Source organism: Pongo pygmaeus, chromosome 6 (genome assembly GCF_028885625.2).
Source record: "Pongo pygmaeus isolate AG05252 chromosome 6, NHGRI_mPonPyg2-v2.0_pri, whole genome shotgun sequence".
NCBI lineage: Eukaryota > Metazoa > Chordata > Mammalia > Primates > Hominidae > Pongo > Pongo pygmaeus.
The window spans coordinates 59,456,776-59,593,290 of NC_072379.2; the positions used below are offsets into that span (position 1 = coordinate 59,456,776).

At 50.9% G+C, this 136,515-nt stretch overlaps 10 protein-coding genes, 3 long non-coding RNA genes and 1 pseudogene across 31 annotated transcripts in view; 9 read left to right on the forward strand and 5 right to left on the reverse strand.

Annotated features, from left to right (window-relative positions):
* Nucleotides 1-486: 486 nt before the first annotated feature.
* Nucleotides 487-862, forward strand: LOC129041536 (large ribosomal subunit protein uL29-like; annotated as a pseudogene).
* A 21,192-nt stretch (nt 863-22,054) lies between these two features.
* EVX1 (even-skipped homeobox 1) lies at nt 22,055-56,676 on the reverse strand. 6 transcript variants are annotated; one of them, XM_063667436.1, is made up of 4 exons: nt 56,528-56,676; nt 54,586-54,679; nt 24,559-24,815; nt 22,067-23,977 (listed from the first exon to the last, which is right to left on the reverse strand). In XM_063667436.1, exons 3-4 carry the CDS (start codon nt 24,694-24,696, stop codon nt 23,447-23,449), a joined length of 669 nt encoding a protein of 222 aa, XP_063523506.1. In that variant the 5' UTR covers nt 24,697-24,815; nt 54,586-54,679; nt 56,528-56,676; the 3' UTR covers nt 22,067-23,446. The 6 variants fall into 6 exon arrangements, with proteins under 6 accessions (XP_054351480.1, XP_063523506.1, XP_063523509.1 ...); XM_063667439.1 differs by lacking the exons at nt 54,586-54,679; nt 56,528-56,676 and adding exons at nt 25,354-25,409; nt 25,720-26,353; XM_054495505.2 differs by lacking the exons at nt 54,586-54,679; nt 56,528-56,676 and adding an exon at nt 26,411-27,688 and having other exon boundaries at nt 22,055-23,977.
* A 6,047-nt stretch (nt 56,677-62,723) lies between these two features.
* On the reverse strand, nt 62,724-69,972 carry LOC129040003 (uncharacterized). Of its 2 annotated transcripts, none has more exons than XR_010126902.1 (4): nt 68,770-69,972; nt 67,488-67,776; nt 66,814-66,955; nt 62,724-65,420 (listed from the first exon to the last, which is right to left on the reverse strand). It is a non-coding gene; the product is annotated as an uncharacterized LOC129040003 (long non-coding RNA). The 2 variants fall into 2 exon arrangements; XR_010126901.1 differs by having other exon boundaries at nt 68,538-69,972.
* Nucleotides 69,959-81,788, forward strand: HOXA13 (homeobox A13). 3 transcript variants are annotated; one of them, XR_010126897.1, is made up of 4 exons: nt 69,959-70,977; nt 71,691-72,241; nt 75,248-75,352; nt 76,595-81,788. XR_010126897.1 is itself a non-coding variant. In XM_054496015.2 (2 exons), the coding sequence occupies exons 1-2, from the start codon at nt 70,056-70,058 to the stop codon at nt 71,933-71,935; spliced, it is 1,167 nt and encodes a 388-aa protein (XP_054351990.1). In that variant the 5' UTR covers nt 69,959-70,055; the 3' UTR covers nt 71,936-73,258. The 3 variants fall into 3 exon arrangements, 1 of the variants encoding a protein (XP_054351990.1); XR_010126898.1 differs by having other exon boundaries at nt 75,248-81,788; XM_054496015.2 differs by lacking the exons at nt 75,248-75,352; nt 76,595-81,788 and having other exon boundaries at nt 71,691-73,258.
* On the reverse strand, nt 80,856-85,687 carry LOC129040675 (uncharacterized). 6 transcript variants are annotated; one of them, XR_010126900.1, is made up of 3 exons: nt 82,130-83,858; nt 81,438-81,548; nt 80,856-81,312 (listed from the first exon to the last, which is right to left on the reverse strand). XR_010126900.1 is itself a non-coding variant. In XM_063667440.1 (3 exons), exons 2-3 carry the CDS (start codon nt 82,218-82,220, stop codon nt 80,872-80,874), a joined length of 768 nt encoding a protein of 255 aa, XP_063523510.1. In that variant the 5' UTR covers nt 82,221-83,458; nt 83,871-85,687; the 3' UTR covers nt 80,856-80,871. The 6 variants fall into 6 exon arrangements, 4 of the variants coding, with proteins under 4 accessions (XP_063523510.1, XP_063523513.1, XP_063523511.1 ...); XR_010126899.1 differs by having other exon boundaries at nt 81,897-83,858; XM_063667440.1 differs by adding an exon at nt 83,871-85,687 and having other exon boundaries at nt 80,856-81,548; nt 82,130-83,458.
* Nucleotides 84,992-88,623, forward strand: HOXA11 (homeobox A11). The gene is made up of 2 exons (XM_054495445.2): nt 84,992-85,709; nt 87,111-88,623. The coding sequence occupies exons 1-2, from the start codon at nt 84,992-84,994 to the stop codon at nt 87,341-87,343; spliced, it is 951 nt and encodes a 316-aa protein (XP_054351420.1). The 3' UTR covers nt 87,344-88,623.
* A 3,854-nt stretch (nt 88,624-92,477) lies between these two features.
* LOC134739852 (uncharacterized) lies at nt 92,478-100,535 on the reverse strand. The gene is made up of 2 exons (XR_010126903.1): nt 100,404-100,535; nt 92,478-98,848 (listed from the first exon to the last, which is right to left on the reverse strand). It is a non-coding gene; the product is annotated as an uncharacterized LOC134739852 (long non-coding RNA).
* On the forward strand, nt 95,613-99,556 carry HOXA10 (homeobox A10). Its single transcript, XM_054496228.2, has 2 exons — nt 95,613-96,810; nt 97,983-99,556. The coding sequence occupies exons 1-2, from the start codon at nt 95,859-95,861 to the stop codon at nt 98,255-98,257; spliced, it is 1,227 nt and encodes a 408-aa protein (XP_054352203.1). The 5' UTR covers nt 95,613-95,858; the 3' UTR covers nt 98,258-99,556.
* A 3,708-nt stretch (nt 100,536-104,243) lies between the features above and the next one.
* On the forward strand, nt 104,244-107,720 carry HOXA9 (homeobox A9). Its single transcript, XM_054496229.2, has 2 exons — nt 104,244-105,281; nt 106,317-107,720. Exons 1-2 carry the CDS (start codon nt 104,702-104,704, stop codon nt 106,553-106,555), a joined length of 819 nt encoding a protein of 272 aa, XP_054352204.1. The 5' UTR covers nt 104,244-104,701; the 3' UTR covers nt 106,556-107,720.
* A 4,451-nt stretch (nt 107,721-112,171) lies between these two features.
* HOXA7 (homeobox A7) lies at nt 112,172-116,469 on the forward strand. 2 transcript variants are annotated; one of them, XM_054495180.2, is made up of 4 exons: nt 112,172-112,348; nt 112,878-113,048; nt 113,417-114,004; nt 114,960-116,469. In XM_054495180.2, exons 3-4 carry the CDS (start codon nt 113,626-113,628, stop codon nt 115,271-115,273), a joined length of 693 nt encoding a protein of 230 aa, XP_054351155.1. In that variant the 5' UTR covers nt 112,172-112,348; nt 112,878-113,048; nt 113,417-113,625; the 3' UTR covers nt 115,274-116,469. The 2 variants fall into 2 exon arrangements, with proteins under 2 accessions (XP_054351155.1, XP_063523524.1); XM_063667454.1 differs by lacking the exon at nt 112,172-112,348 and having other exon boundaries at nt 112,672-113,048.
* Nucleotides 114,272-129,885, reverse strand: LOC129040534 (uncharacterized). Its single transcript, XR_010126906.1, has 3 exons — nt 129,662-129,885; nt 118,517-118,623; nt 114,272-117,894 (listed from the first exon to the last, which is right to left on the reverse strand). It is a non-coding gene; the product is annotated as an uncharacterized LOC129040534 (long non-coding RNA).
* HOXA3 (homeobox A3) overlaps nt 118,614-136,515 on the forward strand; it is a 44,561-nt gene continuing 26,659 nt past the window's right edge. For 3 of the 5 annotated variants that reach the window (XM_054495176.2, XM_063667447.1, XM_054495174.2), the window contains exons 1-2: nt 118,614-119,880; nt 130,015-130,118. The gene's annotated coding sequence lies outside the window, so the exon portion shown is untranslated. Of the gene's footprint in view, nt 119,881-130,014; nt 130,119-136,515 lie in introns of those variants that run through there. The other 2 variants (XM_063667446.1, XM_063667449.1) reach the window with 1 other exon arrangement.
* Nucleotides 121,717-124,569, forward strand: HOXA6 (homeobox A6). The gene is made up of 2 exons (XM_054495179.2): nt 121,717-122,938; nt 124,310-124,569. Exons 1-2 carry the CDS (start codon nt 122,497-122,499, stop codon nt 124,567-124,569), a joined length of 702 nt encoding a protein of 233 aa, XP_054351154.1. The 5' UTR covers nt 121,717-122,496.
* HOXA5 (homeobox A5) lies at nt 124,310-129,149 on the forward strand. The gene is made up of 2 exons (XM_054495177.2): nt 124,310-127,166; nt 128,128-129,149. Exons 1-2 carry the CDS (start codon nt 126,272-126,274, stop codon nt 128,376-128,378), a joined length of 1,146 nt encoding a protein of 381 aa, XP_054351152.1. The 5' UTR covers nt 124,310-126,271; the 3' UTR covers nt 128,379-129,149.

Below are 136,515 nucleotides of genomic sequence, written 5' to 3' on the forward strand. Positions count from 1 at the left end.
CCAGCTATCGGGAGACTGAGGCAGGAGAAAGTCATGAACCCGGGAGGCAGAGCTTGCGGTGAGCCAAGATCGCGCCACCGCACTGCAGCCAGAGTGACAGAGCGAGGCTCCCTCTCAAAAAAAAAAAAAAAAAGAAAAAGAAAAGAAAATTAAAAAATATATACAAATTCTACACAATCTTTGTCAGAAACTAGAAGAGGAGGAATACTTCTCAACCTACTTTATGATTTTGCTAACAAAATCATACAAAGACAGTGAGACAATTATAAAACAGTATTGTAACCAACATAGATGCAAAAAATCCTCAATAAAATGTTAGCAAATCAAATCCAGGAATATATAAAAAGAATAATACATCATGACCAAACAGTTTGTCCCAGTAATACAAGGCTGACTTAATAGTCCACAATTTAAAACATGTAATCCACCATATTAATAGTCCAGCTCTTTCCCTCAGAGCAGGCGGTGGCGGTGGCCTATGCAGCAATGGCCAAGATCAAGGCTCGAGACCTTCACGAAGGAGGAGCTGCTGAAACAGTTGGATGACCTGAAGGTGGAGCTGTCCCAGCTGCGCGTCGCCAAAGTGACAGGCGGCGCGGCCTCCAAGCTCTCTTAAGATTTGAGTCGTCCGCAAATTGGACGTGTTCTCACGGTTGTTAACCAGACTCAGAAAGAGAAACTCAGGAAATTCTACAAGGGCAAGAAGTACAAGCCCCTGAACCTGTGGCTTAAGAAGACACGCGCCATGTGCTGCCGGTTCAACAAGCACAAGGAGAACCTGAAGACCAAGAAGCGGCAGCAGAAGGAGAGGCTGTACCTGCGGAAGTACGCAGTCAAGGCCCGAGTGGCGCGTTGTCAATAAAGCACAGCTGGCTGAGAAAAAAAAAAAAAAAAAAAAAAAGTCTAAAGAAGAAAAAATACAGGAACATAATAATTGATGCAGAAAAAGCATTTGACAAAATTCAACATACATTTATGGTAAAAACCCTCAGCAAACTGGAAAAGAAGGGAACTTTCTCAAACTGATAAAGGGCATCTTAAAAAACCTACAGGTAATAACATATTACATATTACTTATATGTGACTATACAAGTGACATGATATCACTTAATAGTGAAAGACTGAATGTTTTTCCTCTAAGACTAGAAATAAGGCAATAATGTCTACTCCTACCACACCTATTCCAAGTCACATTGAAGTCCCAGCCAGTGCAATATCATGAGAAAAAGGAATAAAAGTCATATAGATTGAGGGAAAAGATATAAAAGAGTCCCTATTCTCAGATTATGTTATTATATAGAAAATCTCAAGGAATTTGTATTAAAAAATTTCAAGACATAATTTAATTTGGCAAGGTTACAAAGTTAATCGACAAAAATCAATAATATTTCTATATACTAGTAATAAACATTTGGAAATGAAAATTTTAAATAACATTTATAATAGTTTTTAAAATGAAATACATATACATGTATACATGATATAAATGATATTTAATGGCATAAATCTAACAAAATAAGTACAGTATCTGTATCCTACGTACAATATACCATTAAGGACAGAAATCAGAGAAAACCTACATAAATGAAGACATATGCCATGCCAATCAATTAGAAGATTCAATATGGGCCAGGCACAGTGGCTCATGCCTGTAATCCCAGCACTTTGGGAGGCCAAGGCAGGCAGATCACGAGGTCAGGGGTTTGAGACCAGCCTGGCCAACATGGTGAAACCCCGTCTCTACTAAAAATGCAAAAAAAATTAGCCAGGTGTGGTGGCACATGCCTGTAGTCCCAGCTACTCAGGAGGCTGAGGCAGGAGAATGGCTTGAACCCGGGAGGGAGAGGTTGCAGTGAGCCTAGACTGCGCCATTGCACTCCAACCTGGGCAAGAGAGCAAGACTCTGTCTCAAAAAAAAAAAAAAAAGATTCAATATAATAAAGATGTTATTTTTTGCAGGCCAGGTGCGGTGGCTCACGCCTATAATCCCAGCACTTTGGGAGGCTGCGGTGGGTGGATCACGAGGTCAGAAGATCGAGACCATCCTGGCTAACACGGTGAAACCCCATTTCTACTAAAAATACAAAAAATTAGCCAGGAGTGGTGGCAGGCCCCTGTAGTCCCAGCTACTCAGGAGGCTGAGGCAGGAGAATGGTATGAACCCGGGAGGTGGAGCTAGCAGTGAGCCAAGATCGCACCACTGCACTCCAGCCTGGGCAACAGAGCAAGACTCCGTCTCAAAAAAAAAAAAAAAAAAAAAAAGATGTTATTTTTTCCAAAGAGAGTTATAGATTTAATGCATTTTATTTCCAGGTGGGCACAGTGACTCACGCCTGTAATCCCAGCACTTTGGGAGGCCGAGGCGGGCAGAACGCCTGAGGTCAATCAGGAGTTCGAGACCAGCCTGGCCAACACGGTGAAACTCCGTCTCTACTAAAAATACAAAAATTGGCCAGGCACAGTGGCTCACGCCTATAACCCCAACACTTTGGGAGACCAAGGTGGGTGGATCACCTGAGGTCAGGAGTTCGAGACCAGCCTGACCAACATGGAGAAACCCCGTCTCTACTAAAAATAAAAAATTAGCCAGGCATGGTGGCACATGCCTGTAATCCCAGCTCCTAGGAAGGCTGAGGCAGGAGAATTGCTTGAACCTGGGAGGCAGAGGTTACAGTGAGCTGAGATCATGCCATTGCACTCCAGCCTGGGCAACAAGAGCAAAATCCCATCCCAATAATAATAATAATAATAATAATACAAAAATTAGGCAGGCATGGTAGCATGTGCCTGTAATCCCAGCTACTTGGGAGGTTGAGGCAGAAGAATTGCTTGAACCCAGGAGGCGGAGGTTGCAGTGAGCTGAGATCATGCCACTGCACTCCAGCCTGGGCAACAGAGACAGACTCTGTCTCAAAAATAATAATAATATTAATAAAATAAACAAATAAAAATAAGATTTAATGCATTTCCAATCAAAATGCCAGAAATACTTTTTAAAATAATAGACAAGCTGATTCTAGAATTTAAATTGAAAAGGAAAGGAACTAGAAGAACCAAATAAATTATGAAAAAAAAGTTGGAGGAAACACATTATCCGATTTAAGACTTACTATAAGCGACAGTAATCAAGACAGTGTAGTATTAGAAAGAAATAGACAATAGATCAATGAAACAGAACAGACAGTCCCTGAATAGTACCACCCAAAAATATGGCCAATTGACTTTTGACAAAGGTGCAAATGAGGGAAGGATAGTCCTTTCAACAACTAGTGTTAGAATAATTGGACATCCTTATGCCAAAAACAAACAAAAAAACCCAAAAAACTGCAAACTAAACCTCACATCTTATTTTAAAACTTACCTCAAAATACACAAAATATAAAACATGAAAGTACAAAATTTTTTTTTTTTTTTGAGATGGAGTCTCGGTCTGTCGCCAAGACTGGAGTGCAGTGGCGCCATCTTGGCTCACTGCAACCTGCACCTCCCGGGTTCAAGCAATTCTGTGCCTCAGCCTCCCAAGTAGCTGGGATTACAGGTGCCCACCACCACGCCTGGCTAATTTTTTGTATTTTTAGTAGAGGCAGGGTTTCACCATCTTGGCCAGGCTGGTCTTGAACTCCTGACCTCGTGATCCACCCACCTCGGCCTCCCAAAGTGCTGGGATTACAGGCATGAGCCACCGCACCCGGCCAAAAGTACAAAACTTTTAGAGGAAAACATAGAAGAAAACCACTGTGACCTGGGTTTAGGGCAAAGAATTCTTAGACACGACACCAAAAGCACATTCATAAAATAAAAAATTGACATAAAATTAAAAAAAAAATTGGACTTATCAAATTTAAAACATTTGCTCTGAAAAAGACACTATTAAGAAAATGAGATGGATTGGACAGATGTTAGTCAATGGATTAAAAAAATAAATAGAACAAAATGAAAAGACAACCTACAGGCTAGGGGAGAAAATATTTGCAAATCACAAATATCCAACAATGAATATATGAAGAACTGTGGCCCAGGCATAGTGGTTCACGCTTGTAATCCCACCACTTTGGGAGGCCAAGGTGGAAAGATCACTTGAGGCCAGGAGTTCAAGACCAACCTGGACAACATGGCAAGACCCCGTCTCTACAAAAAAAATTTTTTTTTAGGTTGCCAGGCATGGTGATGCACATCTGTAGTCCCAGCTACTTGGGAGGCTGAGTTGGAAGAATTGCATGAGCCCAGGAGTTTAAGGCTGCAGTGAGCTCTGATTGCACCACTGCACTCCAGCCTGGGTGACAGAGTGAAACCCTGTCCCTAAAAATTAAAAAAAAAAAAAAAATTAAAATGTATTTTTTAAAGGACTTGAACAGACACATCACCAAAAAGGATATACTAGTGGCAAATAAACACAGGAAAAGGTTTTTAACATCATTAGCCATTAGTGATATACAGATTAAAACCATAATGAGATACCACTATATACCTACTAGAATGGCTAAAATATTTTTTTGATTATTTTTAACTGATAATATCAAATGCTGGTGAGGATGTGGATCAACATGAATTTTCATACATTGCTGGGAGGAATTCAAAATTATATAGCCATTCTGGAAATAGTTTGGCAGTTTCTAATAAAGCTAAATATACACTAACCGTAGGCCCTGCAATCTAACACCTAAGTATTTACTAGAGATGAAAACTTAAGTTTACATAAAAATCTGTACATGTTTATAGCAGCTCTTTTCATAATCGTCAAAAACTAGAAAAAATCCAAGTGTGCTTCAATAGGTAAATGGAGAAACAAACTATGGTACATTCGTCAATGGAATACTACTCAGCAATCAAAAGAAATGAACCATTGATACACACAACTTGGATAAATCTCAAATTCATTATGCTGACGGCAAGAAACCCCTGGCCTCAGTTTCCTCCTCTATAAAAATGTGGGCCTCAAGAAGGTCTCTTCCTGGCCAGGTGCAGTAGCCCACGCCTGTGATCCCAGCACAGGCCAAGGCGGGTGGATCACTTGAGCTCAGGAGTTTGAGACCAGCCTGGCCAACACGGTGAAACCCCGTCTCTACTAAAAATACAAAAATTAGCTGGGCATGGTGGCACGTGCCTGTAGTCCCAGCTACTGGCGGGGGGGGCTGAGGCAGGAGGATTGCTTGAAACCAGGAGGCGGAGGTTGCAGTGAGCCAAGATCGTGCCACTGCACTCCAGCCTGGGCAACAGAGTGAGACTCTGTCTCAAAGAAAAAAAAAAAAAAAGTCCCTTCCAGTTCCGTGTCCACAGATTTATGATCCAAATCACCTATACTCTGAGAAGGGAGCTGGAAGTTCAGTCTGGAACCTTCTGGGACTCCCAAAACTGTAGAAAGCTCTCAAATGTCTACTCAAAGTCAGGCCCAGTTTGTGGTCCAGGTACAGTCTGGACACATGGTATGGGACAGGATGGGGCCAGCGTGGGTAGGGAGAGTGAATCCAGGGCTGCTCTCTATTGTTGGAGTCTTCTAAAGCTCTCGTATAACTGAGTATAACTCATTTAAGGCTAGGGCTTTGCAAACAATGGGCCGACACCCTCTAAGGAGTAAGAAATTCAGCTGGTTACAACCAGCATGCTTTGTAATGCAATGGAATTAAATGGAATAGAGGAGAAACCATCAGAGTGTATAAGTAAGTGTAAATATTATTTCAGCAAGCTTTTGTCTGGGGAGGAGGTTGTCATATAAAACATTTGAAAACATTGAAACATTTGAAAATTCGTGAATATGTGGAGGGAGCAGGGTAGGAAAGAGGTGTCTTTCCAGGCCGGAAATAGCCTTCGGAGGTGTTGAGAAACAGACCTGAATAAGAAGTGATCCCATGGCCCGAATCCCCAACCTGACCCTCTGCAAATGACCTGAGAATCCTTTAAAAAAGGTAGGAGAAGAAGGGCTCTCATTCCCAGAAAACAGCCCTGGCCTCTTCCCTGATTGCCCTGGGCACTGGCCCATGCAATAGCTTGGGTTTTCTCTGTGTGTGTGTGTTGTTTGTTTGTTTGTTTGTTTGTTTGTTTTGAGACAGAGTCTCACTCTGTCGCCCAGGCTGGAGTGCAGTGGAGCGATCTTGGCTCACTGCAACCTCTGCCTCCTGGGTTCAAGCGATTCTTCCATCTCAGTTTCCCGAGTAGCTGGGATTACAGGCGTTCACCACCATGCCCAGCTAATTTTTTGTATTTTTAGTAGAGATGGGGTTTCACCATGTTAGCCAGACTGGTTTCGAACTCCTGACCTCAGATGATCCGCCCACCTCGGCCTCCCAAAGTGTTGGGATTACAGGCATGAGCCACTGTTCCTGGTCCTGTGTTGTTTTTTTTTTTTTACACTGAACAACTCACCTCACCATCTTGGCGCCAGCCACTGCGCTTTGCATAGCCTTGATATTTCCAAGATTCAAAATGTTTCAAACAGGATTTTAGTGACACAATTTGCAATTCTCACTCCAAATAGATTTTATGTATACATCGCCTGCAGGGGAGGTAATCCCTGCTGATAAAGTCTCCACTTCAAAGCTTCCTGCCTTATCTTCAGGTAAGGGAATTGTTAGAAGGATGTGTGTTAGTAATTACTCAGTCTTTGGGGTAGGCAGGAAGTTTGTGGTATTGCTATCAGCTTTACATTCCTATTCAGGAGCTAGGTAAGTATTCTTCCTCAAGGAAGACCCTGAGGTTTAGGAGGTTAATTTTCACACACAGCCGATAAATGCTGAAAGGGGATTTGAACTCTGGTTTGCCTGGTTTCAAAGTCTAAACCTTTTCCCCTACAGTTGCCTCTTTTATTACTGAGTGAGAAACTCCACTTCCTATGAAGCTGAATCTACTTCATTTTGAGCTGTTTTTTAAAAAATGTTCCTACTGTTCTCCCAGCTGAGGAGTTCAAATTATTCTATAGTGCAATAGCATAAACTAGTGTTTCACATGCTATGGAATTCTCAATGAACTGGGTTCATCGGTGAGTGTTGTATTTAATGGGAATTGAAAATCATATAGGATGACTGTTCGTTTGATCAGCTTCTTTGAAGAGACAGTAGGAGAAATAATTGCACAGAGACCAAGCAAAGAGAATGTTGCTTGACATGAATACTAGAATTCTAAAGCTAGATTTCCAATATGTGTTAGATCAAAATAGTTTATATAAGAAAATATTTCCAGCCCAGGCGCGGTGGCTCACGCCTGTAATCCTAGCACTTTGGGAGGCCGAGGCAGGCAGATCACCGGAGGTCAGGAGTTCGAGACCAGCCTGGCCAACATGGTGAAACCCTGTCTCTACTAAAAGTACAAAAATTAGCCGGGTGTGGTGGCGGTCGCCTGTAATCCCAGTTCTACAGAAGGCTGAGGCAGGAGAATAGCTTGGCCAGGAGGCAGAGGTTGCAGTGAGCCGAGATCTCACCACTGCACTTCGGCCTGGGTGACCAGAGCGAGACTTCGTCTCAAAAAAAAAAAAAGAAAATATTTCCAAATTTATTACCCAAATCATTAATAGAGTATGATTAAAACACAATTCCTTTTAATAGAGCTTTTTCATAGCCACACCTACTGCAGAAAATTAAGTCAAGTTATATCAACCCTTTGTATATTTATGAGTGCTTATAACACTGGAGGCTGGGTGTGGTGGCTCACACCTGTAATCCCAGCACTTTGGGAGGCCGAAGTGGACAGATCATCTGAGGTCAGGAGTTCAAGACCAGCCTGGCCAACATGGTGAAACCCTGTCTCTACTAAAAATACAAACATTAGCCAGGCGTAGTGGCGGGTGCCTGTAATTCCAACTACTCAGGAGGCTGAGGCGGGAGAGTCACTTGAAACCGGAAGGCGGAGGTTGCAGTGAGCCAAGATCACGCCACTACACTCCAACCTAGGCAAAAGAGCAAAACTCTGTCTCAAAAAAAAAACAAAACAAAACAAAAAACACTGGAAATAAAATGTCCTTTGAAGATCTAACCCTTTGAAAGCCATTATGCACTCTTACATGAGTGTCATTTTACTTTGGATAATTTTTGGCTTCTGAGAGCATATATTTTCCCATTTTCCTCTGAGATGAGCCAGACTGAAGAAGCTTAATTTTTCATCTTTCAGAAAATCAACATACATACATTGACCTACTGTGCTAAGTAACTGATAAAATTTTGGAAATTAAGTATCCTCACTCCATCCATACAGCATTTTCAGGCCTCTGTGCCATTCACTATGACTGACTCGTATTTCATGACTCAGTGTGATAGGAAGAGAGACGTCCTGAAGAATGAAATGGGATTGAAGGCAGAGCACTTATTTCAGACACCCCTTCTCCCAAGGATGTATTTCTTTGTCATGAAATTGGAATAAAGGACATGTCATGAAATTTGAAGGAAGAAAGGAATACGGCACAGAACTTGTTCTAGGCCACGCACATTAGCCAATATCCAAGGCAACTTCCTTTAACCAATGTGATTGTCCATTAACAGGCAGCACGCCACAAAGCATTCAGACATGATCTATGTCAAGGTAATTTCTTGGGCACAATTTGTCTAAGAATTACGTTGTGGGAAAAGGGCCAAACTAACTCTTTATGTCATTGGGACTTAACTTCACAGGTAAGGAGAAAAATTAAGGGGTCCACAACTGATCGTTGAAGATAGAAATCCATCTCAAAAATCATCATTGGTGTAAAAGTACCATTCCACCACTAGACAAACCTATACCACGCATCCAAAAATACACTATGTTAAAGTAGAGTTCAGTTAAATTCACAACAATCACTTCTTTACCAAAGTCTCAACTACCCATCAGCTGAAACTGCTTCTGGAAAGGCTACTAACAAACTTTAAAAAGTTTTATAAAGCTGGGCATGGTGGCAAGTGCCTGTAGTCCCCTACACTCAGAAGGTTGAGGCAGGGGGATCACTTGAGCCCAGGAGGTTGAGGCTGTAGTGAGCTATGATTCTGCCACTGCACTCCAGCCTGGGTAACAGAGCTGGTCAAAAAAAAAAAAAAAGAAGTTTTATGGAACACATCTAATCAGGTGGAGACTCCAATTTGAAGAGTGTTCCTCAGTAGAATTTTGGAGAGAGAGATTGTGGAAATAGAATTTGAATCTCAGTTAACTGTAGGAAGTTTATATGAAATGTAAAGTTTTAGAAATTAAAAATCTGAGTTGTGGGTGACACATGCTTTCGCATGAATAGTCCGGGAAACCAGCCCAAGCCACAAACAAAACCAGAACTTCCCTCAGTGGCTTGCCACATCGGTGTAAACCTCCCATTTCATCCTCTTCAACCAAAGAGATGCCATCCTGTAACATACAAGCATGGAGTATTCCATTAAATGTCCATCCTTACATAGTCACGTGAAGTCATCTACACTTCTGCATTCCCCTTTGTGTATACCCACATGCCTGCCTGTATCCAAGCCTGATTGGGAAAGTACAGTGAAATTAGTTGAGGACCCCTTGTCACATCTTTCTAAAATGTGACATAAGATGAAATAAGGGTAAAATTTTTACCGGATCAAAATAATAATTCTAATTAACGAATTTATTAAAAAAGTATGAGATCTGGGATAGAGTTTCCAGTATAGGAGTATGATCAGTGACTTTCCCGTAGGTCACCTCCAAGTGATTTGGACCTTGTATACTTAACAACATGAGCTCAAATCCAAGTGTGGGTCTCCATTACCCAAGCGATGATTCCTGTTTCCAATAGTTGGCTTTACAGCTTGAGTGATTTACCAAGATTTGTGGTTATATTCAACTCTCCCTTTCTTTTTTCTCTTCCCTCTTTATCTTCTTTTTATCTAATAAAAACCTCTCAACTAATACAAGCCTCTGCCTATGACATTAGGGAGAAGACATCCTTATCAAGATGGCTCTGTTAGTTCAAGAATTACTATGTATGCATTGAATTAAATCTATTTCTTCAAAAAAGAAAATACCTTTTTTCTCTGCAGGAAGTAGAATTATTGGCTCTTTTGCAGGGATATCATGATAGCAGCAGACCTATTCAGGAAGGGCTAAGAACACTTTCCTGGAATTTTAAAAATTCTCTTTGGAAGTGCCGGACTATTATTGTACATATTTCTTCCACAGTCACCACTATCCCCAAAGATTATCTCTGATCTTAATCCTAATTCCCAAAGGCACCTGGCCAGTTCTGGCCATCTAGATAAGAAACTGGTGGGCTCTCTAAACGTTTTTTCCCCTAAGGCACACTTAAGTCAACATGCAAGTTTATCTTCTGGAGTCTGCAACCTGAGCTTGCAAGTCCTCCTTTGCACTTCCTTCCTGGTAGTTTAGAGGGGTAACATCTAGGTGAAAGTATGCCCAATTGCCCTTTTTTGTTTTTTTTTTGTTTGTGTTTTTTTTTTTTTTTTTTTGAGACAGAGTCTTGCTCTGTCACCCAGGCTGGAGTGCAGTGGCATGATCTGAGCTCACTGCAAGCTCCACCTCCCAGGTTCACGCCATTCTCCTGCCTCAGCCTCCTGAGTAGCTGGGACTACAGGCGTCCGCCACCACGCCTGGCTAACTTTTTGTATTTTTAGTAGAGATGGGGTTTCACTGTGTTAGCCAGGATGGTCTCGATCTCCTGACCTCGTGATCCGCCCACCTCGGCCTCCCAAAGTGCTGGAATTACAGGCGTGAGCCACCGCGCCCAGCGCCCTGTTTTTCTCAATATTTGCATTTCACTAACTTCGGTTGCTGACCCCAGTGATGTACAACTGAAATGTCCACTTCCACTGAAGTTCCTAGACTGGCCATTAAGAAATGCAGCTTTGGGGCCACCATTTTGGGAGGCTGAAGTGGGAGGATCACCTGAGCCCAGGAATTTAAGACTAGCCTGGGGAACACCGCAAGACCCCATTGCAACCAAAAAAAAAAAAAGAAAGAAAGAAAAAAATAATAACGACATGGTGGCATGCACCTGTAGTCCCAGCTACTGGGGAGGCTGAGGTGGGAGGCTGAGGTAGGAGGATCACCTGAGCCCAGGATGCCAAGGCTGCAGTGAGCCTTGATCACACACTGCACTTCAACCTGGGGGACAGAGTGAGACCCAGTCTCAAAAAAAAAAATGCAGCTTTGGCCTTTGGATCTGGACACATTATTGCAGCCCAAGTGAAATACAAAAAACATGTAGGGCACCCAGCCTCTCTTCGTCATCAAAATAAGATGAATAGAAGTTGCATATTTCCTGTGTAACATCCTGTGTCTTCTCTAAATCCACTGTAGGCAGAAAAGGTCCATTTTACTCACAGAAAACTGAAAGACCAATAAAGTGAAGTAGATTGGCTAAACAATTGTTTTTTGTTTGTTTGTTTTTTTGAGACAGAGTTTTTCGCTCTTGTTGCCCAGGCTGGAGTGCAATGGCATAATCTTAGTTCACTGCAACCTCTGCTTCACAGGTTCAAGCGATTCGCCTGCCTCGGCCTCCCAAGTAGCTGGGATTACTGGTGTGTGCCACCACGCCTGGCTAATTTTTGTATTTTTAGTAGAGACAGGGTTTGCCATGTTGGGCAGGCTGGTCTCGAACTCCTGACCTCAGGTGATCCGCCCGCCTTGGCCTCCCAAAGTGCTGGGATTACAGGCGTAAGCCACCGTGCATGGCCTGCTAAACAATCTTGAATGTTGCTCCTGGCTCTAAAATGTCAGAGTGCCTCCAGTTACGCAGTGTCTCTAAACTGCTAAAAGTTGGGTTAGTCAATAAATAATCTGAGTGGACCATGTGTATTTAAAGAAAATAAAGAGACCCAGATCCTTTCCCTATGAATCTCAATCTCATGTCAATTACAATTCATTGCATTACTGAGTACCCACCAGGTGCTAGGGCATGCATCTCCTTTCCCTTCTCCAGCAGTTCTCAATTTTCACTGTACATCAGGATCACCTGGGGAAGCTTGGAAAAAGACTGATGTTCAGACTGCCCATGCCAAGACTTCAATTGATTTAGGGCAGAGTCTGTTGTAAAAATTAGCCCAAGTGATTCTAACATGGAGCCAACATTGAGCCTTCCATGGCTAAGTCTGTCACCACCACCATGTTCTGTGGCAAATTCCAACAGGCAGAATTTACATAAGTGGCCTCTATTTCCCTTCATACCAGAGAAGGTGAGACTGGGAATTAAGTCATACTCTCAGTCCAGGGGGTAAATGGAAGTTAGGATTAGGGGTAAAGAGTAAGAAAAAGAACAAAGAAGACAGAAGGGAATTAAAATGCTTTGTGCTTATTATCTCATTTAATCATAACCACCACCCCTCAGATAAGCAAACCAAAGCTCAAGGGATTCAACAGTTGGCCAAATCACTCAGCCAGTAAGCAACAAAACAAGAATTTAAACCAGCCTCTTACCCCAAAACCTAGGTTCTACTCATGCTACCCTCCTCATCCTGCAAGTCTAACTTCAAGCTCGGGTACCATAAGCAACACCTCCTGTCTTCATTATCAACCAGATGTGAATCTGGGTGCCAGCGCTCACATCTCCCAAGTCCTGTCTCCTTGTGCAATCAATATTCAAAAATGTCTCCTGCTCACATTTGGCCTACTTAGTCTTAAATACTGTATTAGTTAGGATTAGGTTCTACTCTTACAAAATAAGAGTGGCTCAATTAAGGTAGTTCTTTCTCATGTAAAGGAAGCCCAAAGGTAGGCGGGTCCAGGGGATTCCGCAGCATCAGGGACCTGTGCTGCTTTCATTTTGTCATTCTGCTTTGCTCAATCATGGCTTCCTCCAGGTGCAGGGTAGCTTCTTCAGTTTCATCCAATCTGACTGGTGGTGGTGGCTTATGCTATAATCCCAGCACTTTGGGAGGCCAAAGCAGGAGGATCACTTGAGGCCAGGAGTTGGAGACCAGCCTGGGCAACATAGTGAGGCCTTGTCTCTACTAAAAATTTTTAAAATTATCCAGGCTTGGTGATGCACACTTGTAGTCCCAGCTACGCAGGAGGCTGAGACAAGAGGATTGCTTGAGCCCAGGAGATTGAGACTGCAGTGAGCTATGATTGCACCACTGTATTCTAGCCTGGGCTGCAGAGTAAAACGCAGTCTCAAGAACAAACAAGACAAAAACAACCATAAAAAAAAAAAGATGCTTCTGTGAGCCACACACACTCACCAGTTCCACTTACATTCCAGTGGCCATAACTTAGCCACATGGCCACAGTTAGCCAGCTGGGGAACAAGGTCTTTATTACAGGTGGCCATTTGCCCAGGCAAAAAAGGGGGCTCTTTTACTAAAGAAGAGAGGGACAGGACAGGAACAGTTAAGTCTCAGTCATGGTTTGCTGCCTGGCACTCCAGTCTTCCCCTCTATGACTGCAGCCGTAACCTGGACACCATCAGCCTCACAAGTTCAGGAGCCTGATTTACTCACTGTCCTTGCACCAGCTTCTCTTGCCAGTCCCACAGCTTTTCCCTTCACTTCAGACTTCTGGGTAATAACATACCATCAGCTTCTGTGCCTTTTGCTACTGGGCTCCACCGTTCCACCTTCCTAACTGAGAAACCCGGTACCGAAAGCTTATGGAATCAGGACTGAGTCCCTTTAGATGCTGTGCCTTGACCTACTGACCTCCTGACCTCCTGGCCCCTGCCATTGTTTTTTTTTTTTTTTTTTTGTGAGACGGAGTTTTGCTCTTGTTGCCGAGGCTGGAGTGCAGTGGCACAATCTCGGCTCACCGCAACCTCCGCCTCCCGGGTTCAAGTAATTCTCCTGACTCAGCCTCCTGAGTAGCTGGGATTATAGGCATGTGCCACCATGCCTGCCTAATTTTGTATTTTTAATAGAGACAGGGTTTCTCCATGTTGGTCAGGCTCGTCCCAAACTCCCAACCTCAGGCGATCCGCCCACCTCGGCCTCCCAAAGTGCTGGGATTACAGGCATGAGCCACCGCGCCTGGCCTCCCCTTCATCTCTAAGATAGAAATAACAAATTTTATTTCACATAGCTGTGGTAAGAATCAATATGATCATGTATGTGGAAATACTCTAAACAGTGCAAAGCTGGCCAGGCACAGTGGCTTATGCTTGTAGTCCCAGCACTTTGGGAGGTTGAAGCGGGCGAATCACTTGAGCCTAGGAGTTCAAGACCAGCCTGGGCAACATGGCAAAACCTGGTCTCTACCAATATACATATATACATACTATATATATATATATATATATATATATATACATATATATAAACTAGTTGAATGTGGAGGCGTATGCCTGTAGTCCCAGCTACTTAGGAGACTGAGGCAGGAGGATTGCTTGAGCTCTGAAGGTGAAGGTTGCAGTGATTGGAGATCACACCACTGTACTCCAGCCTGGGTGCTGGGTGACAGAGCAAGTCATTGTCTCAAAAAAAAAAAAAAAAGTGTAAAGCCCACCATAGGAGACAAGGGTCTCCTACTTTCCCTTTTGTCTCTAGGCACCCTCCCCCAGAGTTTTTCAGGATCTCCCATCCTATCCCCTTTCTATTCTTCTTCCTCAGCCTCTTTCCTTGCAGTGGTTACTGTCCTGCCTTTCCTACACTCTTTTACAGGGCTTTGCAGGAAAAAATGAGAACTGTTGACACAGGAGGGTCTAGATGAAGAAATGGGTGCTCCATTGGATCAGAAGGATCACTCATGCTGATGATCAGAGCAAACAGGTGCTGTCCTAAGCTCTTCATAAATATAAAACCATATAAGCTTCAGAGCTGTTATATAAAAGAGGGTCTGTGGGTAGCAGCCTCTAAGACAGTCCCCAGTGATCCCTGCCTCCTGGATTTGGTGCCTTCTGTAATCCCCTTTCCTTGAGTGTGGGCTGGATCTAGTGACTCACTTCTAACAAATATAATATGGCACAGTGATGGAAAGTCACTTCCAAGATTAGGTAACCAAAAGAGTGTAGCTTCTGTCTTGGGTGCTTTCTCCCCCCTCCACTCTCTCTCTTGCTTATTCAGTCTGAGGAAAGACAGCTGCCACTTTATAAGCTACCCTATAGAGAGGCTCCTATGGTAAGGAACAGAGAAACCTCTGGCCAACCACCAACAAGAAACTGAGGCCTTCAGCCAAATAGCCCACCAGCAAGGAACTGAATCCTGCCAAACAACCACATGAGTGAGCCCAGAACATATCCTCACCCAGCTGAGTCTTTAGATAAGACCACAACCCCAGTGGAATAGCCTGGAGCCAGGGACACACAGCTAAGCTCACTAGATTCCTGACTCACAGAAACTGAGACATGGTTTAGTGATTTAAGCAGCATTGCCTTCCTTGAGGCTAAATGCCCATCACCCAGAAGCTTGAAGAGTCCCAGCCTAGCAGCTGAGTTTCCTGATTGGTGGATTCAGAAAGTAATGTTTCAAAATTAGCTAAAGAGTAAACTTCCTAGGCTGGGCACAGTGGCTCATTCCTATAATCTCAACACTTTGGGACACCAAGGTGGGAGGGTTCATTGAGCCCAGGAGTTTGAGACCAGCCTGGGTAACACAGCAAGACCCCATCTCTACCCCCTAACCAAAAAAATATATATATATATCCAGGCATGGTGTCACATGCCTGTGGCCCTTGCTACTTAGGAGACTGAGATGACAGGATCACTTGAGCCTGGGAGTTTAAGGCTGCAGTGAGCCCTGATGGGGCCACTGCACTCCAGCCTGAGCAACAGAGCAAGACCCCATCTCAAAAAGAAAAAGAGAGAGAGAGAGAGAGATTCCAACTACTGAAAGAATATATAAACCAAAAACTGGCAATATTAGATGCATGAGACTTGGGCCTCCTAGTCAAATTCTGCAACCCTTACCCTTTTGTTCTCTGCCAAATCACCAGGATTCAGGAGGGGACCTTCTCTCTACTCTCCTACATAGTATCTCTGTTAAGGAGCTACTTCTGCAGTATTTATCCACTGACTTCCTTGCCAGTTCAACAAGTTCTTCACAGCTTTTGTCTTTACCTTTACCTTTACCTTTACCTCTATAGTTTCTCTACCCTGTACATACATACCCATCCTATTCTATTCTCTTTGAAGTTCTTTCTCTTTCATCTTTTGTTATAAAACATTATATTTGAGAATAACAGGGGAATATGAACTGATATTCTGCTCTCAGTTAAAAAATACATACTGCACCATGACTGGCGCAGAGTAGGCCCTCAGATATTTGCTAAATAAAATTCTCTTTGACTGCATCCTGCAAGGTTTAGGGGAGACAGAACATCTTATAAGGTGTTCAGTTCCCTAACTCTGGTGGGAAGCTGGAGAAAAGAAGAAATGCTGTACATCATCTACATCAAGCCCCATCTCCTATCTCTTACACAGTAGAAAAATGAAGCTGGGAAAATAATGTAATAAAAATTCTACAGTGATTTAGGGGCAGAACCCCAACTAGAAGCCACATCTTCTGTCTTCTAATCCAATGCTGATCCCATGTAGGCACAAATTGCCAGATGCATGACATGTAAAGACTGGGAGGCAGGGGATGGCCACCCCTCCTCAAAAGGGGGCCTTTGGTTCAGACCCCAGATGCTCCATGTCTGCCCTCCAGCCAGCTACTCCGAGGGTTTGACCTCCACACCTCATTGGGGCTGGCTTCTATGTGGATTTTCTGTTTGACATGTGGAGGAATTAGACCTGTCCTGGCATAGCAGGACACCCTGAAGAGGGAGCCTAGACCTTCCCTCCTCCTCTACCCCAGGGCTGCTTGCAGGATGTGCTCCCACCTTCCTTCAGGCTCCAGCGAGCCAGGCGGCTCCAGCGCAGGTCTCTGCACCACGCGGCTTCCAAGCGCCTTGATGAGACGTGTTTAATCTTCCACCCGGATTATTTAACCTCCGCATCCTTGTTAACAAACAGCCATTATTAACGAGATGGTAGACCACATGGGGTGGGTTTGTACAGACAATGAGAGCTCCCTAGGCCTTTCTGCGAGCAAATTCATAATCCTCAGCGACTCAGCCGCCCCGAACCCTCTTACACAGAAAACTGAGTCGAACCCGGTGGTCTGGGCCCTTCCCCACGACCCCCGGGGCTGGAGGCTCTGTCCTCTGCAAACAGAGCTGCATCTCTCCCTTTCTTCCCTGCCTCCCACTCTTGCTGGCTCTCCCAAGGGGTGGCTACAGTGCGTTATAAATTTTACCTTTCCAGTGTGCAGGAGAGGCGAGAGGAGGCTCTGTCCCAGCTCCGGGCCTGCCTGTCCCCGAGGACACCAATTAAAGGCACTAATTGGACAGCAATACATCAAAGTCGCTCCCGGGAGTGAGTCCTCAGAGCGCCAGGAATCCGTTAGTTGGGCTTTTGTTTCAAAAACAGAAATACAGAGGAAAACACACACACACACACACACACACACACACACACACACCTCTACCCGGGCAAGAGTAGGGAGCGTGCTGTGCCGCGTGGGCTCCTCTGTCTCCGCGCGCTCGCTGGGAGCCTCTCCCTCTCCTCTCTTTTTCCGGCTCGGCACATCAAACGATCGTTCCCGCTTCTCTGTTCTGAGTTCACCTCACTTACTTCTCCAAAGAGTGCCGCCTAGAAGGCCCGCTCTTCTGGGTCACGCACACTAACAGAGCCCGCGTAGACGCGGCACGCGGTTTTACCCAACAGCGCCAGTTTCGGGAAAAACAAAACCACCTCCCCGCGCACTTCGTTCTGGTCTTTCCCTAAACAGGTTGAGGGAGGGCAAGTAGACACCTGGGGAGGCACCTGTCGCCTGGACTCAACTGCACGGGGTCCTCACTAGGCTCCCGGACGCCTGCGGGAGGAGGGCGACGGAGGGGAACTGGCCTCACCCAGGAGGGGTTATTTCAGGATACAGAAAGGGACACTTCGATGGGGGAAGGAAAGGATTCTTCTCTGGGGAAAGTAGACGCTGCTCACAGGCCCAAGGGCCCCCAGAGGAGCCAGCCATGGAAAGGGCTCCAGCCCAGAGGGACGTGAAGCGACCCGGGCGCGCTTCCCGTCCCCAAATGGCAAGCGGCGGGGGTCGGGGGAGCTGTGGAAACGAGGTTCTTTCCCCGCCATCGGCTTAGAAGGAAGGCCAAGCCTCCAGAGTCCAGAAGCTACCAGCAACCTGTTCTGCGCTCGCAACGAGGCCTCCCGACTTCAGCTACAAAGGCCTCAGCGCCCTGTGGGTCAGACCCAGGCCCGGGGGCACGAGCCCCGTACGGGGAGGGACGGAGATCCGGGCACAAACACGGACGTCCTGCGGTCAGCGTCCGGGGGCTCGCTGTTCCTCGGCTTGCCCAGCCCAGGCCACACGCGGCCGCTGCCTGCGCGGGGAAGGCGGGAACCTGAAGCTGGCGAGAGCAAGGCCCGGCCCGAGTCGCCACCGCAGCCACAGCCACGGCGCAGGCTGGCGCGCCGGGGACCCTCGGCCTCACCTGGGCCTTGGGGAGGCCAGAAGCGCCCCTAATCCTACAGGGCCACGCCCGCTCCTTTCCCTCGGGGAGCCAGATTGGAATGGCTGCTTTTGATCCCATTTGTTACCAACCCCGGCATTTGTTTTCCATTTTATAAACGCTTCCCTTTAAGTAATTGTCCCTGTTAACAGCATATACCTTTCAGCAGCGCTCACTGCGCTATAAATAATCTCGATGAAGATGCAAGGATATGACTTTCACAAGATTGGACAATTGATTCAATCTGTGACCCGCGATGGCGAATAATATTGGAAGGCTATTTAAACAGATGAAGGCCTAAATTGTCTTGCTTGTATCTGAATTAATTTCTCATTCATCATCATTATGAAGTGATTGGTCTATTCAAGCTCTTCAGCCTGCTGGAACGGAGCGGGATTTAAATGAGATTGTAACACAATTTAAATGCTTGCCGACTTTAACGAGGCCAATTGAGCAGCTGCAATAAATACAAATATTTTTCTAAACAGCCGTGTTTTAAATAATTACTTAATGCTTTCATTTTTTTTAAGTGGCAATCTTTCTCTCCCTCCTGCTCCTGCTCAGAATATCACATACTTATTTGCTGAAAAGGTGATTTTGGAAACAACTTTGTGTTTCTGTTTGTTTTGTAGACAGTAGGATTGTTTTGTGATTGGGTTTTGTTTTGTTTTGTTTTGTCTCTTTCTCAGAGTCAACATTTCCAGTGTCCCTCAAGCTGGCACAAATGGTGAGCTAAGCCTTAGTTTCACCCTAAAGCAGTCTTCTGTGCTGCCCCCGCAGAGCTTGGGAGGAGCTGAGTGATGGAAGAAATTTGTCGTTTGGATCTAGTCGCTTATCCAGACGCAGTTTAGCTGGGTTTTGCAAACGAATCCGTGTTATTGCACTTACAAATGACACCCTGAAGAGTGGCATTGTTTCTGATTTGTACTGATGACCGTCATCATCTTGAACAAATCGGAATTCCAACATATCCCAAAGGTATCCCTTAGGAAGCTCAATCTGCTAGCAGTTTGGCTTCCTGCAAATCAAAAGGAGTAGATGGAGGCTGACTGAGGATTTCTTTGTTAGGGAAGGGGCACAGAAACAGAACTTAACCATAACAAATTGTGGCAGGTTGGTGGAGGAGGGGGTTGGTAATTAGAGAAATGCCAATTTTGTGACCTCAACCTCCTTTCTCTCCTATCTGTACCCCCACTCCTACTCCTTCCTCTACCATTCTTGGGTGATGGTGTGTGGAGAGGATGCTAAGATCCCTACTTTGAGAATGCCATCCGTCTGGACACCTTTGGCGGCAACTGTCCACCGCGACACTCACGCTCATTCTCCGGTGGACATATGGTGGCTGGTGTTTCCGCAGTTGGGGAATAATGGAAGCAACCAAGCGGGAGAAGCCTGAGGAACAAAAGAATCTTTTAAACTTTAGTGAAAGGGCTGGGGTTGGGGATGTGGGGGGACACTCGACTTACTGTGAGGACCTGAGCCCCATTTGTGGGTGACTGTTTAAGGCCATGTCCCCCCTAGAAGGTCTAGGGCAAGGAGATGCATTCTGAATCTCTTCTCCCTCAATCCCGGGTCGAAGGAGAGGGACTTCCTGTCTGGAGAGTGCGGGTGCAGGGTTTGAAACTGGGAAGGTGGAGTCAACATAATCACTAAAGTAACAATTCGTGGAGAATGCCACATTGGGCGACAGGATCAAACTGTAGGACAGAAAAAAAATAGGGACAAGGATGCAGAAACCAAGTAGTGATTTGCTATGTAACTGAGCAATTTAATGTCATAGTTAGGGAGCTGCTAGCCAGAATCATTTTGTCTTCAAGGCTCTGCGGAGCTCATCCTCTTTATCCTGTTGTTTAAAATGAGCATTATCCCAAACATATGCAATGCAATCAGTTTGGTCACACTTACAAGAACACGCTTTAATAAGGCAATCAATCACACACTAACAAGCCAGCAATTGCCGGGGGCCGGTGCACACTTGGGCTGCGGTGTGGCCAGTCTTGCCCAGCTGGGCATATCTGGGCTGGGCACTGGACCGCGTTCCCAGGCCCTGCCGGCCGGCCGGGATTGAAGAGCCCTGGGAAAGCCTGAGTCGGGAGTGAGGGGTCAGGCTTCACTGGGGGTTATCTCAGAATCTGTGCCCCAAAACAGGGTGAGAGAAGAGGAAATGGGAGCCCGGAGCTTATAGCTACATCGGCCATTAATACCTGTGTAGACCTGGAGCCTCCATTTTCCCTCCTGCAAAATGGAACCGAGATGAGGCAAAGCTAAGTAGAGACACTGAGAAAGTTGAAAAATGAAAACAACATCATGCTAGGCCCTGGTCTAGCCTTCTCATTTTAAAGATAAGGAGGTTGTGATTGTGAAGGGGCAGTACCTTCTTCAAGTCAACTCCCACTTCCTCCCTGCCACCACCCAAATGGAACGTGTCATGCCAGATGGGGTTGCCTGATGCAAGTGAGCTAAGAATGTTTGGGGGGAGAGGGAGAGTGAGAAGTCGTGCCTAGCGCCAAACCGCAAACCTTGGCAAAAGGGAAATTTCATTATGAAGTAATGAGTAATTCCTCCTGGCAAGATGTATTGTTATATCTTCCACTTCAATTTGGAGGAAGAGAGGCTCAATTACCCAGAAAATACAGTCAATTAAAGGCTGCTGATTGGACACGAAGCTGGATCATCGATCTTGTACTTTCCAATATCGCTGCAGACACCTCATTTTCCCTCCCTATTAACTGAAAATACGCCTGGCATTAAGGCAACCCGCAGCCCATTTACCTGTCGCAAGCAATCTCTGCCCAATGTGGAGCAACCGCAAAATTTACCGGGATTTGGCACTCAGGAGCTTTTGGCTGCAGGGAGGGGGTACTGGAAACCTCAGGGCACAATTTGCTTGGGAGGGCACCTGCTACTGTGTGCAGGAGGATTTGCTGTGGAACCCAAGGAGGGAGGAGGGCATTTGAGGAGTCTCTATGTGCTGACAAAGACAGTGGCAGAGGACCCCTCGTGTCTATGCAATCCAGAGCCTCCTGGACTCCCAGAAGTCACCCATCTCTCCCCCGCTTGAGTGGAACTCCACAACCAGCCACATTTGGCTCTCCTGTGGGGGGTGCAGGTGCGGGCTGGAAGGTAGCTGCTGAGCACTGCCTTTCCTCTTGTCCTAACCCCTCAGAATCCCACCCTCAAGATGACTTTCAGTATGAGGACAATTCAGACCAAAATGATCCCAACCAAGGAGCCTTCCTCCCTGCTGTCCTCCACCCTCAAGTGCAGACCCAGTTTGACCAGAAAACTCAGCTCTCTGCAGTACTCAGGCTCTACTGCCTCTGCCCCACTCACCTTCCCTTTGGGCTGGGGTGGAGGCAGGTTGCTCAGAGACCACAACCTTGGTCCCCTTTCAGTTGCTCAGAGGATTGGAACAACTGGAGAAGAAACCACAGGGGTGGGCCCCTGGCAGCACTCTGTTGCCACTTTACCCAGGAAGGGCTCCCAACATACCCAAAATTAAGGAAACATGCACCCCAGGGCAGCTTGGAGCCTGTCTTCTCCACCTGCATGCAATGGCTGTTTGGAGCCTACCAATGACAAACAGTGGCTTGGAAGACTCTGTGGGTCCATCTTTTGGTTCCTTCCCTACTCAAACCCATGGTGGCTTAACTAGCAATTTTAAAATTCAGTTAAGAGCTGCCTGCTGCCACAAAAACTGAAATGCTAAAGTGAGAATTACGTCCAGCTTTTATTGCAATATGGTTAACAAATCATAACAGCAAGTTCTTTGGGCTTCAAAGGAAAACCCCAAACCAAACCAAATTCATTCCCTACAGGAAGAACCACTCCCTCTCAGTCAGGGTGAAGCTTGCATTGGGGGTACACGTTCTCCTCTTCCTCAAAAACTGGCTGCAAGGGTGAGTGTGGGAGTGAGGATTTGGGAGTGGCTCTAAACAAACCCTGGTAGAGGTCAAAGACAGGGTCCCCAAAAGGGACAGAAGGCTCCCACTGGTATCTGAAAGTCAAGCTCCAGTGGTAGCTTGGGAAGAAAATGAGAGAAAGTTGTAAAATGCCCAATGCAAAGGGTAGGGCCAGAAAGTTCCTGGTGAAGAGAAGGTGAACAAGCAAAGGATGAAAACTGCCTGTAATTTACCGCCAGATACTGAGAGGGAGGTGAAGTTCCCACTCCCTAAGCTCTTCCCCGGGCGCCTTGTTAACAGCTCAGCTCTGGGGTCAGTGGCCAGCTCCATGGTGATCATTATTACACATTCAACATTCACAAACCCTCCTCGCACACATCACTTGCTAATCAGGGTGTGTGCTGGGCCCAGGGAAAAAAGGCTTGGCCTCATAGAAGCGGCAAAGGGCTCCTGGGGCATCTGCAGCCTCCCAGGCCAACAAAAAAGTGGGGGCAGGGAGAGATGGAGCCGCAAGTTGAGAGGTGTCACAAAGCTGGGAATGAGGAAAGAGATCAGGTGCTGGCAGACGCCAGACCCAGAAGATGCTGTGTAGTCGAGGCTCCAGGTTCCATGCCAAGGGGCCGGATTCTCCCTGGTAGTAAACCATCTCTCAGTCTCTCCTCCAGCTAGTATGTTGGCAACTAGTATGTTGCCATCCACCAGCCCCTTGTCATGCCTTGGAAAAGCTGGCAAAGATTAATCTCTACCTGCTCTGCATACACAGCATTTTGTTCAGAGAGACAGCAATTTCCCTTTCCAGTGCTTGGGCCTTGGCTGGGGAGAGGGGGCCCGGTGAGAAGGGAGTGTGAGGTGGAGGGTGAGGGGCCGAGGGGCTGGATATTGGTTGCTGTTTCTGCTAAGTTTTGTTTAACTTTGGAGCTACAGCCTCGACCCTGGTGTGGGGCGGTGGGTCCGGAGGCCGTCCCGGAGGAAGGTCTCTCAACCTCTGCTTCCCTATCCCCACTCCTGCTCCCCAAACGCGCCAGCCACCGCCACTTCCTAGGCTTTCCAGTTCTTGCGGCCGGATGCCGCTGGTCCTTTTCCGCCCTCTCCTTTCCCCCTTGGCGTCCTAGGGGAGAGTAGCGAGGCTGGCTGAGTCCCGGGGCCAGGGGGTGACCCCAAGGGCGTCATGGAGCCGGCAGCTGGCCGGCGGCCCCTTATCTAGTGAGAGGCACCTCCTCCCTTTGGTCCAGCGCGACGGAGGAGGCCTTGCTGAGCACCGAGGGCGCGAAGGTGAGGAAGGAGTCCGAGCGGGAGGTGGAGGCACAGGTGAAGTCCGAGGCGGCGGCAGCCCGGGGCGCCAGCCCGTTGGCCGGGCCGCTGTGACAGGCGAGGCAGGAGCAGGGGCCGCCGGCAGAGGCGCCCAGTCCGTGCGCGGGCCCGGGGTAGAGCGGCGGGTGGCGGAAGGCGCACAGCAGTTCGGGCCGCGGGTAGGGCTGCGACAGTACGCGGAACGTGTCGAGCGGGCGCAGAGGGCCGCTGAAGGGCGAGGCGGCGGCAGAGGCGGCGCCCAGGCCCACCGGCGAGTAGTAGGGCAGGGGCAGGTGCGATGGGAAGGGGTAGGGCAGGCCGCCCGCTGCCGCCGCATGGCTCATCATGTAAGTGTAGAAGGCGGGGTCCGCCGGGTGCGGCCACGTCATGGCCAGGCGCTGCCGCTTGTCCTTCATGCGCCGGTTCTGGAACCACACCTGGGGAGATGAGCGGAGCAGGTTCGGCAGCTGGACTCGGCCCGATGCTCAGAGGCCAGTAGTCTGGTCCCGCTCCGGGCACAGTGTTCGCAGGGCAGGAAGAGCCAAAGCAGACACCAGCTGGGTAGAGACCGACCCCACCACCACCACCTGGAGCTGGAATCCCTCCGAGAGAGGTTTGGGGAGTGACTCCAGCCTGCTCCCTCCTTCCCTCTGCCCAGGTGGCCAGGCCCCCGGGGTGCCAGAGGCCAGTGTGTGTATGGGAGGAGCAGTGAGAGGACATGGGCTCAATTGGTCTGCGGCTGCAGACAGCGTGTCCCCAGAAACTTCCTTGTCACCCGCACAGGCACTCTATCCCTTTCCCCCACGCCCACCCCTTGTCTATTTAACCAGGAAAGGGACAGAGTCAGCCACATGGCAGCAATGCCTGCCTAGGAGCTGTCACGAGGGTCAATCTGCACGCGCCGGGCAGGGAGACCCCAGGCCCAGATTCCTGGCCTGCGTTTTAGGGAGTGGGCAGTTAGCATTTACTTCCCGCTAAATAGGTGCACATCCGCCTGCCCAGCCTGGACCCCGCATACCTTGATGGTGGTTTCCGGGAGGTTTAGGGCGGCCGCCAGCTCACATCTCCGTGGCCTGGATACGTAGTTCTCCCGGTAGAATTCCTTCTCCAGCCGCGCAATCTGCTCTCGGGTGAAGGCGGTGCGGTAACGACGCATCTGGTCACTGGCGCTGCACGCCAGGGTGCCTTGCGAGCCGCCCCCACCACCGCCGCCGTTGCTCTTGGGGGTCTCGCTCCCTCCGTTCGGACTGCCGACCAGCGCCTCGGAGCCGGACCCTGCACAGCGAGTCCAGAGCACAGGCGTGTACAGACACAGACACACAAACGCCATTGAAGTGGGGCTGTAGGCCTAAGGTGGGAGGGTGATTTGGGAAGGGACACCCCGTCAGCCACCTCAGTAACTGTTTCTGCTAGGGTACTGCGGCCTCTGGGGAACCCAAGAATGGAAAATAAGGGCCTGCCCTTGATTGGGTAGGTAGAGGTCTTTGGGGAGGCCTTCTCTTCCTCTAAGGCATCCTGGGTACAGGGGTTCCCAGCCACCCTTCCCACCTATCCTGGAGCATCGGTGAGCTTTCTGCCTCCCATTGGCAGGGGTGGGCAAGGGTGTGCACTTCTGACAGGCACATGAGTTGAGATGCACCTTTGTGCTAGAGCGTTGTAAACTCTGGGTCAAGTGCATTGTAGTATGCTGGGCATTCAGAGTTTCCTTGCTCTTTTGTGTGCCAGGCTGCCAGAACAGGTGTGGGAATGTGTACTAGGTTCCGTGTATTGCAGGGCTGGAGTGAGAATGCATGTTGAGTATCTTATTTATTACCTTAGTATATGTGAGTGGAGTGCAGGTTGTTCTGAGGGCAGATTATGGGAAGGAGGCTGGGTGAAATCGGTGATAAGATAGTAAGGGGTAGGTGCAGGTATTCAACAAGGTGTTGGCTGCCAAGGCCAGGGGGTGGTCTTTCTTCCCCCCCAGGCTCTTTCCATCCACTCCTGCAGTTCTGTGGAGGAGTGTCTGCTGGTGGGCTCCCCTCTCCTCCCCCCCCAACCCGCGCCCAGTTTTCCACCCCCTTCTGGGGAGGTGATTGTTGGCACAGAGGGAAACTCCCTTCCGGGCTATCCACCCCCTTCCCATTAGCCTTTGGTGGGGAGGGGTTCTCCAGTTAAACCAGCCCCCCTTTGGGCCTACCTCTGAGAAGGGTGGGGCTCCAGCCCCCTGCAGCTCCTTTTCCTTTGGGTGGAGAAGTGGGACTAGGAAGGAAAGGGGAAGGGGGGAGGACCCGATCTCTGCCTTTTCAAATGCAACCGGAGACCAAAGGCAATTAGACCATTGGGACCATTTCCGACCTGGCGCCGCCAAGCCCGGGAAGTGACAAGGTAATTTGGACCTCTGACCGACGTGCAAACTGGTCGGAGGGCTGCAACACACGGGCTGCCCAAGTGGGCCGCAATTTTACGGTCCTTTATGGACTCCTGGCTTCCGCGCCTCCATGCCTCTTACACCCCGCCAGCCACAAACTGCCCGAACCGGCGTTTGATCTTGCCCTCGCCTGGGGAAAGTGTCTTTCCCGAGCAGTTGAAGCACTCCCGAGCAGTTGAAACACTGGGTGCTTGGGGTGAGCTTTGAATCCCCCAAGTCCAGGACGTGCATCCGCCCCCTCCGCACCCCGCACTCAAGGCACTGCTGTCACCCACAGTCCCGCCAATGGCAGAACACAGTAGGAGACCCCTGCCAGAACGCAGATAGCAGACAGAGTTGCTCAGGTGGGTCCCCCCAGCCATCCTGCCCTAGGGGAAGGGAGTGTCTTCCTCCTGGCCTGCGCCGAAGTGAAGGGTGGGCGCAGTGGGAGGCCCGGGGAGCGGAGGGGCGCGGTGGCTACCTTTGCTGTGCTGGTACTCGGCGTTCCCGGTGGCGCAGTCCGGGGTGCAGCTCACCTCGATTTCTTCATAGAAATCCGACTCGGTGTCCGAGCTACTGGGTTGCACCTGGCCGGAGAGGCTGTCGACTAAGGGGGCCGGGGGTCCCGGGCCGAGCATGGCCGCCCCGGCTACCCGGGGCTCGGCGCCCGGCCCCGCCGCGCTGCCTGCGAGTCCATCTACCAGCTCCTCCTCCGGGCCTCCCCCGCCGCGCTCCCGGGTGGCCGGAGGGACGGCCCGAGGGCTCAGGCAACCACGGGGCACCATCTTCTCGGGCGGCTCCGGCAGCGGGCTGCCCACGGCTTCGGACAAATTTGAGACTCTCTTGCCAACCAGAGTGCCAAGCTGACCCCCATCCAGAAACACAACCATGTCCTTTCGGCTCTCCATCCCGGGGCTCTCCGGTGGGGGAGGGGAAAGCCCCAAGTGAGTTCCTAACCCCGGCTCCCTGGGTCTCCAGCGGCCGGACGGATCTCGGTTGCAAGAGGGAGAAAGAGAGGCCGGCTGCCTGGGAGGGAGCGGAGCTGCTGGAGCGCGGTCTGGACCGCGACCGCGGCGGTGGCGGTGCGGAGCTAGGGTCACCTTGTGAAGCGAGCGCTCCTCTGTGCCGCACCGCCTCTGGGAGGAAGCCCCATTGCCCTCTTCTTTCTAAGCTGTCATCCTCCTGCTGCAATCGTCATTACAGTACCGCTGGTGACGCCACTCGGCGAGCGCAAGTGGATAAATAGAAACGTCTGCCACAGCGAAGATGAAAGGAAACCCGCAGCTAATGGCTCGGCAGTGATGCGCCAGGTGTGGGCCTCGCTCGAATGGGGAGGAGAGTGTGAAAACAGACAGAGAGACACACACACTGAGAGAGGGAGACACCCAGGCAAAGGGGATGCAAATGGAATTCTGCAGAAAGAAAAGAGAGCTTAACCCGCGCAGGGGCAGCGGGACTGGGTAATTAAATACGCTTTTGATTTTTTCTTTTATTGTTGTTTTGACTTTTGTTTTCTTAACTTGGTGCCTTGATCTAACACCGATGAAAGAATCCATAACTGCATTTTAGAAGTGTGAAGCCCGGCTTACAAGCCTCAATTCTGTCGGCATTATTACAACTGTCTGCCCCTGGCAGCTAACCTCAAACTGGCTGAAAAGTCTTTTTACAAGCTACGGAAAAATGTATTCCCCCGCCCCAAGTTGACTGAAGAGCTTGAGGCTGGGCTATCTTTCCCTCTCTTCTCCTCCCTCTCCCTACCCACCTCTGTCTCCTTGCTCCTGGGAACCAAACTTTGCTGTTTTTCTTCCCCAAGGGGCAAGAAATAAATACCTTTTTTTTTTTTTTTAATTTAAAGACCCGCCTTGGCTGCTGTAAGAGTGTGTGCTGATTTCTTTTAAATACCTCCTTCCCATCTAGATGGCCTTAAGTTTTCCACAGCCTGGCTTCATCTTGAGATGGCTATTCGTAGAAGTCGCTTTCCCGTTTGCCTGGGCCTCGCCTGCACTCCAGGTATGTTGGGTGGAGAGAGTTTCTAAGAGTTGTCCTTTTTTTTCTTGCCCATACTTTAAGGTATTCGTTCAGAATCAACGAATTCTCCTGGAAAGAGGTTTTTCAAATGAAGAGGCGCCAGGAAATGCAGCCCCTGCTGTGGCAGTACTGGAGGCCCCTACCTGGGAGAAGGCAGTAGCTTTCACCGCGCTATTTTGGGCAGGGGTTCAGCCTCCCGGAGCACAAAAAGGTTGGGGTTCATAGAGGTTTGACTCATAAGGTCCTCTCCCAAGTCCCTGCCTAGGGGCAGTGGTCCCTGTCTCCAAAAGTGGATGGCATTTGAGGTAGAAGAGAGTGAAGTCGCTGAAAATGCCCTAAAACAGCAAGTGAGTAGGGGCTCTGATGAAGGGCTGGAGGTGGGGGCAGGGGTTGTGGAACTTGATATTTGGGAACTGCCATAGGCCTCTCTTGGCTCCTCTCCCAGGGAAGAAGCTGGAATAAAACTCCTTCAAACTGACCCTTTTTGAGCTCCAAGCAAGTGTGCTGGGGCCAGGTGGGTGGGCTGAGTCTATCCCCACATTGCTGAGGGCAGGAGGTGGGCACCTTCTATGCTCAATCCCCCTTTCTCCGCCTCCTCCCCGAGAGCTTCTAGCCCTAGGCAGCCAGCTGTAAAGGGCAGCCCAGCACCTTCCTCCTTTCCGTGTCTCTAGCAAAGCCCCAGCTTTTACAGGTAAGTCCTCTTCCGTGACCTTTTTGTCTGTTATCTCCTACTTTTCTCTCCTCCTTTTTCTCTTTCTGTATTCTTCTCCCTCTTTGCTTCTCTCCTCCATCTTCCTATCCATAGGGTTAAGGAAGGTAGAGGAAGTAAGGGGTCCAAAGAAAGACAAAGTTTCCTCTTCACTCCGGCTTTCCACTTCTCCTTCAGTCTAAGACGATGTTCATTAATCTTGCCTGGGGGCGGAGGCAGTGGGATCCGGAAGGTAGTGTCCACATAGATATCTCTACTCCTTGGGACTCCTGAAGCCGCTATGTGCTGACCACTCCTAGCCCCAAAATCCAGGAAAATGTTTTAGAGGTGAGATGAGCAATTGGGAGTGGGGGGAGTCAAATCCTAGAACCTTTTGCTGCCTTGGAGAGCTGTCCAGGTATTTTATCTTGCTCTGTCCTCCCTTCCAGCAGCCACAGCCTGAGGGAGCACCTGGCTTGCTCTCTTTCCTGTCAATGGCAAGCCACCTGGGCATCTGTCTTAGAGCTTCCAAGGTTGCCTACTCTCTATAGGGCCCTCCAGCACTGGGCCTTTGCAGTGCCCGCCCTCCTTTCCTCCTTGAGCACTTCACCTTCTCATGGGTAGCCTGCTGCCCCCATCTCCTGGGGGCTGGGTCCTCAGAGGGACTCCTGGCTCCCCACCCCACCCCCAGCTCTGCATTCAATGGGAATCCTCTGTTTGATCCGCTTTTCCTCTGGGTGAGATGAAAGCCGAGTAGGAGAGAGAGATCAAGGAGTGCCACTTAGTCTCCTTCCTGGGTCGGGCCCTACGGAGCAGGGCTTACATCCCGCGGAGAGGGCTGGATGGAGCTGAGGACCGGCTTTTCAGAGGGAGGTTGCCTCCCTTGGGCTCCAGATCTGAAGCTTCAGGGACACATCCCCTCAGCCCAAAGCCTTCCCCAGCCCTCTCCCGACTTCTGCCCCGCCCTTTCAAAGCTGACTGTTTCGCCTGTCTTACGAGCCTAGGGAACAACCCCCACTCCCGCCCCTTTCCGCCGGCGCATTAGGGGGAAAACGTTTTAACCAAATGTCACTTCTTCCAAAAGCATCCTTTCATCAACCTCACGTTAAGAGCGGTTGGGTTTTTAAAGGAAAGAAGACAAAAAAAGAGAGGACTGGATAAGAGCACTGTTTTGGTTTTTTTGGGTGGTGAATGTGGGGGGAGTATTTAATAACGTCATTATCACTGTGTCGTGAAGGTTATTCGCGGCACGGCTCGAGAAGGAAGGTAAATTCCGAGAGCAAGTGAAGCCCTGCACAACCCCATTAAGCCTGGGCAATCCCATAACAGCGGAGAGGGGGTGATAGCAGCTGAGGTGGAGGCCGCTCCAGGCCCGGCGGCTTCTCATTTCTCGCGGCGGGGGACACCCATCCCCCACCTGCCACACGGCAGGCCCCCCGTCCCTTCCCCCGCTGGGGCGACGGGCTCCGGTCCAGCCGGCTCCTCTGATTGAAATTCTCCGGACTTCAAAAGCTCCCAGCTTGGCTTCCGCCGGGGCTGGGCTGGCCTGGCCCGGGCCGGAGGAGGGTGGGTGGGAACCCCGGGGAGGCGACGGAGATAAGATGCGCGGGTCGTTTTAAATGGAATCGGAAGCCGGGCCTAGGCCCCCAGAAGCGCGGGTCAGCTGGAACAGCTTCGCTCCTGAAGAAAACCGGGCTCGGAAAAGCGGTGCGTGTGGGGCCTGCCTCCGCAGTCTGCCCGCCCGGCTCTGGGGAGGTGGCCCGCGGCCCCGATCACCCTCCCCAGCCTGCAGCGAGCCTTTCAACGGCGACAGGGCCCCGAGAAGAGAGAGAGCGAGGAGTCCTGAGCCGGGGGCCAGGAGCTGGCTTGTTGGCTCAGGTGTCGGTGAAAATGTGATCAGGAAAAAAATGTTTTCGCTTCTCTTTGGTTAAAAAGTAAGAACAAAGGGAGCTTCCTTCTAAACAATAAGCGTGGTCTGGCTGTCGTGAATATTAGTCTTGGGCCCTCCGTCATCTTCCAGGCCGTGGTGGGGGCGCCAGCCATCGAAGTTCTCGGACTGCTGGGTCCTCGCAGTGGGGACAGCCGGAGGTGGGTGGTTCTGGGACCCGGTTCTCCCTTCTACCTTGGCAGCTGCTGATGCCCTTCTGGGAACCTGGTGCCACTGCTGGGTGCAACCCTGGGGAATAAGGTCGAGTGGATCTCACACTTGCAGGTAGATGAGGGTTGACCACTCCCCTCACCTCCTTGCACTGCAGTGGAATCTGCTGAGAAAGTAGGTGGCAGCCGTTCAACTGTGGCAGGCACCGTGGAACAGTTTCTCCTTCAGACGGGGAAACTGCGGCTTGTGGAACTCTGATTTCGAAGAGTGCCCCCTCCTCTCCACCCTCCTGGAACGGAGGGCAGGGTCCTGGGAGGCAGCTGACCCTGCTGCACTCCTCCCTGTACACCTGTCTGCCTGGGCTCCTTAAGGCCAGCCTGGTAGCTTCCTGGCCCTGTGCTAAGGATGTCTGGTCCACATCCCCATTCCCAACACTGGCCCATCCTGGTGCTGGAGGACACAGGGTGAGACTGGCAGCTAAGGACCTCCCCAAGCTCAAGGTTTGCCCCCACCTCAGCCACTGACTGGAAGGGCCCAGTGCAGTTTGTGTCCAAGAGCAATTCTCCAACACGCAAGCACCCTAAGGCTCAGACATCTCCCTCCCCAACCCTAGCAGAGATGCTATGGATTCTTCTTCATCATTATTGTCCTGAAGTTTGCTTTTATTACAAAGAACATCAACACCCATTTCTCATTTAATATAACAGTCCTTTAAAAGGCCTCAAGAGTCCACAGTGCATTTTTTCCCACAGTTGTAGAATGGACCAGTGGTCTTGACTCAGATGGCTAGATCAGGGCTGAGTGTCAAACCAGTCTCAGTCTTCCTTCCAAGGCCATGTCCCTCCCTGGCCTTCAGGGATGCCTCAACCCCCAGCAATACTTTAACTCTCCATAAGGCAACCCTCCACAAAGCCTCAGCCTTTGCTGGGGTTTAGGCAGGTCTATGGGCCTCTCAGAGAGTGTCCCTCCTGCCCTTAGAAGCACCTGCATGGCTGGAAGGCTCAGGGCCCACACAGCTGGATGGACTAGTCCTCATCCTGCCACCCCCATCCTTCACCCACACCACACATACTTTTCCAGGAGGGCAAAGAGAAATCCCTCTTAGAAGTCTGGAGTTCCCGCATGATAAGAGCAGTCACTGCTCTAAGCATTTCACATATATTAGCTCTCCAGCCTCACAACGGCTCTGAGGAAGACAGCATGAATCATCTATTTTGTAGCTGAGAAACCCGAAGCACAGACAGAAAGCTGATGTGTAAATGAGCATCAGGATTCAACCCCTCCCTCCAGCTCAAAGGCCACTCTCACAATTTGAGCATTAGGAAGGTGCTAAGAATTGCCTTCTGAGACTTCTCTTCCAAAAATTCAACTTGTGATTTTTTGTGACCAAGGCCTCTTCTCTACCTCATTTCTAGATTAACTCACAGAGGGGGTTGGGAGAGCCACCCTCAGGAATGTAGGGTAGGAGAACTGCTCTGCCGAAGCATGTGGGAAGGGTCTCAGAGCCTGAGGCCAGAATGTCAGAAATATCACTGCAGCTGCTGATCCTGGAGACCTGAAGAGACAAAGCCCAGTCCCTCTCTGACCATTGCAATCCACTGAGGCCCTGAGAACATTTCTGGAAAGGAGCAGGACTCACCAAGGTCACCCAGGCAGTTTTAACCTCTTAGGTATGGCCCCTTCACATAGCCATTAGCCCTCTTCCCAGGAAAATGCAGAGGCAGAGAAGTCGGCCTTCAGTTCCCAGATCCCCCACCCCCTTGGAGCCACCATACTCCAGGCACAATTCCCTGAGCCATTTCATAGGGAGTGTAGCTTTACCAGGGTATTTTCCCTTACGTCGCTGCTGCCCCCTTCAAACTGACCTCCAGGATTGACTGGTCCAAGGGGCAAAACCCAACAGTCTGGCCAGGCGTGGCCACACCTGCAACCTGGCTGGGGATATCCTTTATGTTCTGCATGTGCTTCCAACCAAACCTCTAGGCTCTGGATCTGCATCAGGGAGAGAATGACTCCGCTGGGGTTTCTCCTGTAAAAGGCAGGACTCGGCTTGGGCTGACCTTCCTTTGGGATAAAGGAAACCCAGAGTCCAGGGAACTGTCCTGTTATTATCACCGTATTACACCATTGCTTCCTTTACATTATTGAGAAGAGATTGGAGTGGGGTTAGGGGAGGATATGTTTTCAGGATCTTTTGTTGTTTTTAATAGATTTTGTCCAGGCACAAATCCTTTCCAAGCACTGGGCTATCCAAGGGCCAGACAAACCTGACCACCTTGCTCCCCCTACTCCCAGTCCCCTGCAGTGGGGCACTATCTCCACCCTCTTCCACCCCTGCACTGTAAGTGGGAACCTGCCCACTGTGGGGCCTGTCAGGCCCACCCAACAAGGGCAATGCAGGACCGCAAATCTGGGTGGAGGCATCATTGCGGGCCGTTGAGTTGTAGAGGACAACTCGACGGTCCCAAAATTCTTCCTCCAGGGTGCGGGTGTCTCTCTGTCTCTGTGTGCTCTCTGACCCTGTGTCTCTCTCAGTTCCCAAGCTGAGGAGGCCAAAGCCCCTTCCCCTCTCCTGGGCCCGGAAGATTCGGTGGCGCCTAATAAGGAGCAGAGGAGTCGGTTTACCAGGTGTGGGGTGGGAGAACTGCCCCGACGCCCCCTTCCCCCACCCCAGGCAAGGAAGTCCAACTGGTTGGGCTGGCTTAGCCTCTCCCTCCCGTGAAATGGAAAACTCTCTCTATGCGGAGTTCTGGGGACTGACTTGCCTAGAGACCCCTCCTGGCCCAGACTAGTCCCCACCCCCCTCCTACTGAGCTTCTGAGCGTCCGACGAGGCACAGTCCCTCCAGTAGTGCAGCGGGAAAACGGACTCCCTGAGAGGTTGAGGAATTTGCTCAGAGTTACGCAGTGGGGAAGAGGCCGAGCCGGGATTTTAACGCAAGTTGTCCAGACTCCAAGGGCCAGATTCTCCTCTGACATTAACGCCGTGCCCCAGGACCACGGACTGCTTTCCCTAACATCCAGACAGAAAACTGCGATGCGTTGGGTATGACTGAAAGACCCAGATGGGGTCCCCTTTCCCAGGTGGGTTGGGCGGATGCGGCCGCTGTCCCCGCGGGCGGTGAGCGACGCGCGGGAGCCAGGTGAGGTTGGTATCCGGGGAGCGAGGCACGAGGGCCCGGTGGCTCACCGGGAGGGGCCGCAGGGCTCCGCGACGTGGAGGGACTGCGCGATCCCAGCCCAGAAGCCTGGCGGTGAGTCTGTGCGGGTGAATTTCAGAGGGTGGAGGAGCGGCTATCAGGGGCGTGTTGCAGCGGGAGGAGGGTAGGAGGGATGCCAGCCCAGAAGCCAGGGAGCCGCTGGCTCAGGACTGAAGCACGCGCCACAGGCTGGGCTCCGGCCGGGAGTATCAGTGCCTCCCCTTGCCCCAGGTGCTGCCTGGAGCCCCTTGAGCGTCCTTTTCCACCCTGGGAGCTGGTCTGCCGCCTTGTCCTTTCTCCGTGGCCCCTTTCTGCGCCCTCCGCCCCTCGCCGTCTCGGTGACAAAGCGCAGCTCCCAAACTGCTGTCTTGGTGCGCCCCCCACTGCCGATCGCCAGAGGCGGAAGTCGCGGCGAGTCCCAGCATCCTCGCTGGCTCAGATCCCGCGGCTCTGCCCGGAGCAGCGGCCCCAATCCCCCATCCCCAGAGGGCAGCCGATTCCACCAGGCCCTATGCGCCCGCTCTCTGAGCTGGACCCTAAGTGGGATGGGTGATAGGTCACAGCCCCTTAACCTCGGCTTCTCTAGACAGTGATTAACCGCGGTGGGGCGGGAAGTATCAAGCAGTTCTCCTGGGAGCTCCTTCCTCCCACCCCCACCCCACCCCGCCCTGTCCTTTGAGAGGAAACGCTGAACACTTTCCCCCAAACTCCCCCCGCCACCAGATATCAGCCAAAGTCTGGATAAGGAGGGTCTCATGGGTGAGAGTGCCTGGTCAGCCTATATGTTCAATCATGCCACCAACACACTAGTCGGCCCCATTTGTTGTGGCTCAGGAAGTCCAGGCTGTGGGGAGCCCCTGGACACTCCTATCTCTGTAGCTCCTTGGACTCTTTCTTGGGCCTCACTTACGTCTGAGGACCATTTCTAATAAAACAGCCTTACAGCAACTCTTCTCAGATTCCCTATGACAGTGATTGTGGTCCCCACGTCATCTGAGAACTAACTAGAAATGCAATTCCTGAGGCCCCACTCTGGACCTATTGAATCAGAAATTTTGGGGGTGGGCCCAGCAATGTTTTAACAAGCCCTTCAAATGATTCTAATGCACACTCAAGTTTAAGAATTGCAGCCCTACGAATTTCATTATTCGACTTGGTAAGTTTCTGTGATTCTCCACTCTGCCTGGAATGGCTTTATTTTTATTTTTTTTATGTTATTTGTTTGAGATGGGGGTCTCACTGTGTTGCCCAGGCTGGTCTTGAACTCCTGGGCTCAAGCATTCCTCCCATCTTGGCCTCCCAAGTGCTGTGATTATAGGCATGAGCCACTGCACACAGCCTGGAATGGCTTTTTGAAAGTGTATCTTTAAAAAAAAAAAAAGTCCCTAGTACAGATTTATGCATCTGTTACCCCCTGCTCCTTCCACCTTATCACCTCCATGTAGCTCTTTGTGCACTAACTTATTACCTAATGATGCCATTATCTAACTTAGCTTCTCACTCACCCTCTCATTCATCCACTGCCTAAGGACATGGAAATCCTCACTCTGTGACAGCAGGTTAGAAACTGCTCTGGAACTGCAGGAGCTGGAGGACGGTGGAAAACTTGTCCTACCTAGAGATTTCTTTCACAAAAGGGGACCAGAGGCCTTGAAATGTGATTGGCTTGCTGGCTCTAAAATGGAGGCCGGGCGTGGTGGCTCACGCCTGTAATTCCAGCACTTTGGGAGGCCGAGGCGGGCAGATCACCTGAGCTCAGGATTTCAAGACCAGCCTGGCCAACATGATGAAACCCTGTCTCTACTAAAAATACAAAAATTAGGCGGGCATGGTAGTGGGTTCCTGTAATCCCAGCTACTCGGGAGGCTGAGGCAGGGAGAATTGCTTCAATCCGGGAGGCGGAGGTTGCAGCCAAGATCACGCCACTGCACTCCAGCCTGGGTGACAGAGCTAGAGTCTGTCTCAAAAAGAAAGCAAATGGTTTTAGCAGGAGTCAAAAAGCCCTCAGCCATGTAGCTGTAGATACAGATGCTTTTTCATTCAGTCATATTTTTCTAGTATCAGGCTTACTCTGGGATGCTATTTGATAAATTAATGTTACAGCAAATGTTGTAAATTAGGCAGTATGGGGCCAAGGTGCCACCAAGAATACCCGAGAGTAATAGTCTATATCCAAAAATAAAGATACCTACAAATATCTTCTGTGTACTGAATAGCACACATGTATTATGGCACTTAATTCTTACAACTCCAGAAGGTAAGAGACTACATAATTATCATCCCCATTCTATGGATGGAGAAGCTAAGTCAAAGAAGGGTTAAATGCTTGCTCAGGATCACATAGTCTATTAGTGGCAGAGATGAAATTTGAATCCTAGCAGTGTGATGCCAGGAGCCAGGCTCCTACTCATTAGGCTCAATCCCTGCCTGTGACTACCCTGTGATCTCCAAAGATAGATTTCATTTCCAAAGGTGACCAAACTGGTTGAAGCCCTGGAAGAACACTGGAACTTCTTCTAGGAGGACTACTATCAGTATTAATAATAATTAACAGTTAGATGGTCTCTTCTTTTCCAAGTAACACTTTCACACCCACTGACCCATTTAATGCAATAGTCTTATCAAATGGAAAGAGCAGCTATTATTATAATCCCCACTTTACAGATAAGGAAGCTGAGACCCAGAGAGATTAGGATCACTCAGCTAATAGATGGCAAATCAGGGAACACCGTTACTCCTTTTGACTTCTTTGTCTCTGTTTCTTATTTTTCTTTCATTTCCACTTCAGACACATATTCACAGATCATCATATTAATCCTTAACTTCCATCTATTACTTTAGGCTGCTCAGGTGGACTTCTGTGTCCAGCAGTTTTCTTGTTTGTTTGTTTGTTTTGTTTTGTTTTGTTTGAGACAGAGTCTCGCTCTGTCACCAGGCTGGAGTGCAATGGCATGATTTTGGCTCACTGCAACCTCCGCCTCCCAGCTTTAAGCAATTCTGCTGCCTCAGCCTCCCAAGGAGCTGGGACTACAGGCGTGCACCACCACGCCTGGCTAATTTTTGTATTTTTATTTTTTATTATTTATTTATTTATTGAGGCAGAGTTTTGCTCTTGTTGCCCAGGCTGGAGTGCAATGGCATGATCTCAGCTCACCGCAACGTCTGCCTCCTGGGTTCAAGAGATTCTCCTGCCTCAGCCTCCCAAGTAGCTAGGATTACAGGTATGCGCCACTATACCTGGCTAATTTTTTTGTATTTTTTTTAGTAGACATGGGGTTTCTCCATTTTGGTCAGGCTGGTCTTGAACTCCTGACCTCAGGTGATCCACCTGCCTCGGCCTCCCAAAGTGCTGGGATTACAAGCGTGAGCCACCGCACCTGGCCTATTAATTTGTGTATTTTTAGTAGAGACGAGGTTTCACTATGTTGGCCAGGCTGGTCTCGAACTCCTGACCTTGTGATCTGCCTGCCTCAGCCTACCAAAGTGCTGGGATTACAGGTGTGAGCCACCATGCCCGGCCATGTTCAGCATTTTATTAGCTCTTTTCCAGGTTCCTAATAAAGTTGGAGGGGCCAGAATTGTTCTTTTCAGTTTCCAGTTGAGGAAGCCAAGATTCAGAGGGTTCAGAGGACTTGGCCAAGTTCACAGAGCCATGACAAAAATCAGTCTCAGACTCTTCATGGAGCAAGAGTATGAATTTTATAAAGAATTCTACAGAATGAATAAATTATTCTTAGTCCCTGCCTCATCCTTAAGGCCTGGAAATACTGACAGATGCACAAAGAAAAGGCAGATGGTTGGGAAATGCTACCAACACTTTTAATTATACATGACGTAACGTTTTTGTTGTTTTTTTTTTTTTTTTTTTTTTTGAGACGGTGTCTCGCTCTGTCGCCCAGGCTAGAGTGCAATGGCATAATCTTGGCTCACTGCAATCTCCGCCTCCTGGATCCAAGTGATTCTCCTGCCTCAGCCTCCCGAGTAGCTGGGACTACAGGCACGCACCACCGCACCTGGCTAATTTTTTTTTTTTTTTGAGACAGAGTCTTGCTCTGTCGCCCAGGCTGGAATGCAGTGGTGCAATCTCGGCTCACTGCAACCTCCGCCTCCCGGGTTCAAGCAATTCCCTGCCTCAGCCTCCTGGGTAGCTGGGATTACAGGCGCCTGCCACCATGCCTGGCTAATTTTTGTATTTATTTTATTTTTTTTTTAGAGACAGAGTTTCACTCTTATTGCCCAGGCTGGAGTGCAATGGTGCGATCTCAGCTCACCGCAACCTCCGCCTCCCAGGTTCAAGTGATTTTCCTGCCTCAGCCTCCCAAGTAGCTGGGATTACAAGGATGTGCCACCATGCCCAGTTAATTTTTTTTTTTTTTTTGTATTTTTAGTAGAGATGGGGTTTCTCCATGTTGATCAGGCTGGTCTCGAACTCCTGACCTCAGGTGATCCACCTGCCTCGGTCTCTCAAAGTGCTGGGATTACAGGCATGAGCCATCGTGCCCAGCCCTAATTTTTGTATTTTTAGTAGAGATGGGGTTTCACCATCTTGGCCAGGCTGGTCTTGAACTCCTGACCTCGTGATCCAACCGCCTCGGCCTCCCAAAGTGCTGGGATTACAGGCGTGAGCCACCGCACCTGGCCTAAATTTTTGTATTTTTGGTAGAGACAGGGTTTCACCATGTTGACCAGGCTGGTCTTGAACTCCTGACCTCAGGTGATCCGCCTGCCTCAGCCTTTCAAAGTGCTAGGACTACAGGCGTGAGCCACCACACCTGACCAATGTATTGCTAATGTATATTTTTATTATAATGGACTTAAAGTTGTTTCATAACTTCCATTATTGGAAATTTAGCAACTTCGTTTTCCTAATTATTCTGGAGTTTACCTTACTATTCTTAGAAATAATTCAGGCCGGGTGCAGTGGCTCATGCCTGTAATCCCAGCACTTTGGGAAGCCGAGGCGGGTGGATCACCTGAGGTCAGGAGTTCGAGACCAGACTGGCCAACATGGTGAAACCCCGTCTCTACTACAAATACAAAAAATTAGCCAGGTGTGGTGGGTGCCTGTAATCCCAGCTACTCGGGAGGCTGAGGCAGGAGAATTGCTTGAACCCAGGAGGCGGAAGTTGTAGTGAGCCGAGATTGTGCCACTGTACTCTAGCCTGGGCAACAGGAGCAAAACTTGAAAGAGAAGAAAGGGATGGAGGGAGGGAGGGAGGAAGGAAGGAAGGAAGGAATCAAAGATGAAAGATAGGTCCTTGTTTCAAAAATAGGCACGAGGCTGGACACAGTGACTCACGCCTATAATCCCAGCATTTTTGGAAGACCAAAGCAGGAGAATTGCTTGAGGACAGGAGTTCAAGACCAGCCTGGACAAAATAGCAAGATCCTGTTTCTACAAAACATTAAAAACAATTAGCCAGGCATGGTGGTGCACACCTATAGTCCTAGCTACTCAAGAGGTTAAGGTGGGAGGATCTCTTGAACCCAGATCCAGGATTTAACTCTGTCCTGGTCTTGAGCCCCGAGGAAAGGGTAGCATCACTTTTACAAGGGGCAACAGTCAGGTGATGATTTAATCTTAGATATGGCCCTTTAACGGCCAGGCGCGGTGGCTCACACCTGTAATCCCAGCACTTTAGGAGGCTGAAGCAGGCGGATCACAAGGTCAAGAGATCAAGACCATCCTGGCCAACATGGTGAAACCCCGTCTCTATTAAAAGTACAAAAATTAGCTGGGTGTAGTGGCGCACACCTGTAATCCCAGCTACTCGGGAGGCTGAGGCAGAAGAATCGCTTGAACCCGGGAGGCAGAGGTTGCAGTGAGCCGGGATTGTGCCACTGCACTCCAGCCTGGCAACAGAGCAAGACTCCATCTCAGAAAAAAAAAAAAAAAGATATGGCCCTTTAACAACTGAAAAGCCACATTCACTCCAAAAATTGGCCGATTTTCCTTTTATTAGAACTGTCCTTCCCTCATAACCCTCACCTTTTCCCAGTACAGGCAATGGAAAAAGAAAAATCCCATGTGCTCTGGCTCTAAGTCTTATAACAACCCTCAGAGGGAGGTATGGGTCTCCCCACTTTACAAATGAGGAAACTGAAGCCTAAAGAACTTAAACAACTTGCCTGAGCTCACACAGATAGTAAGTGGGAGAGTCAAGGAAAAACCCATGCTTGTAAACACCAAATTTTACCTCCAATAGCCATGAATCCACTTGCTCTATGAATATACATTGTGAGATCTTCTGACCCAGCAGGAGAGGAGCAGCAAAAAGCTGGTGTGTGGTGGAGTGAGGCCTGAATTTTGAGTCCAGCAGGAAGACAGACAGATCCCAGGGACCTTTGGGAAGATGAAAACTGGTCTGTAACAGCTAGGAGAACAGAAACAACGGTGGAGCAGTGCTCTCAAACTTGCCCAGCCAAGATTTCTGGTACTTCAGAGGTAGTTGATGACATGTCAAGAACCTGTACTTGGAAGCCAGACTGTCCTGAGCTTGAACCCCAGCTCTGGAGCTTACTCACTAGTGACTTTGGGCAGACCAAAGTTGCAGGATGTCAGATCTAAAATAATACAAGGCCTGCCTTTCAGAGCTGTTCTAATGGAAAGGGCCTTGCACAGTGTCTGGCCTACAATGGGTACTCCGCAAATGCAAGTTACTGCTTCTCTCTCACCTTGACGGTCCCCCTACCTCACTCTCTACTATGTCTGCGATTCTTTTTCTCAACATTCCACTCTTCTGAGTGAAAAGCATCTGTGGATGAGAAGTGAGGGTGAATGGTGCTCAGAGAACCGCATCAAATGTTTGCCCCCCTCTCCCTATGTGGTAGCTAACATATGCCCAGAAATAAATAACTACATAGCAAAACTAGGATGCATTAATGCATTTGTTGGAAAGCAGCAGATGTGGAGATGGTAAATGTGAAATTGAAATAAAGAATTATCTGGCTGCTATCTTTGCAGTGCTATAGTAAATGGCATCCAGGATTTTGTGTCCTTTTGGCAAAAGACATTCACTGGGATTTGGAATAGTGAGAAGAAAATCAAGGCGTGCCTGGTGTGATAAGGGAATGTTCCTTTTGTAGTAAGGCGTAAGATGATCCATAAATAATAACAGGGTACAATTGTTGCCCTCTTAATTATAGTGGCAATTTAGAATAATGGTTAAGTGCCCATACTTAAATTAGACTGCTTGGGTTCTAATTTGGCCCCATCTGTAAAATGGGGCCATATGAGGGTAAAATGAGTTAGTACATACAGAGCACTTCCAAGAATATCTAGCACTCACTAATCCTCAATAAATGTTAGCTATTACTATTGTGGCATGTTACTTCCCTGAATGTGAGCCTAAGGAATTTCAGTAAGTTTATACACTGAAAGGAAGATGAATGAAACAACAACTCCATACCTGGAACAAATACACTAGTGGGTGGCCACTTATATTTAGAGCCAAATAAATTCTGGCCCATTGGAATGTCAGCAGAAATGTCCTGTAGCAACATCCAGGCACACTCCTTAAAAGACAGAGATGTACAAGCTCTTTCTTTCTTTTCTTTTCTTTCTTTTCTTTTTTTGAGACAAAGTCTCACTCTGTCACCCAGGCTGGAGTGCAGTGGTGCAATCTTGGCCCACTGCAATCTCCACCTCCCCAGTTCAAGTGATTCTCCTGCCTCAGCCTCCTGAGTAGTTGGGACTATAGGCGCACGTCACCACATCCAGCTAATTTTTGTATTTTTAGTACAGATAGGGTTTTGCCATGTTGGCCAGACTGGTGTCGAACTCCTGACCTCAAGTAATCCACCCACCTCAGCCTCCCAAAGTGCTGGAATTATAGGCCTGAGCTACTGCGTCTGGCCAGTGGTTTTCTTTATTCCTCCATCCTGCTGCCTGGAGCTTGTCTACTGACATCCTGGGCCTGGATAAGGTAGAGCAACAAGATAGAAGCAGCTCAGATCTCTGATCATGAAGCATCACACCAGCCCTGGAGCCCCTATCCAGGCTTTTAGGTGGAAAACTGTAAACCTTTATCTTGTTTAAGCCCTGGTTATTTTAAGTTTTCTAAGACTGGAAGCCAGAGCTATTCCTCACTAGCACAATTATCTGAGACCAAGTTCTTGGCCTGTAGGTGATGAGAATATGGTATGCCTGTGCCGTACTCTGCCTTGCAAACATAAAGGTAAAGAGAACAGGATCACAAGGACTGAAGGTCTGCAAGAGAATGGGAAATGAAGGAGCCACGTTTTCCAAATGAGAGAGAGAGAAGAAGAAAATGTAGGTTTCCCAAGTCTTTCTGAGTGGTAATAAAGGGGTATACATGTGTGTTCACATATATTTTTCACTGACAAATTATACGTCTTCATAGAACTTTAGGCTACAGTAAACCTTTTTCCAAGCAGGCAGCTGAACCTTTTTCCAGGCCGGCAGACTCAGTTATTTTTACGTGTACAACATGCCACTTTAAAAATAAATTATTTTACCTGCACAGTGATAACACCTAAGTGAGATATTAAGGAGGGATTGTGAAGAGGACAAATAAAACGTTTTTCTGGAGATAGAATTAAAATGAACAAGCCTTTCTCAGGAGACCAAATGAGAAAAACAGTTAACTCTTCTATTTCTGCTCCCAATTTGCTGTAAGACTTTAAGTGAGCTATTAAACATCTTCGACTTTATTAAAATGGCGTGGTAATTTCATACAGAGTGGGTGTTGTTAAGCCTTCTTGATTTCAGATCCAAATTGAGTTTCTCCCACAGAAACTGCAGCTTTTGTAAGCTGTTCACTTACTCCTAGGGAGGTAAGAAGATATGTCTGAAGAGCTAACACACTCACAGATAGATATTCCATATGTTAACATAAATGCCTCAAACTTTCATTTCCTTAAGGAGAAACATCAAAGTCTCTGGCCTGCTTTGCATGCTTTAGTCTTGGGCGGGGAATGCTCCCAAGTAAAATAAGAAGTCATTTCAGACGTACTTCTTTTCCCCACACTGGTTGTTATCTCCAGCCATTCATTTTCCTTCCACTGAGTTTCCCTGTACTGGTTTTAAGATAGGGAGTTTCCACCCCTATGGGCCTTCTGATAGTCTAGCCACTTCTTTCTGGCTCCAAAATGAAAAATGGAGGACAGAACTCAGAACTGTGACAAGGCTGGCAAGTGACATGGCTGTTACTTTTCCAGTCTCCCTTTACCCTGGAGGTGGCAAGTATGAAGGTTTGGGAAACATTCCCCTAATAGATAGATGTACTGATTTCCAATGGGATTGGATCAGTACGTTCAAATACAATTGCTATAGTATGGCTAGGTGTATTTTTAGACTATGCAAGAAGATAAGGAATATCTGCCCACAGTTCAATGCAGTTGTCTCTTAGGCAAGAACCCAGAACCTGGAAGCCGACAGCAAGACACAAGCCAGCCCTCATGGACTCCCTCCATTCTATAGCTACAGACAGAGGCAGTGGAAGCTCAGCTGGTCTGACCAATGACTAGGTGTTGGGTCAAAGCCTGAGAGCCCAAGCAAGGGCTCTTTGGTCATAGGCTGTGTTTTACTGGGGCCCCTGTGCAGTCAGGAGAAGGGGTTAATGGTCAGAAACATGGGCTCTAGGCATGCCCCTGCCTCTCTCTGGCTTGGTGGTCCTGCAGAAGTCTCTGCCCTCCTCTGGGCTCTCATGAGCCAATAAAGTGCTAATCTCAACTCTGCCACACCCTGGGTAACCTTGACCAATTCACAGCATCAAATATCAGTGGGAGCTAAAGGGTCTATTTTTCAGAAATATATGAAATACATTCTATTTTCATGCCCCCACCTTGGTATTCTGTGACTCCAACAGGGGACACACATCAGTGCCTACAGGAGTGGGCTGATAACAGAAATGTAACAGAAATGAGAGAAATGGCCATGGTCACATTTGGGAATTGAGAAGACTGGAGTCACAGAATCTCAGCTCCAGCTGATATCATTGTTAGATATTTCATTTTCAAGTGTTTCTACATGTAGGCAACTAATTTGAATTATTATAAAATTCTATATCGGCCAAGAAATGACTCTAGGACAGAAATGGCCTACTAGGCCAATTGGAGTCATCTGCAGTCCACTGACCCAAGGAAGAGACCAACTAGGTGGGAACCTGGGGGGCAGTGTTCCCCACGCGCAGTGGCCCCAGGTACTGGCCAGAGCTGGGGGTCACCCATCTGAGATCCTCAGCCTCACTGCAACCACCCGGGCTTCAGTGTTCCCGGCTTCCTCTGCATTTCTGAGGTGGTGTACCCGGGCCTATTCTCTACACACAAGTAGGGGCCGACAGGCTTGAGCGCCCTCCGGGGGTCCCGACAAAACCGGGAGCAGCGCGAGTCGCCCGCGGACCCGGAAGCCACGGCAGCGCGAGGGACTCTCCAAGCTGGCGACAGGTTCTGCTGCAGCCTGCGGATTAGGGTCGCTGGCTCAGATTCGAGGAACTAGAGGCCGACGGGGCGCCGAGGCGCGCACTCTTGGCGGTGGCCTCTGCGGGCTCTGCGGGTTGCAAACTCCTGGGTGCAGGCAAATGCTGGATGACTCGGCTTCGGCGGTTCAGGCTGCGGGCACGGCCCGCCAAGACACCCCAGGGCGCACGGCTTCCCGGGTTTGCGCGCCACGTAGGGAACTCCCTAAAGAGAATGTTTTGGATTTATGGGGAGGAAACTTGACCCTCTAGGAGCGGTGGTCTGATGTCTTAGCCCATTCCTTCCTGGGGGTTAAAAATGAATTCTCCATCTGCTGAGAAAAGCTCAGGCTTCAGGCGGCGGTGGCCGGCGCCTCTGAGTTACAGGGAGCCCTGCAGACACCCCAGCCCCTGGGGATCCTCTCCCCGATCTGCCCTTCCCCTCCGACGCTTGCCAGTACTCCCCGGCCTGGTATTCCTTTCGAGACCCCCTCACCTATTCCAGGCTGTCCTCCACTGAGGCGAAGCTCTATGAAGTTTAAAGAAACCCAATTTCAATATAATTCACGTTGTGTAAAAGAACTTTGAAGACGGACTACAACGTGCAAGGACACCGTCACCCGCAAACCACTGGTGAAACGTTAAAACAAACAAAAAACAAAACGGCAAAACCTTTTTGAAGGCAATTTTGACATTTATGAATTTACAGTTATTATTCGGTTTGTCCCTGAAATGTCACTTCTGAAAATCTGCATATTTTTCATTATCACTAAAATAATCTAGTAAATATTCCCGAATGAATGCATTCAAGAATATTTACTAAATTATTTTAGTGATAAGGAAAAAGTGGAAATAGCTGACAGTCATCAACGTATAAATAAAATGATGGTTAAATAAAATGATGAACATTCATATAAAGGAATACTCTATATTCAGAGGAGATCTGTGTGCTCACAGGCAAATAGGTCTAAGCTTACTTTAAATGAAAAAGGATAAATTGCAAAAAGAATAGTTTGTGTAATATGATTCCACATTTGTAAAAATGGAGAAAGAAATTGTAAGCAAATGTCTGCAAGCAATCAACTATGATTAGTGACTTAATTTCATGGATAGTTATATAGGAAATATATGTATATTTTATATGCACATAGATATGGAGGAATATACATTCAACTGTTACTTTGGGATTATGGGGGCATATGGGGCATTAACTTGCCACACTATTTCTTCAAAAACTGATTATCTTTTTAAATGAACATGCACTAGTTGTGTATTTCCTCCCACACAAAACAATAAAGGTTTTTAAAAATTATACCTCTTCCCCATCCCAAGGCCACCAGATTGTGACCACTTGACCACTTTTCTCTAATCTTTTCATCACTATGTTAATTTTCCTTTCAACCTCTCCCTCCCTGTACAGCATCCAAGAAATCTGCATTCTTCTCACTTAAATTTACAAATTGCCTGTTTTATACATGCAAATAGTTTTAAATCACTTAAACCAAAAGAATGAAAGAAATGGGAATATTATTTTCACTTAATCTATACATACAATTTAAATGAAAAAATGGTGCAATATTTTTTGGGCCTTGGAAGCACTGACATTTTTAATCTTTACTTTCAAGTTCTGTATAGATATGGCCTGTTTTTTCTTCTAGCTGCACACATATTCTTCCTCAATACAGCAAACCAAAAGAGTGGATCTTTAAGGCATAATTTTTCTATTCAATCCGGAAAGCCTCCCTATTTCATGGAGAAAATAGCATTGGAAAGGTAAAGAGGGACAGGAATGAGGCAAAGGGCACAGGGATGAAGGAGGCACCCGGAATGAGACTGGGGGAGGGGCAATGGAGCTTGGCAACATGGTCCAAGTAATTCTGAGATTGTTTACATCATTCTGAATGTTGTCCCCAAAACGTGAGCTCAGTTCATAGTCTGGGAAATGAGCATAGCCACACTTCAAACACAGAAGTGAAGGGATTGCCTGGCATTTTAAGATATTCATATACAAAAATGATACCCATGCTGGATATTATCCATGCAATAGGTGGTGGAGCAAATCCACCCCCCAGCAAGATATCTGGTGTGGTTCATATTTATACATAAAACAACATCACATTTTTAAAGCAAAGTCTCAGAATGTTCCAGGCTCACGCATCCACACAATGTAACTCCAGATTTTTGCCCAGAAACCTGACATTTCTCTCCTCCTTTTTATAAGTATTAATAGCATCAGGGTAAAATGCAGGTGCTTTGGAACAAGCTACTTGGGTTCAAATCCTGACCCTGCCATATATTAGCTTATGACTGGTCAATGTATTTACATTCTCTATGCTTCAAGTTCATCATCTCAAAAATGAAGATAATAACACTACTCATTTTATATTTTATGCAGAAAGCTTTTAGAACAGTGCTTGGGCACACACTGAGAGTTTAATAAAACTTAGCCACAATTATTATTCACTCTTTTACACTCCCCCAAAAGCTTATTTGTCTCCATTCTCCCCTCTTTAAGAAACTACCACCTCCACATTCTCCGAATTGTCTTAGTTCCATTCTCTTATTTAACGGAGATTCTAACCATAGCTCCTCCCCTGCTGTTTGCCTTCTCTCTCCTACCCAATGGGAGGTAGCAGAGTCTAAAGAACACCTAATAGGAAACCTAGATTCTATTCCCCCTCTTCTCCTGTGATATTTTGGGTTTTTAAAACAACTTTGTTGATGTACATGTTATACATTATAACATTTACCCACTTCAGGTGTACAAAACAATGATTTTTAGTAGTAGCTTTACCAAGTGGTACAACCATCACGATAAATCCATTTCAGAACATTTTCATCTTCCCAACCCATGAGATCCCTCATTTTTTTTTAAGTTAATTCCCCATTCCACCTCCAGCTTGAGGCAACTGCTAATGTTCTATCTTCATAAATTTAACTTTTCTGGACATTTTAGACAGACGTAATCACACAACAGGTAGTCTGTTGGGTCTGGCTTCTTTCACTTAGCATAATTTTTGAGGTTCATCCATGCTATAGTAAATATCAGTAGTTCCATACAGTTTTATCACCTATAAAATCAGAATGAATTTTTTCTGCCATGTCTAAGAGAACCATATAAGAATATTGATAATATATATTGAAAGCTAACTAGTATTGCATCTACATTACTTTAGGCACTGAGCTAAGTGCTTTATTTGCATCATAGAAATTAAACTGCACAATAGCCTTATAGGCTAACTAGGTGATATTGTTACATCCATTTTCGAGTTGAGGAAGCTAAAGTTAAGAAATATATAAACAGACTTGCCGAAGGTCACAAATCAAATAGGTGGCAGAGTGGTGGCTCAAATCTAGGTGTCTGTAACTCCAGAGCCAAAGACAGAGTCACCTTGCATTCAAAATACCAAAGGCTCTTTGCACTCAGTACCCTTCCATCATCACAAAAACAAACACACAAAACCCAGGGAAGTCTTCCTATCAACCCCACTGAACATGGAGAAATGGCCAGTGCTTTGTCAACGGTAAATCTCCACTCATATGGAAAGAATTCTTACTCCATCATTTTCTCCATACCTGACACTGCCCTTGTTAGAGAACTTTTAACCCCCTTGGGAAGGCACTGGTGGCCTGAAGGACTCAGGTCTGCTGATGAGGATTCTGATTTCTGATGAGGTTGCCTTAGGGAGTGCCCTGGTGCCTCTCCAGGCCAGGGAGCCCAGGAAGGGAGGCTGGACCTTTACCCAATCATCGTGTCTTCACAGGGGATGAATGTGTAGGGAGAAAACTACTTAGGGATCTACACCTCCTACTGTTAGTTTTTAGGTTGGAATTCTTGGCAGCACCTTATAACAATTAGGCTAGACCTTCCAACATACTACCTCCTTTCTTAAAGAGGGAAGAATGGAGACAAATAAGATTTGGAGGAGTATAAAAGAGTGAATAATAATTGTGGCTAACTTTTATTAAACTCTCAGTGTGTGCCCAGGCACTGTTCTAAAAGCTTTCTGCATAAAATATAAAATGAATAGTGTTATTATCTTCATTTTTGAGATGACTGCTTTAGAAGACTGCTCAGTGGAAAGATTCCATTTGCACAAGAAGAAACGCTCTTCTCTAAAGCCACCTATGAGAACTTTTCAGTTGGTAAAGTAGTGAAACCTTCTTGGGGTTTCATGATGAGTCACAGGCCTCACATTTCTTCCAGCAGGTCTGCCAAAGACATTCACCAGCAAATGTGTATTATCATGAATGTGTGGATAACATTTCTGTTAGTAATCATAAATACAAGAAGCCACACTCAAATTGTGTCCTATTATTTCTGAAATTCGCCCAAGCCACCCTCATCAGTCACAGGAAGAAGGGTCCTTAGTGTGAAGGCCAGCCGCCTCATTCCACTGAGGAGTTCCAGAGAGATCACAGGAGGTAGCCAGGGTGTTTAGTGACAGAGTGGAGCCGAAAACCCATCTCCAGTCCCAGAAGAAGCAAGTACTCAGATAAATCCATCCCAGATCAACAGCAGGTAATGTAGAGAACAGGCCTCCTACTGACAACACTTTATTGCAGCGTGCAATACCCTCACACATTGCCAGTAAGTTTTACAGAATCATTTATTTGTTGAATGAAAATAAATATTTGTTGGTGTTAGATGATCTTATGACTTTTGTACTTTTTGTACATAGTATTTCAATAAAGTATACCAAAAGGACACGATGCAAAATTAATATTTTAGAATGAAAAGAGAAGTTGCCTAGCACAGCACCTGTCATATAGTAGGTGGGCATTAAATGCTTGTTCATGGAATATATGATCTCCTTTGTTCCTGTCCCCTATGGGCAGGCAAGCACGTATGATCCTGTCAGTGGTGTCATTCTTAAGCTTTCTTCACAGATGAGAAGTTCCCTGGCCGCGAGGGTCACGCTGCTGGTTAGGGGCGCAAAGCCCCGGGTTCCTCCCACCGAGCAGAAGGGGGTGGATCACGGTTTGCGCTGGGCCGCGGCCGTGCGGGGCGGGTCCACCCACATCCCCGGGCAAGCCGGGCTGGCGGGAGGCTGCTCTGCAAACACGAAGCCCGAGCGAACTCCGAGGACGCGGCCAGGTCACGAGGAGGCCTCACCGCACCTCGGCCCGGCCTGCAGCGTCTCCGCCAGCCCCGCGGCCCGGCCTCCTCCGAGGGGCTGTGATTTCTCGCGGTCGCAGCCTGGCCCGGCCCCGCCCCGCCCGCCCTCCACGCCAGGTCAGTCTGGCGGCGTGTCCCTCGGTTCGTGCGTCCTGCACCTGGGGACCCTTGCCCCAGCGATGGTGCCCTCTCACTCACCCCGGGGAGGAGGCGGACTTCTCATCACTCGGGGATATCTTATAAGATGGGGCTGGCAGTGGCACGGGGGAAATACAGAAATGTAAGACGCAGCAGCTTTTTCTTATGAGAACCTTCTTAAAGCAAGCAAGGCCACAAATCAAAATCAAAGCCTTCCACTAAGTTTCCCCTTTACCAGGGCTTCACTGCAGGTGCTGGGCTTCCTCCTACGGACTGGTTCAGAGCAGCTCACAGAGGCTCTCTGCCACCCAGTCACGGGACCTTGCCCAAGTAACTGACCCTCTCTGCCTGTTTCCTCATCTGTAGAATTAGGGTCACACCAGTACCTACCACATGGGGATATTGTGAGGGTTCGATGAGATCATCCCTGCAAAGCACAGCACCTGGTAGGTGCCAGACAATGCCTCCTTTACCCTCCCTTCCCCTCTAGCCCAAGGGCCACAGCTTGTTCCCAGCATCCTCCTTGCATCTCCACCTGGGAGGGCCCCTCTCCGCCTGTCCAGGTCGTTATCTCAGCCTCCTTGCTGCCCACCCTCAACCAGACCCTGACACCCCACACCACTTGGCACCCGGTTCATACTGCTCCATCCCTAGGTTCTTATCTCAGCCTTTGGTGCAATCATTTATGTAGCTGTATCACCCTCCATGTTTCCCTCACATGCACACCCACGCATGTATGCACACATTCTTAATAGATGTGAAGGCTGCCTGAGGGTAAGGACCACCATGTTCATCTTAGTGCCAAGTGGGGTTGGGGCCTAGCATCACAGCACCGCATGTTATTAGCCCAATGTCTGTTCTGAGGAGGCTGTGGGCTGTGGATAGAGAAGGCCAGCTCCACTTCCAGCCTCCCCTCCCCACCCCACCCTCCACAGCCCCTCCCCATCCCTGCAGCTGGTGGTGCTAAAGAGTAAACCTCCCCCCCTCCCCCCAATTCAGAGGCCATATTCACCCTAGCTGTGGTGACAGGTTGATGGCTGCTATTACAGGCCCCTTTCCTCTTCTGGGGGTTCCTGCCTGTATGGAGCCTGGCAGAGGGGCCACCAGCAGGGCCGGAAACCTGGGGAGAACGTCTCTGGCTGCCACTGATTTCTGTTCCTAGAACTGATGTTTTCCTACAATTACAAACTTCCCTCCTTCATTATGTCTCCCGTGTTCCCGAGGTAGTAAATACCGGGGATATATATTACATTTCCTATAACTTACTTTCAATTATCAGAAAGGCTTATATTAATAGACACACTGTGGACAAGGAATCTGGCCCCAAAGCTCAGAATGAGGCTTCCAGAGCAGTGGCTACATCCTTAGAGATGCCCACCTCCCCAACAGCTGTCCCCTGGGCCACTGTCCCTACCCAGCATATTAAGAATTGACAGCAGAAATTAGTCATTGAAAATATGGACCCAGCTTGGTGAGGTGGCTCACGCCTGTAATCCCAGCACTTTGGGAGGCTGAGGTGGGCAGATCACCTGAGGTCGGAAGTTCGAGACCAGCCTGACCAACATGGAGAAACCCTGTCTCTACTAAAAATACAAAAATTAGCCAGGCATGGTGGCACATGCCTGTAATCCCAGCTACTTGGGAGGCTGAGGCAGGAGAATTGCTTGAATCTGGGAGGTGGAGGTTGCAGTGAGCCAAGATCGCACCATTGCACTCCAGCCTAGGCAACAAGAGTGAAACTCTGTATCGAAAAAAAAAAAAAAGAAAGAAAGAAAGAAAGAAAAAAGAAAATATGGACCCTAAATCCAATGCCTCAGTCCAATCCTAGTGTTGTCCCTTAGTAGCTGGGTGACCTTGGGCAAGTTACTTAAACTTTCTAGGCCTCTGTTTCACCATCTGTGAGATGAAGATGATTATAATAGTTCCTGGAGGTGTTCAACAGATTACATGAGTTAATATTTGTAAAGTGATGAACACTCTGTAAGCATTCGACCAGTGATTTTAGTCAAATACCTAAAGCTTAATTCATCTGGCAATGCTGACAGCTAAATATGCCTAGCTCTAAGTGGCTATAACCCACTCTAGATGTGAAAAATATATATAGGGGTCACATAACTTAACCCTATTGTTATTGCTATTAATGCAATGCAAACTTGTTAGAACTGTCCTTGTCAATTAATCAATTTCTCTTAATCTTTACCATCCTTCATTTGTGTTCTATGTGAACACATTCTGGAGAGAAAATGAAAAGAAGAAACAAAGGGAGGAAGGGAGGGAGGGAGGGAAGAATGGAGGTAGGTAAGGAGGGAGGGAGGGAAGGAGGGAAAGAAAGAAAGAAAAAGAGAGAGAAAGAAAGAGAAAGAAAGAAAGAGAAAGAGAGAGAAAGAAAGAAGGAGAAAAAGGAAGAAAGAAAGAAAGAGAGAAAGAAAAGGGATGGATGGATCTGGTTGAGATGTCTGGATTGTGATAAAATTCTTTTTTTTTTTTTTGAGATGGAGTCTTACTCTGTCCCCCAGGCTGGAGTGCAGTGGTGCAATCTCGGCTCACTGCAACCTCCGTCTCCCGGGTTCAAACGATTCTTCTGCCTCAGCCTCCCAAGTAGCTGGGACTACAGGCGCCCACCACCATGCTCAGCTAATTTTTGTATTTTTAGTAGGGACGGGGTTTCACCATATTGGCCAGGCTGGTCTCAACTTCCTGACCTTGTGAACTGCCTGCCTCTGCCTCCCAAAGTACTGGGATTACAGGTGTGAGCCACCGTGCCCAGCCTCCTATTTTTAAAATATTTTCAATCAGCATTATAATAGTAATACCAAGTGTTCAATAAATTATGTCAAGCTCCTACTTTCTAGGATCTTAACAGTTTCCAGAAAGCCTGTGTGAGAGGAGCTTGCTGAGAGTCAGAGCTAGAGGGAAGAGATGGGTAGGAGCTATAAGACAACCTACTGCATAAGAATCTGGTAACAGCATCCTAGACACTACCTCTCACCTCAATATGTGTAATAGGCTTTCCATTCCCTGATAACCTCAACAACCATTTTACAAAAACCCAGCCATTTCCCACTTCAAGGCCAAGTATGCCAAAGAAAGAGCTTTCAAAGCTGCAGGAAAAGGTGAGGCCTGGATCTCTTTTCCCTAGCATTTATCTTAGACAGACCCATATATACACCTACCCACCCACCACCTTCCCCACCCACACACACACCTATCCTGGATTCAGTGTGTCTAAAGATTCAGATTATATGCCCTGGCAGCCATGTCCTTGCTCAAAGGCTTAATGAAGGTGTAGCACCTTCAATAAGGAGATCAAGACAGCCCTGGGAAGGAATTCATGATCTGCCCTGCTGGAGAGGTTCAAAGAAGGAGTGGGAGTACCCTGCCCTCCTCCCCTAGCTCTCTGAAACTATACAAAGATCATTTCAAGCAAAGCACTACACTTTTTTCCCAGAAAGGCCTGCCTCACAGAGGTCTACGCTGGTGGTTCTTAAGTGGGGGCAATTTTTGCCCCCCAGGGGACATTTGGCAATGTCTGGAGACTTTTCTGGGTGTCACAACTGGGGTAGGCACTACTGACATCTATAAATAGAGGCCAAAGATACTGGTAAACATCTTACAACACACAGGACAGCCTCCACGGCAAGGAATTAATCATCCAGCCCAAAGCATCAATATTGCGGAGGTTTGAGAAATCCTAGCCTAGAGCAAACCCCTGCTGCCTTGGAGAAAGCATTCCCTCAGAACTCCTCCAGCCACTTAGGCAGGCAGTAGATAGGAGCATGTGGAGGGGAGTCCAAGAGAATCCCTTCTCAGGCCCCAAACTAAGAATGGGGAGGTCTAGCAGACTTCTTCCTCCTGCTTTGCTTCTAGAACACAAAACCCTGGCATCTGAAAAGATTAAATACAATCCGTGATTCCCAGCCCGCCAGGCTGCATAACCCTGCCCCTCATATCCTATTTCCCTCCTGCATCCCCTCATTCTTGAAACACAGTTGGAAATTCAAATTGCAATCTTTACTGTCCAGCCCTCAAAGGCTCGGCCTGCTTCCTCTCCCAGGGACAAAGTCTCCTCAACGTCCTGCCTCCCTTTGAGATGAACCCCCAACCTGATTCTTTCACCAACTGTAAGTTTTTCTTCCCCATCTCCCTCTACCCCTCCTTCTCTTTCTAATTAAGCTACATCCAGGGTCTAGGAGGGAGGGGAAAGGATTCTGAAGACTTCCGTGCTGCAGGTTCTGCGGGCCTACAGCCTCATGTTTTTTGTGAGGTGCCAACCACGCTGTGATCATTAAACCCCACAGTGGTGGTGGGGATTTTCTTGTTACTGTTAACCTGGGAGCCAGCTACATCTTGTTTATCAGACTTGTTTTAATTCAGCTTGGTCAGGTTCCAAGTGTTGAGGTGGAGATTAAAGGAAACTGAAGAATCCAATTAGCTGCCCAGTCTTCTTTAAGCCAAAAACTCAGGTCACAAACTAGATCAAAGTGAAATTATTTCTTGACAGCTCTGTTCATTAAGGGGAGGGTGGGAGCTCACACTGCTAAGCTGGGCTCATTACTGGGACTGGCATTTTAAATACAGTATCTCCCCCAAATTACATGTTTCAGAGGTCGGAGGGAGAAACCCAGATTATCTTACATGAGTCTCTGGCTAATAGAAAACAGAAAGCCAAAGAATGAGCATACGACTTCTAGGAAAAGATTTAAATGAGGCTCCAATTTTCCTAGGCAGGCAAACCAAATCTGGAAACTGGAATTGGCGCTGATCACTCCCAGTAGAGAATCCCTCCTAAAGGAGGTGTAGAGTTGAGAAATCTAGGTCTTCCAGGTGGCCCTGCTTACCATCTTCTAGAGTCCTTCAAAAACTCTCCACCCCTTTCCCTGGTTGGGTGCAGCTGCAAGGGAGGCCCTCTCGCTGTGCAGGCAATCCCAACCTCAGCACCCAAGCAGCCTTTGAAGAAAAACCACTCACCATTTCTGGTCTCTGGGTCCCAGGCAGAGTCAGTCCCAGTGGCAAGAGACTCCTCATGGGTCTCTCTGTGTTTCTATGGGCTCTTTTGAATGGGCTGCAGAACAGAAGAGAAGGAGGAGGAGAGTAAAGAAGGCCCTGATCAGATTCACTTTCTATAAGGAGAATCAAACATTGGATTGCTGTGAGGGCACGGTTCTATGGGAGCAAGAGAGAGAGAGACAAAAATTACATTCAAGAGAGCAGTCACAGGACACATGCCCTCTTCAGTGAGCCCTGATTTTGAACTGAACCTGGATATCTACAGAAACAATGGCCTTTTTCCCTGTCCCCTCTTGCTTGGGAAATTCTGCTCAGCCTCTCAGGCAACCAGCAACCTCGGAGTTAAAAGATCGCATATTTTAGGCCTTCAAAACTGTAGGCTTGGGGGACACTTGAATGTGGTTAAAGTTTATTTTTGCAGGCTTTAAGTTATAGCCACCTCTGAGGTGTCTGAAATCTGAACCAAGAGTGAGACCTGTCCTTAAACTTCCCAGTCTCTCTGGCCCATCCAGGTAGGGCCTCGGAGCAAAGCCATTTGCCCCTGGAGGCTGACTCTCTGGAAAGGTGGCAGAGAGAAAGGCAGACACGGGGTAGGAAAGAACAAGAGGCAGGAACCTGAAAGCTTTAGTCTGCACCTCCTGCCAGGGTCTTGCTGTTCCTAAACATCTAGTTGCTGCGTAACTAACCATCCCCCTCCAAGTCTGGAGGGCCTGGGAAACTTTGTTATGCAGAGGCACTCAAAACATGGAGTTTACTTTGGGGCTGCAGCCACCCAGGAATCCTACTAGCCTCTTCCTCTCCTTTTCCCTTTGTAGCTACAGCTTGCACCTTCACGGGGAAGATTGGGAGTGCAAATTTCAGGGAACTACCCCCACCACTGGTGGATCTGAGGGCCCCAGACCGTAAGCCCCAGTAAATGTAGCCCAGAGGGATTCTCTTTAGATGATTCATTTGGAGCAGGAACAAATCACGTCTAGTGGGTTTTGTTTTTCCTCTCTGTGTGAGCGTTTCCCTCCCTGGGGTTTCATCATCCTCCCAGATCTTTCCACGCCCGCCTGTTCTCCATGCCCTGGGGCTGCAGCAGCGCTGCCAGGCCCCAGAAAATGCACCCTGGATCCTACACAAGTTTTTTTTAATGTGTCCCACACCACTCCACGAGCGCCCAGTAGTTTGGTTTTGTTTCGTTTTAAATCAGCGGCCTAAAACGAGTTTTAAAATCCAGTCTTTTTCTAAAGAGAAACGAGAGGACACAGGTCCGCGTTGCGCCGAGGGTCCCGGCAGTGACTCCGGTGGTGTGCCTGCCTCCTTCCCGCAGAGAAGCCCTCGGGCAGGTGCCGGCAGCAGCCTCTCCCCTGCGTCTCGAGGGCCGCCCTTGAGGAGTTTCATGCCCAGGGTCGCGGAACCAGTGGCTCCCCAGGCTGTCACCCGGGGTGAGCGCCTGCAGCACTCTGCGGCCTTGTTGATTTTGTCCTAAAAGCCTGAGCGAAATGGAAATATGGGGGGCAGGGGTCTGCTGCTGGCTTGTGAATGCTTGCCTTTGTCCCTCAGGCGGTCGGCCACCAGCCTGGCCTTCCTTCCCTGCACTGGTCACTCTCATTTGGCAGGCGGGGCCGCAGACTACATACAAGGCGGCCGAGGACGTGTGCCGCGAGTGGGGTTAGGTGCCAGCACGAGGCCTTACAAGGTTCCCGGATAGCCCTGGCGCACGCCTTGGCCATCGAAGAGGAGGGAGGGGGACCTGACAGGGCGCGGACATGCCGGCCCGGGAGGTGGAGGCGGGGGTCCCCCATCCCAGCTGTTCTCCTGGCCCTGCAGCACCCGGGACCCGAAATAGCAAGTTCACCCTGGGTCAGGCTTGCGACAGCCAACCCGCACCCCACCCCAGGAAGGGCTCAGTCCGCACCTTTCGAGAACTGCTCGCGGGCCCAGGAAGTCGGCCTAGCGGTCACATTTCAACCCGGAGCAGCTTCGGAGGAGTTGAGTCTGGGGAGCAGGGGAGAGCGACCTGATTGGAAGGAGGGTGCCGAAGAGCCCTGGACAGCGGGAGTGCCCGACTCTGCCCAAGAAGGGGCCTGCCCGCGGCCGCAAGGGCTCCAGGCCACCAGCCTCAGCTGCCACCCAGTGTCTGGCCAAGACGCAGGGCCCGGCCAAGACGCAGGGCCCGGCCTCCGAGGGCCGCGGGCACCGGGGACCTGCGTGGGCCTCTCCGCTGCGCTCCTCTGCGGGGCGCCCTCTCCCTGGCGCGCCTCTGAACCTGGCATCGAAGCCGCCCGATAGACTTCGAACAATCCGGGAGCGAAACAAAAAGAACTCAGTTTGCCCGCGTAAACGCTGCGAATCACTCTCAGAAGTTTCCTGGCTTCTCGTAAAGGCGGCCGGGGCCGTTTACAGTAAGAACGGAATAATGTTTGCGACTGTACGACATAATTATCTCCAGACTTGCCTCTACCCCGCCCCCAGCTAGGGTTTTCACCAGCGAAAGCGGCTAATGCATTTGCACACATTAAACATCTTGAACGCATAATTACAGGCTGCAGACAGGCTGGACAATAAAATATCTCTGCTCGATATTTTTGGAAGCCTTTTGTGACGGTGCCTGGAATAAATAACAACCTCTTTCTATGTCCTCAGCCATCTAACTGCAGCCACCGTTATTTCAGAACACCCCCCCTCCACCCCACCTCAGCGGGGCAGAAGTGGGAGACTTTAGAGGGAGGGTGCGGTCGCCTGGAGAGGTCTCCTGAGCCTCGGGTGCGTGTGGGCTTGGAGGACTGGAATAAGAAGAAAATATGTTCCAAGCCCTGAGGGCCCTCTTCCTCATTAGAGGCACACAAGTGGGGCCTTCTAGGCCCCACACCCTCTAGGCACGTGCCCTCCCTGACTCCCTACCCGAAGACTAAAAAATTTGAAGACTCAGACCACATGTTCCTACCTCACAATCTCTCTGAAAAGAGCGTCTGTATACTGAACCGGCTCCTGTCACCTGAGAAATCTGCCGGAAAAGAAAGCTGGGTATTGAAGCAGCAAGACCCAGAGGAAGAAGCTGCTGGTTAGTTTCTGGCTGGTTATTTTCTTCCACAGAGGCCTGGGACTCTAGCTTCCCTTGAGTCTTAGTTGCTTTGTCTGTAAAATGGAGATGATTGTAATAACCTTGGGACCAACTTCACAGGTTGTTAGGAGGAAGCACTTAAAAATTTTTTTATTGCCATATAACTTATGTATAACAAAGCATACAAATCTTAAGCCCCCAGTTCACTGAATTTTCATATATGTATACATTTGTGTAACTACTACAAAGATCGAGATAAAGAGTATTAGCAGCCCCCAGAAGGCCATGAAGAAGCACTACGAGAACTAATTTTAGACAGTGATAGTGTTATCTCTTAGTCAAGAGATCAACAGGTCAGTCTAGTATGTGGCCCTTGAAGACACTTGATAGTGTCTTCAAGACAAGAATTGACAAACCAAATATACATGTCAAAGGGCTGTGGGAATCTCTGGTCTGGAGGAGCATTTGTGGGCCTTTTCTACAAACCCCTAGGCACTCAGGGATTGGGGGAAAATTGAAGATCAGGCTTTAATTCGTTTTGAGACAACTGCATTCTCTTTTGTGAATGGCTGGGGCTGGCATGTTCATTTACAAGTTAGGGGTAAGCCCAGAGAGAGAGGCCTGAGAATCTCTCCCAGGGGATGGAAATCTGAGTTGATGTCCATAAGACTAAGATTCAAGCCTTGGGGTAACTTATTTCAGTGTTCTCCTCTGAATCCAAGTCTGGTATGATGTGTGGAGGAAATTCCCCAAAGGAATATTTGGCTATGAGATACATAGGGTAACCAGTTTTCTGAAAAGTATAACCCCAATAGCTAATACATACAATTGGTGCACTTCACAAACACTATAATTTTTACAGAAAAAAAATTCTCTACTCAGATCCTCTGAACACCATTTCTTCCCAGAGGAAGCCACTGTTACTGATGACTTGTCTGTCCTTCTAGCCCTTTTGTACATTCCCTCTTTTTTAAAAGCACAGTGGTAGCTCTCACTATACATGCTGCCCCGTTCTTGGAGCTTTTCCTAAATACTGCCCATGACAATTCTCCATGACAGGTATACTGGCTCAGAAAGATATGCTCAGACCCAGTGACTCATCCCAGATAGAATTGAAGCCAACCTTGTCTAGCTTGACACACAGAAGGGCTGCTTTAGCCTGGGCTCTAGATCCTGGCCCGCAGTTAATGGGTCTGGCGACCTTAAAAACAGTCAGCTAACTTGGCTGCAACATCATTACCAGCACCCCCTTTCTCCCTAGGGGAGCAGAGCCATGGGGAGGAGGCAGTAAGGCACTGACCATGACTAGACCTTCAACCAGTTTCTGGAGTCAGGGGAAATTGAAAGTCCTTCTTGGAATTTTTAACTATTCTGTCTAGTAGCTATAAAAACTGTGCTCAGGTCATTAGCCCACCCTGAGTGTCTACCTCCGATCCCATTTCCTTAGTCCTCTTTGGAGCTCCATGGGGTGGCCCTGGGCCTGGCCCCCACCCAGGCCTGACAGAGGCAGGAGGGTATGGCGGGGGCCTAGGGCTTTGCCCCAGACCTTGGACCCCGCAGCGTCTGCCAGGAGACGTCGGAGGAAACGCGTTTACCACCTGGGCGACCTTGACTGCAGCCGATTAAAGTTTAATCCGAGGTGTGTGCTCAGACTTGCCATGTTATTTAAACACATCAAAGGTCATAAAAAGATTCCAATGGCGTGAGCCGCTCCGACGCGGGCCCGCAGGGAGCCAGCATTTGATTCTGGTGGATTTCCAGAGCCAGGATTTAGAGTGCAGGGCGGGAAGGGGAGTATAGGAAAAAAAGGGAAAAGTCAGCTTTCACAGATGAATGCCAGACTTCAAAAAGCGGCAGGGGAAACCGAGTCTCGGCCCGAGGAGCAAAGACAGCGCCCTTCAATTCCGATTAACTGGGAAGACATCTAGTGGGAAGAGGTCGCAACTGCAGCGGTATCCTGCGAGCATCCTCCGCCGCCGCCCACAGCGACTGCAACCTCCTGGATTGGATGGGGGTGGGAGGCCTCAAAGAGAAGACTCTCTTTCCCTGGCTTCCCCGTCGACAGTGGAGTGCTTACTTTATTGCCTGCGTGATTGCAGGGCTGGGTCTGGGCTCCCACCCAGGGCAGAGGCGCTATTTCCACCTTGACAAGAAAGATCTAGCTGTCCACCGAAAGCACCGGGCCCAGAATGCCTGGATTCCCATCTAACCCTTCCTGGGGCTCCTGATCTTAAGGCGGGCAAATCCCTGGAGCGCCCATATGTAGGTTCTCCTGGAGGGTGCAGAGTGGCTCTGGGGACCAACAGATTGCTGCAGAAGTTAAGTGAGTCCAGAGGCCAACATGCAAAACCGCTGGAGCTACAGACTGCTGCCCAGAGGCCTTTGGCAAAGCACAGGAGCCTAGCTTCTTAGGATTCGAAGGTGACATTTTCCCCATCTCTGCCGTGGGGCCATCTGGCCAGACCTGATCCTGGCTGCCTTCTTGCATCCAGGTTCTAATTTCTGTGAAGGATTGGCCTCTCTCACAACCCCATGGAAATAAGCCCCACATATAGAGAGCTGGCTCTTATCTGAGCTCCTCTGGCCCCACCAGCACCTCCTAACCTTACGGCCAAAAGATAGAGAACTCTGTGCAGGCCTCTCCATGTGCCTCAGAGATGCTCACTGCAGGTTCTCTATTGGGTGCCTTCACCTGCTTAAAATGGGGTCTGCCTTGTAGGGGGGTGTGCCTCCTTGCTGACCACTTTGGCTGAGTCTGAGTCTGAGTTCTCCCCTTCAGTCTTCTTTTTTTTTTTTTTTTTTTGGAGACAGGGTCTCACTCTGTCGCCCAGGCTGGAGCATAGTGGTACTATCACGGCTCACTGCAGCCTCGACTTGCTGGGGATCAAGCAATCCTCCCACCTCAGCCTCCCCAGTAGCTGGGACCACAGGCACATGCTACGACACCTGGCTAATTTTTGTGTTTTTTTTTTAAAGGGACTGGGTTTCTCCATGTTGCCCAGGCTCTCTCAGTCTATTAGTTGTGGCATTAGATCATCCTAGAATTGTCAGGAAGAGTGGCACCAGTATACTCCTTTTGGGAATGATACAGAAGGCCAAGGGACCATGATCCACATTTCAATGTATGAATCCCAGGACATTGTGGAGCCCCCACAGGCAGCTCCACTGATAGACTTTCCAGGCCTTCTGTAGGAGGACCCCCACCCTGTCATGCTCAAGTCTCTGGGACTAGCATCGGCCAGGCCTCTGGGAAGCAGCCTCCTCCTTTTTCATTTTACCTTCAAGTTGCCTACCCATACTCCTCCAGGGTTTGCACTCTCCCTGATTCTCAAATGAAGGCTCAAGGGACCCTGTTCTTTGGCTTTGTTACACAACCCCCTACAACCCCCCCTGAAAAAATGGAAGAACTGGAAATAGTGGAAGAGGCCATTCTAGCAAATGCCTTGAAACCCTTCACTGAGACATTAGCCATCTCTTATCACTCACAGAAGTGTTTCCCCAAAGGGGTACAAGGGCTATGACTCCTTCTGTGCTCCCACCAATCACCTAATGGCTGGATAAACCTCAGGTAGGAAGACTCCCTTATGTTTTATTTAATCAGCTACAGACTATTAAAGTAGCAGTGGGTAAGGGCTAGGGGAAGAAAGGACTGCAGGTGGGCTAACCAGATTTAGCTTCAGAAAAACTGAGACCTGGATCATGTCACAAGAGAACCTGGGATCCAAGGGCCTGGATCAGTCCAGGTCCCATGCTGAGTTCCAATTGGCTGCTGTGTGTGCTTGGAGCAGAGCTGATCCCTTAATCCTCTCAACCTGAGACAGACAGACAGACAGACAAACATACACACACACACACACACACACACACACACACACACACACTCCAGAAAGTCCCTTCCCAGCTCACCTGGTTAGGCCCACACTGGACCCCTGGCTGGATTCCACACCCCCAGCCAAGCAACCCTGCTCTGCTCCCAGCAGAAATCACAGGGACTTCTATTCCTCAGGGTGACAAACGAGTCTGCTTGCTCTTGGTGACATCAAATTACTTTGCACCAGCCTAGGGTCCCATGACCTGACATAACCTCACATTAGATCCTAGAAATGTAAAGAAATATGGCCTTTTTAAAAGTGGCTGAGAGCAGGTAATTGCTAGCAGGCTTGAAGGGTTGTCCCAAGCTCAGCTCGCGACCTCTGCCTCCGAAGCTGATACCAGCAGGAATTCATGTGTTTGGACTCTCTATGGGCAGAAGGTCGAGCCTCCATTTAACTCTGGACAATAATCAGGTTCTTAAAGCCCAGATTGTTTTTGTGCAGTTACAGAAATCACAGGGAGGCTTTGGACCTAAATGGCAAGGAAGACTCGACAGTGGCACCGCCCCCACTACCCCCCAGCCAGGCTTCCGCAAAGAACAGGCTTCAGTGGAGAATGGGCTTCTGCTAAGCTTTAAAAACAGGCCTTCTTTGAGCTGCTGTAGCTTAAATTTTTGTGGAGAATTACAGTTTCATTGCTTCTTGTTCTTCTCCCTCCCATCTCTCCCTTCCTCTTTGTCTCCTGGCTTGTCTGTGGCTTCTCTCTTCCCCTCTCCCTCTTCCTCCGAATTGTTTGACTTCTGCAGTCCCCACCCTTACCCTGACCCAAGCCCTCACCCCTGCGGTGAACTCCATCTTAGGATCTGGAGACATGGGACCCTTAAACCCACCACTGTGCCCAAGGCTTGGTAGGAGTCGATCTTGCTGATACCCCACAGACAGTGGGCAGAGAGCTCATGGCTTCTGCAACATACAGTTGGAGTCGTTCGAGATTATTGTAAAATATATACACACATTTTCTTCTCTTTTTTAATTTACATACCCCTTATGAGTTTCATCAAATAGCTCTTTTCTAATACCATGAGAATTTATATGCTTAGTGTAAAAGCATTCCAGATATTTAATTACTACTCAAAAAAATTAATTAAGAAACCACAAACAACCCAAATACAAAATACTGCCATAGAAAAGATGATCAGTATCCACTCAGACAAGTGGGGTTAGAATTTATTAAGCAGCTGGGTAGTGTAAAAGTTGTCAAATTCAACAGTGTGCTATTTTCTGTTTTTACCTTTTTGCTTTCTGAAGTTGCCAAGGCTTTCAGTTAAGTCACTTTCAGAGTTTGACAGGGAGAATCATGCTTATCGTAAATTAGACTACCAGATTAAAACAAAAGAAACCATAACACCTTTATTCATTCTTTAAAAAAAAAAAACAACCCCTATTGCTAGGGGGATATTTTCAATGCATGGCATTGAATTTCTTCCTGAAAACAGCTGTTGCTCTGATGAGCCATCAATTCAGTGCAAACTTTCCTAGTTTAATCATTAGAAATTTCTTTTGAGTTTCTACCAGGGGAGGAGTGGTGCTGAAATAGAATATAGTCACTTACCCACTAATAAGTGAATATATGTTTATTTAGGACACACTAAGGACAGAGGTAGGTTTTTTGTGTTCCCCCATAATTCTGACGCAGCAACAGAAATTTTCTATTAAAGGACGATTCTCTCACATAAAAAGGTAACATAAATCTTCCTCTTTCATATGTAATTTTTAGAAAGATGAGACAAGATTTTTAGGCAAGATGGGTCCACCCCTCAAACCCCTTTTTTGTCCAGCTTACTCCTGGGTGAACCCTCAAGTTTTTTCTAGAGTTTCATTGCAATAACTCAATTTCAAGCCCTTTTACTCAATCTTGAAATATAACAGATCTTTGAAATCCTATGGTGGGGGTGAAATGATGTGATGCTATCTGGGATTTACTTTAAAATACTAAAGATAGAGAGAGAGGAAGTGGATAATAAAACATTGAAGATGAAATTATAATAGGGGTCAAAACTAGGAGCTGGATACATAGGGGTTTGTTATGCTTGTGTGTGTGTTTGACAAATTCCATAACAAAAGGATTTTTTTAAAAAAATTGTATCGGGCAAAGGTGGAAAAACTATCCCTGCCAAAGGGCTACCAAAAAACAAAAAAGTGGTCTGTTGGTTAGCACCTGTATTTGCCCATTCCTAATTCTTGATTTCCAGAAACAGAAAACGACCTTGCTCCCTTTTCATTTCTCTGGAGTCAGCGGCCAACCTTGATGCTTTCTTTCCGGCAAACTCCCTCTCCCCACCCATAAACTGAATATCTAAACCCGAGGTTGGGGTATGATTAATGGAGCTTCCGTACTCAGCTCCCCTCACCAGAGTGTAAATACCCATACAAACTAATATCAAAAGTTCTTACTGAGCGCTTCGTTTCCCTGAGAGCTGGGCCGAACGGGGCTGGAGCTGCGGGACAAAGGAACAGCGGCTGCTCCTTGAACAGTGCTGGGTGCTCTAGACCCGCTCAGTGAGGGTCCCTGGGGCCAGACGGAGGTTCTGGGGAGGACATGCGAACCGGGCAACGCCAGTCCAGGACTCACCTTCCACGGAGGACAGGTGTATTTACCAAGCCACAGGAGAGGGAATGGTGAGGGGTCGGAAAAGTAAGAGTGAGTAAGGAGATGCACCAGCGAAGTATGTCACCAGGCTGGTCCGACAGGGCGAATTTTTTTTCGTAGGGCTGGGTATGATACCTGTATTTCACCCACATGACATTGGATGCACACATTCACTCTGTGTGTGTATGCACGTTTGATGCGTGAATATGCGTGCATATCAAGGCACACACATCGTTATGATTACAGCATATAACGTGCCCATAAAACTCTGATCACACCTCAGTGTGTACTTGAAGGGGTCCTGAGTTCACCTTCCTCCTCGCTGCGCTGGTGAATTTCCTTCCCTCCGTCGCTTTGTGCAGTAAGAATTCGCAACTGGGAACAGGGCCGTGGGAGTTCTTAGGAGTCTAGGGCGAGATGGACCCCCGCGGGCCCAGGCCGCCTGGCTGCCTGCGCCGCTTTCTCAGCGAGAAAGCCGAGCCCGGCGGGGCCAGGCTTACGTGCAAACCCCCTACTTCCTTCACACGCTCGAAGTCTTCAGTGTATTTGTTGACTTAAAGAATGCACTGCCCGGTCCTGGTTTCCTGTTTTGTTGCGGGCGTAAGCATCAAGCTAGGGTGGGGGTGGGCGCTCGCGGGTAAAATTCCTTTGGGCCAGTGGCAGCGTCGGGTACAGAGATCCCTCGTCCTTTTCCCGTCGCAGCCGCACGGAATTCTCCGGGCCGTCCCGCGCTCGCCCAGCGCCCCGGCTGAGTGACCCGCAGGTCACTCCCTGGGTGGCACAGGCCCCCGCAGTCCAGCAAGCCGGTGTCCCCCGCGGGCTGGCCGCGCACTGCGAGAAGGCGTTTCCTCCTTCCAGCTGAACCCTTCTCCAAGCTCCCTCTGCTTCTAACGCATGCTCCGGTCCTTTCCGCGAAGGCTGTTTCCAGTGCCAGTGAAGAGCGATCAGTGGCACTGTCGGGGAAAAGAGCTCTTCCACCACCACGGCCGCTGCCACGGCCGCCGCCGGCTTCGGAGTCATTTAGGCCTCCCAGAGCCGAGTTTTGGAGGCCGGAGTTTGGGCCAGCTCTGAGGAGTCCGGGCGCGGCTGGCCAAGGCTGTGGAGTGGGAGATGCTCCTCATGGGAGTCTGGAACCTGATTGTTCTGAAATGGTGTGTGTGGGGTGGAGGTCTCCTTGCTCAGGGACTCTCTGGGGAAAACAGGGCAGGGCTGTACTCAAATTGGAGTTTTCCTTGGGCTCCTGCCGTCTTTTCTGAATCCCTGTGCGCTAGTGGCTTTGTGGTACCTGAAAAAACAAAACAAAACAAAACAAAAACTCTACAGGCAGCAGGAGAGCTGCTCCTCCAAAAACCTGCTGTCCTTGAGATCCACCCCATGAAGGGATCTTAAAGGCAAAGTGGGGGTCCCTGTAGATCTTCCTGGACCTTGTACTTCCACTTTCACCATGTTAACATTTGGTCATGGCAGTTACCATAACCCAAAACTATCCCACAGCCTCAAGCCTTTTACTGCCTTATTATTGTTTCAAATGCACAAAAATCTAGAACAAAAGGTTGAGTGAGTGACTCGATGCACCATTTCCCGGTCCACTGGCCAACTTCAGCCCAGATCTCAGGACCTACCAACCCTTTCCCCTTAAGAAAGAGGTTACAGCTTCCACCTGGTGGGGACACTCAAAATTCCCTCCATAAGCAGAGCCGTCGCCCACTTGCTCCTTTCCCAAATGATCTGCTCAAGTTTGGCTTCAGAGGTGCTACACTGTTTGACGATTTCGTCTTTTCTCTTTCTCTCTCCTCAGCCCCTCAACCAGTTTTTCCTCTGGATCTTTCTTCCTTTGCCATTATCTCTGTGCCCCAGCCCACCTAGGGTGGGAGAGAGAGGGTTAAGATTTTCCGCAAAAGTGTCTTTTAAAGCTGCTTGGATACATTAAAAGCACATGAATATCCTGAAATACAAAGCGCCTTTAGAACCAACCAAGGAGTGTTTATCCTAACGCTGGATGGATGCAAAGGAATAGTGCCAGGGAGCAGTGCTGACAGCCTCCTCGGAGTTAAAGTGAGAGCAGGTAAATTTCATTTGCTAATGAAAATCAAGCTCGATTAAAACCTGGTTTCCCTTTTTCCTTTTCTCCTCCAATGCTGGGAGCCCAGAGCCCCGTGGACCAGGCTGGCATCCAGTCCCCCACCCAGAAAAACCTAGCCGCGGTCTTTTTCTTCAGTGAGAGGTTTTTGGGCAATCAGTCCCGGCAGGGCACCATGGCCTACCCCAGGAAGTAAGAAGCCTTGTCAGCCAAGGCATTTTGGAACACTGAGAAAGGCTCTGGTGATTCCTGAAATAAAGGCCATGCTGCAGAAACTACCCTCCGGTCCTGCCTGCACTGCCCTCTCAGGGCTCCACCGGGGAAATCAGTGCACCAGACAGTACCTGGGAAGTGAATGCAGCCTCTCCCACCTCTCCCACCTCTACTCATGCAGCCCTCTGCTTGGCTGTCATGCCTAAGGTGCCACCGCTGCCGGCCGATCCTAGTGGGTGCCCTGGCTTCCCCAGTCTAACCCACGAGGAGCCTGAGAATATAAAATTGTCAGGTTGAAGGTGCCTCTGCAATCCTATAGGAATTCCTGAGCCTGGAGAACAAAAAATCAGAGGGACAGACAGCTCAGAAGATCAGGACCCACTACCTTGGCAGGCAAGCACATCTTGACCTTGCCGTTGGGAAAAGAGGAAGAATGCTAGGAGGGTCTGTGCTTGCTTCCCAGAGCACACTCATCTTAATTGTCCTCCAAACTTTCTTCAGCCACAGCAAGTCAGTTTGTTGGCTGCCTGGCAGGGAAAGAAATCATATTGGGAACCATTAATAAATATCTTATCTCCCTCAGCAGAAGACAGGAAGGAAGATTATTCTTGCTTAAAAGTGAGTAGAAATTCTGAAACTCAGACCCAAAATTATTCAGAGCTCATTCTCCTTCTATAAACCACCTCCACTGATTGGTGGCTACAACTCAATGCTGACAGGACATGCAGACATTTGAAAACAGTGGGGCATGCCATGACGCCATGGACATGTCTGGTAGAAAAATAAGATATATATTGAGATCCAAGACAAGAAAGGAACAAGCAGGGTGCCTTCCTCTAAATAAGCATGTCTTGAGAGGGGTTTTTTTTTTTTAAATGATAGGGACACATCGGGGAACTAAAAAAAGTCCAGATAAATTTGATCACTAAAGGTGCACCATAAATCTCAAGAATTCAGGCCCCAAGCTTTTTCTTGGCAAGAGCGCCACATTTAAGGAGCAAAGCTTAATTTGAGATGCAATCCAAAGCCTTCCCCCAGCACCATCCCTCTCAGACAAACCTGCTTGTGGCTCCTCGGCCGACAGATGAAATCTTGTCTCACCATTTTTGGTGAGGAGGGACCCAGTCGTCTGTGGAGCTGAGACCCTTTCTCTGCGCGCAGGGTTCGGGGCTCCGGTGAAGTGGGAGGGGAGGGAAGAATGTGGAGCTGGCCTTGGCCGCCGTGTGCACCGGCAGCTGCGCCATGGCCAGAGGTGAGCTGGCACAGGCGCCGGCTAGTGGGGGCTCCCCAAGCTGTGTTTTCGTTTTTCCGGGTCTGGCTGGAAAACCTAAGAGGCTCAAAGCCCTGGCTAAGCAGGGCGGAGGCAGAGAAGAAGAGTCGGTGAACACCGCCCCAAAAACCCCACGAAGGCACCAAAAAATTCTGGGCAGCCGAACAGAGTCAGAGCCGAGAATTTTAAAAAGAGAGAGAAAATTAAGAGTGAGGGGATGTGGGCAATGGGCCTTTTGCTGCTGCCTGTGTCTCTACGCTTGCATGGCAATTCTCATGCTGGCTGGACTGCAACTTTCAACTTGACCTTGGCCTCCAGCCGTGTCTGACCCGTATGTAAAACTGCCTTCAAGTCCCCAGGAACAGGGTCCTCGAACCCTACTCTGTCTCTTTGTCACTGTGAGTTTTACAATGCCACTTGGAGGGAGGAAGGGGGGTGGTGAAACGGCCAGAAAGTAACAGAAAAATCAAGTCCCTACAGAGGCTAGTTCCTGAGTCTGCAAATGGCCAGTCAGGGAGAAGGTAAACTGGGGGCAAATCAATATTTACCCAGAACTGCTAAAAAGTCAAGAAGGAAAGGGCACACTTGGTGGGGGGGTGGCTGGTGTGGGGGTCATAGAAGGTTTTATTGGGCGACACTTACATTGGTCAGGACAAACCCAGGATCAGGACAGATAAAAGCCCAAGCCCAGCCACATTGGTCTGGATCCTGCAGGAAGCCCAGGGGCCTTAGAGAGCAGATGGTGGTGTGTGTGTGGGGGGTGGTATGCATGCTGCTCTGAGTTTAGGGCTGACTGTGCAAGCTAGGAACAGAGGACAGGTCCAAGCCTGGCTTCTCACCAGTGCGCCTGGGGTGGAAAAGAATCCAGCACTCTCCCCAGCACTATTCCGGTAATGTGCCCACTTTCACTTTGAACGCTTGTTCCTCTTCTAGGCATCTGACCAGCTCACAGTAGTGAATCAGGAAGTGGAAGTATGTGGCCCTAAAGCAGCAGGACCCCCAGAACCCCTCGACAAAACATGGCAGCTGCAAGAAGGGTCGCTGCTTTGTTCTTCAGCACCAACACCTTACCATGCTCCCAAGAAAAAGTTGCATTTCCCAGGCACAGAGGAAAGGCTTCTTGGGCTGGTTCTTGGGCAAAGAAGGACTAGGCACCCTCTGCAGGCTGGAGATCCTACTTGAGGGGAAGGCAGGAAGTGGCCCCAAAGATACCCTTTTTCCTGTCCCAAAGTAGAGTGAAATAGCGGGTTCCCAGGTTCCTGGAGAGTCAGGTCCGGTCCACAAAGAAGCGTGGCGTTAGGGCCCAGAAGGGGGGCTTAAGTCCCAGCCAGAAGCACAGCTGGGGCTTGTTCCTCTTAAGCCCCTTCCAGAACAAGCCAGCCATACTGGCGAGGTGGGAGCATGGATGAATGGTGCACACGGATCGCTCGCTCTATCTCAAAGTCTCTGGAGGAGGAAGCGTTGTTACCGGGTCAGAGCAAGGATCAGGCTGTATACCTAAGTGTGCGAATGTGAGTGTACACTGTGTGTGTTTGTGATGAGTCGTTCTGAGTCTATGGGTCTAAATGCAAACATATGAAATTGCTCAATAACAGTGTGGACAGGGAAGGGATAGGGGCTCCTAAATGCAGTCCAAGCCTCCAGTGGAATGTCCTGGGACCCATGAGCCAGGCATATCCGCAGGAACCGACAAGCAGCAAACACCCTGCCACTGTTTCCCTGGAAAGAGCAAAATCGCAACTCCATCGAAGCCGAAGGCGCCGATGTCCGTCCTAGGGTCTCACTGCAGAAATACGCCCCGGTTCCTGGAAAGAAAACAGTCCCAGAGGCTCCAAGAAACACCCATTCTGAGCTAGGCTGGTCCCGTCCTCCCCACTCTCCCATCCCTGACCGCCGGCAGAATTACCTGACCTGTCCCCACCGCTCCAGATCGCAACCCAATCGCGCGCCCACCTCCCCTCCCCGCCTGGTTGCGCGGGTCTGGGCCCTACTGGGATAAAGGAAGGGAAGGGGGGCGGAGATGCGGCCGCCCTTCCTTCCCTGCCCCACCCGCAGGTTCTCCCGCCTCTCCCCCGGGTGAATGGTGCGCGGCCGCGCGGCTGGCGCTGGCGCTGGGGACGGCGCGGGCCGCGGCGGGGACGGCGGGTGCACCGTGCAGAGCTGGAGTCGGAGCCGCCCGCTTTGCATACGCCGTGGGCGGAGCGGGGGGGCCGGGCCAATGGGCGGCCGCCTGGCGCGACCCCGCGGGGCGCGATCCGCCCCCCTCGCTCGGGCCCCGGCCCCGCGCCGCGCGCTCTTCACTTCTTGGGGGCTTTTTAAAACAGCGCCACTGGGGTCTTCTCCATGCGGCTCGGGCTATGACAGCCTCCGTGCTCCTCCACCCCCGCTGGATCGAGCCCACAGTCATGTTTCTCTACGACAACGGCGGCGGCCTGGTGGCCGACGAGCTCAACAAGAACATGGAAGGGGCGGCGGCGGCTGCAGCAGCGGCGGCAGCGGCGGCGGCGGCCGGGGCCGGGGGCGGGGGCTTCCCCCACCCGGCGGCCGCGGCGGCAGGGGGCAACTTCTCGGTGGCGGCGGCGGCCGCGGCCGCGGCGGCGGCCGCGGCCAACCAGTGCCGCAACCTGATGGCGCACCCGGCGCCCTTGGCGCCAGGAGCCGCGTCCGCCTACAGCAGCGCCCCCGGGGAGGCGCCCCCGTCGGCTGCCGCCGCTGCTGCCGCCGCTGCCGCTGCAGCCGCCGCCGCCGCCGCCGCGTCGTCCTCTGGAGGGCCCGGCCCGGCGGGCCCGGCGGGCGCAGAGGCCGCCAAGCAATGCAGCCCCTGCTCGGCAGCGGCGCAGAGCTCGTCGGGGCCTGCGGCGCTGCCCTATGGCTACTTCGGCAGCGGCTACTACCCGTGCGCTCGCATGGGCCCGCACCCCAACGCCATCAAGTCGTGCGCGCAGCCCGCCTCGGCCGCCGCCGCTGCCGCCTTCGCGGACAAGTACATGGATACCGCCGGCCCAGCTGCCGAGGAGTTCAGCTCCCGCGCTAAGGAGTTCGCCTTCTACCACCAGGGCTACGCAGCCGGGCCTTACCACCACCATCAGCCCATGCCTGGCTACCTGGATATGCCAGTGGTGCCGGGCCTCGGGGGCCCCGGCGAGTCGCGCCACGAGCCCTTGGGTCTTCCCATGGAAAGCTACCAGCCCTGGGCGCTGCCCAACGGCTGGAACGGCCAAATGTACTGCCCCAAAGAGCAGGCGCAGCCTCCCCACCTCTGGAAGTCCACTCTGCCCGGTAAATGACGACCTATTCCCAGCCCTGGTCTTCCGGCTCTGCTCCAGCTTCTTCTCCGCTCGCACCCGGGCGATCCCGGGTGCCTTTCTGTTCTCTTCCTGGTCTGCCCTAGCGACTCTGCACCCCTGGGAGCCCGAGCATGGCTGGCTGGGGCTGCCTGCACTGCCTCGAGTTGAGCCGGTCCCTGGCCCTCCCTGGGTGAGGGGTGGCTTGTGGAGACCTCGGCTAGCTTCCCTCTCCCTCTGCGCCCCGCCCTCCCCAGCCCCTGACACCAATTTAAGGATGAGAAATTGACCAGAAAACAGCTCCCCCAATTGCCCCTCCCTATTCATTCTCTCAAAAATGGTTTCAGTGTAGAAGCTTCGAGTATTGGGACAGGCACCCAGAAAGGAGGCAGGCACAGAAGTGTTGTACCTTGAGCCTGGCGCTAAGGTGTGGGCCGCTGGACCAGGCTATCTCTCGAAGCTGCCTACGCGCTGCTCCTGCAGGATGGCCGGGTTGGGGAAGTCACTGGAGCCCTGGGCGATTTCATTTCAGTTCAGAACTAACTACCTTCCTCACTGACTCTCTAGGCTTTGGCAGAAGGCCGGATTGTACAGCGGGTGGCAAAGAGCAGCCGGGCGCTGCAAGGCGGGTGGCTCAGATCGAGCTGTCGCCTACGCCCTGGCTGGGGTCCGATCCCTGTGTAACTTGCCTTCTCCCTTGTCTTCTAGACGTGGTCTCCCATCCCTCGGATGCCAGCTCCTATAGGAGGGGGAGAAAGAAGCGCGTGCCTTATACCAAGGTGCAATTGAAAGAACTTGAACGGGAATACGCCACGAATAAATTCATTACTAAAGACAAACGGAGGCGGATATCAGCCACGACGAATCTCTCTGAGCGGCAGGTCACAATCTGGTTCCAGAACAGGAGGGTTAAAGAGAAAAAAGTCATCAACAAACTGAAAACCACTAGTTAATGGATTAAAAATGGAGCAAGAAGGCAACTTGAAGAAACGCTTCAGAACTCGTTGCTTTACCCAGATAATGATAATAATGCTTAATAATAATTGAAGAATGGGAAAGAGAAAGAGACAGACACTGGCATTTTGCTCTCCTGAAGGAGATCTCTTTCTCTTTAATGGAATCTACAACTGTTTTAAAACTTTAAGAAAGGTAAAGACTGCCGGTTCTTCCGCCAACCCCACCAGCCCAGCCCGTTAAATGTCAAACGTCAACCCCCAAAATACGCAATTTCAGATAAGTTACACAGTTACTGAAATCTTGTAAGTATTTATGTGATCGTTATATTTTAGGACACTGCGTTAGATGGTAATAATCTGGAAGTTGGTTACAAACTCAAGAGGCCATTGTAAACATCTGCTTGTCCTTCTTAGGTCGCCATTCCCTTTGCATGTTAAGCGTTTGCTCAGGTAAATCTTAGTGAAATTCCTACCGTTGTTGTATGTTCTGCAAAACATTTTGTGTATAGATTTAGAGGGGAAACGAGAAGGTACTGAAATAATGATCTTGGAATATTTGCTGTGAAGGGAGAAAGGGAGAGAAAACTCTTCTGAGGATCATTTGTCTTGGAAGTATAGTAAAACCAACCAGCTGAATCTTTCAGGTTACAAGAGAACCCGGGTCGGTAATGTCCTTTTAAGAATAATTTTAAATTGTTTATAACAAGCATATTTTGTGGCATTTGGACTATATTTACTGCCCCAATATCCATTATTTTCCAAAGGATTTGGTATCTTTTTGAAAATGTTTAAATCATCAGATGATTCGCAGAATTCACTTTATGTGAGATCTCCCGAGAGTTTCCATCCCAGCATGATGGACTTTGGTTTGAATACAATTCGTTTTTTCATTTGAATTGGCATTTCCCAATATTTGCTAAACATTTGCTGGAGAAATCATTTTTCTTTTTTCTTTTTTAGAAAACTCAGAATGAAAATTCATTCCCCTGAAATATTTAGGTGTCTACATTCTATATTTTGATCTATTAAGAGATTAGTATTTTTCCATGTTTATTGTGTTATCAGAGTGCATTAGAAAGATTAGTGATTCGTCTTCACAGCACATTTTTAATCAAGCAGTTATTTCAACCAGCACATTCATTTTGTTCATATTCACTATAGAATGATATCTTGTAAATAAAGACATTCAGCACACTGTGAAAATGTATTTGTGCACCTGCTTTTTAAATATTTCTACTAAAAATGAAAAAAAACCTTAGACCTGTAGATAGTGATATCATGATATTAATTCTGTTAATAAAATAGTCACTGCCATTAAAATCTTCAGAAAATACTCTTTACTTTCCTATGCTAAATGTGCGCTGCACAGAAAGAAAAGGAGCAGGTTTGTCTTATATAAATCAAGGACCATTCTTTATTATTATTCAGTACTTTTTTTGCTACCAAATTTTTAAGAAAAGGGAGAAATCCCTCATAACTAAAATCCTAAAAAATGATAAGTGCTTCAAGGAGATTAAAGTGTCAGGTATTCCAAAAGGGAGAGAAAAGAAAGGAGGAAGAGATAGTATGAATTCCCAGGCTCCCTGTGGAAAATGAAAACCAGTTGTTTTGTATCAGCAATGCCTAGGCTGTCATATTTTAAAATCTGCTGTTGGGTCTGCGTGTGTCTGAGAGGGCAGGTTTTGATATTTGTTGAAATGACAGGAATACGAAAGGCCTTAAACCTTGACCTTGACGAAAAAAGACAATTTGTGACCTTGACTTTTGACAACTCATGAATTGGCCTTAGCTGAATTAGTAGACCAAGGGCGCCACCTCGCGTTGACAAGCCTCCTTGTAATTCTTCAACCAAGGGAATCAAGAGCTCTTACCTCCTTGACTTTAGAGATTCAGTACTCAATTATTTGGCTCCAGCTGGAGCAAATTTGAATATATGTAAATTATACATGTCCCTGTATATATGTAAATATATATAATATGTGTACACATATATACATTTGCATATTAGTGCTTGTGTGTGCTTGTATATATATTTGTAGAATCTGTACAGATATCATATCATTAATTGCTAATGACCCAAGATATTGTAATTTAAGGTGATTTCTAGAATTGAGGTACAAAATGTACTTTACAAGATGAAGCCTTTTTCCTCTTCTCTAATGGCCAAATTTGATTTGTCTTCACAGTGGCTTGCTCTGCATCAGATTTCTGCACATCTGCTTTAAAGCTGTACATTTTTGTTACAGTCTAAGATGTGTTATTAAATCATCATTCTTTTCTGGTCGTCACCCTCCAGGGTGGTCTCACACTGTAATTAGAGCTATTGAGGAGTCTTTACAGCAAATTAAGATTCAGATGCCTTGCTAACTCTAGAGTTCTACAGTTATGTTTCAGAAATTCCAAGAAACCCACTTCTTGAGAGGTCAGTAAAGAGGACTTAATATTTCATATCTACAAAATGACCACAGGATTGGATACAGAACTAGAGTTATCCTGGATAACTCAGAGCTGAGTACTGCTCCAGGGTGGTGTGCAATCTTATACTGGTGCTTGTGAATCTGCCATTTGATTTGTAAGATAAATAAATATGTTTAATATTAACAACTTCCATCAAAACTATAATAACAATAATAATAATAATATCTACTGTTGACCTCTAACAACAATCAGGTGCTGTATTCAGAGTCATAAAGACTACATATGTATGTTTGTATATTTAATATACACATAGGATAATGTGTTTTTGTCAAATCTATGCTGTGCACATTATGTATTAAAATGTTGGTGGAATCAGTAGCCGTGGGATGCAGAACTGTGAGATGCAGGCTAATTTTATCTTTATGTTAGAGGAAAGTAATAGTGAATGGAAGAACCAGATTCATCATTTTCTGGAAAATAATATTGATTGGTTACAAAAGTGGCTGCCGGAAACCTCTCCAACCTCTCCTGAGGACTCACAGCTTCTTTATAGATGAGAATTATGGAAAGAGTCTCTAAAGCTGTCTCAAAAACAGGCTGGTGTTGAAACATACATACCGAAAGGTCTTGAGAAATTCAATTATATTTTGCTGCCCTGAGGATTTTCACTCCACTTGTGGAAACAAATGATAATGTTGCTTCAGACCCACCTCTCCACCTCTTGTTCCAAACCGTACTCCATTTCCAAATGAGCTGCCATCAAGTCAAAGTAACAACTTTCTCCCAAAATGTTTAAAGTGGTGGAAAATCCCCTCAAAGCTGGATCAAACTGTGTGTTTAAGAACAGCTCCAAAAGGGACTCTTCTGTTGACGGGGGATATTTTTCTTTAGATGTAAGAAATATTCTGAGCCTCGAGCCTACGAAGGAGGCCAACAGCAGCTCTCCAGCCCGGATCCCGCCCCTTTCGAAAGCCATCACCACTACTGGAACCCTGGGTAAAGTAGTACCCTTCTTTTTTTCTCTCTCTAGTTTTTGAAACTGTAATGACAGAAGACATTTCAGGGTTGTTGTGGGTTTTTCCCCCCAGTTCTAAAATGGTCATTGATAGTGTCGATCTTACCTAACGCTCCTCCTATTTAAAATTTCTGTGGATCTACCAGATAACCTGAAGTGGGCATGGATTATTTATTATGGCTCCTTTAATGCCCAAATAGCAATCAGTCTAAAACCTTAAAAAAACAAAAATAAAAACAACCAAAAAAAAAAAAAAAAAAAAACAAGGAGAGACCAGCCACCTCCTGAAAAATAGGAATAATAGTATCAGCCACTGATCCATGGATAACGTTGTTGAAAGCCTGATTAAAGTATTTTTTTTCTAAAAAGAAAACTCTTCCTGAATAAAAAATAATAAAAATGGGACTTTAAAAAAAGACCCTAGTTTTCTATCTGCTCTCAGTACTATCATATTTATTTAGTTATTTTAAGTGGATGATTGTTAAATGTCGCTGTGCATTTCACTCCTATTTGTGACTGATGCAGAGCTGAAGCCACCCATTCAAGTTATTCAAGTTGTGGGTTTAAAAAAAAAATTAACAGAAAAGGAAAGAGAAAAATTAAAACAACCTAGTTGAAATCTTTTCTTAAAAATTCACCACTAGGCAGCAAAATTCAGCTGCAGATGCAATATTTGTGTGCAGAGGGTTGACACAGATTTCACTTTGTAATAGATGTAAGTGCAGATTGCACTCTGCTGCATGTGTTTGGAGGGCTTGGTGAAGATACAATGTCTTGCTTCCTCTGCGAATTCCCGAGTTCAGGAACAGAGACGGAGGTTGCCCTGGACTGCTAATCCCCAGACCCGGTGGGTTCAGAGGCGCCCTCCTGGATTTGCGGACCTCTCCCAAGGAGACGCTAGGGGCTTGCTGATTTATGCGCATTCCTTTAAACTTGATCGAATGCATGTCAGCCGACCAAGACCTGGAGAATCAGAGAAATGTGCAGCGAGTTGCTCACATCCCATTTCTCATAAGCAAAGATGTAGCGTTATCCAAAAGGCAGAGGGAGATTTATGCCTAGATTTTAGGACAGGCACGCTAATTAAGTTTTCATCTGCTAGGCCGCCGGGTCCATAACAGCCGGCCTCATTCTTTATGAAAATGCCCACTCAATCCTCGTGCATCTACCTATCTCTGATGAATGCCTGAGAAGTGCTTGCTATTTTTAATTTTATTTTAAAGGGAAGAAAAAAGACACTGGCGCAGAAAAATTCCTCCGTGAAAGCAGCCAAGGCCTTGCCACAGTTGATTTCATTTCTGCCCGGCTCTCGTGACGCTGAAGAGCCGGATCCACCGGGCAGAAATAATTACAACGGGTCTCAGAGATTTCCAAACCTCTGCCGGCGGTTGTGCGGCGACATAGGGCCTCCCCCAGGTACTGGGGTGTGAACTCGGAGAGCTACCTGATGTCGCGCCCCTCGGGGACAGAGGCGCGGCCCCAAACCCTCCACGCTTCTACAAGAACCCCCTACTCAAAATGGAGGCTCAGGCCGGTGTAAAGCCGGCCTCCCTCTGACGGCACGCGGGCCGGTCGGGGCTGCGGCAGGACGGCGGGCGGAGGTCCCGGCGCGGAACCGCGAAGGCCGTGTCTGTGCGGGTGAGTGGTCCCGCAACTGCAGGCTGACGTCACCGCAGGCCACGCGGGCCTTCGTGGGGCTCCCCGGGCGCGGCTGGATCAGGACAAGCCGACTTAAAGGAATGTTTGGTGTGGGTGCCCACTTCCCCGCCCCGCCCCGCCCTCCCCAGGAGAATAATCGGGTATTTAATCTCTCCCGGTCTTAATTCTTGGCAGCGTGGAAGGTGGCTTGCAATGGGAAATAAAACTTGACAGGAGCATTTTCTCTAAAAGGGATTTTGAGACGAGCTGAAAAGAAACCGTGTTTTTCTCTACCAAATACTTCCGCTTTCTGAGCCCGGAGCCGAGGGGTGGGAGCTATCCGAGGGAGCGGAGAGCGAGCCTGGCACGCGGGGCTACGCTGTGCACCCCAGCGGCCGCGCCGTCCGCCCGGGAGGGAGGCAGCCTCGGGCTGCGCTGCGCCCCGCGCCTCTGCCACGCTCCGCGCAGCTGGGCTGTAGGCCCCGGAGCCGCCTGCAGCCCGAGGCCGGGACCCCGCGCACGGGACCGTGGCACCGGCAGGTCCCGGCTGGCACCCAGAGTGGTACCCAGGAGCTGGCTGAGGGCGGCTGGGGTCAGGCGAGAGAAGAGGGCCCTGGAGAGGGCCTTAAGGAGCTTAGCGTTAGCTCTGAGCCTCTGGCCTGGGGGGTTGGCGACAGCAGCTTGCAAGAAGGGTGGTGAGAGCAGGGCTGGGGGCTTTGTTTCCGGCCGCGGGTCTGCGGACACTGCACAAAATGGAGGGGGAAAGGGGGTGAGCGCGCAGCAGGCGTGGGTCGAGCGGACTGCTATTGGGTGGAGGAGGCTGGAGAGAGCAGCGTCCCCCTCCCAGCGGCTCAGCCAGCGCCCTCCTCTCGCGCCGTAAAGGTCAAGTCCTCCGCGCCACGGCCGCCTCCATGGTCAGGGCCGATCGCTGCCGCCGCCTCAAGAAGGCACAGGACACACAGTTAGCTTGCTGCAAGCGGGTTCTGGTAGCCTGGGCTCTGGGCTCGTGCACTGGAGGCAGAGGTTCTTTCTTGATTTCCAACTCTCCCATCCCCAGACCTGTTGGAAAGGAGTCCCGGCAGCCACGGGTGGCCCAGGCCGTGTCCCCGTCCCAGAAGAGCGGGGTTTGCCCCAGTCCAGCAGACTTCGGAGCCCGCTGAGGCCTAGCGGGGGCGAGAGGGAGCACCTGCAAGCTCAGGGGAAAGGAAGTGGCTGGATCGGAGTTCTGGGTCCTGGTAGGAACATAGGGCCGACTTGGCGGGGAAGAGGATAGGGGAGCCAAGACCCTGCTGGAGAGCCTCTCCTGGGGTCCCTGAGTCCAGGCCCCTCCCTCAGTGCGTGGCAAGCCTTTGGTGAGACCCTTGATGCTCTTTTCCTGCCTAAAATCCACACTGAGATGTGAGGCGCACTCTTCCAAGGTAAAAACTCCTGACTCCCAGCCCCCAAGAATCCTTCACTGCGCTCTGCGAGGAAGACAGCCGCTTACCCCCTGCCCATAGCCTGCCTCCAGCAGATCAGAGCATCAGGTCCTGCGGTAAACAGTTAGCTTAAGCCTGATCTGCCGCTGAGCCTATCTCTCCAGGTGAACCAAAGAGGACATGCAAAGGATTTCTTTTCGCGGAAGCCAAAAATCTGGATTGTACCCCTAGGGCTGTGTGGATGGGCTGCGCTGTGGGGGCATATATAGCAGAAACAATTGTCTGTGAATGGGTCCCATCGCAGAACTGCCTGGAAGGGTGTGTAGGGAAGGAGGGCTGGATGGGGTGATGGCTCTTCTCAAGCCTGGAATGTGAGACACCACGAGCACTGAGTGGAAATGGAGCTGCCCTAGGAAGCATTGGAGCTTTGTGGCGTGGGGGCTTCATGTGAGCTACAGCTGTGGGGACCGAGACCCAAGGACCAGAGCCAACCTTCGGGTTGGGCCACCCCCTTTTGTCTTCTTTATCTCAGACAAACTCTGCTGGGATTCCCGTTTGGGCCAAAGCTGCATGGGGAATGAAAGGCAGACACTGAGAACTAGGGCTTCGCCCTTCGAAGTCTCCCCACCCCGTTTGTTCCCATGCTATAGGAAAAAGAAGTCTAATAATTGGCAACAATAAAAATAAAAATAGTTATTAAAGGAAGTAATCTTCTCTTCTCCCTTCAGTTTGGGATCCACTAAAGTAAATGATAACCAGATTGCTTAGGTACTTGAGACCCTCAGCTGAGCCCTGTGCCCCACTCTGCAGTGGCCAGGGGAAGGGTATGGGCCTTTTCAGATATTTAGGGGCTTTGAAGGATGACTGAAACTGCCAGTCAGACCAAGCAGAATTATGAAGTCCACTTCAGAGCATTACCTGTTTCTGAGATTTTAGGAAGTGTTGGGGACCTTGGGGGAGGGTGGGGTGTCTCAACAAAGGGACAAATTAACCCCTGCCTCCACCTGCTAGTGATGATAGAGTTGATCTCTTGATTTTTTTATTGAAGCTTCGGTACTGCCTCTGGGCAGCGCCTGGAAAATGTGATGGATCGTCAATGATCTGGCAATGCCCTGAGAACATGTTCTCAGCCATGCCCTGAGAACAAATACTAGGAGATCTCCTGGGCCTTCCCAGACAACCCATCTCCTCAGCTCACCACGGAAGACAGACGTGCCCACAGGAACCCTTCGATTTGGAAGGAGATATTCCCGAAATGGAGAAGAGCTCTGTTGCCATTTCTACCCAGGACCTCCGGGCCAGTTCTTGCACCTGTGTGCAATATGGTCACCAGGGTTGAAATACTCTTCTGTGTAGCTTTCTAGAAACAGTGTGACATTTGTGGACAGAGGAAAGTAAGGGATTAGGCAAGCAGGAGGAGGCAAAATATTGATGGTGCCCTAAGCAATTCACCAAGAAAGAAACTTAACTGCAGCCATCTGGGAGTGAGATTCAGTCTGTCAAGTGGGTCCTGACCCCTCCCAGGCCTAGCCCATCTGGGTTGCTCAGCCTAGAAAAGCAGCAGCTGGGTCCACAGAAGAGAAGGAGGAAGTGTTGGGGAAGAAAGGAGGGTAGAGAAGGGAGGGGAGAGGAAGGGAGATAAGCCGGACTTGGTGGGGCCTTGGGGTGGAGTATTCCTAAGAAGGAGGTGGGAGACTCAGTTCAGGCTCTGGTGGAAGCCCGAAGTTGGGCGAGAGTCAGGGACCTAACAGCCCCTCTTCTCTGCGGCTGAGTATTGGATGCCCTCCAGTGGCACCTCAGCCGTTGCTCAGTCTAGCAGAGGCATCAAAAGAGGTAGGGAAGAGATAGGAGGTCCCAGCAGGTGAGAATGGCTGGAAGGAGGCAGGGCAGGAGACAGGAACTATAAGGGGGACAGGAGCAGGATCAGGAACTGTAGGGGGACAGGACTCCCTTGAGAAGGACAGTGGTGACTGGGGCAGCTTGGCATTGACATTGAGACGGTGGACAAATGCTGGGCATTCAAAGGGCTGCATGTGCAAGTACTGGGGACTTCGAATTCTCAGATTTCTGGGACAAGGAGCAGCTGCTGCCTCCCAAGCCAGCCCCAAGGAGAGAAGAGGGTGGCCCAGCAGCTTTGCCAGCTGGAGCTGGGAAGCCTGGAGTGTGGAGGTGCTCCCGGCCACCCAGCTGTATCCTCCCTTGGAGTGAGAGGGTGTTAAGCCGCCTGTCAAGTGACGATCCTTGCAGCTCACGTCCCTTGAATGACTGTGCTGGAAACGCCCCCAGCACAACAACCTCGGTAACAAGGCCTCGCATTGCCCGGTGCGCACTGACGGCCTCGAGGCGACCCCGCCTGGGCACTGCCCGCCGGCGCCCTCCCGCTGCCTCCCGGACCCCTCAGGCTGCAAGAAGAAGCGGAGGCGGCAGAGGCGCCTGGACCCACTTTATTCCGATATTCCGCCTGCAAAGGCGGTGGAACGAAGCGTAAGGCTCAGGGATGGTAGTCCCCAGAGAGGAGGGTCCCTGAGGCGCTGCGCAAGCCCCCCCTCCCCAACCTTTCGGGCCAAGTCAGACGAAGCCTCGGAAAGGCTCGGTCTGTTTTGCTGACCAAATCTCCTTGTTAGCCGTTTCCGCCTGACAAGCCTGGCGCGGGCGTTGGCCTTCTCCTCTCCGGGTGGCCACCTCCAAGGCTGCGCGGGGAGCGATGGGGCCCGGCCCTGCAGAGGGCTGCCTGGACCTTGAAGTTTGGAAAAACAAGAAGAGACTGAACCGGCTCCCTCCCTTCTCCGCAGACACACACGCACCGTCAGGCCGCCGCCACTTCCTGCCTTTGTTTTTCTTCCTCCAAACATTTTTTGGCCTCTTGCATTAGCCGCGGTGGGGCTCTGGGTTGACGATAAAAGGAAATACACTCTGAAGACAGTTTTCTGGAGATGGACCGCGCTGTGGAGCTCCTGAGAAAGAACAGCTCCTGGGAAGCCAGTCGCCAGGGCCAGTGTCACAGCCTTACCCGCTCCGGCCTCTTCAAGAAATGGAACTCGGACTTGGCCTTCCGGGGCGGCTTTGGCTTCAGTCGGGTCTTTCCCAGAGCCCGGTGGGCTAAGCTCGGCTGTTGGACCTCCTGCAAAGCGGAAGAGTCAATCATAGGCTCCAGAGCAAAGTCAAAACCAAGGACCCGAAGGTCTGCCTCCCCTTTTTCCCCTAGATTTGGTCAGATCCTCAGAGCTGCGCCCACCCCTCACCCCAGCCCCCTGCCTGGAGAAACCTTCACATTCACACCGCCAGCATATTCCGCACACGAGGGCAGGAGCGGGCAAAGCTGGGACATTGCGCAGCCTTGGGGAGCTGAGTACCCGTCTCCTATTCCTGCTGGGCAACTAAAAGTGCTCGACCACTCCAGGCTTTTTCCCTTCTGCTGATATCAAAAGCCTTTTTCCTCATCCATCTTCACGGCAGCGCCCCCACACACCCCCTTCCGGGAGGCAAGTCCCTCCGGGCACCCGGCTTCGGTGCAGCCTGCCGAATTGCCCTGTCAGCCGCTCCCGGAGCGCCTTTCTCAGTCCCAGCCTTTTCTCCGGAATTCGCCTTTGTCTCCTGCGGACACCCGTGGGATCCAGCCCTGCCAGCACCCTCTCGGTTTGGCCCTCGAGGAGGACATGGGAGGCAGTGGTTATGTGGAACAGCGCACACCCCCATACCGACCTTTCTGCCAGGACCGCTCTCCCTGACACCAGGGGAAAACCGATCTAATTAAGAGAGGGGCTGCGTGCCGCTGGGGGAGGTGGCTTGGCATCCCCCGCTGGCGGGCCACCACAGCCCCGTCTGCTCAGGCACAAGCTGAAGTTGACTGCCAAAACTGCTATAAAACCGCAGGTCTGTCTAGAACTGTTTTCGGTTTTCCTAGACGCCCCCGGGTTCAATTATGGTCTTAAAAGCCCTAATACAAGTGCAAGAATTTGTTTGCCTTCACCCAGGGGCGGGGCGAGCCCCGCAATGGTGGCGCCTTTGTTATGGCAAAGTCACTGAAACCCTTCATGCATTCCTTTTGTTCGAAGGTAGGGGTGGCGTGGACTGGGTGGGCTGCAGAGAGAGAGAGCTTGGGATAGCCAAAATCAAGCCAGGGAACAGCTCGAATACCGCTGTTTGAAACCTCTCCTTCTGTCTTCTATATTCTGTCTCTAAAAAAGAGATGCTGTGGAGAAACAAACATTTTGCCTTGTTGGTCACTGCTGGAAATAGAAGTTTTTTTCGCTGCAGGGCAATTCTGTAAATGTGCTTCCCAGCTTTAGGAGGTCTGAAGCTGCTCTTCTCCAATAACCTTCCTTCCCACTGGACCTTCTCACTCACAGCACTGCTGCCCTCTGGACAAGCCACAGTGGACAAATATGTCAAGCTGAAGATGCACGAATAATTTCAAGTTCAGTTCTCAGGGATTCAAGGGACATGAAAGTTCTTGTAGCAAATCTTGAATAAAGAGTTTATTAAACCAATGTGTCCAAGTAGCTTGATTTGTGATAAGCAATCCTTGTAAAGGTGGTGCTGGGGGGAGGTGGAGAGCCACATAAACATTAATGCTAATAAATTAGTTTACTCGACTACGGAGTAATTACTCCATATTATTGATATTTACAGCAGGTATTCAAACGCAATGGTAGGCCATTTTTTGGAGAAAATACATAATGAGAATATTTCTTTTCCAGTGCAATACATGATTAGATTTGTTATTGAGTCAGTTACAGTCAGCTCAGCAATAAATAGATCGATGTTGACACTTAAATACCAAAGATCTTAGAGTTTATACTCTAAATCTCCCCAAGATATGTACATAACTTTGGCTATTTCCTGGAGAGGGAAAAGCAAAAGGTTATCTTTTTACATATTTTTTATTTTCCTTCAGCAACACCCCAGATCCTTCCAAGAAGAGAGTTGTTGGGAGGCCTCAGGTCTGGGCACCTCTCAGCTCCTGGCCCTGCCTGGCTGCTCTGTGTCCTCTCCCTTCTTTCACTTCCTCCAAACATTGCTCCTTCAATCCTGCAGGATGGGGAGCATATTTTGCCTTCTTAATTTGTTTTTTTTCCCTCTTCTCAAGAAAGCTAGACTCAGAGTATTGCTATGACCTCTCTCTATCCTTAGCACAAATCTAGCTTTTTAAAGGCATCCCTGTTTCCCCAGGTGCAGGGAGTTCGGGAAGCACCTCTCCTTTCTCTGATATTGTATTCCTTCTGTGGAATAAGCAGTAGGAAAGGCACAGAGCTCTCTGAGTTTTTGCCCTGCACATCCCTTGCTTTCACTCTCACACATTGCAAGGAAGGAGAGCAGGCGGGTTACCCCTTTCTCAGCCACCTCTCCTTGGCCCTCAGCCCGTCCTTTCCACCCCCATTCTCCCCACACCCCTGGAGCTCTGTAAGCAGCCTGATGGGCCCCCCACGAAGATGCAGCATACCCAGGAGAAGGCTCCTCGGATGTCAGCGCCTCTAAAGCAGCCCAAGGCTTGCCTCAATTGCATGGTTTCCCGAGTCCTCAGCTCCAGAAGACCAGGCAGATGGGTGGACCGGTGAGCAGCAGGGCAGCCCCTGTGCCTCTGTCTCTGCCGAGTCACTCCGAAGCCCGGCAGGCAGCGAGGAGGAGGGGGTTTCTCCAAGGACAGAAGGTGGGATGAGGAGGCAGGCAGGGAAGATGAGGGGAGAGGTGGATCCCGGGTAAGACGAAGGCCCTTCCGGGCCCTGCGGCTCAGTGACAAACCGCGGGGAGAAGCCGTTCTGGCTGTTGGCGGTTTAGGGACGGAAAGCACTAAAGCGCTTCGGAAGTAACCATGAATGAGAAAGTGTAATCAAGTCACCGTGCAAATCGGACAAGCCACGAGGCAGGCACATCCACGGCTTCAAACTCTGGCCCCGAAGGGGTTCCGGCTAGGGTCGGAGGCAGAAGCGCTTCCCAGAGCAAGTCTATGGGAGGGGGACTGCGAAGAAGGGGGTGCAAATGCGAGCCTCCAGGAGAACCGACTCCGAGACCACAGGCCACACAGCGACGGACTCCCACCTGGCTATCCCCAGTCCAGGGCATTCCTCACCCACCGGGTGAGGAGCTGCGGGTGGGAGGTGGGGACGAGAGTTGAGCTCTCACCGCCCTCTGCACACTCGAGAACGAGGACCCTGCAATTGAGCACAAGCATGCTGCATGGGGGCGCACCCCAGCCTCTCCGCGCGCCGGGAGGCCCCCCCAGCCAACATGAGTTACACCGGCGATTACGTGCTTTCGGTGAGAACACCGAGTGACGATCTGTTGCTTCCCCTGAGGTGGCTACAAAGAAAGGAAGCCGGGAGGGAGGGGAGGGGAGGAAAAAAAAAAAAGGAAAGAGGGGGGGAAAAAAGGCCCGGACTAGCTCGCAGCTTGTCAATTTCAACATCGGGTCACATGACCAGCACCTCCCTGCTAAGGATGGGGATAGATTTCCACGTCAGCTTTACGTCTCCAAATTTCTACTTCACGGATCCGCTTCAAAGAGGCAGCTGCAGTGGAGAATCATGTTAAGCTCGGCTACTGCGGAGAGCCCAAGGTAGCCCAATGATGGATTTTGATGAGCGTGGTCCCTGCTCCTCTAACATGTATTTGCCAAGTTGTACTTACTACGTCTCGGGTCCAGATTTCTCCAGCCTCCCTTCTTTTCTGCCCCAGACCCCGTCTTCGCGCCCAATGACATACTCCTACTCCTCCAACCTGCCCCAGGTCCAACCCGTGCGCGAAGTGACCTTCAGAGAGTACGCCATTGAGCCCGCCACTAAATGGCACCCCCGCGGCAATCTGGCCCACTGCTACTCCGCGGAGGAGCTCGTGCACAGAGACTGCCTGCAGGCGCCCAGCGCGGCCGGCGTGCCTGGCGACGTGCTGGCCAAGAGCTCGGCCAACGTCTACCACCACCCCACCCCCGCCGTCTCGTCCAATTTCTATAGCACCGTGGGCAGGAACGGCGTCCTGCCACAGGCTTTCGACCAGTTTTTCGAGACAGCCTACGGCACCCCGGAAAACCTCGCCTCCTCCGACTACCCTGGGGACAAGAGCGCCGAGAAGGGGCCCCCGGCGGCCACGGCGACCTCCGCGGCGGCGGCGGCGGCGGCGGCTGCCACGGGCGCGCCGACAACTTCAAGTTCGGACAGCGGCGGCGGCGGCGGCTGCCGGGAGACGGCGGCGGCGGCAGAGGAGAAAGAGCGGCGGCGGCGCCCCGAGAGCAGCAGCAGTCCCGAGTCGTCTTCCGGCCACACTGAGGACAAGGCCGGCGGCTCCAGTACGTATAAAGGCAGCGCCCTGCGCTTTATGAAAGGGGAGTTGGAAATCTAGCGCAGCACCGCTGTTAAATTTTTATATGCTGTTTTATAAGCATATAAGGTTTATGAAGGGCCTTTAGGTTTCCCCCAACAAAACTTTGTTATAAAAGGCGGGATCACGTGGCGAGTGCTGAAATTGGCCGTGAAATACCCACCGGCCAAGGCATGCCTGCAAAAAAAAAAAAAAAAACAACTCCCCTTTTCCCTTTTTTCCCTTCTCAGCTCCCAAGCCCGGCAGCTCGACCCCGCTCGGGGCCAGCTCCAGGCTGGGGAGCCGGAGGTGGGCGCCTGTAAATTCCCCCTGCAACGGCTTCGGGAGCCTTTGATAGCGAGGTAATCCGGAGATTTTTATAAAAGCCATGTGTTGCGCCGGGACTCCAGTCCCGGCCGGGATTCAAAGACGTCGCTGTTTAACGACGGCGCTAGGAGCGCGTTTAACAGATAAAGTAGCCCGCTTAGCTCTAGCAATATATTAAAAGAACAAATTAACCCAAAGTTGGCCCTTTTGTCCAAAGGAAGCCATTTTCCTCTGGCGTGGTGGCAATTACGTGCCTCCTTCTGCCCAACTGCATGTTATTCACAATTGCTATTCAATGTGTCAAAAGCGATTTTTTTTTGGTCTTGTGGGTCTTTTTTTTTTTTTTAACGGGGAGCAAGTAGAGCCTGCCCGCAGCTTCGGGAAGCCCCCTTTCCCTTCACCCTACCTAAGATAGCGCCGCTGCTCTGCCATGTGCAGGATGGCCGTGTGGCCGTGGTGCTCAGCGAAGGCCTAGGGTAGGGGGCTTCCGCCGCCACCTCCCCACCTCGGGGGAGCCGGAAGGCTAGCCGGGGAGGCAGAAGCTGGTGGCCAGGACTCAGGCTGACAAAGACCCGGCAGCCGCCCCAGATGTTAACGACTGCCCAGTCTTGGCCGCAGCCGGGAAAGACTGGGACTGGAGCCGCCTTTACTGCCTTGGGAAGGGGCAGCCCAGGTGCTGGAAGGTGAAATGTCCGCAGGCGGCTGTTTGTTTAGTCTGCCGGCGAGAGGCAGCCGGCAACCCCCACTCGGCTGCTTTCAAAGAGGCTTAGGCAGTGCAAACTCGCCTGTTGCTGTGCGAAGCTCTCCTTTCTGTTCTGGGGGCAGCGGGAGCAGCTTCCCCGGGGGCCTATTTAGGGAGCTGGCTTTTATCTGTTGCTGAGCCTCCAGCTGCGGCCGTTCCAAGCATGCAGTCGGAGCGTTAAAGGCAGGGGCCTGGGCAGACTTTGACGAGGCTTGGGCTGGACCACCAGTCCCCGTGGCAGCCCTTCTTCTCATCTATGGGCTCTGGGGTGGATTGCAGCCCCCACACCTGGCTCATCCCCTGCCTTTTCTACCTCCACAGGTGGCCAACGCACCCGCAAAAAGCGCTGCCCCTATACCAAGTACCAGATCCGAGAGCTGGAACGGGAGTTTTTCTTCAGCGTCTACATTAACAAAGAGAAGCGCCTGCAACTGTCCCGCATGCTCAACCTCACTGATCGTCAAGTCAAAATCTGGTTTCAGAACAGGAGAATGAAGGAAAAAAAAATTAACAGAGACCGTTTACAGTACTACTCAGCAAATCCACTCCTCTAAGACTACAGCGGCTGGAATTGGGTGGGGGGCTTCATACACATGAGATAATATGCAGATTTTGCCCTTGACAAGGTCAAGCCACATGGTGACTTTTGAAAAGAGGTGTGCAAGAGAGGGATGCATGGAGATAGCCCCACAGGAGGTGGCCTGGGACTCTCTTGATTAAGATCTCAGTGGTTAAGATTCCTGATAATCATTGGATTCTGAGAGCTGTGCATCAGCTAGAATGACAGGTTTGGGACCCCTGGTGGTTCACTCTTGGAGCCTGCAGAGCTGCGGGCTGGGTGTGGTCTCCACTGGGGATTAGGCCCCCTGCCAGACCCCCTGGAGGCTAACCCCTCCACACCCTCCCTCTACTGGGAGCCTACCCACCCCCAGGACCCCTGAGTAAAAAAGCTGTGTGCTCTCCAAGCCCAGTTCAGCTTGGGGACAGGGGCAGGAGGAAGGGGTAGGATTACTAGCTGCCCAGAATGAAGCTGCTTTCCAAAGCCCATGTGAACAGCGGCTGGACTTGGAGGTGGCTGTGAGGTGGAAGAGGGCTGCAAATCCTTGTGGGAAAAGAAATCTATGATTCCAGGTGGCATCAGTGTCTTTCCACTCCTCCTAGCCACCCACCACACTGATCCAGCCCTGAGTTCCTAGCCACCGCCTCCTACAGCCCACCGGGCTTTTCTTTCTACCAAATGAGGGTCTTGGTTCCAGCCTGCCACTCAGGCCCAAAGCCTCGACGCAGAGTGGACTGTTCCCTGAGGTGGGAGACGTGGAAAAGCCAAGAGGCTGCGGCCAGGCCACTGGCCCCTGAGATCTCTGCAGGAAATGGCTGTGGAGTGCGGCAGTTTGGCAAACTCTCCACCACACGTAATGAAACTTGGATTTGCTCAGTGTCTGGCTGCGGAGCAGCGGGCCTGGCCAGCAGGTCCCCAGCTTTGGCTATGAGGGCCTTGAGTCCCCCAAAACACCGGGTTCCAGCCCCACACTCAGCCCTCATTGGCTCTTGAACTGAGCTTGGCAGCTTCTGGTGACCTTCCAAGAGCCTGAGAGTGAGGTGGAATTATTTTAAAAGATAAATATTATATTATATATATATATTTCCCTGAAGGAACCAAAGCGAATTTTAAAGGATGCAATGTAGAGGGGAAAAGAGATGATGAAAATATTTAAAGGCTCTATCTGTTTACAGTGTTCCATGGTTAAACTCGCTCACTGCTAAGAATATTTGAATGTATGCTTCATACAGGGATGGTGTTCAAAAAACTTGTAAATAAAGAAACCATAACCAATTTTCTTTTCCTTTTTTTTTCTTTTTTTCTTTTTTGCCATTAGTTGATTTCCTTTGGGGTGTTGGAGGGGGTGGAAAAGGTATTGAGAATGGTCTTTTTAATCTCTTGCAACATTTGGAAAGAGTTAGGGAAATGCTCAGAGGCAGTCGGCCTGGACGGCCTGGGGATCTCATCTGGGAAAGTCAGGCACCCTCCCGTTGAATCTCCTTTGCCTCCCTGTAATAAGAAATGTCTGTTGGCTCCATTTGTACCGGGAGTGTTGGCCTGTCCTCAATTCTGGTTCTTACCCACAGTGTGTGTGGCAGCATGTATACAGGCAACTGGGCACAAGGAAAATAAAGACGGTGGAAATTTGAGTATCCTGGTGTGACATTCCTCTCCCTGATCGCCTTTTACTACCAAATGTCTGCCCCCCCTCCCCCCATCCCCCCAAAAATGCCCTACCTAGTCGAGGAGCAAGTTATCAGGCCCCTGAGGGGGTGAGAAGGTGACTGAGTCAGGAATTGGCTACAATAGAAGCCAGGCTTAAGAAACCAAGGTGGTTGGCTACGTCCTTGTGGGAAGTGGGGACCTGGGTGGTATCTCAGGGCCTGGAATACGGGACTTTATCCCCTCAGACTGACCTCAGCCCTGGAGAGGGCCTTGGGGCCTGAGGTGGCCAACAGGTCAGACCCCAGGCTGCCCTCGCTCACCTCAGGACCGGTAGGCCTGCAGTGGGACCGTCTGGGGGCCCGTGGAGGCTTCAGCAAGAGGGAGCCCGGTCTGGGTTCCAAGGCAGAGCAGACTCCCAGGAGCCTCTAAGGGTGCTTTCTCCCCAGCTTCCAGCTGAGGCTACTTTTTCCCTTTGGGAAAAAAAAAAAGGATGCCGGTTTCGTCTTTGTTTGCTGCCTTTGAACTTCTGCCTTAAAATTGGACATCACCTATAACCTTGAGGAGATGGGCTGAAAGGACAGAGCCCTTTGTTGCCCACCCCACCCTCTCTTCAGCCACCCAGGCAGGGCCAGAGCAGCAGATAGGGTCGCATTTGGAGAGAGGCCCCAGACCCCACTCTGTTTATTTGTTTGTGTGTTTGTCTAACTGGCGCGACTGGGGAAATCGAGCTGAAAGGGGTGTGGGACAGATCCAGAGATGAATGTCTAGGTTGATAGGCAGACACGCAGAGACGAACAAGGGCCCTCCTGGGGGGCAGGGAGGGGGCGGGCTGGGAAGCCTGGGTTTAGGGAAAGTCTTCTTTTGGGATGGTTAAAGATTAACCAAAGTCTCTCAAGTTGCTAGAGAGAGTCTAGCCAGGAGGACTGCTCGCGGGCGGGCGGCGGGCGGGCGCGGGTTTGATTTCTGAGCCCTATAAAAGCCCATCCTCCGATGGCTGTGACAATGTGGTCGTAAACCCGTCCGGGGCCGGCCAATTTGCATATTTGGAATGCGCCGCTATAAACCCGGCTGGGGTTTTGCAGCGATTTCTTAGATGTAAAAATGAGATCTCAATAGCAGCGGGCTGGGCACATCCTCTTGTCTCTCTCCTCTCTCTGCCCGGAGCTGGTTTCCCTCTCTCGGCTCGGGGCTGGAGCTCCGGCCCGACCTAGGCGCGCAGCCGCCACGAGATGGCGCACTTCCGATCAATGTCAAAGCCGCCGGGGAGCCGGGAACTCCAGCGTGATTCTTGGCCTTTGTTTGCTTCTGATACTAAGAGCAGCACGGTACATTATTTCACTTGTCCCGCTCCCCTTCATATCAGAAAAAGGGGGCTCACCCTCAAGAAGTGATTGGTATTGTAATTTAAAGCAACGCGCATTCGCTAGGCCTCGCGAGCGTCGCCGCGCGGAGAAGCCAGCTGCCCCTTGGCAGTGATTTCGGAAATGTGTCAAGGTAAGAGGCCACAAGTTTAGCAATTTCAGTCTGGTGGGGCGGGAGTGGGGAGGTGGCCGATGTCTAAGCAGGGCTCTCGGGAACGTGGCTGGGTTTGTAGGGTGACGCGGTAGGGAGCCCCCACCCCATTGCTCCCGAAGGTTGGAAAGCAGGGGGAGGCCTAAGTAGAAAAGTTGAGGATTTTAGCTCCTTGCGCCAGCATTTCACCCAAGGCGAATCTTTCGATTTTGTAGAAATATACAGAATAGAATGGGCTAGGGATGAGAGGCATCTAGGCGAAAGTGTTTCAGCTGTGCTGGGATAGGGGGTTGTGGGAGGGCAAAAAAAAAAAAAAAAAAAAAAAAAAAGGTGATCGGGGGTTGAGGAAAACAAAGTTTGCATTCTAAACAATGGGGTGGTAGAAGTCTGCAGCCGCTAAGGCAAGCTTATTCCCAGGGGCAGACGTCCTGGAGGTCACTGGTTTCCTACTAGGTGCATCTCTAGGTCTGCCCAGCAGCTTGGAGAAAACCTTTGTTCCGAAAAAGGCCAATTCGGAGAAGTCGTTTGTGATTTTTGAGAGTGCCAGACAAGTCTCTGTGTTGCATACTTGGAGTGCACTGTTATAAACCCAGCTGCAATTTTGCAGCAATTTCTTACATGTGAAAATTAGATCTTTTGTAAAAGATATTTTGCAAATATGCAAAAATGTATTGGTAAATACTAATACTTTTTTTAAAAAGCTGGAACCGAGGATAAATTTTGACGGAGCAATCACTCCATTGGGGTTGTCATCAAACACATTTTAAATGAAAAATTTCCCTTACATTTTGGAGGGTCGATTCAAATTCCCTCTTTCTCCTATATTTAATTTTTTCTACTATTTTTCCATTAGTTTCCCACATCTTTTTCTTTTCCCAAATATACAGTGCGTGGTGAGTGGGGGGAATCCCAGAGAAAGTAGGCACTGCCTGTTTGTTGTGTAAATTTTGCCTATCATAGTTACTAGTCTTTGTTGAAGGCTGGCTCCCAAACTATGCCGGAGCAAAGCAACAAGGCAAGAAATGAGCGCTCACCCAGTGAGCTGCTCTCTGCAGTGGAAGCCCTCCCTACAACGCCAGAGCCGCCTCTAGTTCTAAGGCCAGAGGCGGTTTATTATGAACAAAACTAAGAATATTGCAATTCAAAGGGTGTGTGAAAAGGCCCCAATGCTTCCCTAACAGGGGAAGGGCCATCTCAATGGTTGGATTTAGAAAACTTTAAAAGTATGTTGTTTAGTAATAGATTGCACCTGATAGATTCAAAACAGACACATCAAATATCCCTGAAAATGTTGACATTCTTAAAGATGAATGGGAAAAGAACATCATTGCTTGTGGAAAAATTTTCTAACTATGCATAAATGCGTGGATATGAGAAGCTCTGATTTTTTTTTCTTTTTTTGCTAAAGCCAGATATGTAAAAGCAGCCTTTATTTTTCCTCTGTGGGACTGCAGTCCAACTCCACCGCTGGATAATTCAGAGCCTTGAAAGCATTGAGAGTGCCCTCCAGATACAAATTGTTTACTAGCAGTTTCGATCTCAGGACCTGGTATCTTTTCGTTAGGAACTTGTTTTTCATAATAGCTTATTTCTCATTGCTTACAAGGGCCTACTCAGAAGGAATACCTAGTGAACTGCAGCCTAATCCTTGCTGAAGGGCTTAATCCATGGGCCTGGTGTTTACTTTGGCCCCATAGTGCTGGCGGGTTATTACCCAGGTAGAAATGGGCAATATTTCCTCCTAAATAAAACATGGGCTCTGGAGGTGACTGTGTAACCGCTGCATAAGGCCTGGTTGAGGCAAGCAGGCACTGAAGATTTAGGTCAAAGTTACCCTGAGGGAGAGGGAGAAATTTAGTAGCTGGGAAGAATGGCAAAAAAGAAAGAAGGCAAACGAGCACGAGGGAGGAAAAGTGCTTGAAAGCCGACCCACACTACAATTGAATCGCTTTCTTCATCTCTTGGGGTGGGGAATCTCAGGAAAGCCGAGGCGCTCAATAAGTGGAATATTTTATTGAGAAACCTAACACTTCAGTGTTAAAGTCTAGAGAGCATGGGAGCCTTGGGGGTCGGTCAGGGATGCTGGGGGCTAGGAGATCAACTGAGAGGGCCAAGGAGGCGTTTAACTTGAGCTTCTGCTGCGTTAGTATCCTCTCATTTGAACCAGCAGCAGCTGGCCCGCCTGCAGCCGGCCAGCTCACAGGCAGTGTCTCGCTGCGTTTCCCGCTCAGCAAGCCCTGGTGGGAGTTGGAAGGCAGTCCTGGGCCAGAGAGGGGCTGCCATACACGAGCTTACACACTCTTTTTAAAAGCAAGAAGGAGCTCAAGCCCAACATCCCGTTTGGTTTATTACAAGGGGGAAAAAGTCATGCTAAAAAAACACATCTGGCTCACCACAGAAAGGTCACTGAAGACCCAAGTGCCAATGCCACGGCCTACGAGGCCCATAGCAGGCCTTCCAGCTCCTCTACTCTTCAGCTGGGGCAGCCTTTTGTAGCAGATGTAATACAAACTGACTTTTGTAACCTTGGTTGGCACGTGCAGGTCCCTGGATTCTATTCAGCCTAGAAGCCCATTTGGCTGCCCTACAGGGCCCTGACCCGAGCTGTCTGCCGCAGGGCACCCAGCTTGTCTTACCAGCCAAATTGGCAGGGCCCCCAAGTCCCAGGACACTGGGGGACTCTGGAGGACCCAAGGAAAAGACTGAGGGGTGTGTCAACTCCTTTGAAATGATGGATCAAACTGTGGGAATATACAGATATGCATTTTTCACAGAATGAGTCAAAACTTAGATTTTCCAGAAGGGTCCTGTCTCCCTAAAAGGTTAGGAAAGATAGGTTAAGATCATTGTCTTTTACTTTATTTGTATGGCCTCCACTATCTCAAACATATACTGGACCTTCCCAGATGTCGGCCTGGGAAGTTGCTTTCTGCATTTAGCCTGGAGAGGCATGACTCTAGGCCCAAGTCCTGGCCCACTGACCTGCTACGGCTCATTATCCATGAGGAAACCTCGAAGCTCTTGCGACCCACTTCCCAAATGACACAGCTTTTCTGAGAGGCATGGGCAGTGCTGAAGAGCAAAGCTTCCTTCCTAGGCAGTCCCCAGGTCTGTGGCATTTCCAGGTGGCATTGCTAAGGGCAACAGTCCCAGCCAGTTCCACCCGTCTGGTGAGCAGAGTAAGGACCAGGCAGATCCGGGAAGCTAAAGATAGGGCCACTGGCTGCGGTGCTCTGAAGCTTTTCTGCACTCAGGTTCGTCCGTCTCATGGGCCTAGCAGGTAGAGAATTTGCCTTGGCCTTGGGCGCAGGAGCATGCGAAGAGCGAAGGAGAGTTAATGATCTCTCGGCACAGACCCTGTCTTGATTCCTCTAAGCCGCTGCTGCAGCTTCAAGACCCTGTCAGGCTGGAGAGAACTGGCTTTCTTATTCTCTCTCCCCTCCTGTTTCTCTCTCTCTTTTCTCTCCCTCTGTCCGTCTCTCCTTCTATCTCTCTCTTTTTCTCTCCATCCTCCTCCTCGGCACCCTGATGCTCAGTCCTCAAGGCCGGGTCACCGTGGGGCGCCGAGGTTGAAGTGGCTGGAGTGCCGCGCTAGCGGTGGAGCGGCCTTCTGGGCCCGGAGCTCGGAGCAGCCACGGCCCGCAGCGACCGCAGCTGCTTGAATCTCAGAAGCCAGAGCTGGAGCTCTACCTAGACAGCTCTCTCTGCGCTTTCAGGGTCCTCTCAGGCTCGTCTTCCACCTTGGGCTGGATTCACACTGGGAGGAAGGAGGCGAAGTGCCGCGTATGACCCGGATGCAAGAGTCTTTCCCAGCTGAAGGCATCGGCCTGAGCCGTCTATTTCCTAGGATGCCGGCGTTCAGTAATGCCAGCTCCGACTGGAGCCGGAGGGGCGGGCAGGCCTGGAGTATCCTGGAGACCTGTAGCCCACAGGCCAGGTCCAAGGCAGCGACCTCCCGGGCTCCACTGGATCTGGCCGGAAAAAGTTGCATTTCCTGAGACTAGCATGAGGCTCACACTTGGGAGCTAGCACCCCAGGCCGACCATTTCCAGTTGGCTAAAACAGAGCCCGTGAGCCTGCTGAGCAAAGGGCCTGGCCTCCACATGCTCTTATAACAGGACCAGGAACCCAGCCCGGCCTTGCAGGGAAGGGATTTCCTCACCGGGGCCTCGTTAAAATGCACACACTACAGGAGCAAGGACTGCCCTAGCTGAGGGTATGGGAGGGAGGGGAAGAGGGGAGGGGACAGAGAGGCAGGAGTGTAGTGACACTGGTTCTTGTTGTAGCCTCCAGGAGCATATGAGTGCCAAAGCTAACAGGAGAGCAGGAACATAAGGCAGCAGAGGTGTACACCGGGCACACCCCTCCAAGTCTCTCACTTTGGGCCAGCCAAGGACCCCAGGGCCAGCACTTTACTTCCCCGAAATGACTGTGGGCTTAGAGTCTTCCCTAGGTCATGAGGGGATGCTTGAATCTGGCTCTGGCCTTGGGAGTGGGAGTGGGGCCGTCTTTCCATCAAGGCTGGCAGCCGCTTCCCACCCCCAGTCCTGCCAGCCCACCAAAGTCCACTGACAGGAGTTGTAGAGAAGGCAAGCTAGGTGAGCACAACACCAGAGGAGAAGATCCTAACTGGATCAACGGACTAGGGGAGAAAAGTGTTGGGGGTTAGGGGCTAGGGAACAACCACTGCATTTTGGGGAAAAATGTGGGATACTGGAAGTAGATACTGGATACTGGAAGTAGAGGCAAGTCAGCTTCCAGTTCACTCTGGGCTCCTGACACTCTGAGAATCCTGACGGCCATAGGGCCAGGTTCGCCACTTTTAGGGAGGCAGAATTCAGACAAGGGGCCAGCTCCAGATCCAGAGCTGAATGGGAAGCGCGTGAGTCCCCGACATGGCCCCTTCAGTGGTCAGAGTACACCGGGGACTAGTGGCAGCTTCTGCCACAGGGATGGTGAGCACCCAAGGCAGACTGGGCACGCACCATAAACACCCCACTTGTTAACTGCGCGGGGCCCAAGGGCGCTTCTAACGGACCCCGGTATGGGGCTCACGTCCGGGTAGGGGCGGGGCGAGCCCAATGGCCAGGCCCCCCACCAGCCACGTTGGGGCAGCCCCCACAGCTCCTGGCCTTCGGGCCAAGGTGTCGGGCGTGCGTCTCCTGGCCCATCAATACAGATTACATATTTATATCAATCGCGGGCTCTGAGGGCGCCCTCGGAGAGCGGCCCCGCGCCTACGAAACCAAACTGGGAGTGGTCGCGCGGAAACTCTGGCTCGGGATTGGCTGCGGGCGCCCGCCGCGGTGCGGGGGGATTGCTAATCGTATTCAGCATGTTTTGCACAAGAAATGTCAGCCAGAAAGGGCTATCTGCTCCCTTCGCCAAATTATCCCACAACAATGTCATGCTCGGAGAGCCCCGCCGCGAACTCTTTTTTGGTCGACTCGCTCATCAGCTCGGGCAGAGGCGAGGCAGGCGGCGGTGGCGGTGGCGCGGGGGGCGGCGGAGGTGGCGGTTACTACGCCCACGGCGGGGTCTACCTGCCGCCCGCCGCCGACCTGCCCTACGGGCTGCAGAGCTGCGGGCTCTTCCCTGCGCTGGGCGGCAAGCGCAATGAGGCAGCGTCGCCGGGCGGCGGTGGCGGGGTTCTAGGTCCCGGGGCGCACGGCTACGGGCCCGCGCCCATAGACCTGTGGCTAGACGCGCCCCGGTCCTGCCGGATGGAGCCGCCTGAGGGGCCGCCGCCGCCACCCCAGCAGCAGCCGCCGCCCCCGCCGCAACCACCCCAACCCCCGCCGCAGGCCACCTCGTGCTCTTTCGCTCAGAACATCAAAGAAGAGAGCTCCTACTGCCTCTACGACTCGGCGGACAAATGCCCCAAAGGCTCGGCCACCGCTGCCGAACTGGCTCCCTTCCCGCGGGGCCCGCCGCCGGACGGCTGCGCCCTGGGCGCCTCCAGCGGGGTGCCAGTGCCTGGCTACTTCCGCCTTTCTCAGGCCTACGGCACGGCCAAGGGCTATGGCAGCGGCGGCGGCGGCGCGCAGCAACTCGGGGCTGGCCCGTTCCCCGCGCAGCCCCCGGGGCGCGGTTTCGATCCACCGCCCGCGCTAGCCTCCGGCTCGGCCGATGCGGCCCGGAAGGAGCGAGCCCTCGATTCGCCGCCGCCCCCCACGCTGGCTTGCGGCAGCGGCGGGGGCTCGCAGGGCGACGAGGAGGCGCACGCGTCGTCCTCGGCCGCGGAGGAGCTCTCCCCGGCCCCTTCCGAGAGCAGCAAAGCCTCGCCGGAGAAGGACTCCCTGGGTAAGCAGGGCTGCAGAGGGCTGCAGTCAGGCGGGCAGACAGGCAGACGCAAGGAGGAGAAGGATAAGAAAACTAGGAGCCCGCGCAGCAGCAGGCCGGCCTTGGCCCAAGCTGCAGGCAGGCTGACCTTGTGAACTTGCTTTTTAATATTTGGGCGTGGGGACGCAGTAAAATTCATGTCCGGCTTAGCGCCCCACAGCAAGAAGTCCTCGGCGCTGGCCTCAGCTCCCCCTGATTAGGGTCGAGGACACCAGCGAGCAGGCCTCCTGTGCACTCTTTCCTGTGGCCGGGAGCACCCAGAGCCCTGGTCCCTGCCCAGCCTGCGCGGCGCGGCCCACGCGGGGGGAGGGGGAGGGAGGGAAAGTAGCTCGCCCGCAGATAGCGCGGATGTTTGTAAGGCATCCAAAATAAGCAGCCGCCAGCGCCAATAAATAAGCCCATTAACCGGCGAAGTTCGAGTTTACGATCCCCCATGCTTTTTTCAAAGTTGCTGAGGGGCGGGAATCTTCGTTGCGGGAAGAAGAAAAGGCAAATCCGGCCTGGAAGCTGGGGGCCCTGAGCTGAGAGCCAAAGAAGGGCTATTTCGCTTCCCCTGGACCTCGGAATCGCCCAGCTATCTACCCCTGGCTCCTGGAGAAACTTGAGGGAGGGCCCTTGACCCCCGAATCGGTTTTTCCTGCCTTCCCCATTGGACCAATGATGACCTTCTTTCTCCCCTTATCGAGTCTTGGGCAATCAGGGCCTTGGGGTGAGACAGCCAAGCTGCCTGGCCTACCTTCCAAGAAAGCACCCCGTGCTCCTAGCCTGGGGGCTACAGGAAATGCTTGTCTGCCATATGGCAAGAAGCAAAGAAAAGCGTTAAGTTCAAGATGTACAGCCTGCCCTCCCAGGCCTTTCCTTCTGCAAGCATCTACGGCTTAGTGCTAAAACAGGTGTTTGGAAAAGTGGGGGAAATGTAAATTGGAAGGGTCATGCAGATTGAAGGCCCACTCAATTTTTATCATGACTGTTGGAGGAACTGCTTGCTCTCAGCAAGCCAAAAACGGGGGCACGACTCTCTTCTCTGTGACTTGGGACATCTGTCTTATGGGAGAAACCGAGGCAATTCACCCCCGCGGGCAGCCCGTGTGGCCTCGACTTAATCATCCCCTCTTTATTCTCTTACATGCCAGGCAATTCCAAAGGTGAAAACGCAGCCAACTGGCTCACCGCAAAGAGTGGTCGGAAGAAGCGCTGCCCCTACACGAAGCACCAGACACTGGAGCTGGAGAAGGAGTTTCTGTTCAACATGTACCTTACTCGAGAGCGGCGCCTAGAGATTAGCCGCAGCGTCCACCTCACGGACAGACAAGTGAAAATCTGGTTTCAGAACCGCAGGATGAAACTGAAGAAAATGAATAGAGAAAACCGGATCCGGGAGCTCACAGCCAACTTTAATTTTTCCTGATGAATCTCCAGGCGACGCAGTTTTTTCACTTTCCGAGCGCTGGTCCCCTCTCTCTGTCTTCAGCCTCTGCCCAGGAACTCGCACCTGTGCTGGAGCCCTGTTCCTCCCTCCTACACTCGCCATCTCCTGGGCCGTTACATCTGTGCAGGGCTGGTTTGTTCTGACTTTTTGTTTCTTTGTGTCTGCTTGGTGCTGGTTTATTTGTTGTTTTCTGGGAGAAAAAGCCATATCGTGCTAAAATTCTATAGAGATAGATATTGTCCTAAGTGTCAAGTCGTGACTGGGCTGGGTTTGCTGTCTTGGGGTCCCACTGCTCGAAATGGCCCCTGTCTTCGGCTGAGCTGGTTTCCTGCCCAGCCTGGGGCAAACCTAGCCGGAAGGCCGAGGTCCCATTGTTGGCGCTGAGGTGTCTGGCCTGAGGTCAATGGTGCAAAGGAGCCGACACCGGGCATGTCTGCCTGGAGTGCTGTGCTGTGTTTAATCAGGGGATACAGGCCCCTGGGTTTCTTTTTTCTTTCTTCCTTTCTTCCTTGGCCGAGAGAAGGGCTTACAGGCATGGACACGCAGGTTGGCAAACGGGCTTGACTTTGGCTGATTTAAAAAGTGAGAAAGAAAGTAAAAAAGATTAATTTTTCCTTCCTCTGTAAGATATCCCAGCTTTAAAAAGAAAAAAAAATAAAAAGAATTACCAAGAGAAGGGGACTTCTCTTCCAGTTTCTGTAAGGTCTTACATTGCCTGACTAAAATGTTTCATTTACCTCTAAATTTCCATATCCTTCTGGCTGTAGATAAATAATGTAGTTTTTTTTATGCATTTGGAATTAGTGGATTTTTTTTGTCATTAAAATTGTTACCACTGGTAACGTGACAAGCACACCACAATTCTCCCTATCTTGTGAAGTTGTTTTTTTAAATCACCTTGAACAAAAAGTTTTTTTTGTTGTTGTTTTTGCTTTCTGAAATTCACAGAAGCCTAGGAGGACTGGGGTAAGCGGAATAAACTAGAGAAGGGAGACATTGTTTGGATTTCCTTTATACTGTGAAGTTACATGCATAAAAGGGTCAAACCTGTAGATGCAGAAAAAGAAAAAAACTATAAATACAAATCTGTATAAATGTCTATTATTATGAAGAATTGCCAATCTTGTTTTAAGCAAATGCATTCTATCATTATTATAAATGTTAGTTCTAGCTCTATTTACTTCTAATCTTAAATCAGAATAAATTAATATTGTATTGCTGCTGTGCGTGGAAAAAGACGATGTTTATGTTCGTATAGAATAAAAGCTGTGGAATGAAGCTTTTTAATTTTACCTCTTTTTTGACTTATCTTCACCTTCCACTTTATCCCGTTCACCACTTTTACAACAGGAGGACTAACCCGAGCCCCCTGCAATTACTTTAGGCATCTATTTAAATATTACCTAGACGGTCGTAATTTGTCTGGGCCCTATAGCCCTGGTGCCGTAAGGTTTGTCGGCTTTTGTTCAGTTTTATGGCTTGCTAGTATATCTGGATTGTGGCTGTCTTGGACCAGTGATTTCAGTTGAGAGGGGAGCTGCATAGACAGAGGAAGCCAAACAGGATTTCTTTCGGGAGCTCCAGGGAGGCTTGCAGAGGCCGGTTATTTTGCGGGTGTCTGGGTCTCAGATGACCCTCAATCTGAATCGGGGAGCAGGCCTGGCTCACAGCGCATCTCTAGCCGCTGAAGGCAGCCGTTAGGTGGACCCGGGCTGAACTGCATGGGGGCCTCCCCCTCCCCTAGTACGGCCTCCCCCACCTGGCGGCCCTCCTTAGGGCCACGCGTTTCCTGCTTGCCAGAGTTGTGGGGTGGGGGGTGGGGGCGCTAGGGGGAGGGGGCGCAGGAGCGCGCGCCCCGGCGGGCGGGCAGCTAGGAGGGAGAGTGGGGAGAGCGAGAGGCAGAAGGCCGGGGCCGGACAGGGAGCTGGGATCTGTACCGTCCCTAGCGCTTTAGAGCCTTCCACGGCTACCGCCGCTTGGCGCCGGCTCGCTGGGCTGCAAGATTTGGGAAAGCAGCGCGCACACTGCTTCTTGGAGCTGCTCTCGTCTCGCCTGCTACTCGCCTTTATTCCTCTCTCCCTGCCTTTCCTCCCTCTCTTTTCCTCCTTCTCCCTCCCAGGCATACCTTACTGGGGCCTGTGGCTTCCCCTTCCTTGACGCATTTGCGGCCGCCTGGGGCACTCCATTGCAGCGGCGGGCGCAGGTTGCCTAGGGGCTGGGCTGGGCCAGGCGCGATCGCAGGGTTCTCTCCTTGGCTGCGGCGGCGGCGGCGGAGGCGGCGGCGGCGGCGGGCGATGCAGCCCTGCGCGGGCAGCACCAGAACTGGTCGGTGATTTAGGTAGTTTCCTGTTGTTGGGATCCACCTTTCTCTCGACAGCACGACACTGCCTTCATTACTTCAGTTGAAATCGTCTCCAGGTACCTCTGAGCGCGGGGGTCGGGCCGGGCGGGGCATCACAGCCCTGGTCGTGCCAGGCCTGCGGTGACAACCTCGGCTTTCCCTGCGCAGGAGCCTCGTGTCTTTCTCCGTAGGGCTTTGCCAGACGGCCGGCTTTCCCCTTCCACCACACACCTCCACCTGACCACAGCAGGTAGGGTTAGGTTGGCTGCTCCTTCGCGAACGCCGGGGGCGTGGTAGGAATTCTGGGCCTTGGGCCATTCAAGGTCAGGGGCGCGCGCTTCCATCCTGAGCCTCCCACTGGAGGCCTGCGCCTGCCCAGGGACCTCCTGCCATTCTCTTGTAAGGCTGGAACACACACACACACACACAAACCCTAGTCCCGGGTGTGAGCTCAGGAAAGAACTTTCTTCCAGTGGAGACTCAGGCTGGACTAGGAAGGATAGGGCAGGCTGGGATCCTGGCCTTGTCACTTACCCTTCTCTCTGTAAGCTCTGCCGCTGCTAGGAGTCGCCTCTGTCTCTTTTCTTCCTTCTTTTCCCTGTCTTCCCTTCCTCTTTTATCTCTTCTTTCTTTTTTCTTCTTTCCTTTGCTCCTTCCTGCTTTCTTTTCTTCCGTTTGTCTTTTTTTCATCTTCCGTCTCTGCCAGATTCTATCTCACCTCCTTATCTCCTTCCCAAAGCATCCTTGGGGAGGGGCCCAGGGCTGGCTTCAGGAGAGCCTAGGGGGTCTCACTTTCCTCTGCGGCTCAAGTAGAGGTTGGGAAGTCTGCCGAGGAAGGGCCCGCGTGGCGCGGCTGCCGAGGGCGGTGGGTTTGGGCTTGGTGTGTTTCTGTGCAGACAAGGCCTCGGTTATGATCACGACCGGATGGCGGCGGCCTTGCGTTTCTTCTCCGCCTGTCGCTAACGGCTGACTAGGAGATCTGATTAGGGGGCATTCGCTGCAGCTTTGTGTGCCCATATCGAGGGCAGGGAGGCCTTCACCAGCCTCACTGGGGACTGGAGCTGAGGCCCAACCAGCCTCGCTGGAGCCTGGCCATTCGTTGGGAAGCTCTTAGCCGGCTCTTCCCGGCCTGCCGGTCACAGCTTGGGGTTTGACCCCATTGAGGGAGACTGGCTAGGGCAAAGCTTGACTGCTTGCTTGCTAGTGGCTTCCATTAGGTACAAAATATGTTCCATACCTTTGTGCAGCTGGGTGCTGGAGAAGGGGACCCTTCCAAGAGCCAGTATGTTTTAAATAGGCAAAAAGAATCCCAAATTCCAGAGCCATTGATATAAACTTGAATCATCGTTCCAAATTGTAGTCTACAGATGGGAGCCAGTCTGACCATTTTCACTACAGAAAACAGAAAACAAATTATCTCTCCCTATTCCCAACACACACAGTTACAGATTCGTGCCCACAAAGCTGTTTCCTTTCCCTGCCTGGACTGGAGGCCCAGGAACTCTTTCGTTGCATAGCCACCGACCTGCTGTCTGAAAGGACCACACACCCCATTCCCTTCAACTCCTCCCTGCCATTTTCTGGACCAGGGTATTGGATTTATTTCAGAGATCACAGTTTTAGAAATCTCAGTCGAGAAGGGGCGGTTTTAAATTATACTCATTTATTATTTCTTTATGCATATGCAATAACTTTCACTTCGAAAATAAAAGCAGACAAAAAAGTCAGAATATTCTGGCTCCAAAACTTTGGCTGAAGGAAGACAATATTTGGTTTTCTGATTTTTCTCCCCTTTCAAGGCACCAGTAACATCTGCTTAACACTCAAAGCCTGCTAATTGTTCAGTAATTCTCTTATTTTGGGGCTAAGTCTGTTTAAAGGAACAGCTTTGTTACTTAAAAAATACTAAAATAATCAGTGTCTTCTCTGGCATAGAACGTGGAAAAGGCATCCAGACATGCCCAGACCATTTGCAGACACTTAAAATTAGGAGCCAGAGTTTCCTCCAGGGTTAATTTTTTAAATGAAAATCTCAGAGGCCTGGCGGACTGCGGGGTATTTAGGACACGGTGGACTGTGTTGGGGGTGGGCATGACCTAGAGAAATTTATGGGGCAAGGAAAATATTAGGGGGAGGGAGATGAGGCGGACAGGACGGGGCCATGTCTCAGTTCATCGTGTCAGCCACTTCCCTCTTCCAGGCGCGCGTGCAGGAAGGGGCACCCAGTCGGTATCCGCGCGGCTTGGCAGCCTCGCTGGTATTTGGGAGTCCCAGCCGGAAGTGTGTCAGGGTGTTTGAGGGGGGGATTACTGGAACTGCTGGTGAGCATGAAGGCAAAAAAGAGAGAGAGAGAGAGAGATGGAAGCGCCCGAGGCCGCCAGCCTCGCCGCCGGGGAAGTGGGCTAATGAAAAACACACTGTTGCAGGCACAGTATCCACACGTGAATTTGATTACCCCTTTTGTAGGAGTCGCTGCTTTCTGTTAGGAATTGGGGGCAGGGGGAGTTTCCTTCCAATTAACGGAGTGGCTGCGACCTTTTAATTTACCCCCAACGGGTGAGAAATAAACTTCCCCAACGTGGCCAGGCCCAGGAATGGGACTGGAGTCGATGCCCTTGTGCCCCTCCCCGTTCTAATTTCCAGCCCTGGCCTTGAGTTGTGGCTGCCTCTCTTTGGGCCTTGTACCTCTCCGCCGAGTCGCCGGGTCCCGTAGGTAACCAAGGCGAGGCCATGAGTAGTAGCTGGAAAGGGGGGAAGGAGCCCTGAAAGGCTCACACGGCCCCGGGACAGGCCACATCGGTGCGGACCTCCCAGGCTCCGGAGCTGCGGGGTCTCTTAGGAGAGGGTGCCTTTTCCCAAACCGACCTCGCCTTTCATTGATGCCACTTGGAGTTTTTTCCCCAGCTGGGATTCAGGGAGCGCAACCAGGCTTGCAGCGCTCATGGTTAGAGCCTCTGAGGCTGGAGCACAGGGCTGGGTCGCCAGCCGCCTGCGCCTGGGAATCCTGATTGCCAGCTGATGAGAAGGGCGGGCTGGGCGCGCGTGTGCGTGGGGTCGAGGGCCGGGGGCCGAGCGCGCCGCACAACCAACCAGGCTCTCAAACCCTTCGCCCTGGGGGCGGCTGGCCGCTCCCTCCTGGCCAGCTCCTCCGTGGGGTCCTCGAAGCAAAGGCGAATTTAAGGGCTGCCCGGGCGCCCCTCGCTCCAGGCGGGTAGCTCTGGGGACCTGCACCCACGGTACTCCCTGAGCGGCCGGTCCCTGCCTGGAGTGCCCTGGTAGGGCCGGCGGCGGCTCCGTTTGGGACGGATCCTGCGTTGAATTTGACTTTTCGAGGGCGGCCGGGGGTAAACTCGCCTCTCCCGGGGACCGCAGGGATTATTTACAGGGAGCTCGCCAACCAAACACAACAGTCTAACCTTTCCAAGTCCTCGTAAATTTTTACAGCTGGGAGCCACGGCGAGGCAAACGAATCTGTTGGTCGTTCCCGACTTCCCGCCAGCTTGTGTGGCTTCTGAAACAATAACTCCTTATGAAATATCATAAATATAGATTTAAATACAGTAGAGCGAGAATGCGATTTGGCTGCTTTTTTATGGCTTCAATTATTGTCTAATTTTATGTGAGGGGCTCCACTGGCCGCACTCGCACACGGGACCCGCGCCTTCCTGATAGCGTGATTAATTGTGATATAAAATAGTCCGCTTAAGAAGTGTGTGTATGGGGAGGGGGGGAAGACGGGAGAGTACAGAGGCAAGGCTAGATTTGATCTTTTAATCTTCGTTGGCCACAATTAAAACAAACCCGATCGTAGAGCGGCACGATCCCTTTACATAAAAACATATGGCTTTTGCTATAAAAATTATGACTGCAAAACACCGGGCCATTAATAGCGTGCGGAGTGATTTACGCGTTATTGTTCTGTTGGGCGGGCACGTGACGCGCACGGCCAATGGGGGCGCGGGCGCCGGCAACTTATTAGGTGACTGTACTTCCCCCCCTGGTGCCACCAAGTTGTTACATGAAATCTGCAGTTTCATAATTTCCGTGGGTCGCGCCGGGCGGGCCAGGCGCTGGGCACGGCGATGGCCACCACTGGGGCCCTGGGCAACTACTACGTGGACTCGTTCCTGCTGGGCGCCGACGCCGCCGATGAGTTGAGCGCTGGCCGCTATGCGCCGGGAACCCTGGGCCAGCCCCCCCGGCAGGCGGCGACGCTGGCCGAGCACCCCGACTTCAGCCCGTGCAGCTTCCAGTCCAAGGCGGCGGTGTTTGGCGCCTCGTGGAACCCGGTGCACGCGGCGGGCGCCAACGCTGTACCCTCTGCAGTGTACCACCACCATCACCACCACCCCTACGTGCACCCCCAGGCGCCCGTGGCGGCGGCGGCGCCGGACGGCAGGTACATGCGCTCCTGGCTGGAGCCCACGCCCGGTGCGCTCTCCTTCGCGGGCTTGCCCTCCAGCCGGCCTTATGGCATTAAACCTGAACCGCTGTCGGCCAGAAGGGGTGACTGTCCCACGCTTGACACTCACACTTTGTCCCTGACTGACTATGCTTGTGGTTCTCCTCCAGTTGATAGAGAAAAACAACCCAGCGAAGGCGCCTTCTCTGAAAACAATGCTGAGAATGAGAGCGGCAGAGACAAGCCCCCCATCGATCCCAGTAAGTCTCTCCTCCCTTCAAATCCGCCGCCGCCTCCACGCCGGCCTCCCGGATCTGCTGGCCCGCCAGGTTTCTCTCGAGCCTGCCTTCGTCCTCGCTGGAAGCCTCTCGAGTTGGGGCCAGGAGCCAGAAGTTGGTGTTTGGGACGCCTCAGATAGGGCCCCAAGTCCGGAGAGCAGTGAAGAGCGGCCCGAAGGGCTACGGGAGAGGAGGCGGCTGCTGCAGCGAGAGGGGGCGGGGCGGGCACTTCGGGACTAGCCAAGACTGGCCGCCCCTCTCCTTGGCTGCCCAGGCCCAGGACCGAGATACTTTGGGCCGTCCTTCGAAAGCAGTGCAGCCCAGAGAGCCTTTTGTGCAGCTAGATTGTCCGTGAGCGGCGGCAGCCAGGGCAGCCGGAGCCGGGACGCTGGGGGAGACGGCCGATTCCTTCCACTTCTTGCCTTCGGCCAGTGGCGGCGTAAATCCTGCCGAGATGAGGCTGCGGGCGACCCGGGCCACAAGGGTCCCCATGCCAGATTATTCAAATAAGCCACAGACGTGATCAACGGCCTTAGGGCGCCCTGACGGCTTGCCCAGCTCCGAAGGCCTTCCAGGAAGGTTAAATAAGGAGTGGGGGGCGTAGAGGGAAAGGTTGGGAAGGAAAGACGAGTCAGTGAACGGGACAGAGGAATCCTAATCTTGCTGCAGGACACAAGGCAGCATGCTTTGCCTCTGCGTGGCAAGGAGATCTGTTTCCAAGTTTCATTCTATACAGCGTTCAGGGAGTGGGAGGAAGGAGAAGGGGGACAAGAGGACAGAGTAGGAGAAAGGAAGGTCTCGGAGGGGAGGGGGAGCCGAAGTTTTACTGCGTGCAATTGTAAGTGACCGTCTGTGCGTCTGTCTGCCAGGGTTCCATTGTGTCCGAGGCCTGACTGCCTTTCCTAACCAATTCAGCAGAGTTCTGCACTTCGGCCAGAGACCCCACGCAGGAGGCTTATTTGCCCCAGCAGGATGTGCGTCTTCTCCTCCTAAACCCAGTATTTCTCTTCCCCGCAGATAACCCAGCGGCCAACTGGCTTCATGCGCGCTCCACTCGGAAAAAGCGCTGCCCCTATACAAAACACCAGACCCTGGAACTGGAGAAAGAGTTTCTGTTCAACATGTACCTCACCAGGGACCGCAGGTACGAGGTGGCTCGACTCCTCAACCTCACCGAGAGGCAGGTCAAAATCTGGTTCCAGAACCGCAGGATGAAAATGAAGAAAATCAACAAAGACCGAGCAAAAGACGAGTGATGCCATTTGGGTTTATTTAGAAAAAAGGGTGAGCTAGAGAGAAAGAGAAAGAACTGCCCGTCCCCCTTCCGCGTTCTCCCTTCTCTCACCCCCACCCTAGCCTCCACCATCCCCGCACAAAGCGGCTCTAAACCTCAGGCCACATCTCCCCCAAGGCAAACTCTGTTCAGGCTGGCTCGTAGGCCTGCCGCTTTGATGGAGGAGGTATTGTAAGCTTTCCATTTTCTATAAGAAAAAAAAAAAAAGTTGGGGGGGGGCATTAGTGCTGATAGCTGTGTGTGTTAGCTTGTATATATATATTTTTAAAAATCTACCTGTTCCTGACTTAAAAGGAAAGAAACTACCTTTTTATAATGCACAACTGTTGATGGTAGGCTGTATAGTTTTTAGTCTGTATAGTTAATTTAATTTGCTGTTTGTGCGGCAGATTGCTCTGCCAAAATACTTGAACACTGTGTTTTATTGTGGTAATTATGTTTTGTGATTCAAACTTCTGTGTACTGGGTGATGCACCCGTTGTGATTGTGGAAGATAGAATTCAATTTGAACTCAGGTTGTTTATGAGGGGAAAAAAACAGTTGCATAGAGTATAGCTCTGTAGTGGAATATGTCTTCTGTATAACTAGGCTGTTAACCTATGATTGTAAAGTAGCTGTAAGGATTTCCCAGTGAAATAAAAAAAATTTTTTTAAGTGTTCTCGGGGATGCATAGATTCATCGTTTTCTCCACATTAAAAATGCGGGCATTTTAGTCTCTCCATTATCTATATAGTCCTGTCTTGTCTATTGTATGTATAATCTATATGATTAAAGAAAATATGCATAATCAGACAAGCTTGAATATTGATTTTGCACCAGACGAACAGTGAGGAAATTCGGAGCTATACATATGTGCAGAAGGTTACTACCTAGGGTTTATGCTTAATTTTAATCGGAGGAAATGAATGCTGATTGTAACGGAGTTAATTTTATTGATAATAAATTATACACTATGAAACTGCCATTGGGCTACTGTAGATTTGTACCCTTGATGAATCTGGGGTTTCCATCAGACTGAACTTACACTGTATATTTTGCAATAGTTACCTCAAGGCCTACTGACCAAATTGTTGTGTTGAGATGATATTTAACTTTTTGCCAAATAAAATATATTGATTCTTTTCTATTTTTTGCGGGCCTGCTCTTTGCACTTTCTTCTCTGGGTCAGGGGAGCCTGTGTAGAGTCTCTAGGTAGGGGCGGGCTGGGGTGGTGAGAAAGAGCCCCAATTTTGCCTCTGGCTGGCTTTCAGGAGCGGGACCTGCCACAACCAGTCCGCCGAGCTAAGCTCTCCCAAACAGGCCAGCTGCCTGGCGGCGAGAAAAGCTGGGAAACCCGGCGGAGAAGCCCGCCTCCCGGCCTTGTGTCTATGTGCGGGACGGCGGAGAAGCCCCTGAGGAGCTGGGCTGGGCTGGCCAGTAGCAGTGGAAAGACCACTCTTTCACCTTGGTGCCCCCGAGAAAATTCCCAAACCTGGGCCTTCGTTAGCTTGGTGGGGAAAAGGGGGAGAGGGTGACAGGATAGAGAGCTGGGGACCGCCTTCTAAGCAGGCTCTGAAGAGGGAAATAGGAGCCCCACCGGCCCAACGTGGCCATGCAGGCAAACATTTTGGGGGCTTGCAAAGGAACAAAGCCCTGCATCCTCGCACCGCCCGCCACCCCCGCGGCGTCCTGCCAGCCTGGCCCAAGAGAATCTGGGTCCTGCACTGCAAGCCCCTCCCGAACACAAGGCCTAACAGAGGCAGGGCTGGGGCAACTGACGAGCCTCTAAGCGCCATAAAATAAAATGAGGGCTGTTGCCGTTTATGGGGTGTAAAGGGCTACGGGGGGGGGGTGGTGGGGGAGAACGGTCACAATTTCGGAGGCCTGAGCGCTTTCCAGATGTGGCCGGAGAGTTCGGCCTCGCTTCCACCCCCTTGCTTCTCTCGCCCTCCCCCTTCCCCCACTCCACGACTTCTGCAAAGTTGGATGTGTTCTAAGCTTAAAAGGGGAACCAGGGCGCGGGTGGATGAGGCGTCCCCTAACCCCCACCCTCACCCCGCCGCCAGGTTGGGACGCCCTCTGTTGTTGCAGACAGAAGGAACTTCAAAGAATAGGCAGTAAGAGTGTGCCATAAAGGCCGGGTCTGCGAACTGTCTGGAATTCGTCCCTTAATGAGTTTACAACTGTCCAGCCCCAATTAGGATATTCCACCAAAGCCCTTTCATTTGTTCATTTGTTCTGTCTGCCGCCGATAAAGCGGCTGCGGAAACAGCTCTTTTATTGGCATTGCCTCCTCTGCAGTAGATTCCGGGCTCCACGCAGACTCCCCGGGACCTAGGCCCACGCCCCTCCTTTGGAAGTGGGGTGCGGTGGGCTAGCCCGCGGCTCCTAAAGCTCAGGCCGGCCGAGGTAGCTGAGGATGCAGTACCGAATAGTGGCCAGCAGATGGCAGTGTGGCTCCATGCAAGAGGCTTCCGCGCCGCCATCTCCCGCCTCCGCGACCCTGGGGAAGTTCCTAAGATGTCGACTTGACACGAGCCTTTCTGGAATGGGAGCCCCAGATTTTAGTGAACAGCCGCCCTATATTTTCTGGGCTGCTCACGCCTGGCTAGAAGCCTCGCTGGGAAACAAGGAATCGGCGGGGACTTGCCCGACCCTCACCGCTCGCACCTCGCTGACCCCATCCCGAGGGCCCAGCGCTGCCGGGCTGCAGCCGTCCGGGCGGCCGCGGGGCTGCAGCTCCAGGCGCGGGCGCGGCTCCAGGGTCACCGTCCTCAGCTGGGACAGGCCTGACACAGCCAGGCGCCAGAGAGCCCCGGCTGACTGGCGGACGCAGGAGGAACGCCTGCAGCCCCCGGACTTGATGACTGCCCAGAGGGTGTGCACAGTGCGTGCAGAGGGCGCACACCGTGGCCCCGGGTCCCGCGGCCGCCCAGGAGGCCCCCGAAACCTGCGACCTAGGTCAGGGCCCGGCGAGCCGGAACCCAAGACAGAGCCAGGACCCCGGGACTCGGCTGGCTTGAATCGAGACAATAAAATTAGGCGGTGAAAATTGGGCGTAAAGGCAATCTCGGTGTCTGACCACTGTAGGTATAGCGGCCGGGCCGAGTTGGCTGGGAAGAGAATCCTGGGGGACAAACCAGGGACTGCTTTGGTTATTTTTTTAATGTGATGTTTAATATAACAATCACACCGTAGCACCAAAAGTGTCGCACACAGTGTGGAAGCCGCCTGGGCTGTCTCTGGCCGCGGCATGCCCTCCGCTGTACAGGAACCCAGGCTGCTCTGGCGTTCACCCATCAAGAGGCCAGAAGGGAGGGGACCCCAATCCAGGCCCAGCCTCTCCCAGACCCTAGGCCGGGAACACACTGTGGCCTCCTCTCGGGTGCGAGCATCAGCCACGGATGTCGAATGGTTCCAGAGGGAAAACGCAAAAGCAAACAGAGAACTTTTCGAAGGGTCCCGGAGCCCTATGAACACGCTACACAGTGCATTTATTTGGGTCGTAATAGTCTCCGCCAAGCCCACAAAATGTTTACGACCCGCATCCCAGTGCTGTTCACGCTGTAAAACTGGGGACTGGATTTTGGTTGATGTCTCTCCCGGGTGTTTGTTCTCTCTCTCCTTTCACACACACACAATATCTCTCCTTTCTCTCTCTCCCTCTCTGTCTCTCTCTCATCTCATATATACATAGATAGATAGATAGATAGATAGATACATACATACATACATACATACATACATACATACATACAGATATTACAGACACACGCCTTCATTACATTTCACAACGTCTGATTGTAAGAAAGGTTTTATAGCTTCCCCGGGAGTCAACCGTGGCTTTGTATTCAAGCCGCAGATAGAGAGCTCAATTTATGTAACTACAAATAAATGGTGAAGTCGCAGATCCGTGGATGCAGAGAGAAAGCTCTATTTGTGTAACTACAAATACATGAAGTCACAGATCGGTGGCGACTGCGTCTCTCCACTGATCACGGAGGCCTCAGGTAGGTGCAGGCCGCCCAGGGTCTCCCAGGCCCGGGTAGACTGTCCAAAGGCTCCTCCCTTGCCCTTGGCAGGCTGGTGGCTGGGAGTCTGCTTTTCCTCTGGGAAGCCTGGGAGTGGCTTCCCCGCAGCGGGCCTTCACCCAGGCAAGACCCCGCACCAACCCAATCTCATTTGTAAGCGACAGGGACGAGTTTGTCTTTGCGCCCAGGCTAGGGATCACTCACTGACTGGGTGGGGAACAGATGCAGCTGGTGAGAGAGGCAAGGGTGGAAACCTTTAGGAAGCAGTTCGCCAGCCACCCAAATCTCTGGAAGGCGCTATTCCCTGCCTAGAGCTGGCTTTACCTTCATAATTGAATTTAAATATTGGTATTTGGTAACAAGAAGCAGGGTAAACACGCTCTGCCAGTAGGTAGGAAGGAAGCTCAGGGACGGCAGTGGAAAATGTCTAAAGATAGCTCGGCTGATTAGAAACCCGCCTACATGTGCCTGCTTCAGGCTGAGGGTCAATGAGTATTTCTGTGAAAATTATCTCACATAACCTAGTGCATTTGTGTCTTTTCAGTCAAATAAGTAGAGAATCAATGAATAGAGAACACGCAGTTAAAGAAGCCTTATTGAAAGCCTGATTTTATCCGACCTTTTCGTTTTAAATTAGACCACAGAGGGCAAGAGGGGAGAAAGAAGCCTGGAAACGAAAGGGAGGTTTCGGTGTCCGCAGGACTCGGCCCAGTTGGCTGACTTGGGTCCATAAAGGCCGAAGCCTTACGGGCAGTATCCGCATCCTCCTTGGCCGGAGCAGAGGGGCAGTGCGTCCTGCCAGAACCTCCTGGACGCTCGCCGGGCAAAATCGGAGCAGGGATGAGCCGGGGGCGAGGGCACCCGGCCCTCCCTTGGCGAAGTGCGTTCCTTCCCGCGCTCCCCGAAATCGCTCCCCGCTCGGGCTGTTGGATTGGGCAGGTTCTACTTTAAACACCAGCTCTGTCGGCCCCTCCAGTCGCTTGAGTCTAGACAGACGGCGGCGGCGGGGGCCTTGGTCTTTTCTCTTTGCGTCTTGCTGTGTGTCACCCCAGGAACAATTTATTGGTCTAAAGCGGTCTAATTCTGCCTCTTTGATCTAGCCTTCTTGTTTTGCTTCATCTTCTTTTAACTTTCTTGGGTTTTTATTTCCTTTCAGAAGGCGATGCGACTGGGATTATTTAGGTCTTCTCTTTTTGTCTTACTCCCTCTATTCTCCACTGGAGACAAGGTATCATCTGATCCGCCATAAAGACATCCCCGGATATTGTCCCTCACTCCACACCCCTACCCCCAGGCTTCCGTGGCCCGGGAGGAGACAGCCCAGGGCCCACCTGCCCCACCAGCCCCCGCCTTCCCACCCAAGCCCCGGTGGTTCACTGCGCAGGAACTGGGGCTCCGTGGCGTCCCGATCTGAACCCTCCCTCCACCTTTTGTATTCCTGGGACCCCCTGAGAGGGTGCGGTAAACGGGGGCGGCCTGGACCTTCTGAAAGTGATGGGAAGTACTTTGTACACAAGGAACTAAACTCTATAATTTACAGGAGAATTTCCGGGGCAATTCCATTGTGAGGTCGGGTTTATGGTGTGTAATCGAGCTGAGCAGTAAAAGGTGGCCGGGCTTCCAGCGCAGCCGGGCAGTTTATGAGGCGTTTAGGGGAAGGGTTCTCCCCACCATCCTCCACCGAGCGGTGGGCGGCAGGGACTTCAGCTGGTCCAACATGGTGCAGGGGTCGGAGGCCTGGAAGGTAGGAATTGGAGGCCTGGAGGGAGTGAGAACACTGTGCGCTCAGCTCCATGTGAGCTGGTACTTGGACAGGTGAAGCCTCCACAGCTGGGTGGCCTTTAGGGGGTGGTCCCCCTATTTGTTTTCGGTGTCTTCAAAAGTAATGGAAGTCCACAGTGGGTTGCAGTCCCTAGACGCCAGAGCCCCCTCTCCAAATCGTCTCTAAAGCATGTATTGTTCCCAGGCACCCCGGCCTACCCTAGAAACCTTCCAGTGTTGGGAGTGCCTGGAAGGGTGCAGGCCTGAGATTTCTCCAAGCTGGGGGAAACAGCCGTGGCTCCCCATGCGCCAGAGGGGAACCAGTAGTTGTGGCAAGGACAAAGGAATCTTTAGCAATTTATCGGACTGCTGGAGCCAGCCAGGTGCCCAGGAGCGAAGGCACAGAGCCTGCAGCACTACAGCGTCCCGGAGGAGGGAGGGGAACCCCACGTTAATAAATCTGTTGGCAAATGAGTCTCATTAATAGATAAATATTTCACTGCTTCCTTTAGGGCGGATAAACAGTGTGCCTCCGATTAAGGAAAGGAAGCTGGGAGACGTTGACTTTATTCGAACCACATGGTTCCAGTTTGCGGTGGCATTCTCGCTGCAGCTGCAAGAGGTGCTGCGCCTTCCCCGTCTGGATCCGAGTCTAAGTCCGGCCTGTCGCCCACTGGACCTGGGTGAGAGAAGACTTGGGCAGAGTCGATCTGCTCATAGCTGAGTCCTGCCCACAAGGCCACCGCGGGGCAGGCTGTTGCGGGAGACAGAGACCCTTCCAGGGGCTGGGCAGGCGGACAGGAGAGGGATGGGGAGGATCCCAAGCTTGGTCCAGGGCTCACTAGCAGGAGTCGGCGAGGGGCGGTGGGGGGGGGGCGGGGGCTGCGCGGGGCCGGGCCGCCCGGCGTCCGCAGACCCCAGTGCGGAGGTTGGCCGCCAGCTGGGCGCTCCCGCGGAGCCTCCAGGTCTTTTTCCGCGGGACGCGCCAGGCCCGCCGGGCGCCGGCAGATTCGTTGGCCGCATATTTGAGCCTCTTCCCCTTCCATTCTAGGAGGCTGCGGGCCCCGCGGAGCGAGACCACCTGTGAGGGTTGCTGAGATTGGCGGAGGCGGTCATGTGGGCGGTCACGTGCTGCGGCGAGCTCCGTCCAAAAGAAAATGGGGTTTGGTGTAAATCTGGGGGTGTAATGTTATCATATATCACGCTACCTCGTAAAACCGACACTGAAAGCTGCCGGACAACAAATCACAGGTCAAAATTATGAGTTCTTCGTATTATGTGAACGCGCTTTTTAGCAAATATACGGCGGGGGCTTCTCTGTTCCAAAATGCCGAGCCGACTTCTTGCTCCTTTGCGCCCAACTCACAGAGAAGCGGCTACGGGGCGGCCGCCGGCGCCTTCGCCTCGACCGTTCCGGGCTTATACAATGTCAACAGCCCCCTTTATCAGAGCCCCTTTGCGTCTGGCTACGGCCTGGGCGCCGACGCCTACGGCAACCTGCCCTGCGCCTCCTACGACCAAAACATCCCCGGGCTCTGCAGTGACCTCGTCAAAGGCGCCTGCGACAAGGCGGACGAGGGCGCGCTGCACGGTCCGGCTGAAGCCAATTTCCGCATCTACCCCTGGATGCGGTCTTCAGGTAGGCGCAGTAGCTAGGCGGGCCGGGCTGGCGGAGCGGGACCGGGAGCGGGGAGCGCGGCGCTGGGGAGCGGGGAGCGCGGCGCTGGGGAGCGCGGAGCGCGGGGCGCGGGGCGCGGGGCCGGAAGAGCGGAGCCAGGCTGTTGCGAGCCGGTAGCCCCGTGACTCCCGGCGCAGCCTTTCTGGTTTTAATTAGAGCGGAGGCGCCATTGCGTGGAGCTCATAGCATTGTATGTAAATGAGGCTCATAAAACTTTTTATGGCCCAATTAATGGGTTCGATCCTCGTAAATTTATTTAACTCCATTTGCCTTGGAATTTTAACATTAAGTTTGTTCGCTATTCTGTCTCTCTTTCTCTTTCCTCTGTCACCCTCCCTCCCTTTCTTCTCTCTCTCCTCCTTTTCCTTGCTGCCTGACTTTTCTTTCTCAAAAGCTGGGAGAGCCAAGCCCTCCAGGGCCTCTCACCCGACCCTGTGTCACGGGCCATTTCAAGATGGGGGCGAGGGAATGAGGACAGAGGGTCGGGGTGCCCTTGGAAGGTCCTGGGGATGAGGGCTCAGGCTGCTGGGAAGGGTCGCCCGCTTGCCTAGCAAGGCAGGGGAATTGCCGTGCTCATCTTTGAATGGCAAAAGTGCAGCGTTTCCCACTTGCTCACACTCTATATTTACAGTTTTTCTTTGTCAGGGGAAGCAGAACATTGTGGAAGCTTAGCCGGCTGGAAAGGTCGGTTGTAAAGTTGAGATTCTGTGCCTTTGCTCACTATAGAGCTGCCTGCGCGACTGGCACTGCAGTGGGGGTCTTTCCCTAACACTCCCCCTCCTCCCCTAGCTCAGTTCGGGGACTGGGGCAGAGGGGGATGCTCGCCGGGGACTAGGTCAGGAGGAAGATGCGGGCTCTGGGACAGCAGCCTAACTTGTCTGCCCTTGTGTTCATGTGTCTGCATGTCTGTTCTCAGGACCTGACAGGAAGCGGGGCCGCCAGACCTACACGCGCTACCAGACGCTGGAGCTGGAGAAGGAGTTCCACTTCAACCGCTACCTGACGCGGCGCCGCCGCATTGAAATCGCCCACGCGCTCTGCCTCACCGAGCGCCAGATTAAGATCTGGTTCCAGAACCGCCGCATGAAGTGGAAGAAAGAGCATAAGGACGAAGGTCCGACTGCCGCCGCAGCTCCCGAGGGCGCCGTGCCCTCTGCTGCCGCCACCGCTGCCGTGGACAAGGCCGACGAGGAGGACGATGATGAAGAAGAGGAAGACGAGGAGGAATGAGGGGCCGATCCGGGGCCCTCGCTGCACCGGACAGTCGGAAAACGTCTTTAAGAGACGCACTGGTTTTACTTACAAAAATGGGAAAAATAAAAGAAAATGTAAAAACAACAACAACAACAAAAAAACAACCCAGTCCCCAACCTGCACTCTACCCACCCCCATCACCTACTCCAGCTCCCAACTTTTGTGGACTGAGCGGCCTCAGAGACTGGGTCGCCTTGGATTCCCTCTGCCTCCGAGGACCCCAAAAGACCCCCAACCCCAGGCCACCCGGCCCTGCTCTGGCGCGGCCAAAATACTACCTAGCACAGGCCTCTGCTTGAGGCATCCCCAAACTACCTATGTATCCAGCCCCAGAGGGCCTCCATTCCCAGGAAGTCCCTATGTATCCCAACACTGGCAGACACCCAGCACCACCCTCCCAGACCCGCAAGAAAGTGAATCTCACTACTACCTACTCCCCTAAAACTACCTATTTTGTGCTGGCTGGCTTGCCTGCTACCTAGTGCCGACTGCTCCCAGGCAAGGCCCCCGCTGCTTACAGCCCGCAGCTTTTGGGGTCCCTGAGGCTGCCCTGAGAATGTGCTGAGGTCAAGGATCAGGGTATTGGCATCTATTTAAATTGAAAAATAATATATTTATTCCAAAAAGCATTCTAAGTGCTTGTACCCTAGAATCAATCCCTCCTTCTCTGGCTTGGCACCCAAAGCTCAGGCCCATCAACCCCCACTTCTGGAGGGGAATGTTCCTGAGCTGGCTGCAGATCTGTGGGTTAGCTTCTGCTTACTTAGCAGGACTGTGGAGATGCTCCCAGCTTCGCTGTCCTTTACTCTGGCTCCTGTATCTTACTGTTCAGCTGTGTTAAATATGTATGCCCTGACGTTTCCTATAATAGCAGATACTGTATATTTGAACAAGATTTTTTTTTTTGATCATTTCTATAGTCTTGGAGTTCATTTGTAAGGCAGTGTCTTGACTTGGAAAGGATGTGTTAATGGGGTGACTTTGTAGCATGGTATGTTGTCTTGAGTTAACTGTAGTGGGTGGGGAGGTCCAATGCCCTCCGCAATGCCCTTCATCTCCTGTGTTGTCCTGTACCCCGCTCAGCTCCATCCTGGGGTTCAGGGAAGGCACACTTCCCAGCCCAGCTGTGTTTTATGTAACCGAAAATAAAGATGCGTGGTGACAAAGAAAAATGTGGACTGCCTTATCCAGAGGGGACTGGGAAAGGGGAGGTGAGCATGGCTGGAGGGCAAGGGGCAGTGGGGAAGCAAAAGTGGGGTGGCTGTCCTTGTGATGGTCCAAGTGTTGGGTGCCCATGTATTGGTGTCATGTATCTTTTTTATGTATTTTTATGTGCGTATTTGTATGAGTATGTGCTTATTTTTCTGTGTATGCATTTCTGTGTGTGTGTTTTTACCTAATTCCACAATTGTATATATTTTGGTGTCCATAATTGGGTGCATGTGTTTTTGTGTGTCCATAATTGCATGTCATTCTGTGCCCACAATAGAGTGTATGCCCTTCCCTGTGTGCATAATTGTATATGTGCCTTTATCCGTGTAGAGATGTTTGTCTGGTTTTTGCGTGTGCACTAACATCTTCTAGATCCCTTGAAAACGGAATCTTTGGTAGACACGTTATATTCTATGAATCTCCCTAAAAACCTCCATCAATTCCATGAGGAAATTTCAAATCCACCCTTTCCTCTAAGGCTGTGCAGTGGGCTTGGAAAGGGGCATTACCCAGAGGCTGATTCCGGATTTCGCATGCGCCCTGAACCCAGCCCCAGGGCTAGGAAATGGGATTTAAAGTCCCCACCCCGCCTGCAGACGAGGCGAGGGCGGCCCAGGGTCCGGCACTGCAGTAGGTGGCGTGGGGAGGGGCTAGGACCGCAGACCCCCGCTGGGCTACGCAGCCTGGGCAGGGGCTGGGGCATCTGGATGCGGGGAAGGAGCGAGGGGCGAAGGGCGAGGGGTTGTGCGGGCAGCTCAGAGCATCCTGAGTTCCGCCTGCAAGACCTCGTCTCCAGTCTCCTGCCTGGGTTGGGCCCGCTTCTTATGGCTCTTTTAGTAAAACCGGGCCCAAAAGGGTCTGTAAAACCTGAGGCCCCAAGTCGGGGCGGCCTCGGTGGTAAGATGGCGCCGGTGTAAGAGCTGCCTCCTCTCAGTGATGGGGAAAGGGTCATAAATCCGTTGTTGTTTATGAAAATTTACAACTTTGCAATACAACTTTATGAGTTGTTCGGCCCTTCCATTGGCCACTGTCGGTCATGTGGATGAGAACCGTGAACATGAACTTTTTTATAATTTCCCTTGCGAGAATAGAGCCGCATTCTTTTGCTCCGCTCCGTCCTGCCTCCTTCGGAGCTCTGCCTTCCAGCCGGGCTCGGCTGTGCTTTGTCCGGAGATGGCGAGCGAAGGGAAGCCCCGGCCAGGCCAGGCCTGGCGGCTACCGCTGGAGATTGGGCGCGCCCGGTTCCCGGCGCCGCGGCGGCAGCTTTGCAACTCGCAACCTGGCTAATTTCCTGCGTCCTCTGGCACCAGGAAAGAGGACGATTCTTCTCTCGGGCTGCCCAAGCGACAGCTGTCAGAGGGGCAGGAGCTTCTGGGAGCCACCGTCTGAAGGTGAGACATATGGGGAGGAGACAGGAGCAAAGGTGGTGAGGCGACAGCCGGCGGCGGTAGCGGTGGGAGAGGGCACCCAGGGAGGCTTTAAGAGGGGCATACTCCCCCTTACCCATGCTCACCCATTCACACTTGCCCCCATCACACACTACAGCCCACACACGTCATACACACAGGCACACACGCGCGCGCGCGCGCACACACACACACACACACACACCACTCCCTTTCTCTCCCTTCCCTGGCTCGCCTTGGCAGTAAGTGCCCGCCTTCCTTCGGCCCTCCGTGGCACAGCGCCCAGGCACAGGGCAGCATCCCTTGGATCGTCTCTCTCCCCTTCCCTAGCGACCCCGTGAAGCCCAAAAGGAAGTGGCCCGGCACACCGTGTTCCCCGCCAGCCCTTTGGGTTTGGATTTTTATGTTTTCATTCATGGCCCTATTTGGTTTTGTTGGATTCCCCAACAACAGGAGATCGTCTTTGACCTGGGAAGGTGAGAAGAGGTGAGGGCAAAGTGCATTAATCCACAGGCATTTTATTAGTATCAGCACAGCACTTTCTACTCCGTGGGAACTGGTTTCAGAGAGAAAGGTAGAAGGGGGAAACAGAAAAACTTACTAATTCAGCCAGAGTTCTCCGCTCGTTGCCGGCTTCCCTTCGCCCAGTTTTTCGATGAGAGAGGTGTCTGAAGCGCTGGGAGGGGGAATAGGTGCGTGGGTGGAATTCTGTGTTGGAGGAGAGGATGGGATTAATTGGGTGTTACTTGGTGGGAAGTTTCGGTGCAGAGGACACAACGATGTTAGCGCGGGTGGCAGGGTCCCGCAGCTAAGGTTGAAGGAAGGACGCAAACCGAGTCTGGGCGATAGGGGGACCCCCCAATCCACCTTGGCGCAACGGACTGGCGACGGCACTCCCCACCTTCCGCGAGCGGGGAGAGGATGGTGGAGCTGCTAGGGAGGAAGCGCAGAGCGTGCTGCTGGCGGTGGCTTTGCGTAGCGAGGTGGCTCGAACTGTAGCTCGGCCTAAGTGCACATCAGACCAGATTTGCCCCGGGAACTCCTCGGACAGCGACAAGAAAAGAGTCCGAGGTTCTTTTTGTTTGGGTTGTTGTTTCCCCATCTTGAGACAATATCTTGGTATGGATTCGATAAATAGAAGGGGGCTGTGGATGTTTGGGACGTTCGCCCGTGTTCTGTGTGCGCTCGGGGCGGATAAAGCTGCGCATTTGCATCCTAGGGTCGCTGCCTTCCTGACTGCGGCTGCCACGGGCCGATTATTTATTGCGACCGTGCTGGCGCTCGCTGCTGCCACGCCGTGGCCGTCGCCGGGACCGGCGCCAGCTGCAGCCCGCCTCTTGCAGCCTGGCGCGACTGCTGTACTGGCCCCTCAGAGATTTCCCAGCAAGCAGGGTAGAGGGGGACGCAAGGGGACCTGGGAGGCGATCACCCAGAGCCTATTTGGCCGGGAAATCTCCCCGCCTCGGCTACCCCTGACCGGAGCTGGACGCCGGTATAGACTCGGGTCTTCCCCCACCCCCACTCCAGCACCATGGAGACTGGTTGCACAGGCCGCCTGGCACGTCATGGCTGCTTCTGTCCAAACTGCGCGTCCCAAGGCGTTCTGGGGGCGCACGCTGGTTCAGGGAACGCTCTGGCTTTGGGATTCTGAAATCGGACAGACTACCTGTAGTCCTGAGGCCTGTAGGCCTGGCTGCTCTGAGGAGGATTGGCTATGGCAAAGAAGGACGGCTTTGGCTCCAGGCGAGGGCCTGTGAAGGGCAGAGGCCGCACCTGTGTGCTTTGGGCTCTGGCCTGGGCTAGCGAGCTGGCTGGACCGAGGTGGCCTTCAAGGTCCCACACCTACATACTCCCAGACCACCCTCCAGGCTGGCGGAGGTGGAGCTGTTCAATGGGCAGACCAGCGCAAGGGCAGACAGTGGGGCCCAGCTCGCCATCCTGCCCCCCTTGGAGAGAAACTGAAAGGTAAGTCGCTTTCTGCGTGGCTTTGGCAGGGAAGAGAGAGAGCCCTGGGGTGGCCATTCTCACCATCGCAGGAGAGGCTCTTTGGAGGGTCTGGGGCGCCTATTCTTGCCGGAATAGCCCTCTCTCTCTCTCTCTCCCTCAGAGAGAGAGAGAGAGAGAGAGAGAGAGAGAGAGAGAGTGTGTATCTGGTTGGAGAAATGAATTGGTCAGCTGCCAACATGATATGCACTAGCCTTGGCTAACATGTAAAGATTCCAATGTAATATATATTTTTCCATCTTAGTGCCTATAGAAGCTAGAAATATAATGTTTTCTGGCTCTTAGCTGAGAAATCAAATTCTCTTGTTAGCTGGAACAATAATTAGATCGAGAATCCTGGTCAAGGCATGACAAATAATAATAATAGTAAATTGACACCGACCCACCACTATGTGGGACATGGGGGAATGAAAAGGAAATCATAAATGTAAACACTGATTGACATCGCCAAACGGTTATTTTCATCTTAAATAATAATTTGCTTAAAATCACTGTTGTCTGATAATTTTGTTTAAGAAAAAAATAACAAAAACATGTTTTTCTTCAAACAGCTATTTTTAAAAGTCCCTTTTAATTTTTTGACTCGAGTTTTCATTTTCACGTATTGAATTCTTTCCCTGAAGTAATGTGTGGGAAATGCCCAATTCTATCCTCTCATTCGAGGCCCTGCTTTATATGCAAAGTAAACCCTTTCCAGGACGGATTGACTGGGGAACAGGCATCCGGCTTCCAGGGGTAGCCCCCATTGCTGGGCTAGTAGCCACCTTCCAGGAATGCCTCTTGGGCTCTTTGGAGGTCGACCTTAGGCCAGTCCTTTCCCAATTTTTTCCCTTTGTGAGAGGAGAGTTCAGGAAAAAAATTGAAAAGCAAGGAAGAGATCAAGTCATTACTAGATTCCTACTGGAACACTGCCAATTGCCACCTCCCCACTAAGTCCTGAACCGGGTGAGCCTGCATTGGCCAGGGTTTTACAGATCTTGTAAACAGTCTCCAGAAATCCATCCAAATCACGTAAATAGTCTTTCTTCAACCTCCACAGAATTGAGGATTTTAAGGCTAATTCAAGGGGTTTTTACAAGCCCAACAAACACAGTTGTAAAAATGCCATTGGGCTGCTATCACATTTTACAAAACGAGATTGATCCATGTGTTGTAAAAGTCAACTATCTCGAAGGCACACCTCTCAGGCAAGAGTGAGCAGCCCAGGACAGGCTTTTAATGTCCTGTCTGGGGACCGCCAGGCCTGGGACAGCAGTGAAAGCAATTCAGGATTTCTGGAGCCGGTGAGACAACTATTCCCGGTTCCGGAGCGACTGAGGGGCGGCAGCCCTCCCTGCGGTCCCAGGAAGGGCAGTAAAGAGGGCGGCCCCAGGACAGTGCCGGTTGTCGGGCGCCCCGGAAACCGAGCCCATCAATTATCCCGCGGCCTTGGGCCCCGCAGAGCTGCCCTCTGTGCCCAGCTTGGCCAGGGCCTCTGCGTCTTCTGTGCCTCTGGAATGTGGACAGAGAGATTTCACATCTGGATTTTTATCTGCCGCAGCTCTGAGCGGTTCTCGCAGTGGATGCTGAGTCCCCAGGCGCTGGGCAGGGGAGCAGGTCCCTCGGCTGTCCCTCGTGAACCCAGTCTCACGGCCGCTGCTCTGTTGGTCCTTTCTTGTTGAAACCAGTGGTTTCTGGCCTTTCAGTTCCCTGGGTTCAAAGGTGGGATGGGGACGCCCAGCTGGAAGGGGTGCTTTGAGACCAGGCAGGCGAGGGCCATTGAGCCCCTTGGGACTCAAACAGGATGTGTATGTGGGAGGAGGGAATGGGTGGGAAGAACCTACGTTTGGCTGAGTCCTGGTCAGCTCCAGGTGATCCTTCAGCTCTGGGCTGCAGGGCCCAGGCCCCTGGTGCTAGCGGAGAAGGAGAGAATAAGGGAGTTCACCGATTCCTAAGGCGCACGAGTGAAGAGCATAGAGTGAAGGCCTGGTTTCTCACGGCCCTTGCTCCAGCTCAAGAACTCGCACCCACGAATAGGGGAGCGCTAGGGGAGGGGCAACTCGGGGCCATGCCTGGAGTGCAGGCCGGCAGGGAGCAAAGCCACCTTTGTCACTGCCCCTCCTGGCGCAGGACCTTCAGGTTTCCTGTTTGGAGGAGGAGGGGCGGGGAACCCGCAAAATGCAATAAAGCAAAAAGGGGAGGAGGAAGGAGGGGACCTGGCGGGGCCTTTGGGGCGGCCCAAGCGTTAGTGTTCCTACTCTGGCCTGATCTGCTCGCCCCTGAACGGGCCGTGCTCGCCGCTGGCGTTAGGGAAGAGAGCCGGGCCGGCTAGCTGTGCGCGCCCATTAATCTGCCGGGCGGGCGGCGGGCGGGCGGGCTGGGGGCTGTTTGTAACTTTGCTGCCTTGGTCGCCGCGTTCCCCGGGGAGCGGGCTCTGGCGTTCACTCCCATTGGCCGCCGCCGCGTCAGCTGGTACGATTTGCTGCTGTCGCTTTTGGCGTTCGGCCATCCAGAAACAAACCAGTTCGATGACTACTAATAGTTATAGCCAGATGTACTAATACACAACAAATCACAGTCCTGCAGAGGGGCGCGCAAATGAGTTCCTATTTTGTGAATCCCACTTTCCCCGGGAGCCTTCCCAGCAGCCAGGACTCCTTCTTGGGCCAGCTGCCCCTCTACCAGGCTGGCTATGACGCGCTGAGGCCCTTCCCGGCCTCGTACGGGGCGTCGAGTCTCCCGGACAAGACGTACACCTCACCTTGTTTCTACCAACAGTCCAACTCGGTCCTGGCCTGCAACCGGGCGTCCTACGAGTACGGGGCCTCGTGTTTCTATTCTGATAAGGACCTCAGTGGCGCCTCGCCCTCGGGCAGTGGCAAGCAGAGGGGCCCCGGGGACTACCTGCACTTTTCTCCCGAGCAGCAGTACAAACCCGACAGCAGCAGCGGGCAGGGCAAAGCACTCCATGACGAAGGCGCCGACCGGAAGTACACGAGCCCGGTTTACCCTTGGATGCAGCGGATGAACTCCTGCGCGGGTAAGGCATATCCCAAGACAGTGGAGGGAGAGGGGAAAGGAGGCAGGAAAAGAAAGAAAGAAGGAGGAAAAAGAGTAGAAAGAGGAATAGAGAAAAAGAAAAGAGGAAAGAACCAGCAAAGTTTCTTTGGCTTCTTAAAAGAGAAGAAAAAATCAGTTTCCAATGGGGCAATCAGGCCATGGCAGAGGAAGGGCAAGGCCCCAGTGTCCCTGTAAGGTGACACCTTAGGGGAGGATGGGGGCACTGGCACGTATATGAGACCTGTGACAGGGACAGCCTGAAGAGAGAGAGAGAGGCTGGTGGGGAGGGACAGCCTGTCCATGCACCCTGGGTACCCTGCTCAGCTTCCCAAGCCAGAGGGCCTTTTGCACTGCGTCACTGATAAATACCCTTTGCTTCCCAACCCCCTCTCCTTTCTGCCCTTCAGAAACCCGTACAGAGAGGTGGCCATTTGGCCTCTTCCAGTGTCTCCCCAAAGCCTTGGAGGGCCACAGCCCCAAACTCAGGATTTTTTCTCTCTCTCCTCCCTCATCTCCTCTGCCTTCTACTCAACTGCCCACTCTTAGCCAACTTCTGCCCTCTTCTGAGCCCATGCCTGAGCTTCATACACCTGTCTTGGAGGGACCCCCACCACCCTTGGGGATCTTTGGCACCAGATCAGACAGCCCAACACAATCCTACATTGCCAGAAATCCTAGACTACCTATAGCTCCATCTTTTAGCCTCTGGTTTCCAAGGACTCCACAGGGAATCCCAAAGACTCCTAGGAATTCCCTAGGACAGAGCCTAATGCAGATTGTTAAAATTATAATGTTTTCCATTAAAATCCACTTTATCCTTGGGGGAGTTCTGCATTTCTCAGAAGGGTCATATAATTTGGGAGAATGTGTAAAGATTCAAGACGGCTGACCATTTTTAACTCTTCAAAAAAATGTGTTGAGTTCTGACATGGCTGGTCACAGTAGCATCCTCAAAGAGACCACTATGAATTCAGAGTGTGTACACTACTTACATGGTTCCACACCACCCACCACACACACACACACACACATCCTGCATCCCCACAAAAACACGACCTGGGCGTCCCAAATTAAGAATGCTCATTCTGTTATTTTGCTTGTAATGGTTTTCCTATGAGGCGGATTTTTCAAAAACAATAATGTCCACCCCAAGTCGTTATAGGTGGAAAACATCTCGCTTGGTATGAAATAATCTCCCATTCAGTACGCTTTGGGCCCCAGACATAGTGGGAGAGGCTGGAGTGGAGGCGGGGTGGTTTCCAGTCCGGGTGCTTCTTGTGGGAGGCACTGGGCTGACTGGGTCAACCCTCCAGGCCCTGGCTTACCGGCACCCGGCCGTTTCTACTCGTAGGTACTGTTTACGGGAGCCATGGGCGCCGAGGCCGCCAGACTTACACGCGCTACCAGACGCTGGAGCTGGAGAAGGAGTTCCACTTCAACCGCTACCTGACACGGCGCCGCCGCATCGAGATCGCCAACGCGCTCTGCCTCACAGAACGCCAGATCAAGATCTGGTTCCAGAACCGCCGCATGAAGTGGAAAAAGGAAAACAAGCTCATCAATTCCACGCAGCCCAGCGGGGAGGACTCAGAGGCAAAGGCGGGCGAGTAGATGCCTGGGCAGGGACCAGGCCAGCGCCGCAACCTCCTTCGGCTTTGCCCCCTTGCCCTCGCCTGCTCCCCAACTTTTCTCCCTGCCTGCTCCCATCTGGGGGCTTCCGCAGCTTCAGGGGAGCCCGGAGCTTTGCAAGCGTCTGTGCATTTATTTCTTACAAACAAAACAAAACAAAACAAAACCTCACACACAGCCAATAACAGCGGTGGAGCGGGGCGCACTGCACACACCCAGTCCCGCTCCACAAGGATGCCCAAACCGGCTCCGGAGTTCTGGGGTGCGCCCTGAATGCGTCCAGGGCTCCTGTGCTAGCGTCTCTGAGCTCCCCGACCTCGGGACGCGGGGCTGCTGGGGAGGAAAGAGCCCTGGGCCGAGCCCCGTTTCGTGTCTGGGCATCTCTGCCTGGGTCCCTCGCCAGTAAGTCCCGAAGGGCATCAACAAATCATCTCTGGCCCGTGGAAAGAGGGGGTCTAAGAGCTGGAGCCCGGCCTTGTCGCGGCCTCCCAAGCCGCCTCCCAGAACAGGAAGCTCGAGGAACAAAGGGGGCCCCAACAGAGCCCAGTCTCTCGGTCCCGCGTGTGCAACCGTCAGTGGAAGAGAAGCAGCCTCAGCCGAGGCGAGTTAACCTGGGGGCGGGTGGAACATTACAGCCCAGGGAGCCCCTGGGCTCCCTCAGGCTCCCGGCTCCGGATCCCGCTCCCAGCCTCCGATAGCGCCCGCGTCGCCGCCACAGCAGCGTTCAGGACCCAACGAGGGGCCCAGGGCCATGGGAGCCGCCAGAGTCCTGGCTTCCAGACGTGCCAGGGGCGCCTGCAACGCCGGGCCTCCAGCAGGGAGACTCCACTTGCCTCTCAGCTATATTTGTGATTTACTTGAGTCTTTCGGAGCCGTGGAAAATAACTACAGAGATACTAGGCACTGCCACGAAATGCTTCCATTATCGCCCTCATTTTACTCCTGGAGGTCTAAGCAAGACCCCAGTAACCCGCCCCACGGATCCCCAGACCCCAAGCAGCCTCTGTGGCTGCAGGGAGCCTGGGCCCACTCGCTGGGTTCAAGGAGAACCCTCCAACTTGGGGCCCGGCTGGCTCGAGGAACCGGACCCTGTGATGAAGATTTTCCAGGCTGGATACGTAAACAAATCAAATAGCAAACTAATGACACGAAAACCATATTCACACGAAAGAAAAATCGACTACGGTTATAAAAGTGTATGGAATTTGACCTCGCCTTGGAGAAACACTACACAAAAGCTATCTTTAATAGACGCCTGTCATTTAAGAGCGGCAGGGACACTGTCCCTCATGCGCTCGCAAAAACAGAGCCGTAATTGTAGCTGCTGCTGCTGCGGGCAGGATTTATTTCTCCAATTGGCTAAATGGCTTTCCCCCTTCCCCGAAGGTGATATCTGTATTTTCAAAATTCAGAGCTGCTGGCAGGACGGTCAGTACCAAACCCAACCTCGACACAAAAATAAGAGGGGCTGCAAAACGGGGGAAATAAAGTTGTTGTAAATAAAATGCAAGTCACCACCTCCCCCCAATCCTCTGCATCCTCTCCGGGCGCGCGATCGGCAGCTGACGGCCTAACAATTGGTACATCCTAATGGAACTGCGAGGGAAATGCAATAATTTTGCCATAATGGGCTGTAACCTCAATTCGACCCCGGCCCTTGCAGCCCCTGGTCGGAAGCTGGGCGATGAGCCCTGCCTCCAGCGGGTGGCGCTCGAGTCCGACTGAACGGCGGCAACTGGCGGCGGGCACGCGCCCGGGGCGCGCGCGCCACCCCTCTCGCCTCCACCCAACTCCCCCATTAGTGCACGAGTTTACCTCTAGAGGTCATCAGGCAGGATTTACGACTGGACAACAAAAGCACGTGATTCGAAGTCGTACCCCATATTTGGGTGCCTACGTAGGAGGGAACCAAGTACATGTCCCAGTCATTTCCATAATTCATCATAAATTGTGCAAGGGTGCTATAGACGCACAAACGACCGCGAGCCACAAATCAAGCACACATATCAAAAAACAAATGAGCTCTTATTTTGTAAACTCATTTTGCGGTCGCTATCCAAATGGCCCGGACTACCAGTTGCATAATTATGGAGATCATAGTTCCGTGAGCGAGCAATTCAGGGACTCGGCGAGCATGCACTCCGGCAGGTACGGCTACGGCTACAATGGCATGGATCTCAGCGTCGGCCGCTCGGGCTCCGGCCACTTTGGCTCCGGAGAGCGCGCCCGCAGCTACGCTGCCAGCGCCAGCGCGGCGCCCGCCGAGCCCAGGTACAGCCAGCCGGCCACGTCCACGCACTCGCCTCCGCCCGACCCGCTGCCCTGCTCCGCCGTGGCCCCCTCGCCCGGCAGCGACAGCCACCACGGCGGGAAAAACTCCTTGAGCAACTCCAGCGGCGCCTCGGCCAACGCCGGCAGCACCCACATCAGCAGCAGAGAGGGGGTTGGCACGGCGTCCGGAGCCGAGGAGGACGCCCCTGCCAGCAGCGAGCAGGCGAGTGCGCAGAGCGAGCCGAGCCCGGCGCCGCCCGCCCAACCCCAGATCTACCCCTGGATGCGCAAGCTGCACATAAGTCATGGTAAAGCCAGCCTTTTTCTAAATCCACGCGACCGCGGGGACGCGGCTCTCGGTCCCCTCCTCTCTCCTCTGCCTCCCTCTCCCAGTCTCTCTTGGTCTCATTTCTGCCAGCCCTGCGGAGCTCTCCTTGCCGTTCTCCCTCCCCTGCCTTCCTCCTTCCTCTTCTTCTTTGCGAGCACCCTGCGCTCACAAATAGTGGGGGAAATGGGCGTTCGCTGGGCCAGTTTAGACGTTGGAAGGGGGAGGAAGCAAAAAACCCCTCTGGAACCCCACGCCTTGGAACGCGCTCCGGGGTCAGGCCAGCCGAGCAAGGCGCAGAGAGGTAGAGGATGGCAGTAGCAGCGGTGAATCGGGCTTGTCACGGCGGATAATTTATGAGGAGGGCTACGCTGGGGGAACAGCATTACTAATTACAGCCCCCGAAAAGAGGCTCTGGGGGAAGAATCGAGGCGAGAGCCTGCAGGATTCTGAATTTTTGGGGCAGGAGGGAGACAGAAGGAAAGGGAAGAAAAAGAAAACAGGCGCCCCAACCCTGCAGGCTGGAAACGGGAGGCGGCTCTCGGGGCTGGAACTTTGAGGGAGGGTGACCAGAAGGCCACTTGGGCGCTCAGGAAAGGGCCTTGCTTCCTGGGTTTCTGTGCGGTGGGCAGCCTGGGAGGGCTGTGCCTCCCGATCAGGGCGCCCGGGGCAGGTCGGAGAGGGCAGGAGAGGGGCCAGGGAAAGCCGGAGTCCTCCGGGACACGGCCCCAGCCTCAGATGGGCAGATTGTTCCCAGGGTCCAAATCGTATTGTTTTCTTTCTAGAAAGGAAGAGGGAAGGAAATTCGGGAGGGGTGTGCGGGCTGGTAGGCAGAACTTGTTGAGCTTTTCGCCTGGGTTCCCTGCTCAGGACCCAAGCTTGTCCCCCTGGCGGACTTTGGAAGACAGGAGTTGGTGGCTAAACCGCTGACTTTTCTATTGCAGACAACATAGGCGGCCCGGAAGGCAAAAGGGCCCGGACGGCCTACACGCGCTACCAGACCCTGGAGCTGGAGAAGGAGTTCCACTTCAACCGTTACCTGACCCGCAGAAGAAGGATTGAAATAGCACATGCTCTTTGCCTCTCCGAGAGACAAATTAAAATCTGGTTCCAAAACCGGAGAATGAAGTGGAAAAAAGATAATAAGCTGAAAAGCATGAGCATGGCCGCGGCAGGAGGGGCCTTCCGTCCCTGAGTATCTGAGCGTTTAAAGTACTGAGCAGTATTAGCGGATCCCGCGTAGTGTCAGTACTAAGGTGACTTTCTGAAACTCCCTTGTGTTCCTTCTGTGAAGAAGCCCTGTTCTCGTTGCCCTAATTCATCTTTTAATCATGAGCCTGTTTATTGCCATTATAGCGCCTGTATAAGTAGATCTGCTTTCTGTTCATCTCTTTGTCCTGAATGGCTTTGTCTTGAAAAAAAAATAGATGTTTTAACTTATTTATATGAAGCAAGCTGTGTTACTTGAAGTAACTATAACAAAAAAAGAAAAGAGAAAAAAACACACAAAAAGTCCCCCTTCAATCTCGTTTAGTGCCAATGTTGTGTGTTGCACTCAAGTTGTTTAACTGTGCATGTGTGTGGAAGTGTTCCTGTCTCAATAGCTCCAAGCTGTTAAAGATATTTTTATTCAAACTACCTATATTCCTTGTGTAATTAATGCTGTTGTAGAGGTGACTTGATGAGACACAACTTGTTCGACATGTAGTGACTAGTGACTCTGTGATGAAAACTGTGACTCAAAGCGGTGTGTCCCTGCGTGCCTTTGTAGGACCCTTTGCACGAATTCTGGAAGTGGCTCTTATAAGCGCAGCTTCAGTGATGTATGTTTTTGTGAACAAAGTTACAAATATTGTCCAAGTCTGGCTGTTTTAAGCAAACTGTGATCAGCTTTTTTTTTTTTTGTATTTGTTTTTAAGGAAAAAATACTGACTGGAACAAAAAATAAACTTTCTATTGTAAGTTCTCTTGGTCTGGTTTGTGCCAAATAGTGAGCGGCTCTGTCTGCTTTTCTGTCTGTCTGTGCAGTCCTGGAAGCTGTTGGGTCTGAGGCTACCTGAGCAGATGACCTGTGTAGGGAGACCTCATACCAACACTGTCCCATCGCTTCCCTACCTCTGACCCATCACAAAGCTCAGGGCAGAAGGTGGAAAAAGCTGTAGGCTGTTCCAAAGCCCCAGGCCACCCTGCCCATCTCTGAGGAAACAAAGTTAACTTGCTGGGTACAAAAAAGAGAGAAAGAGCAAGAAAAAAGGAGAAAAAGCCCAGGGCTTTGTTAGCCGCCCTCAGGCCACACAGATCCTGCCTCTTTCCTAAGGCTGTCCTAGGCCTCCACTTGCTGAAGACGCTGCTCTGTCTGGCTGTGGACCCCAAACCCTCTGCCCTTAACCCATCCCAGCACCCTTTCCCCACTCTTCACCCGGGACCCAGTTGGCTTCTTTTGCTACAATTAATTTGCTACAAACGGAAGGTACTTACCCCATCCTAGCTCGATTGGGAAACTCCTCAGAGCAGCTAAAGCGCAACTAGAGATTTGCACATTTACCGACTGCTTACACTGATGCCGTCTTTCCTTTTAAAAGTTATAAAACAGTAAACTTTATAAGCCCCAGTTCCGGCTATATGACATTTGGGTGCCAAATGAATAGGGTTTTGTCTATGAATTAGATCGTAAAATCATCCATAGCACAGACAGATCGGCTCACTGGCTATAAAACGTCACGTGGGGCCATTAAAGTAAGTTTTATGGTTTTGGGGAGTTGACATCCAACATTATATACCACATAACATATAATCTCACTAACGCTGGACTCCATTTGACTCTTTTGCAGGCTACGTGTGCCGCCTGGCCATTCAAACTGTCAATTTTAGGTCCAGAAGTGTCCAAACGACAAGTTCTCAAAACTCTCTGAAATATGGCTCCCTCCGAGTTAAGGTAAGCTCGCCTTCTGAGTGCTTTCAAGTTTATTTGTACTTTGGAAACTTTCTTTCTCTCTCTCTCTTTCTCTCTGGTTCAATAACTTAGGCTGCCTCTGAATTCGAAAAGGCAGAGCAAACTTTCCCTCTGCCCAAAAGAGCAGCGCCAGGAGCCAGCTCTGAGGAGGCAGCAGGGTGAGCAGCGCCTGTGGCCGCGCCGCATCCCCGGGCCTAACTTTAATTGCAGCACAACCGCGGATGTTAATGACTTCCGCTGCTCCCGCCGGCGTGCAAAAAGATGATTTTTGTGTGCGAATGGGCCTGTGTGTGGGGACCTGGCAGGGCCGCACCCTCAGTCCCCCGCGCAATTGCTGGGCGGGTCCGGGCCAGCTCCTGGGGGTCGCGGAGCCCTGGGGTGGGGGCTGGGAGACAGTGGGGCGCCGGCCGCGGGCGCCGAGGGCCGCGCTGCTCTCGGGAGTTTGAAAGAAAGGCCGGGGCAGGGCCGAGGCGGACTCTGGCGGGATTCTTTACGGGGCTGTGGCAATATGTCTTCGCGGGCCGGGGTCATTTGGCAGGGCTGAATTGAGGCGGCGGCCTTCGGGGCCGGGTTTCAGGCTAGCTCGAGAGAGCGGGAGGGTGGCAGAGGCCGGCGAGGCTGGGGCAGCACCTCCAGGCTGGGCCCCCGGGTTGCAAGGTGGATCCTGGGCTGCTAGCGCCCACTGGACCCTGAGGACCAAGGATCCCCACCCTGGTGTGGGGGGTGTTCAGCACCCCCTCCCCCGCACCCGGGACCAGGCCCTGAACCCTGTTTGCCTGCATGTTCTTTTTATTTCGGCGGGACTGTTCTCACCCGCTTGTGAGTCTGAAGCAATAAACTTTATGGCCGGATTTAACTTTAGTCTTTGAATCCCCAGGCTAATTGAAAGGGGTTAAAGCGCTTTCTTTTCTTCCGCTTTGCCTTTCTTCTCCCTCTCTTCTTTCCTTTTTCTCTCCTTCTTTGTAGAATTAAAAACATCTACGCACAGGACCCTCAGAAGGCAACTTAGGCGGCCCCCTGGATAACATTACGATTGGAGAAATTCACTCCCCCTCAATATACAGGCGAATTCTCTGTTCCAAACTGTGCTCTAAAGTTTTGGGGGAAATTGAGGTGTCTTCAATGCTCAACTTAAAAGTCCCCAGAGCCATTAGGTTGTTTTTCCTGACACATCATAAACGGTAGTTTAGGGAAGAAATTGGTCCTTTGTCAGTAGGAGATTTCCGCCTTTCTTTTGTTAGCTGCTGTTTCTGTTTGATCCCACGAAATTTACATAATCTATGATTTCCAGAACAGTCTCCAAAATTGCACCAATGGGTGAAGTAAGGTGAAATAAGTTTATCCTGGGTACAATTCCTTATTGGCCCCAGTCACCCCTTCTGGCCCCAACCCCCCATATTCTTCAATGGCAAAACCCAAGTCCAGTGACTGGGGACTGTGGCCTGTCCTGGGATCTTTTTCTGGATGGGTACCCACAAGGGACCCAGTAGATTCCCTCCAATCCTATTTTAGGAATTAAGCCAAATTCTCCTACTGCATTCAGAAATGAAACAAAAAATAGGATCTGCTTTTCTCCTTAGGAGCTGGGCAGTTTTCAGCAAGTATTAATTGGTAAAGATACCTATTAAGTGCTTAAAGTGAAAAAATTGAAAGTATAGATTTGGAATTTCAATAAACTTTATTGTGCAGAGGCCACCTACACTCAACGTAAGTCCAACAGATGTTCCTAAAGTCAGAGGTCCAGAAAGCAAAACCTAGAAAGTTTTTTTGAAAAATCAAAACCCTCCCACAAGTGCTACTTCTCATGAATAGTGGCAAGGTGAAGAATCCTGAAGTCACTGTGTGTAACCTATTAAAGTAAACATTGGTATTTCAGCATTCAAGAAGATGTGTCCACATCTTAGTGGGAACAAGGATATAAACTCTACATGGGTATGAGTTCTCTTTTATAATGTTATGTGTCTGTGAGAATACTGGATTCCTTGTTTTGCTGCTCTGAATTTTGGGCTCCTTATTGGAAAATATTGGGTTATGTTTCCATTTTAGTTACTCATTTGGTGATCTTGCTTGAGTGATTTCTTGGTGATTGAAATTAGAAAAAAAAAAAAAAGAGTGACAGGGATTCTGCCAGTTTAGTTTGAGTAACTTACACAGAAAATATCCACACTACTTCATGGCCATATTCCACCCTGGGGTGTGGGAATGAGCGGAAAGCCTGTTGAAGTCATATCCAGCACCACAGAACATAGAGAATCTTTCCAAGGAATGAGAAAAATTACAGGCTGTAAATATTGTCAGCTTGCTTATTTCTGTCTGTTTTAATCTTCACAAAACTTAAGTAGAATTTAAGAGAGCAGGCAAACCCACATGGCCACATGGAATTAAAATGACTTTAAAAATACAACATGCAGTCAGACCTATGTGTTACTGGAAGATTTTTTTTCTTTCTTCCTATTTTCATAGGAAGCATAATAAAGAGGATGGCTGGTTTTCTGCTCATTCTGTAGATAAGTTATTTCTTTTGTGGATTCTTTTGGGTTGTTCTTGCAGAGGAACTTACTAAGAAAAAATATGTCTGTCACTGAGGGCTTTATGAAGACATCCAGCCTCAGCTGGTGGCAGAAGTGCGTATCTGTGCTCCTCCTCAGCGGCAATGTGCGGGGGCTCGTTTGTTCCCACAAGCTGAAGAGACAATATTTCTGAACTATAAATACAACAGGAAGCTTCTGGTCACACTTACTTAGTGGTTTGTTAGGGTTTCCATGGTCTAATTTCACAACATTATGCCAAGATTCCCTTTCTCCTGCTCTTTCCCCTGCCTCATTGTTGGCAGCTCTGGGAGAGCAAGACAGAATTTCCTACCAAAAAACAGAGTCCTGTTCATTTGTTGAGATTCTGAGAGTATTATATCCAAATAATTAGTGAGTGGAAAGCAAATCACATCTTAAAGGATGGGCAATTAAGGAGGAAAACAATCCTTTTAGCTTAAAAGATGCCCTTCTCAGCCTCTCCCCTGCCTTGGCTGGGGGTCTGTCCATGGCTTGCCCACCATGGAGAGTGCAGAGCATTGTGGGCTCCATCCCTTTGGTTTCTAAGGAGGAGTTTCCTTCTAGTCAATGGCAAAACTATAAACAGGGCTCCCAGGCAGGGCTGAGGGGGTCAGCCTAAGCTCCCACCCAAATAGGGGAGGGGATCCACAGCCCCAGCCATTCTAAGCCCCAGAACTTGAAGGTCTGCCCAGATTTGTTTTGTTTGTTGTTCACAAATAAATTTGTTCTTCTCCCACCAGGTCCCCTCCCCACAAACCAGTCTTTTCAATAATAATATTTGTTATGAAGGTTATTAGATAATTATTGCAATTTTGTGAAGCAGCCCTTGCTGGAGGTGAAGTCTGTCATCGCCTAACAAATGACGCCCGCGCAGTTCACTGCCGGGTTAAGTAAATGCAGAGAAGATAAATCTGCACACCCTAGGAATCGCCAGCAGAGCACGCTTTAGTACAAGTTCACAGTCAACTCACCCACTTGGGCCAACTCTCTCAACAATTAGGGCTGCGTCTTTAGTTTTAAATAAAGGGAAAAAGTGTCTCCACCTCCCATTGCCTGCTTTCCCCCATCTTCTCTTTTCTTTCACTTTTTGCAAGTTTCTTCCATTCTGCTCCAAATTTTCCTTGTAAGATAGAATCACGAGTGATTTCAAGTTAATCTAGTTCCTAGGTGCTAACAAACAGATCATAGGCTGATTTAACAAAAAGTACAGTCACAAACACACAAAAATATCCATTTCACCCTCTAATTTCAAATGGCAGTGGCAGAAGCAGGGCATCCTGAGATGCTAGGGGGGCCCCTTCCCCCTGAAAGAAGAGGCTCGGCTTTGTGTATCTTTGTGGTTAGTGCGTTACAACTGCAGGTCAAAAAGTTGAGGGTCAAAAGTTTACATTGTGCAGTGCTCTTAGTCATCTGCCCAGACAGAGTTTGATGTCAATGTTAGAGCTGTGATCTTGACTATCAGCACAAAAGATAAAATGGCTCAGAGTGACACGTGTATCATGGTATGGACTCCAGGTGAACCCTAGTGGTTGAATGACCTCAATTACGGAGGAAAGGATAGAAAATTCCTCTTTTCAAGAGTAATACATGCTGTATTTCATCTTGAATTATCGCTCCCATTCTGAGGGAATAGCAGCAGGTAAATAGGCATAGATTACTGAAACACCAACACCTTAGGTGTTGGAGAACCAGGAGTCTGTGGGTTTGTCACAAAATAAAAATGCTAAAAACTCAACTGTGGAGCTTTAAAAACTAATGTTGCAAGTTTCCAATATTTCATTATGCCTTCAAAGGCAACAGAATGGTGTAGGAAACCTCCTTTATTTGAAAAGAGGGATTTTGATTGGCCGTTTTTTGGTCTTTTTAGTGCACATGATGACCCCTAAAGTGTGTAAGAATAAATGCAAACACAGGCACTTCTTGCAAAATGTAATCTTTGCAGTTTTCAAACATAGAATATGATTTTTCTGAAACTACAGTCCGCTGAATGCAAAGTGTTCTGAGATCTGAGAAGGGGAAGGAAGGAAGTGGAAACCCTCCTGAAAGACACAGAATTCTCCTTCACCCCTTCCACCACCACCACCAGTGACAAAATGCTTACTGGTGCCATGAAAATGTTCCTGTTTGGAATTTTTAAAAATGTTTATTATTAAACCACGATTGAATGTAAGAGAAATGCTACAAGCTATAAGTGAATTACTAGACTGTAGGGAATGCAGAAAGGTGAAATCCACAAATACCAGGCCACTCTGTAAGACCACCAGGACAGAATAGTACAGAATGTACTTTTTAATAATACACGTGGAATTAAAAAAAAAAGCCAAGGAGAAGAGAAAGCAACCTAAGGAGAAGGGTGGGAGAGCAGAAAAGAAAGGGAATAGTGTATTAAGGAAGCCGACTAGAACCATGCCTCATGCGTAGTTGCAGCTGAAGAGCTAAAGAATATTTTATTTTTCATGCATCTAGAATGGCTTTAAGTGTTGGTGCTGTAAGAATCTATTTTCCAGAGGACATATTTCCCTTTTCTATGAATTGACCTTCAAGGGATCAGTATAGGAAAACAGAGAAGAGAAAGGTGAAATATTTTCCCTAGGTTTTTCTTTTTTAACTTTGGAGATAATTCAACTACTCAGAATGTGGACTATTGCAGGAATGTTTAAGATCACCCCAATATATTTTGGTTGATTGGATTTTATGGTGCCAGGTATGTTCAGTGGTAAAGTAAATATTTCCCAAACACTGCCTTCATGGAAGTAATCAGGGTGCTTCTGTGCAATGTGTAAAGTTTTCACTCTGGCCAAGAGCTTGAAGCCAAATGGGGGTTTGCCAGACGAAACGGAAGAAAGGAAACAACTGTGGTGATTGCTGTTGCAGCAGTGAACATTTCACCACACTTGGGCTAGTGAAATGAAGAAAACTGAAACCCCTCGATGAATCAACAAGACAATTACGTGTCTCTTTGGGAAAAAACTTTTTATTTTGCTTTTTGGTTAAAAACATGTGACACACCTTAGAGACATGTCAGCTTCAAAAACCATAGATACAACTTAGCTAGTTTTCAAAGTAGAAGAAAAGGGTACTTGCAGAAGTTATTGCTTTTAGTGTGCTTGCTTCTTTATTTGGAGGATTTTGAACCTCAGGCCTCTCAAACAATCCCAGTTAAAATTCATATGTAATCCCAATATGAATATCAGTCCTCATCCCTGCGTTGTGTGCATTATTTTAAACCACCACAAGAAAATTACCCCCAAAGAATTAATTGGTCAAATGGCTGGTAAAGTGTTGTTCCTCTCAAATCTTGTGTCTAGTGTAGGTGGTGGGGGAAGCCTTCAAATGCCACCATCAGGCGTTTTGAAATTCTGCCATTCCACTGTTCAGCTCCAGAGACACGCATCAGCTAGAGACAGTCTGGGGGACTCTCGCTCTAAAGAACAAAGGACAAATACAGTCAATACATTCCATAACGTTTACATTTCCTTTGGCTTTTCCCCTTGGTTTTTCCTGAGAAGGAGTGACCTGGGCAAAGCACCCTGCTCACTAAAAGACACTGTATAGACCTTTTAGAAGCGCAAAGTCCAAGGCTGAGGTGAACTTCAGGTCAGTGCGTCTAACAAATATGAAAATGTCGGCTAGTGAAGGGCGCGCCTTGTGATTTAACAAAGACTGTCAATGTGTAAGATTAATAAGAAACAAAATGCACACGGTGTCACTGTTCGGTCACTTTGAAACTTGGGACAGGGTTGCATTCAAGAGGGAATGCTGTTACAAATATATTCAAAATGATTCAAATCAGATTCAAACCAAGCTGCAAAACATTGCCTCCCTCGCAC

What these genes read in the sequence shown, in the direction of transcription:
- HOXA13 (XM_054496015.2), top strand. Translation starts at nt 70,056, where the DNA reads ATGACAGCCTCCGTGCTCCTCCACCCCCGCTGGATCGAGCCCACAGTC. An exon ending in CTGGAAGTCCACTCTGCCCG is followed by an intron (nt 70,978 to 71,690) that starts GTAAATGACGAC and finishes CTTGTCTTCTAG; the next exon opens with ACGTGGTCTCCCATCCCTCG.
- HOXA6 (XM_054495179.2), top strand. Translation starts at nt 122,497, where the DNA reads ATGAGTTCCTATTTTGTGAATCCCACTTTCCCCGGGAGCCTTCCCAGC. An exon ending in GCGGATGAACTCCTGCGCGG is followed by an intron (nt 122,939 to 124,309) that starts GTAAGGCATATC and finishes TTCTACTCGTAG; the next exon opens with GTACTGTTTACGGGAGCCAT.
- HOXA5 (XM_054495177.2), top strand. Translation starts at nt 126,272, where the DNA reads ATGAGCCCTGCCTCCAGCGGGTGGCGCTCGAGTCCGACTGAACGGCGG. An exon ending in CAAGCTGCACATAAGTCATG is followed by an intron (nt 127,167 to 128,127) that starts GTAAAGCCAGCC and finishes TTTCTATTGCAG; the next exon opens with ACAACATAGGCGGCCCGGAA.
- LOC129040675 (XM_063667440.1), bottom strand. Translation starts at nt 82,220, where the DNA reads ATGCCAAGCCACCTCCCCCAGCGGCACGCAGCCCCTCTCTTAATTAGA. An exon ending in AGAGCGGTCCTGGCAGAAAG is followed by an intron (nt 81,549 to 82,129) that starts GTCGGTATGGGG and finishes TCCGCTTTGCAG; the next exon opens with GAGGTCCAACAGCCGAGCTT.
- HOXA11 (XM_054495445.2), top strand. Translation starts at nt 84,992, where the DNA reads ATGATGGATTTTGATGAGCGTGGTCCCTGCTCCTCTAACATGTATTTG. An exon ending in GGACAAGGCCGGCGGCTCCA is followed by an intron (nt 85,710 to 87,110) that starts GTACGTATAAAG and finishes CTACCTCCACAG; the next exon opens with GTGGCCAACGCACCCGCAAA.
- HOXA7 (XM_054495180.2), top strand. Translation starts at nt 113,626, where the DNA reads ATGAGTTCTTCGTATTATGTGAACGCGCTTTTTAGCAAATATACGGCG. An exon ending in CCCCTGGATGCGGTCTTCAG is followed by an intron (nt 114,005 to 114,959) that starts GTAGGCGCAGTA and finishes GTCTGTTCTCAG; the next exon opens with GACCTGACAGGAAGCGGGGC.
- EVX1 (XM_054495505.2), bottom strand. Translation starts at nt 26,837, where the DNA reads ATGGAGAGCCGAAAGGACATGGTTGTGTTTCTGGATGGGGGTCAGCTT. An exon ending in CGAGTACCAGCACAGCAAAG is followed by an intron (nt 24,816 to 26,410) that starts GTAGCCACCGCG and finishes CTCGCTGTGCAG; the next exon opens with GGTCCGGCTCCGAGGCGCTG. An exon ending in TCCCGGAAACCACCATCAAG is followed by an intron (nt 23,978 to 24,558) that starts GTATGCGGGGTC and finishes TCATCTCCCCAG; the next exon opens with GTGTGGTTCCAGAACCGGCG.
- HOXA10 (XM_054496228.2), top strand. Translation starts at nt 95,859, where the DNA reads ATGTCAGCCAGAAAGGGCTATCTGCTCCCTTCGCCAAATTATCCCACA. An exon ending in GCCGGAGAAGGACTCCCTGG is followed by an intron (nt 96,811 to 97,982) that starts GTAAGCAGGGCT and finishes CTTACATGCCAG; the next exon opens with GCAATTCCAAAGGTGAAAAC.
- HOXA9 (XM_054496229.2), top strand. Translation starts at nt 104,702, where the DNA reads ATGGCCACCACTGGGGCCCTGGGCAACTACTACGTGGACTCGTTCCTG. An exon ending in CAAGCCCCCCATCGATCCCA is followed by an intron (nt 105,282 to 106,316) that starts GTAAGTCTCTCC and finishes TCTTCCCCGCAG; the next exon opens with ATAACCCAGCGGCCAACTGG.